The sequence below is a fragment of the Nomascus leucogenys genome, chromosome 17 (assembly GCF_006542625.1).
Source record: "Nomascus leucogenys isolate Asia chromosome 17, Asia_NLE_v1, whole genome shotgun sequence".
Lineage (NCBI taxonomy): Eukaryota > Metazoa > Chordata > Mammalia > Primates > Hylobatidae > Nomascus > Nomascus leucogenys.
This window is the reverse complement of record NC_044397.1, coordinates 74,005,291-74,148,895: the sequence shown is the minus strand read 5'-3', so window position 1 is coordinate 74,148,895 and position 143,605 is coordinate 74,005,291. Positions and strand designations below refer to the sequence as shown.

The 143,605-nt window shown below is 46.9% G+C and overlaps 1 protein-coding gene and 1 pseudogene across 4 annotated transcripts; one reads left to right on the top strand and one right to left on the bottom strand.

The window, feature by feature from the left end:
• Window positions 1-28,578: 28,578 nt before the first annotated feature.
• On the top strand, window positions 28,579-87,499 carry ADCYAP1R1 (ADCYAP receptor type I). 3 transcript variants are annotated; one of them, XM_030796033.1, is made up of 17 exons: window positions 28,579-28,948; window positions 39,452-39,573; window positions 41,099-41,204; window positions 54,003-54,110; window positions 56,617-56,637; window positions 57,716-57,757; window positions 60,165-60,274; window positions 60,750-60,847; window positions 61,323-61,455; window positions 62,396-62,549; window positions 62,955-63,015; window positions 63,639-63,708; window positions 68,680-68,771; window positions 76,166-76,246; window positions 79,252-79,381; window positions 80,884-80,925; window positions 82,521-87,493. In XM_030796033.1, exons 2-17 carry the CDS (start codon window positions 39,523-39,525, stop codon window positions 82,707-82,709), a joined length of 1,488 nt encoding a protein of 495 aa, XP_030651893.1. In that variant the 5' UTR covers window positions 28,579-28,948; window positions 39,452-39,522; the 3' UTR covers window positions 82,710-87,493. The 3 variants fall into 3 exon arrangements, with proteins under 3 accessions (XP_030651893.1, XP_030651894.1, XP_030651892.1); XM_030796032.1 differs by having other exon boundaries at window positions 28,594-28,948; window positions 76,163-76,246; window positions 82,521-87,499; XM_030796034.1 differs by lacking the exon at window positions 76,166-76,246.
• On the bottom strand, window positions 86,953-96,643 carry LOC115830875 (annotated as a pseudogene). The gene has a single exon (XR_004026386.1). The product of XR_004026386.1 is annotated as a small integral membrane protein 14 pseudogene (transcript).
• Between the last annotated feature and the right edge of the window lie 46,962 nt (window positions 96,644-143,605).

Genomic DNA, 143,605 nt, shown 5'->3' with positions numbered 1-143,605 from the left:
GCCTGAATTTTATGCTGCAGCTCAGACCTCTGATTTCATAGATCGCTTATGACTGGGCTTGGGGGTGTTAGACTTTTAAGAGGAGACTCAGGCTGAGACCAGACTTTGAAGTGACAAAGTCCACCAGCAAGTTGGCTATAGGAGCACTGGCTGGGGCAGCATGAATGGCTGTATGTTGCCCTTCCCATCACAGTGGTCAAAAATCAGTGCTCACAGCTATGGCAAAGGTTGAGGGAAGGAGTCTACACCCTTGATAGTGGGGAGCTGATAGCACAGCCTCCTTGAGGAACATGTAGGGGCCACCTGGTGATCTGGGCAGTGACTGAGTCATCCTTGCAGCCACTGGGCCTGGAACTTCCAGTCCCCACTGGTGGACAGGCACTTATTTGGTCCATCTGCCTGTCTGCCTATGTCTGCCTGCCTATGTCCTTCAGAAGCCTATGTTTGCCTGCAGCATGGAGGCCCTGCAGATGTGGGCTGAGGAGGGGTGAGGGAGGACCCTTGAAATCTGTGGCTCCTGTATTCGTCCCTTCTCACAATGCTGTAAAGAAGTGTGGGGACTAACAATAGCGATGCCATTTTTCTACATTGGTGACTGTGTTTTCTACGTTGGTGACGGTGTTCCCAGAAACAAGGCAAGTGTCAACCTCGCCCATACTTTTAATAGAGCGTAACAACCCTAACCACAACAGAGCCTGACGGCCCTTACCACACCCTTCTCCAGCCCCCAACAGTTCCAACCTGCCAGCACTTCCCCAACCCCTCCCCTATAGAAACTTTATTATAAAAACCTCAGTTTGTAAGTGATCAGGGTCTCAGCCAGATTCCTGACTGGGACCCCTCACAGGCTTATTCTTGCAAATAAACCTGTTTGGCCATCGAGTTGCCTTCTTTCTCTCTTCCTTCATATTTTCCTAACAAGAACTACCTGAGACTGGGTAATTTATGAAGAAAAGAGGTTTAGTTGACTCACAGTTCTGCAGGCTTAACAGGAAGCATGGCTGGGAGGCCTCAGGAAACTTACAATCATGGCAAAAGGCATAGGGAAAGCGAACACCTTCTTCACATGGTGGTAGGAGAGAGCGAGCAAAGGGGGAAGTGCCGCACACCTTTAAACCATCAGATCTCGTGAGAACTCACTCACTATCACAAGAACAGCAAGGGAGAAATCCACCCCCATGATCCAATCACCTCCCACCAGGCCCCTCCTCCAATTCGACATGAGATTTGGGCAGTGACACAAATTCAAACCATATCAGCTCCCTAGACCAATGCCCAAGTCTTGGGTCTTGGGGACAGAGAGTGAGCTCCTACCTGGAGAGGAAAGGGATTCTGGCTTCCACTTTAGCAACCTCCACCACGTGTGAACCCCTGAACTGTAGCCGCCTCCCCAAAGGATGCCCATATCTCGCCCCTGCGCTCAAACGCCCTTCCAAGATCAGGAATGCCAGGCTATGCCCAGAACTGAGGCTTGCTGGGGGTAGGCAAGCTGGCAACAAGAAAGGCAGAGGGCCTTAAACATGGAAAGGCCTTTAAAGAAAGTCTTGTCCAGTGTCGTTTCTCAAACATTTTTAGCAGCTCAAAGGACTGGGCATCTTAGAAGCTCAAATGACTAAAACAGATGAAAGCAGTCAGTCTGATCGCAGTGTGGGTGGAAGGCCTGGGCTCACTTATTGACCCTGCTCTTCCTGCCCACCCATATCAGCCACTGAATGTCCTTGATGAACTCCTAGGGCTCCAGGTAGCAGAGTCTGAAAAACTGTCCCTTGACTTCAGTCCCTCTGCATTCTCTATTTGGCCTGCCTGTTTTATGGATAGGCACACTGAGACTTAAGAAAGAAGGAGTGACTTACACAAGGTCGTTTGTGGCACAGCCAGGGACAAAAACCCAAGTTCTTGCATCCCAGCCTGATTCCTCCCAGCTGCCTGCTAGAACTCCATCTTCCTGCCTGCTGATTGCATCCCAACAGCTCTGTTTTAAAGAATAATTTTATTGTCCTAATTATGCATTTCAATATTCTAAACCACCTTACATTTGCTCTGGAAGCAGGAAGAGTAAACATCATAAATGCACATATAAAATCATTATGCTCCCTTTTCGTTTGACTCTGGTATCTGCTCCCTTCTGGGAGGAAATGAAGGAGGCTGAATTTGGCCCCTGCCCTTGACAAGCTCATGGTCAGGATGGGAGTTTGGAAAGAGAGGGTGGTGGACTCTGGGGCTACCCTCAGGGGCTGCAGGCAGGGTGGAGAGGGGAGCTTGCACCCTGCCACAATGGGGTGGGGGCATTCTGTGTAGCTGCAGGGTAAAGGCAGATAACCCACATTTTCTGTGTCACACAGCCTGAATGCTATTAAGAAGATGGACTGCCATGTAATAGCTATGAGCTTCAGCAAGTTTGCTAACCTCTCTGTGCCTCAGTTTCCTCATCTGCAATTTATCATGTGTCAATTTATGCAAAACACTTAGCCCTGTATCCGGCATACGGTAAATGCTCAGAACAGTTAGCTGATAATAATGAATGTCCGCCCTGGAGGGGAGCTGTGGTGTGCGGGCTTTCCCAGGAGCAGCCCTCTTTGTCTGAAGCTTGGTCACTGGAACTCTGGTTGAAGGTTGAATGAGGTGGCCTATTGCCGAGGAAAGAGCCCTGTCTCAGAAACAAAAGACTTGGAACACCGATCCTCACTCTGCCACCAAGGACCTTGGGCAGGTCTGTATCTTCTCGGAGCCTCAGTTTTTGCATCTGTAAGGTGGGTAACATTACAGCAAATATACAGCATTGTTGCTATGAGTGTTCGATTAGATAAATGTGTAAAACGCTTATCATTTTACATGGCAGGATGAATGCATGTTGGAGTTAGGGAATGTTAGTTTCCCTCCCGAAGAGGACAGGCAGGAGGGCCCTGGATAAAGTGTCATGACAAAGATCCTCCTTATAAATTGGGGAGAAGATGGAGGTGGCAGCCCCAGCAGCTAACAGAGGTGGAAGCCCTGAGAAAGGCCAGGCTGGGAGAGAGGAAACTTTCACTTTCACTCACTTAGCATGTTTCCAGGATATTGACCATGTCTGGCCCTAGGCTGGATCCAGGGGCTGACAGGTGAGACCACAGCAGCCCAGGCTGACATCTCCTCAAACGAACACCATGCCAGCTGGAGGTGCAAAGGCTCACTGGAGGCAGGAGGACCCCTTCAGCTAGGGAGGGTTGGGGTTTTGTTTTCGAACTGGGGTTTTAGGGGCAACTAAGATAGAAGAAACGTAGGCATGCCAGGTAGCTTGAAGTCTATCCCAGGTGGAGGGAACCCATGGGGAAGCACGGAGACAGGAAATCGTGAGGAGTGTGAAAGTCTAAGTCACGATTATTTTTTTCCCCAAAGGGAGACAAGCTGGACCTGTAGCTGCGCTGCATCCCGACGGCCTGCCCAGGCTTCTCGTTTCCACCGGAACATTCTTCCTGGAGGAGTCCACAAGTCTTCTAGCCTAGAGCCATCTCCAAAATCCCTACAAAGCAACAAACGGTGTGACCCAGAGTCTCATTCTGAAATAGACTGAAGCTCTAGGGCCGCACAGAGGAACACTGACTGAAATCTCACAGTGGGCCCTGGGAGGGTCAGGGGACCCTGCAGAGAGCCTGGGCAGGGTCAGCCCAGGCCCAGAAGGCTTCTCAGAGGAGGTGATGCTGGCGGAGGCCTGCCTGTGTCCGTATCAGGAGAAAGCAATGTCAGGAACAGCAAGGTCGCTCACTCACTTCCTATTGTAGATCAGAGCTGGGAGTTTTCCTCAGATTACTTCTCACTAAGAAGACAGCCCTCTTCTCAGGCGCTGCTGCTGACATGTTTTGTTTTCCCCAGATGGGGATAATCAGCCTGTTTGGGAGTCGGGCTGACAGCTCAGGCAGCAGGCGGGGGCTGGGGGCGGGAGGCTGCAGGCAGCTCCGAGCTCTCAGGGAGCTGGCGCTGCCCTGCCTGCGTGACAACCTCCAGCAGGTGGGGGGATTTCCGTTTGCGCCACGGAGGAGCGGGCTGTAGAGTGATTTAGCTCAGTTATGTGAACCTTGAGAGGCTGCCTGACTCCTCTCCCCGTTTAACTTATGCTTGAGTGCCAGAGCTGAAGAGCTTCAAGCCGTCCCCTGCTATACCGGAAGGGACCCATCAGGATCCTGGCTTGGAGCTTTGCTGGGTATTTCCAGACGTTCCACAGAAGGTGGGGACAGGGCTGGCTGTGCTCTCTCCCTCCCCTTCTCTGGGAAGACTTCCACATCTTCCCCATCCCTTCCTGATGGCCCCACCCCAGTCGCTCCCAGCCCCAAGTCTCAGAATCACCTTCCAACCCTTGCACAGGCCCAGGTCTGGGCTCTTCACTGACTCACGTTTTGGAGGAAGGGGAAGAGTCACCCACCAGCCTCGGGGCTGTCTGAGGCAGGTCATAGGTGCTCTGAGGGCCAGACCCCAGGGCCTTGGGCTGCTCAGCATTTCTAGGCACTGGGCTGGAAGGTTTGCATCCCAGACATAGCAGGGCTGAGGAACGGCTATGTTAGAATCACCTTGAGTGGAACAACCATGCCCACCTGAGGATCATGGGTCCCCTCCTGTGGGTGGGTCTCTGGAGGTCTGAGGAGGCCTGACACCTGCAGGCAGGATGCAGTGGGCCCTTTTCTGTTCTTTCTCCCCCAGTCCCACTTCAAGGAGGGAAGACCAGGCCAGAGACAGCCTTCCTGAGAGACTTGCACCCTCCCCTCACCCAACACACAACTGATTTCCTCCTGTGTGGAATGAAGCCGGTGGACTTCCCATCTCCAAGGCCCAGCCAGCTCTCGGTTCTCTGGTTATGGGTCCTGCCTCCCAAACTCAGCACTTCTTTTCTGACTCCCCACTGGGCCTAACACAGATCCCACCTCTGCCTCTCAGTGCTTGCCCACTTACATCCTGTGCATCCAGAGCTGGGAGCCCTTCTCAGACTCTGGGCCTACACAAGGCAGCTGCTCCCAAGGACAAAGGTTAACAGAGGTCTTTGATAGAGTCTGAGGTCTTTCCAGAGGGAAATTTTGCTCCCAGAGGGGCCCAGGTGGGGGCCTGAGAGACCTGGCCACAGAGACCTATGAGCCCCTCTGACCATGTTCTTGGCTGCAGCCTCATGAGGCCATCAGCGCTCAGCACGGGAGGCAGGGCCCAGGCTCTGTCCTTAGCTCCTGGCCATGCACTTTCTGTGGCAATGAATCTGCCCTTCACCCCCTGCACCTCAGTTTCCTCATCTGCCCCGCAGCATCCATGGGACTGCAGCAGTGTGTAAATGCGGCTGCGGCCCCTGGGAGAGGCACCTCTGGGACCACTGGCCATCTGGCCCTCGGTAGCCGTGTGGCGCAGATTTCCTCCTCCGTGGTCTCCCGGGCAACGCAGAGCTGCCTGCCAAGCCTGCTGCCGGGCCTGGCTCCTGCACAGATCTTTAGTGCCACACAGAGATGGCTGATGGCAGGAGCCAGGGTGAGGCCCAGCCTCCCCAGCTGTCACAGGGAGCAAATCAGACAAAGGCTGAGTTGGGAGGGGTGGGGCGCCGGAGCCAGGGGGGCCTGGGAAAGTAGCTCAGAGGCCCCAACTGCCCCCTCCCACCTCATCCTTCCAACACTGCCCTCTCAGTGACCCCTGCTTCCCAGAACACTCACTTTGGAGTTTCTCAGCCGTGGACCTCAGTTTCCCCATCTATCAAGTGGGAGGGGCCAGGTCTCTGACCCTCCAGACTAATGGCCTAAGACAAGAACCCAGCCTGGATGACAGAGGCCTGAGGAATGGACAGGCTTTGACGGCTAATGGCCTTCAGACAGATGCCAACACTGCCACTGCAGGATTTTGGAGGGTGCATGTTTCAAGGGCATTTATTAGCTAATGTCTCCAGGGCCATTTGCTCCAAACCACCCGCTGCTTCTCACTCCATGCCACTGGTGAGGACTCTTCTCCCAGGATGGCTTTGCCCTTGTAGTTTTTTTCTGTCGCTCCCAGGACTTGCAGGCTCTGGAGGCTGGGCAGTTCTGTTTTAAATCACAGCCACTCCTGCACTGAGGCCACCATTCCACCCCTGTCCCGAGTGAGGCAGAAGCTGGAGCTGACCCTGGGACATGGGGTTGAAGGCAGGGTGTGCAGAGAGTAGAGAGTCCTGGAGACTGCTGCTTCTGTATGTGAGTAGCTGGGCAGGGAGGGCAGCACCCACAGACCAAGGATAAGGGAAGGAGGGGCTGTCCCACCTATAGCAGACCCCCAGGTCCAGAGCAGAGACCCAGGCATTCCCCCATCCAGGTTGGGTCCCACAAATGACCAAGAGGCTTTCAGCACTAGCAGGCACAACTGCTGCAGTGAGGAGCTCCCTTGGGAGGGGGCAGCTGGCACCATCAGGCAGCCAGATAGGCAAGGATGCTGTCGGCCCTCAGGGCCCCTTTTGTGAATTAGAATAAAAGACGCCCTCTCTTGGCAGTCATGGTCCTGCAGTGCATGGATTTCAGTCCCTCACACCTCCCTAGGGTGCCATTGAATGGAGCAGAACCTGAATTGCTGTATATAGCAGTCTGCCAAGCAGAACTGGAGAGGCAGCAACTCTTTGACCAAATACTGGAAAATCAAGGGAGATTCCAGGCATGGTTGCATGGGGGAGGCTTTGCTGACCGTGAGCCTGAGACCCAGAGGCCAGTACAGAAAGGACATGGGTTCCTTTAACAAATATGAATTGAGAACACCTATCCAGTGCCTGGCACTCTTTCGGATGCTGGGAAGAGAGTGATATCAAGATAGACAAGGTCCCTGTGGTCCTGGAGCTTGTGTCTTAGAGGAGAGTCAGACAATAGTAACCTAGAAAAATATCAGACAGCATGCAGAGACTTCAACCACAGGATGGATGGTGGGTGAAAGGTGATGTTAGATTTGGGGGTGGGGGGTAGGTATCTGGCAAGACCCACTGAGCTTTAAGCTGAGAACAAAATGATATGAAGGAATCAGCAACGTAAGCATCAAGGGGAGAAGTGGGGCAAGTCAAGGGACCAGGTGGGAGAAGAGTGCACTGAAGGCATGAACTTGGCCTTGTCTGGGAACTGAATAAGGAGGCTGGGAGAACTGGGGGCTGTAGAGGAGAGAAGAGGGGATGCACTCTGGAGGCAGGGGCTGGATCTTGGGACTCAGTCACCCACTGTGAGGGGTCTGGACTTTTTCCTCAGTGCAATGAGAAGCCATTCGAGGAACTGACCCAGAAGAGACTCTAGAAAAATGATTCTCAATCGGGTGTTATCCCCATAACCCCCATGGATTTTTAGCAATGTCAACAGAGGGTGAGGGTAGGAGTGCTACTGGCAGCTGGTGGGTAGAGGCCAGGGATGCTGCTAAACATCCTGCGATGCACAGGGCAGACAGCTCTCCACTCCCAACAAAGAATTATCTGACCCCAAATGTCAGTAATACTGAGGTTGAGAAACTCGGCTCTAGATGTTGGTGTCCCCCGGGTCCTTGCTCTTTTAGAATAACCCAGGGTCACTGTACTCCAGCCTGTGGCTCTTTCTATATATACTCTGGGTTCAAATTTTATCTCCACCGCTTGTCCAAAATGTCAGTGGTGCAGAGGCTGAGAAACTACTGTACAGGAAGAAGGGAAGCGTCGCAACTACTTAGACCTGTGCTGAATGCAGTAGCCACTGGCCGCATGTGGCTTTTGAATACCTGAAATGGCCGGGCATGGTGGCTCATGTCTGTAATCCCAGCACTTTGGGAGGCTGAGGTGGGTGGATTATTTGAGGTCAGGAGTTTGAGACCAGCCTGACCAACATGACGAAACCCCATCTCCATTAAAAATAAAAATTAGCCGGGCATGGTAGTGTGCACCTGTAATCCCAGCTACTCGGGAGGCTGAGGCAGGAGAATTGCTTGAACCTGGGAGGTGGAGGTTGCAGTGATGGTGCCACCGTACTCCAAGCTGGGCGACAGAGCAAGACTTCATCTCAAAAAACAAAACAAAACAAAAACCTGAAATGTGGCTAGTCCAACTGAAGTGCTGTGAGTATAAAATATCAGATTTCAGACTCAGCACAATACAAAGAATAAAATATCTCATTGGTGTTTTTATATGGATTATATTTTTAAATGATAAAATTTTGTATATGTTGGGTTAAATAAAATATATCATTAAAATTAATTCCACTTTTTTTTAAAATAATGTGGCTACTGGAACTTTTAAAACTCCATATATAGCTCCCATTTATGGACCGCAAATTATGTTTCTGTTGCCCAGCATTGAGTTGACTAGTGATAATACTCATTGTACCCGTTCCTATGTCCCAGCACTGTTCTGTTTTATGTACGTCACTTAGTTTTCACAACAATCTCATAAGGGAGATACTGTTACTATTTTTCGGCTTATATATGAGGTGGCTATGGCCCTGAGAGGTTAAGTAACCTGCCCAAGGCCACACAGGGAGTAAGCGTAGAGTTGGTTCCAGGGTCTGGATGTCCTGAGGATGGTGGCTTGGCTATGATGAAAATGGTGGTGACAGAGTGATAGAGTTTGGATGTTCGTTCCCTCCAAATCTCATTTTGAAATGTGATCCTCAGTGTTGGAGTTGGGGCCTGGTGGGAGGTGTTTGGGTCATGGAGGCAGATCCCACATGAATGGCTCCATGGCCTCCCCATGGTAATGAGTGAGTTCTGGCTCTGTTAGTTCACTTATAAGCTGGTTGTTTCAAGGTACCTGGAACTTCCTCCTCTCTTTCTTGCTCCCTCCCTCACCATGTGATACGCCTGCTCCTCCTTCCCCTTCCACCATGATAGGAAGCTTCCTGAGGCCTCACCAGAAGCAGGTGCTGATGCTATGCTTCTTGTACAGCCTGCAGAACTGTGAGCCAAATAAACCTCTTTTCTTCATAAATTACCCAGCCTCAGGTATTCCTTTATAGCAAGACAAAATGGACTAACACAAGGAGAGAGGGGAGATGGTTCAGGGTCTGCAGGGGCTCCTCAGGATTCACTGATGGAGTGGACGTGGTGATGTGTAAGGGAAGGGAAGAAAGCAAGAATACTCAGTAGGGCTTTGCTGTGAACAGCAAGGTGGGGAGTGATGCCTTTTGCTGAGATGGGGAAGCTGGGGGTGGTACAGCCTTGGAAGAAGCGCTCCAGAGTTCTGTGTTGGTCCTGCTAAGTTTGAGATGACTATAGACATATAAGAAAGCAGCTGGATTTGCAGAGAGACATCAGGGGTGGAGACAGACATTTGGGGGTCAGCCTTAGTACATTGATAGAATTTAAAGCCATGAGGGGCAATGCAATCACCTAGAAAAATTGTAGATGTTGGAGAGAAGGTTGCTAAGACAGAGCCTGAAGCACACCAGCAGTTAGGGGGTGAGCCATGGAGAAGGATCAATGCAGGAGGCTGGGAGAGAGACTCCAGTGAGGGAAAAGGAAAACCAGGCACGAGAAGAAGTATTTCAAGTGGGAGGGTGTAGTCAGTTTCCAGGCTCACTCACATTTTGCCTGTGAGCCTGTGGCTGGTTGGAGCAAGACAGCAGCAGGGCTCATTGACCAAAGGTAGGGCATCTGGGGAGCTGGGCTCATTTCCGGGCCCAAGGCCTGCAGGCTGGCCAGCTTCATGCTGAGCCCCTGCCGCTAGGCATTTCTGGTTCCTGAAAAGACACGGAGGAGCAGGAGAGTGTCAAGTGGCCCCAGCTGAGGCAAGAGGAAGGCCCTGAGGCATGGGCAGAGTGGCCCAGGTAGCTCATTTGAAGCAGGTAACCCTACCTGCTTCAAAGTGATTTCTGTACATAAGATAAACTTAGCTCCTACATATCCTTCTTTTGGGTGAAGACAAAAGACACAGGGAAGATCTAGGGAGAATCATGCCCACAATGGGTGGATGTGGGACTCCCTCCCCTGATCTCTCTTAAACATGTCAACCCTATCTCCCCTAGACTATGCCTTCTTTCTCAGGCCATAAGAAAAGTTTCTCATCCTTGTAAAAGCCCCACACATTCAGCTCTGGGCTCTGACAGAGTTTGGGGTTCAGGACATGAGGGGAGAGGTGGGTAGAAACTCTGATCTGAGCTTTTTGTGTAATGACCCTGGCACTAGAAGCTTCCAGTTGGCCCCCATCCCTCACTCTGGCTGTCTCTCAGCTGATTCACAAGGTCTCTGTCTCCAGGAATTTGTTCTCTGCAGCACGTGTTTCTGGTCTGGCATCTGCTCACTGCCACCTGGATCCTGGCACTACTCGACCTGGCTTTTGTCCTCAGTCTGCCCACTCTTGGCTGCCTTGGGCACCCCCAACCTCTAGCCCAGGCCTGGTTTTGTCTCTCCCACCTCCTCCTTGGATCTGCCATTCCAGCTTGCCAGCCTCTGCGCGTTCCCTGTCACTGATCTCCCCATCAGCAGCTTCCCTTCAACCGCACTGCCCGCAGAACCAAGTGCTTTGTCGATGAAAAAGCCCTCTGGGGGCAAACACAGGAAATTAAAGACTCTGCACACAGTAAGAAAATCCATTCTCTTTCATGGATTTCTGCAGTCCAATTGCTTCTACTTCTGCTGAGTGGCTGAGATCTTCTGGTCACTCACACCCATGGGGGCTGGCCAGTGGGGGTGATGTTAACAAGGAGGGCCTCTGTCTGAGATTCCATCATCCACAGTTCATGTCTTTGGGGCATGGAGGCTGCCTCCTGCATCACTAGGGTACCTATGGCGGGAGAGCGCCTTCGGATCACTGTCAGAGGCAAACACCTAGAGTGGATGTGTTGTTGGCTGAGAAAGAGTGTGTCCTGCTGGAGGAGAGGCACACAAGTCCAACCTACCTTTGTGTTCTGAGAGGAATGTGCTAAGGGAACAGCCTTCTACAGGGAGAAGAGGGAACCACCCATCATGTGTTCTACTCCCAGCAGGTTAGTACTTTTCATCCCCTTGTCTAAAAAATAAAGGGGCTTGGATCAGATGTTGTTCAAGGTCCCTTCCAGGTATAATTTATTCAGCAAACAGGGATGAAGCTCTATCCATGTGCCAGAACTTTCAGGAGCCTCAACTAATTGTGCCCAGGGCCCCAAATCAAACAGGCAGAAGCTGCCTCTCTCTTACCTCCCAGGGCCAACCCGTGTGGAGAGGCCAGGCTCAGGCTGCAGCCCGGAGAACAAGCTCATTGGCCTTGATGTTTGAAAGCCCTTGAACCACAAAGGGGCCTCAGGACACTCAGATCAGGCTGGCATCTTCTCTGAGAACTCCAAGACCCCATCAAGGGCACTTCAACACCATGGCCAGGCTCTGAACACAGAGGTGGAGGCTTGGTCACCAAGAAGGCAGGCCAGATGCTGGGAGAGGAAGTCAGGCAACTCCCTTAAGGAAGGTGGGCAGAGCACAGGGAAACACAACCTCAGATTGAGATGCTCCCCGCTCCCCCCAACCCCGAAGAAGGAAAGAGCAGGGCCTGGGCAGATGGGAATTGGAAGACTCCTTCAAGTTACTTAGGACCTGCCAGTGTGTCCCAGTGGAGGGACTGGGAGCTGAGGTTGCAGCCAGCCCTGGGAGAATCTTCCAACTCAAGGATCTGGGTGGTGGCCACAGTCCAGACATTGGGAAAGCAATTCCTACAGGGCAGGATAGGTAATCCTGGTCCCAGAGGCACAGCAACAGGGGAAGATTAAGGGGCTGGAGAACCAGTAAGCATGAGGGTAGGGGCTCAGCAGCCAATTATCCAAGTCTGCCTGGACATGGGATCCAGGGGCCCACCTATTCATCCATACATCTACCCACCTGCCTTAGTCATTTGTGCTGCTATAACAAAATACTTGAGGCTGGGTCATTTCCAAATAATGAAAATTTATTCCTCACAGTTCTGGAGGCTGAAAGTCCAAGAGTAAGGCACCAGAAGATTCCGGGTCTGGTGAAGGCTGGCTCTCTGCTTCTAAGATGATGCCTTGCTGCTGCACCTTCCTGTGGTGGAAGGCAGAGGGCAAAAAGGACTACGGCACTCCCTTCAAGCTCTTTTATAAGGTAACTAATCCCGTTCATGAGGGCTCCACCCTCATGACTTAATCACCTCCTAAAGGTCCCTCCCACCTCTTAGTACTATCATATTGGCAAATAAGTTTCAACAAATGAATTCTGGGGGACACATTCAGACCACAGTACTACCCATCCAGGAAATGTTTTCCTCTGGGCTTTCCTTTCCTCCCCATTCCCACAGTGCTCCTGCCCAGTGGGTGCCTCCCACACCCACCCACTGCGGGTATGATTCTCTCTAGACCTTCCCTGTGTCAGAAGGTCCTCCTAGTCCTGTGTCTGCCCTTTCACATAAGATCCTAGCAGCCTGGGTGGATAACCAGCTTCTCACACTTGTGGACGGTCAACCCAGCTCTGTCTCACAAAATCCTCTCCCCTACAAGCCACAAAGCTGCTGGACGTCTCACTGTTACAGCACATTGACAGTCTTCTGGGGCTATACTTGGGCCACACTGAAGGTTTACATGATTAAATTTAAATGAAGAAGTGGAACAAATATATTGTGAACATCTAATCTAGGTCAGATTTTTTGCAAGTTTACTCACAGCCCTCTGGATTTGGTATAACCCTGTTAACAACAAAAGTAGCTAGTATTTACTATTGACTACTACTATATTCTAGGCATTAAGCTGAGTAATCTGTAGAAGAAGAAACAGGCTCAGAAAGGATAAGCAATTAGTAACTTTCCCAGTGGCACATAACCAGAGAGTGGCAACGCTGGCATTCAAAACTGGGTCTGGCTGACCCTTTGGAAAATCCTTCTGGTGGGCCTCCCTGCATCCTCCCTTTCCCACTGGCCCTAGCCCTGTAAATCATGGCCTCCTCCTGACCTAAATGCTACGGGCTTTTTCCCTTCTGGGCTTTCACTTGTGTCTGGCACATTCTTCTGTAAGCTCCCTAAGAGCAGCAGGGACTTTATAGGTCCGCTTCATCTCTCTGTCTCTCTCTCTCTCTTGCTCTTCTGTCCACTCTAATCCAAAGAACAGTAGAGGTAGGTCCAATGAAAGGTACTTCATAAATTCTTATTGTTTCATTAATGATTTTGATGCTCACGAAAAACCTACCTTCTTGGTAGTGTTGAGCATAGCTATTCCATTTTATAGATGAGCAAGTTGAGGTCCAGAAAAATAAACAAACAAAAAAACTGGCTAGTCATACAATAAGTAAGTGGTAGATGTCCCTGAGTGCTCATCTGTGTGTTTGCAGTGAAGCCTGACCTGGCACTTGAAGACAGGGCCATCAGCTGCAGTGACAGACATTTGTGGTCTTGCCCTGGGCAGGGGCTCCTTCCCAGGAGGGCAAGTGGAGCTCACTCCCTGTCAGCCTGTGGCCAGGTCAGCTGTGAAGACCAGAGCAGCTTCCCAGTGGCCAAGAGGCAGCCCTGGGAGGGAGGGAGGAGACAGACCAGTGCTGTCACTCCAAGGCCCTGTCTGAGAGGACTGCTGTGCTTCCTATCTGGTTTTCCTTGCCACAGTCCATATGGGGACTGCGCTGGGGATGGCTGGACAGTTGCTACGTGTCACCTGCTCTTTCTCACAATCCCAGCAGGGCCCAGGAGATGTGAAAGGCACTGCAATGACGGGACCTGAAGATTGATTCATTTCTCACTCTATCCTTCCTCCCTGGGCCATCTTATCCACTCCCATGATTTCAATTACCATCCATACCAGTGGTTCTCAGCCCTGGCTGCATGCTAGAATCAACTGGGAGCTTTTAAAAACATGCGCATGCCAGGCCCCCTTCCCAGACCTGATAAACTCAGAATCTCTGGGTTGGGACCCCGGTGTCAGGATTTACCAAGTTCTCCTGTGCAGTCAGAGTTGAGAACCGCAGATTAATTCACCCTCTGATTGCACTTTCTTCCAACTCCCATCTCTCTTCTGAGCGCCCTGCCAGCTCCCTTGATGTTTCTCTCTGTGTTCCCCTCAAGGTACCTCAAACTTACTTGCCCAAGTCATAATCTCTACCACCACTGCCTCACTCCATCTCAAAGCCTGTTTCTCTGACCAGGGCTCCCTGTGTCAATGAACATGACCACCATACATCCAGTGGTGTAAGACGGGGACCTTAGGGCCAGCCGGCCTTCCCTCTCTTTTCCATCATCTTCGTGTGTAATCCACCACTCTGTGAATATTTGATTCAGCAGCTGTAGCAGAGAGACCCAAAATAGCAGTGCCCAAACAAAATAGAAATTGCTTTCTTCCTCACATAAAAATGTGAGTAGGCAATTCAGGGCTGGTATGCCAGTTCCGTAATCATGGGTTTGGGCAGCGGTGGGGTTGGGTGGGCGGGGGGGCTCCTGCTAAATCACATGCCTTTGCTCTCCTTACAAAGTAGCTTCCTCCTCTTTGCCCAAGATTGTTGTCCTAGTTCTCACCATCGTGTCGCCATTCCAGCCAGTGGGGAGAGAAAAGGGAAAGGGGAGGCCATACCCCTCCCTTCAGGGGCACAAACTGGATGTTGTTCCTATCACTACTGCTCACACCCCACTGCCCTGAATTTAGTCACAACTCACACCTGGCTGCAAGGGAATCTGGGAACTGTAGTCCTGCTGGCTTTAGCTCCTAAGGTGGTCTCCAGTTCCTCCATCTCTCTCTACCTCTCCCACCATTCCATTAGTCCAAACCACAGTCTTTTGCTTCATCTACTGCAACAAGCTTCCTTATTGATTTCCCTGCATCCTTCAATCCGATTTTTCCCCTGCATCCTGGGTGATATTTTTAAAATGCAAATGAGGCTTCCTCATGTGTTCAGCAGCTTCCCACTAGTCTGAGGTAAAGCCCCAGGCCTTGATGGGCCCTGGGCCTGACCTGTCCCTCCGTCCTCAAATCCAACCTCTCTCCCTTGCTGTCTGTCCTCCAGCCATGCTGGTCTGAGTCCAGTGGGTTGAGTGCTTGGTGCCTCCCTCTCTACTCACAGCTTTGCTCTTGTTTCTTACTCTGCTGCAGTATCCCCACCCTCTCTGTCCCCACCCAACTCCCAGCTCCCTTTACTTGTTCTTCAGACCTAAGATAAACTGACTATTTCTTTGGGAAGCCTCCCTGACCCCTGGGTGAGATCAGACTGTCTTGTTACATAGGTTTATGGCATTCTATTCTTTATTTCACTATCACAGGTTGTTTTACATTATTTGTGTGATTATTGTTTCAATTCTGTGTACTGCATCTGACTATAAGCTTCAGGAGGGCAGGGACCATTGTGACCTCAGTGGTTGGCACTGTGCCTGGCCCACAGGAAGCCTGTGCTAAATGCTTGTTACTCAGGTGAATCATGGGGGCTGGAGAAGTGTGAAGAATGACTTCCAGGTTTCCAGTTTACCCAGGAGATGAATGCGGTACCATCTGTGGAGGTGGAACATGGCGGGTACAGATCCTGTGTCTTGTGTTGCAAAGACTGGGCTGGACATGTCTATGAAGCCACTGGGGTCAATAGGCTGCTGGACGTGGCTCTGGACCTCTGGGGAGATGTCCTATTTCAACAAACTGACATTGGATTCTCAATCTGGACCCAGGTTATCAAGGGTCAAGGCTGCTAAGAGGGCAGCCATTCCAAAGGTCTTGGCATGTGTCCAACATTAGATGGGAGGAATCTGGGAACTGGGAGCTACTCTAATTCTCCTTACTGAATTCTAATCTTGAAAGGTCTTGTTCTGAGTCCTTCAGGTGGTCAAAGAAGCCAAGGTTCTGAGTAGCAAGCACAGTGAGCACAGGAGGGCTGGATCTGTGCTCCCCCTCCTGTGTAACATTGCACACTTCCCACCACAAGTTCAAATCCATGAGCAGTCTAGCTCAGCAAACACTCACGGAATGTCCACTGAATACCAGGCCTGTGGGATGGGTGATGATGGCTGTGGTAGTGGCAGAGTAGTGGCAGTAGTAATAGCTACTGTTTATAAGGTAGACTCACACCAAATACCATCCTAGGCATTACAACATTTAAACACAATCTTCACAGCAACCCTATGTGCCATTATTCTTCACATTTTACAGCTGGGAAAACTGAGGCAATAAAAAATTAAAAACAAGATCACAGCTAGTGAGTGGCAAGAAATGAAAAGAAAGACTATAGTCCCTTTGCTTAAAAAAGTTTAGAGGTGGCCAGGCTCAGTGGCTCAAGCCTGTAGTCCCAGCACTTTGGGAGGTTGAGGCAGGTGGATCACGAGGTCAGGAGATCAAGACCATCCTGGCTAACACGGTGAAACCCCATCTCTACTAAAAATACAAAAAATTAGCCAGGTGTGGTAGCGAGTGCCTGTAGTCCCAGCTACTTGGAGGGCTGAGGCAGGAGAATGGCATGAACCCAGGAGGCAGAGCTTGCAGTGAGCCGAGATTGCGCCACTGCACTCCAGCCTGGGTGACAGAGCGAGACTCCATCTCAAAAAAAAGAAAAAAGTTTAGAGGAATGGGGCTATCTCCTTGGATTCTCTGTAAATAATGAGGATAGGCATTGTCGCTCCCATTGGACAGACAGGGAAACTGAGGTCCATAAAAGGGTTTCTGGTAAATATAACGTTTAGCTGCACGAATTCTCACTTGTTTTCTTTTGTCCTTCCCATCTTGTACACGTTAAGACTAGTCAAGCTTTCCTTGGAAGAGACTAAACCAATTTTAAGGAGACAGGTAGCTGACGGCCTGGCTGCAAGTCAGTGAATGGTAATGGGGAACAATTTCCAAGGATGACTTTCAGCAATCTGGTGTAATTCACAGAGCTTGGCAGTTTAACAGGTCCTTTACAGAACTTGACGCTGTGAGATAGATAGTATCATCCCTGAGTTATAAATGACAAAATGGAGACTCTGAGAAGTTACGTGACTTACCAGAATCCTAAGGCTGGCTGGTAGGTTGTGGAAGGGACATATATGTTAATTCAGTTCTCTAGACTTCCAGCCTAGAGCTGTCTGTCTGACATGACTTCTTATTGTTTCTGTCTGTATCAGCAATTCCAAATCTAGGGGTCCAGATTTATTCCCACCTAGATCTTTCATTTTCCTGGTGGCACATTTTCCTTTTTCATCACCCCATCTAGTATCCATTCTTTAGTGCCCTGTCTGTGCTAAATTTTAATTGCTGTATGGATGAATCATTGAATTTGTGCTAAAATGTTAATGACTAATAATGGCTCAAGGTATTTATTCTCCAGAGGTTTTCCCTATTTTTCTTCTTTTTTAAAAAAATGATTAAAAACATTAACAAAAATTCTTCTTATGGGTCCTGCCCTTGGAGTTTTCAAAAATGGTTCCCATTCATTTATCTTATGTTCTTCTCAGATCCCGCCCTGTCCTTTTCCATCTGTGGCCACTGCTCAGCCTTTCACCATCTGTCCTCTAGACAGTTTCAGTAGGTTCCCAACTGATCTGCCTGTCTCCAATACATCCTCCATCCTGTAGCCCAAGCAATCCTGCTTAACATTCCTTGCTCTAAGCTCTTCCCTGGCTTTGCATCCTCCAAGAATAAATTCAATCTCTTTTCCTGGCATTCACAGCCATAACTTGGTCCTGCTCACCTTCCAACTGCTTTTCACACGCACTTCTTCTAGCACCTTATCCCCCAAACTGTCCATTGTTCTTCCTACACCTCACTCTGGGATGTGTCTCTGTGCAGTCAGCTGCCCATCCCTGAGTCACCCAATTTCAGGGGAAACTTTCCAAGATCTCCAAAGAGTCTTTCAAGCTCCTTTTACTTGATTGAGGTGACAGGAAGATTCCCTTCCTACTTGCCTTGCTTGGATGTCCCCAAGAAAAGTATCCTCAGAGGTTTTCACTTTCTAAAGTCCTCACCTTCTATTACCTGCATATAGGGGTGGGGTGTGGGATAATGTTGGCTAAACAGGTTTGAGCCCACTCTCTTTGCAAGTCTTTCATGGACAATCTCTCAAGATAGTTCTCAAAGGGGTAAAGGGTGGGCAATGTGTGGGGGTGTTTTGAATGTCACAGTGACTGGGCAATGACATTTAGCATTTAGAACCAAGGTCTAGAATGCTAACCATGTAGGATGCTAAATGGTTTGTGTGGCAAAGGGCGGCCTACCAATAAAGAAGAAGTGTCCTGATTAACACACCTGTAGTGCTGCCCTCCTTGAGAAGTGAACATGGGGTCAGGTGGCAGAAGCATCAGGAAGGAGCAGAGGATTGGAGCTCTGAGAGGGTCCCTCCTTCCTTCCCAGACAGAACTCCCTTGAACTTCTGGGAGTGAGCAGGTGTGTCAGACCAAGTGTCTAAGGGGGAAGCCTCTAGTTCTGCTGTGCAGACATACTGGTGGGAAGAAGGTAACTGTTCCTCCACCTTGGAGATGCTAAAAGGAGAAATAGGGAACATGCAGACTCAGATTTGTTATTTGGATTGTTACAAAATTCCTCCTAAAAATTTCCAGACTCATGAAGGAAAATCAAATGAGAGAAAAGAAAAGTTGAAAGGCCCACATGGGTATGTGGCTACTGCTGGGTTTAGGAATATTCATCTGTAGCTCCATCTCCATTTGTTAACATCATCAAAGTCTGCATTTCCACCTCCAATACCACCAGGGCCACCTCCAGGATCACTCACCCACCACCACAATCAGCATCACCTCCAACTTTGCCAACTCCATCCCCAAGACACTGTCCCCTGTGTCTTGACTCTGGGTCAAATTAACTGCCTGGTCCACCAACCTCCTTCTAGATACTCTTTCCCATATTGGGAAGAGCTCAGGGTTTGGAGCAGAACTGTTCCTGGAGCAGAAGACTCTCCTCCATCAGGAAGGGGATGAGTCAGCTTGCTGTGGGCTTTGACAAGAACTGCAGCTCAGGTTTTTGCAGCTGTAGGTTTCCATAAGCCAGCATGTTTAGGGGGCTCTGTTTGACCATTTTAAGGAAGTCCACTGGTCTTTTGAACTTTTTAAGATGAATCTTGTTTTCAGCGATCTGTGGGCTCATCTAAGCATCATTTTTGCAGGAATCTGTAGTTGGGATCAGGACTCTGCCTTAAGTTAGGGTTAGAGGTCAGTCTGTGGCCAGAGCAGGAACTTGTTCTGCGGCTGGGATTAGAGGCCGAACTGAGATGGAGTCAGGGTTGAGTGTCTTACCTGGGCCAAAGCTCTGGCTGGGTCTGAGTTAGTTCTTTGGGTAGAACTAGTGTCAAGGTCATTAGCTGAACTTCTGTCATATGTCCAAAATTTCTTACAAAGTACTCCCATTTTATCTATTTCCTTGAGGGATTCCTCCACCCTCCAGCCCCCGCTTGTCACCACCCTACTTTTAGCCCTAAGTTTGCCCGGGCTCGAGGCACAGCCACACTCCTGCTCTGGGGTAGGGACTTCAGAACAAGGTGGAGAAACTTTTGAATCCAAAGCCCTCTGCTGCCTGAGCCCACAATTGGAGGAGGGGAGGGCATAGCCAAGGCCTGTTGCCTGCCAGCCCTGGCAGCTGGATGAGCAGCTGTAATGGGATTAGGGCTGGCTATGCCCGCCTCCCTGCGTGCCGCCCCGAAGCCCTCCCTCCCTTCCTCCCCCAGCATTCTGATCAGGATTCAGCCCTTGGCTCTACCTACCCCAGCCAGGCCAGCCCCATTGTCCTCTCCTTCCCTGGTGCCGGTGCCTAGCAACACTCACAGGGGAGCTCTTTTCCCACCGCCATCCTGGCCCCTCACCCTGCCCCTCGTCTCTGAGCACACACAAGCACCACTTGCCTTTTTATCACTGCAAAAAAAGTCAGTGAAAGGAAGCCAGCTGGTTTCACCAGATCCTCCCAATGATCCGATTCCAAACCTGTCTTCTGAAATTCTGGGCTTCCTTTCCAAGATTCCTAGGTCCTACTACCAGCAATTCTCAGATTACATTTGAAGATTGCAGAGTTTCATTCTGGAATTCTCAAGTCCTGGAGTCCATTCTAGGACTCCATGAATTCCAGAATTCCAGGACTTTGCAACATGGGTCTCAGACCATTTAATTGTATTCTAGAATTGAGTTATTGTATTTCAGGGGAGTCTGTGATTCCAGAAACGGAGTCTGTGGCCATGAATCAGGGTGAAAGGGGTTAAAAGATGATGGGGACATGGAAGATGCATTTTTATTCTCTTTAAATTGCAGTTTCTGAGAGTGAAGAGAAGAATGAACCTGCTATCTGGAGAGAGGGAAGGTGGGATTCATTCACCAACTCAACAAACACTGTTAGCTGCTCTAAGCAACTCTAAGCACAGGGGACAGAGCATTGAACAAAGAAGGACCCTGCCCTCAAGCAGCTCACATTCACCTAGGGGAGACAGATTTGAAACAAATAGACAGTATGCTACATGTCAGATCTATGAAGAAAAAGAGCTAAAAATGAATAATTGATACTATATTGTACTTATTCTGTGCTAGGCACTGTTCTAAATGCTTTACATGAATTCACTTATTTAAATCTTACACTAACATTAAAAGGTAAATGCAATGGTTCAATCCCACTGAATAGATGAAGGAACTGAAGCACAGCAGGTTAAATAACTTGTCTAAATGGCAAAGCCAGGATTTGAACCCAATAATCTAGCTCCAAAACCTATGGGCAACCACCGGGCAGGGTTAGGGGTGGAGAGTGATGGAGGGTGTAGCTTACATAGGGCGGGTAAGGGCCTTCAAACAGATACTTAAAGAAGGTGAACGGGTGACATATATGGATACCTGGGGAAGGGAGGTGGGGCAGACGTGTCCCTCCGGGATTGAGCCAGGTTCCTTCTTCCAATAAGGCAGACCAGTGTTCTCTGTGCTGGGGGGCTGGAGGAAGGTTTTCCAGGGGCACCTGGTGGGAGGGGCAGACTCAGAGAGATGCTTATTGCTGTGGGCATACAAAGACCCCTTTGCCTGCTCCAGTCAGATTCCTGTGTGTCCTCTCCTCCCTGGCCACTGCAGATGGATCCCCTCCTTAACAGAGAAGTGTTCTCAGAACACAAAAGAAAGAGCTGGAAGAGACAATCCCTCATGACAGGACTAATCAGGCTGGCTAATTATGAGTAATTAGAAACACCTCTCTCCCCCGTGGGTGGCCCTGTCCCAGTGTGAAACAGAGTGAGGACTTAATTCCCCTGGGAAGGAAGCAGGACTGGGCAGAGGCATGGGAGGGAGGATGCATCCCTCCCTGCATGCCTGGCTTCCTGACCCTGCACTCAGTCTGTCCTGCTTGCAGACACAGACAATGGCACATAGAAAAGGGAGCATCTGGGACACCAGGGTGGAGCCGAGACAGAGAGAGCTAGAAGCATCTTTGGATGAGTTGTTTCACCTCTCCAAGACTTGGTTTCTTTATCTGTAAACCTGGGATGATCATAATTCCTAATCACAGCTTTACAACAATCTAGGGAGGCAAGCTAGCAAGATAGCTGAGCATGGGGCCTGAGTAAACTGTAGTGCTTATTACTGTTTTGTTTTGTCATCTGTTGCTTTGAATGACTTAAAACAGTTCTTTCCCTTCTCTGGGCCTCAGTGTCCCCATCAAGGTACTATGGAGGTAGGGATTGGTTACTCACTTACTCAATCAATAAATATTTCCTGAGCACTGATTTTATGCCCAGCCCTGGAGGTGGAATAAGACTGACATGGGCTCTCGCATTCCAGGGAGCTCCTCAGGGAGCTTGGTCAATGGGTTGCCCCCAGCTGTCACATTCCAGGCTAGAAGGAGGGGGACTGTAGTAGACTGGCTTCTAAGGTCCCCAAGGTTCCTGCCCCCTAGAATACAAGCCCGTACAAGTCCTTCCTCTTAACTATGGGCAGAACCTATAGATAAGATGGGGTTTTGATCTCCTGATCAGGCCAGTTATGTGGCAGAGGGGAAGGGATTCTGTGGACGTTATTAAAAACTCTAATGAGTTGTCTTCAAGTTTATCCAAAGAGAGATGATCCTAAGAGGACTTGAGCTAATTACATGAGCCTGTTAGAAGAGGGCCTAGAGAAAGCTTTTACACTGTTGGTGGGAGTGTAAATTAGTTCAACCATTGTGGAAGACTGTGGCGATTCCTCAAGGATCTAGAACTAGAAATACCATTTGACCCAGCAATCCCATTGCTGGGTATATACCCAAAGGATTATAAATCATGCTACAATAAAGATACACACACACGTGTGTTTATTGTGGCACTATTCACAATAGCAAAGACTTGGAACCAACCCAAATGTCCATCAGTGATAGACTGGATTAAGAAAATGTGGCACATATACATCATGGAATACTATCAGCCATACAAAAGGATGAGTTCATGTCCTCTGCAGGGACATGGATGAAGCTGGAAATCATCATTCTAAGCAAACTATCACAAGGACAGAAAACCAAACACCATATGTTCTCACTCATAGGTGGGAATTGAACAATGAGAGCACATGGACACAGGGCGGGGAGCATCACACAATGGGGCCTGTCGGGAGGTGGGGGGCTGGGGGAGGGATAGCATTAGGAGAAATACCTAATGTAAATGTGGAGTTGATGGATGCAGCAGATTAACATGGCACATGTATACCTATGTAACAAACCTGAACATTGTGCACATGCACCCTAAAACTTGAAGTATAATAAAAGAAAAAAAAAAGAAGAAGGCCTAGAAATCCAGGATGGAGAAGCAGTGGGGTCTCTCTCCTGTGGCCTTGACAAACCACACTGCCATGAGTGGAGAAAACCATGAGGCAGCAAATGGTGGGTGACCTCTAGAAGCTCAGGGCCTGAGTCCTACAACCACAAGGAACAGAATTCTGCCAACAACCTTGGGAGGGGACCCTAATCCTCAGATGAGATCCCAGGCCTGGCTCACTTTGACTGTAGCATTATAAGACTTTGAGCAGGGGACCCTGACCCATGGGAATGGTGGGATAAACAATGTGTGCTTGTTTAAGCCACTGTTTGCTGTAACTTGTTATAGGGCCCTTGAATGTATGCAAGGCTTTGGGCCAGCCCCATCCTGCCTGCTCACACTAACCTTCCCAGCCCCTGATTTGGGATTAGAGCCCTGGGTGCCTCAGTGAATTTCTCACAGACAGTTCTCCCATCACCCATGGCAAAATATTGTTTCATCAGCTGCCAACCTGTTCCCAAAGTTGGTCATCAAAGATTGTTCTATTGGCCCTACTTTTAATATAATTATCGGCATCATTTGCATGACACCGAGTCAGGGCTCAGGCTGTCACAGGCCCCATATTATCCTGAGCTGCTTTTCTGGGAAAGGCTGTATCCCTGCCTCATGCAGGCTGCTTCCTCCCACGCAAATTATCTGTAATTTCCACACCTCCATGCTTGCCGTGGCCCTGCGTTAAAGCCAGGACTTGTGTGGGGCTGGAGCACACTGTTATTTTCAAAGCAGTCAAGCCAGGCTCCAGGAAGCTATAGGAACAGCAGGAGGGATCTAGTTTTGACTGCAGCACCTGCAAGGGGGGACAGGCAGAGGGGTACGGTGTTCACCCCAAGAGTAGCTAGACCCAGACCACTGAGGACAGCAAATGTGCAGGGGGCAGGGCATGTGCAATGTGGCTCCTGAACACACATGATATGGCCTATTTGTAGGATACTCATGAGGGTCCCTTCTGTAGCCAACGAATATTATGCACAAATGCCAGGGTGTGCAGAAGATGGAGGAGAGGATGCGGGTAGAGATAAGAAAAGGAAGTCCTGTGAATAGAGATTTGGAAGTGAGAATGGAGATATTTCATTCTCCTTCAACCAGGGGCCCTGGAGGGTACTCAGCTCCCATGAGTAAACAGCTGTGTCTCTGGGAGGAGACTACAGCAGGTGAATGGAAAGTGTCACTCACTCTCTGATAAGAATTACCTGACAGTGATGAAGCTATGCCTCTGCAGACAGGCCTGCTGCCTGCCTGAGAGTCTGCAGGAGAGAGAACATCTCTATCTTGGTAGAGAAGATGTGCTTGCCTATTCCAGATCTGTGGATGGCGTGTATGTGTGTGTGTGTGGCACGCCTGCGCATCTGAGTGCATGCACATACTTGGACTGTATGTGAATGCACCTCTGGGCATACATACTAAATGGAAATGCACATGTGCATGTGTGCACAGTGTACTCAGGTGTAGCAATAAGTACACATATTTGAGTATATGCTTATCTGGGTATAAGGGTGCATTTGGATATTTACGTACACTAAGGACAGAGACTAAGGGCATTTGACTCTTCACATATGTCTCCAGGCTTCAAGAAATTACTTCTTCCACCCACCCCACCCCCAACACACCCACACTTTCCAACTCCCTAGAGGCATGTCTTCCCTTCTAACGTCATGATTCTGGGGATAGAGCACAGGACTAAAAGCCCAGAGACCAGGTGTGTTGGCCCAGCTCTGCCACTAGTTAGCCCATAACAGAACAAATCATTTCTGTTTCTTGAGCCTCATTTTCTTCATCTGTGAAAGGGGGTGCTAAATGGTCAAGTCTGCACTTAGCATTTAGAGTCCAAGTCCTTTGACCCCTGGCCCCACCCGCACCCACTCCCAACGGCCCTTCTCCCCTTGCTCGTCCTCACCCTTTGCTGTGCCCAGTGGTCAGTGGGGGACAGAGAGGACTCAGGCCTAATCCGTGAGGAGCTCCCAGGCATCTCTGAACATGCGCATCTCTTCCTCCTTGACTCCAGGCTTTTTGTGAGGCAACTTCAAGGATTTCTAGAGCTCTTGGAATACAGTTTGAAAATCATGGATCTAAGCAACCTAATCTTCATTCCCTGGGTTTCTCAGAGGATTCCAAGAGTCCTGGGGACCAGGGTCCATAGGGTGACTGAAAAGGCTCTAGATGGCATTGGTTCATCTGATGAGGATGCTGCCTCCTGGCTCCTCTATGAGACATCAGGGGAAAGGAGTGCACCTGACCTTCTAGGGCCTGTTTCTGGGGGGGTGTTCTCCCAGGGAACTCAGTCCTGCCGCTGGAATGTCTCTGGAGCCTGTGTGTTCAGGGACAAAGGGCCTTAGTGGGGCAATGGACATGGCTTACCCACCTTAGGGGGGCTGAGCTTTCCAAACCTCTCTGTTGCTTGCTCTATTCTGATGCTGATGCTTCCAGGCCTTCCAGGGAGCACTCCCTGAGACACCTGGGGCTTCTCAGAGTCTCTCTGGCCATCTGACCCCAGTGCAGATGTAGCAGACCAGAGGGCATTCTGAATGAAGCTTTCCCATAGACAGAAACGCTATTTCACAGTCTGGCATTCAAGGCTCACACCATTCCCCAAACAGGGATTAAAAGGGCCAATGCACAAAAGGCAGTTACTTCCCAGCCTTTCCATACCCTGGTGCCTGTGGAAAATGAAAACATTTATATGTCTCCTGAGGAAAGTGGAAAAGGCTGCTTAAGGCTGCCCAGGAGGCTGAGGGACCAGCAACTCAGCACACTTCTAACCTGTTCTGGACATACGAGTATGCTATCTTGGGATGTTTGCCCGCAAAGTATTAGCAGAGGGCTGACGACAGGGGTTCCTAACCGTGGCTGCACATTAGCATCCCCTGGGGAGTTGTAAAAAATTATCTTGCCCAGGCCTCACCATGGACCAATTGTCTAATTATCTTGGGTGGTGAGGCCTGGGTGTAGGTATTTTTTAGAAGCTCCCCGGGGGGATTCTGTAGCACCCGGAGGGTTGACAAGCATTGGTGCAAGACATGGTAAGCATTCGGTCGATGTCAACTGTCTACAATAAAGCACCTGGGTCCTTGTGTGTGCTGTTCTTGCCTGAGCAGTGTAAAAGCTGGAGTGGAGTGAGGTAGGGTGGGGTGGGCTGGGGTGGGGGCCCTGTAGTCAGGGAGGAAACTGCTGCTCAGGAAAGATGAATGCTGGGTAGGGTGGTCTGGCATCCATCTCCCTCAGCCACGTCTCAGAAAATTGAATTAAGACCCATATTTTTCAGCTGCTGCCCGCCTGGCTGGCTGGCTTATGGAAGGGAGTGAGGCAGTGAGCACCTCAAGGCAGGGAAAAGCTAGTGAGGGGCCCCCCAGCCTCCTTCCCTAGGAGAGAGAAAGCAGCCCAAGGGGTCCTCTGAGAGAAGACCCTTCCCAGGGGTGGTCCCTCTGCCTCAGGTCTTCCCAAAGCCAGGCAGGTAGGGGTAGGGTGGGAGTGGTAGGCAGGCTGGCTGGCTTACAAGGTCGGAGCCAGATCTGGAGGTGAAGTTGACTTTTTGGGTGAATAGGTGGGGAGGCAGAGAAGAGGGGCCTGTCCCTGGGGAGGCCTAATTTCAGGGAACAGAATTGGCATAGCTCCTCTTCCAAGATTATTTGGAGAGACCACAGTGGCATGCTTGAGATAGGCGGAGAACAGTGCAGGACGTGAAAGCCTGAGTGGCTGCCAGAATTAAGGGGGTGGGAAGAGCTCACAAGGTAGAACAACACTAAGTTGGGCAAAAGGATAAGATTTCTGATAAGAAAGTTGCCTGTGTGTCCTCAGGCTAGTCTTGTTGCCCCTCTGGTGGAAGGCACCCCACCCATAGAGAAGGAGACTAGACAACCCTCCTGGATCCCAGCTCTAATGTGTGTTCCATGCCTCACACAGGCTGATGCTACTCGGGGGGCTGGAATTAGAATCGAAGTCTACGAGGGCTGCTAGCCTACACGGCATCTTTTTAAGAGAGTTAGAGAGGTGCTGCCTCCAGGTGAATCCACTAGAAAAAAGTGCCCTTTTTGGGTAGATGGGGGCATGCCTGGTTTGGTGGGCAGTGGGTAGAGCAGGATCTGGATTTCCAGCCCCACTGGCCCCTTCCAGGGGATCTGGAACCCACAGTGGAAACTGAAGAACCAAGAGTATGGAAAGGGAATAAATCTGGAACTGAATGCTGAACTTCAAAGTAGGGGGGCCTCTATCTGGAAGCCTGGCCATCCACATTCCCAGGATGGGCTGGTCTGCCATAGATGACCTTGATCTTCACCCTTCCTCTCACTCCCAGGCCCTCTACATCCTGCACTCTGAGTCCCTCTTGACTCTGAGACTCCTGGCAGCCTCCTTTCCCTCACACTTAGTTTCACAGTTTACAGAGAGCTTTTACACACAGCATCTCATTTGATCTTCACAACACCAGAGTTGGAGGCAGATGAAGAAAGTGACTCTCAGCTCTCTGGGGTTAGGGCAACAAGCTAAGAAGGGGTTAGCCAGGATTAGAGGGAGGTTCTGTCTGTGTCTGATTTTAGCACAGCACCTGGCCCTTTTCTCTGCATTATTTCTTCTCTCCATTCTCTTCATTCTTTCTTGATATAAATAAGACTGATATTCTCCTCCACCAGGAAGCTTTCCTGGACTGAAAGGAACATGAACCAATCAGACTACCAGTGTGTTGTGTCAATGGGGGTCAGCAGTCATTGGTCAGTAAAGAGAAACATGGACCTAGGAACCTCCACGCGTCTTTCTGGGACCTCAGATTGCTTCTTTCAAGTTCCCATATGGATTGCTCTCCATCCACAGGTCCTTTCCTCTTTGGTAGACCGGGGACCCCAAAGGAAGGTTCAAGGGTCTCCCTCCTCCTTCCCCCTCCTTGAGGCCTCCTGGACAAGGTGGCCATACCTAGAACTTGGGCCCAAAGGGAAGCTGAGCGAGAATTTACTTGAATGGGCAAGAACAGAGCCTGGCTGCAGAACTGAGAGCTCTTAGAGACTGATGCCTGAAGCAGGGACCAAAAACTGAGAGCAGAGGCAGGCAGGAGCAGCTGTGGGATGGGGGCTGGGGTGGGGTGGGCAGAGGGTGAGAACTTGCCTGGGAGTGGGTAACTAACTACTCTCAGTTAAGTTTGGGCTTCACTGCCAACCCGCTAGGCCACCTTTACCTGTGTAGTTCTCCTTATTAAGCCGTTTGTACTAGGAGGAGGTTAGACAGGACTGTAATAACAGTAGCAATAGTAATTTATTCAGCATCGGCGAATCAATGATACCAGGGAGAAACTACCATGGGGTGAGTGTACTATTTTTATTTAATGCTGCTGTGAAGAGCCCTGGGGGCCAGTACTACTGTTCCCTTGTGCAGATGAAGAAGCTGAAGCTCAGAGAGGCTGAGCCACTTACCCAAGCTCACAGAGCTGTGACACAGCAGGGACTGGAGCCAGGCAGTCTGATATTTTAAGTTGCCTCTGTCCTGTAAGCACCACCATCCCCTTTCTGGTCTTTCTCCGGGGTGGGGGTCACATTTGAGGACATCCCGACTGGCACCCCAAAACTAGCTGACTCTCCCAGGCCTAGGCGGTAGGGGCAAAGAAGAGCCCAAGGAGGGTCTGAGACTTCCCTGGTAAGGAAGGCTTCTTGGAGGAGAGGGAAGACAGGCTCTGATACACAGGAAATCTTGAGGACCTAGGGAGAAGAAAGAAGGCTTTCTAGTCCTGACTATGATGGAGAAACTGGAAAGAGGGTGGTGAGCCCAGGAAGCCCAGAGACAGAGGAGACCGGGATGACAGGGGGCTGAGGCCTCCACCTCAGCGCCCTCGACCCCCGCCGCTGGGATTTCCCGCCGCAGCACCTGCTCCAGTCTGTGCTGCGGGTGGGATCAGGTTGAGCAGCCCGGCGCCCCCCACCGCGCCCCCCACCGCGCCCCCACCGCATCGCCCTCGGCCTAACCCCGCCCCCGGGCGCTCATTGGTCTGCAGCACCCCCTCCTCAGGCTGCGAAGTGAGCTGGGGGAGGCGGTGGTCGGTCACCTCCCTCCAGCGCCCGGCCTGGCTTCGCGGCGGAGGCGGCGCCTCTCCCGCAGGACGGAGCCAAGCTGGACTGCCGCGCCGCGCGGGGCGGGCGAAGCGGGGCGCTGCACTCGGCCCCGGGCGGGGACTGACGGCGGCGGCGGCGGCTCCGGGCGAGCGTGGTCCCCGCGTGCGCACACGCACACGCCGCCGCGGAGGGACACACGGACCCCGGCCGCCCGCGGTCACAGAGGCGCGGAAACCCGGCTCGGCGCGCGCTGCTAGGCGCACACGCTCCGCATCGCCGCGCCGCGCGGGCCGCGGACTCGCAGGCTGCGCGTCCTTTGCGGAGTCTGCCCCGGCCCCACGGACAGGCCCAACAGTGAGCAGGTAAGGGTCGCCCCGCCGCGGCTGCCCCTCCACGCCTCAGCCGTCTTCTCCCGGCTCCAGAACCTTCGCCCAGCCGGGACCTCGGATCCCCTCCTCTAGCTCGGCGGTCTCCGCCAGCTGCGACCTCCACCGACGGAAAGCGGGCGAGGGCCGGCGCCACGCAAGCCTCCCAGATCCGAAATGAAGCCCCCTCCCGCCGCTGCGCCCTTTCTGCGCGTCAGACTGACACCCCCCAGCCCAAGTGTCTGGCGCTGCGCTCGGGGCGGCCGATCGCCGCAGCCTCCCGGGGTGGGGGTCGGCCTAGCTATCTCGCGCCCCTCTTGATGCGGAGAAGGGAGACCAGGGGCAGGGAAGCCATGCGGCCGGAGGGACCCGGAGGGACATGCCTCCCTACCCCTAGGTGGACGGACGCACCTACGCGGATCGGGAAGGCAGGGCTGGAGGGTCCCCCGGGGCTAGGTACCGCAATCTGCACCGGGTTTGAGGGGTGGGCAAGCAATGTGCTAGGTAGGGGTTGGGGTAGGGGCCAGCGTAGAATGCCCCACTGTGGTGGCATATTCGGGATTGTTCAAAAGAGCATCGTCTCCGTTTCCCGTGGCGCGGAGGGGCTGGGTTTGGGGATGCCAGGGCTTCGGTGGTCCCCAGAAGAAAAGCCCTGCGGGGTCTGTGGGGAAACGCACCGGCCTTCCCAGGCTGAAGTGGGCCCGCCGAGACCCCTGCCGGCCGCTTTAAAGGCAGAAGCTCCTGCGGCAGCTGCGGGGGGCGGAGGCCACATCCTCGGCGGGACCTTGGCAGGTTAGGGGGCTCAGAAGGGACAGGGGAGCCAATGGATGCAACTAGACCCTCAGGAGGGAACCCAACCGGAAGCCGATTGCATTTCACGTGGAGCTGAGGAGCGGAGCCTCACCCCTGGATGGAGCTCAGCCCCCTTTTGGAAGATGGGGGTGGGGTGGTGGACACCTGCTAATTCTTTCGATCATTTTTATGTTTTTGAGTGCAGGTGCGTCAGACTCCCTTTATCTTCCCCAGCCTTACAATGTCCCACAAAGCCCCCCGGCCCTCTCCAAGACACAGCATTTGGTTCTTCCCATGAGCGGCCCTGGGGAGGAGTTGGGGGATGGGAAGGGGCTGGACGCAGCATGTGGAGGGCAACTTGCCCTGGGACTGCAGCTGGCCAGAGGCAGACAAGCTTCCTGAAGGTCAGGCTAGAAGCTTTGAGTGGCGGTAGGATTCCCAAGAGGATGAAAAACTATGTTTGAGCCTTTGGGGGCAGGGGCAGCAGGCAGCACCCAGGTTTTCTCAGGAGACCCCAATTAAATGAGTTTGGTGCTGGGTACAAGTAGGACTGGTGGAGTCCCCAGTCCTAAGCTAAGTTCTGCTCCTCACTGACCTTGGGGAGGGCAGGCAGAGGCACCAGCTTGGACACAAGCCGAAATCTGAACATACAAATTGGAGATGGAACACGCTGAGCGGGCCCTGGGCCAGGTCTTCCAACCAATCCATCAACAAGTGTGTGTGGGGTGACGATGGAGGCGGGCCTGGTCCTTTTCCTCTTTGGCCATGGGTAGTTCATGGGTGGTTGGGTGTGTGGGACAAGACCCCCAAAAGTCTGTTTGCCTCCATGTGCGGTGAGGGGAGGTGTCTGTGGGGAGCCTCTGAAAGGATCCCTCTCCTGCACTCTCAGGACTGATCTGGGCTAAGGGGTGCATTAAGTCCTGTTTTGTACAAGGTCCAGGCTGGCAGGGGATTGACTGGAGAAACACTTTGGGGCCCATGCTTTTTCACATGGCCACCTCTCTCTGTTGTGCATCAGCTTTGGGACACTCTCAATTTGTGTCGAATAAATAAATACACACACGGGAGTTTATATATATGTGGCTGAGAGGCTAGGAAAGCTAAGGCCACAGGGTGGCTTTTCTCTTGGGGACAGGGCTTAGGCTGGAGTGTCCCAGGTTGCCGCCCTCCCAGGGACAAGCATTTCGTTGACCTGGGGCTGGCACTGATTAAGTGGAGGACATCTCGTGCTGTCTGCCACAGGGCAGAACCAAGGTGTGCCAAGTGCAGAACCGGAGCTTAGCTTGGTGCCAGGAAGGCCTTGCTTGCCTGAGACCCACCCATCATGGGGCTGACACTGGAGGTGACAATGAGTTTCCTGTCCTGGGCAGGTTTGTGAGCAGAGGACTGATGCCCCAGACAGGAGCTGCCAAGTGGCTTTCCACCCTGGAAGGCCTAGAGGCCTCAGAGACCCTCAGCCCTCCCTGAGGAGAGGAATCTGATTCCTGGGTCTGAATGAGTTGGGCTTAGTGGTCCAGCCACCTGGCAAGATGGAGACTGGAAACTCCTCGGCTGCGACGTGTTTGTACCGAGCTCTGGATGCCGTCAGTGGCAAACGGTGACAGCCACCCCCACAGTGACACACAGAGAGGGAGTGACACACAGCTGGGAAGGCATATAGGCTTTCTATGACACCTGCCAGAGAGCTGGGGCACAATAGTGACAAGCAACACCAGAAAGACAAATGGACGTTGAGACACACCCTCTCACACAGATTTGGGCACACCCGGGGACTCAGAGATATTTGCCCAAAGAAGATCACAAAGGTCTTCATTAGTAAAAGTCCAGCTGAATATTGAATTGAATGGAGGAAAGTGTGTGTGTGTGTGTGTGTGTGTGTGTGTGTGTGCATGCGCGTGCGTGTGTTGCATAAGCCTAGAACAAGGATAGGCAACCTTTTTCTGTAAAGTGCCAGATAGCAATTATTTTATGCTTGTGTCCATATACAACTACTTATTTCCACTGTGTAGCCTACTGCAGCCTTAGATGATATGTAAACAAGTGAGCATGGCTCTGTTCTGATACATTTTATTTATGGACACTGAAATTTGAATTTCATACATTTTGCCTGTGTCGTGAAATATGATTCTTTTAATTCTTTCCAACCATTTAGAAATGTAAAAAGCATTCCTGGCTCACTGGCCGTACAAAAATAGGCTACAGGCGGGATCTGACTGGCTGGAAGGGGTTGCCAGCTCCTGGGTTGTAAGGTTAGGAAAGATAAATGGTCGGAGAGGTTGACGAAGAGAGGGGCTTAGTGCTGATAGCTGCAGATGCCTGATGGTACCTTGGATGCTTCGCTCCATTCTACATGGAGCTCAGAGTGCCCATCTGTTTAATGGGTCAGGCCCAGGAGAGGCTCCCTGCCTGGCCTTAGCACCCTCCTCCAGATTGGCCTCTGCTTTGTCCCTGTGATCGATTCCCCCACTCTAAAGACACCTGGAGACAACATTCAGGACTGAAAAACTGACTGCTGTCACTTGAGCTTGCCAAGCAGTTCCTGAGCCCCCTTTACCATTCACCCTTTGTGTCCAAGTCTGTGCCTATCCCCATGGGTGGGGAAGCCACGCGGAAACCTGGGCATGCCCCTTGTTTCTAGACAAGACTCAAAACTCATAATGAACCTGACGAGACCTGAAACAGCTCAGAGGAGAGGGGCTCCTTATCTCAGGGCTGGGGCTTCTCAGTGGAGGGCAAGGTCATAAAGGGCAGATGCTGCCTGAGTGGGCTTCCTGGAGGTGGTGTTGGAGGTTTGAGTTGGCCTTGGAGGATAGCTGGACACTCTCGTCCCAGCTCTCCACAGACTCCATGCATTTGCTTAGCTGCCCTCATCTTTCCCTCCTGATCAATGGGCACTGCGGAGTGTTGGCTAAGACAAACATATATATATATATCTCCTTCCTGGGCACCTCTGAACTTCCCAGCTGCTGATCTAAGGCTTGCGGGCTTGTGTAGTGAACCAGGTCCTGCTTTCTGTTTCTTCCTTTCTCTACTGCCTCCTCCTGAAATTTCCTTCCTGCCACCTGTGGTGGGGGTGGGCCAAGGAGACACTCCTTTCTCATTTTTCCATGTCTCTGGATTCTGTCCCCCACTTTCCATCCCAACTGCTTTCCTGCTCAGCTTAGTCCCCCATCACCTCTACCCTAGATCCAGAAAAGGGGCTCAGGGTGCATTTCTTCCTGCACTTTCCCCCTTCGTCTCTGCTCCCCAGCCTTTGAAGGGATATTTTCTAAATGAGAAGCTCATCACTCCACTCCCTTGCTTAGAACTCTTCATTGCCCCACACCTGTCTGGTGGAACAACCCTCCAGCTTCCACAGACTGGCACCAGCCCTCCACCCTCTCATCCACCTCATCACCTCCTGATATCTTGTTGTGCTCCTTGACACGCTGGAATCACCTTCCCAAATCCATCCAGGGGGCACTCATCCAAGTTTTCTGGGCACTCGTGTGTCTTGCCTGTGCCAGGTGCTGTGGGCACACGCACGTCAGAGCTGGGCTCATGCTCACTTAGGAGAGACTGAAGCTTAACCAGGGTCTGCACAAAGGGAAAGGCACTCAGTGCAGAGCTACTCCTCCCCAAACCATACCCCCTGCCATGTAGGTGCTCAGTGAACATTTTCCACAAGCTTGTGCCTCCCTCTGGCCAGGCTTCCTGTTCTCCTTCCTCCTCTCCCTCCCCCTCTCATTCCCTCCATCCTTTCCCTTCCTACCTCCCTCTTCTCCCCACATTTATTTTCTGCCTTCTTCCTCCCCCTCCTCTTACCTGGCCCAGGGGGTGCACTCCCTGACTCCTGCAGGTCAGGAGAGGTCCCTGCACTATCCAGTATGGAAGAGAACTCCTCACAGGACCCTGGGAAGGACTCTGCAGCATGACCTTGGGGAAGTTTCCTGGTCTCCTAGGGCCTCAGAGCCTCACCAGTGAGATGGGATGATACTGCCAACGTGCACGGGTGCCCCAGCCTGGCCCTTCCTTGTCTTGGACCTGGTTCCCCACCCAAGCTTGTGCAAAATGCAGGGCATGAGTGGGATCATCACTGGGGCCCATCTGGTGGCCTGACTCCTGTCACCTTGTCACGCCTGCCATTGCCAGGAGGCCCCTGGCCCAGGAGTTTGTCTGTGCCCTTTCAGCTCTGGTCTTCTTGAGGACGAAAGAGGTTCTAGAGGGTTTCCCCTCCTTCCCTGCAGCAGCTTCTTTCCCTCCCTTTGAGGGGTGAGTAGGAAGGGGGCAGTGTTTCATCTTTCAGCTTTCTCTCCCTTATTCCTGGCCCTAGGAGGGAGAGGAGGAAGTAGGGGCGGTCCAGCTCCCCTGTCATGAGTAAAGGGAGCATGGGGAGAGCAGGGGAGGCGAGTGATGTACTTAGCCTGGCCATCTCCTTTCTGGTATCCAGGCTTGTCCTGCCCTCTAATGGGGAGGGATGCCGAGTGGCCAGAAGATTCCAGTAGGAGGTGACACAGATGGCCCCAGCCCCATGATGGGCAGATGAGAGTCCCAGGGCTGTGTGGCCCAAAGAAGAGGTGGGGTAGGCTGTCCACACACCCCTGTGTGGGCTTATGTGAGGCAGAGGAAACTGTGCTGCTCTGGGCTGGTTGGGAAGGGCACAGGGACATCAGAGCTTCCCACTGTGGGCCTGGGCCAGACGCTGTAGTGGGGCAAGTGTCCATCTCAAGAGCAGAGTTGCCTTCAGCCAGGGGAAGCAGAAGGGCTCTGCCAGGCTTTGGACAGTACAGGGATGGCTGGAGGGTCTCTGAGTCCCCTCTGCACGGAGATGTGGAAAGTCTTCGAGCCCAGTGAGTCACTGCTCGCTCCCATGTGCTGACTGATGACGCCATCCTCTGTGTGCAGGGGCCACCGCTTCCTGGTGCAGCGACTCAGAGGAGGACATGGCTGCTGTAGTCAGTTTCACTCCAGGTTCGGTGGCTGGGCTTATGAGGCCTGAGGAGGAAGGGGGGAATGGTGTGCTATTGCGATCCCCCTGAATTCCCTTACAGTCCAAGTATCTGTAACACATCCCATTCCTGCCAGGCAAGCCTCCAGCCTCTATACTGTGTGACCTTGGAAAGTGTGTCGCCTTCTCTGGCCTCAGTTTCCCCATCTGCACCTTGGGAGGTGGGCTTTAAAGTCTATTTCAGGTCTGAAATGTTGTATCTGTAACTAACTCTTCCTAAGGAGGAAACTAGATATAGATATGTGAATGGGTGTAGTGGCGGACTTGACCAGCCCCTGGAAGTGTGTGTGGGTGTCCCTACTAGGGCACCAGTGAACTCTGAACTGATCTTCATTTGACCAGTAAGAGAAAGCAGTGGAAGCATAGGGATGGAGTGCACCAACTTTGGAGCCAGACTGCTTGGGTTTACTTCCCAGCTCTACCAGGGACTTGCTGTGTGATTTTGGGGAAGTTGCTTACCCTCTCTGTGCGTCGGTCACCTCTGCTATAGAATGAGCTAATGCTAGTAACTATTTCAGGCAGGTTAAATGAGTTAACACATGTTTATTGCTTGGAAGAGTGTCTGGCACATACTGAGTATTTAATGAATGTTAGCCATTAGTAAATAAAGGCACAGGAGGCCTGCTGTTCCCGTTTTGAATGTGACACGGTGCTATGGGGATGGAGGTGACAGCAAGAGGGTGCAAAAAGTCTGAACACAAAGTGGTTAGATAATAATAATAGTTAACACATAGCCCTTACTGAGTGCCAGGCTATAGTATATACTCTATAGTTTATTTGTATAAATTTGCTGATGCCTCACTATAACATCTATGAGATAGAGATTAATATTATTCCCATTTTACAGATGTTAAAAAGAAGGCACAGAGAAATTAAGCAGTTTTCCCAAGCTCCTAGGGCAAAAACCTCTGGCAAAATGGTCCAAAGTCTGTCATACTAAATGCCAGGAGGTGACTTTAATCATCCTCAAAACTATCTGCCCCAACAGAGTCTGGACCCAAGAGAGAGAGCCAGGGAATATGGGGTGACCCATTTTCCCATCCTGAGCCACTTTTGTGGCTGGGCTGAAATCCATCCTCAGGGAGGGGAGAGTTCAACCCTGGGCTGCAGTGGTGGGGCCTGGCCTGTCTCTTGAGGGTGTCACTAGCAGCTTGGGAGAGTCTGGAGGAGGAGGAGCCACTGGCAGGGCTGGGATGGCCAACAAGTGAGGGGACGCATCTCAGAGGGACACTGCAGAGAAGCACTTGGTTTGGGGCAGGCGGCCTAAGTCTGTAAGCTCTGAGTGTTGTCCAGGGGCAGGCAGTGCAGGGTTGTGGTGGGGGCAGAAGTACCTGGAGGGGCTGAAAGGATTACCACCCAGAGAGGGGAGAGGCTGCGGGAGGTGATCCCTGAAGTCCCCAGCAGAGTCAAGGCCTGGGAGCTCCCAGGTTCTCTCTCTCCTCCTCTTTGCTGGCGGGGGCATCTGTGTCCAGTTGGGCAGGGGGTGGACTGTAATGGGTGTGGGGACCAAGAGAAGGTAACAGTGGGAATCAAGAACCTTGGGTCTAGTTCCAGAGGAGGCGCCCTATTGAGAGTGCCCCAGCTCCCTCACCCTGGGTCACTGGGCTGGGGGCACACCTGTCTCCTAGTAAGCAGCCTGGCGATGAAGCAGAGGGCTGGGGATGGGTCGGGGGTGGGGCTTCTGCTGGAGCTTGTCTTCAGAACACTGCAGCTATAGCTGAGGAGCTGTCCTTCCCACAGCAGGGGCAAGGCCCCTGCAAGTCTTGGCATCCCTGCATGTGTGCATGCATGTACACACATGTGCATGTGTGTGTCGTGCCTATACCTGCACCCATATCTGAATTCAGATATATCTTATTGCCTCTCTATACCTGGATGCCTTTGCTGAGTGAGTGTGTGTAAGCGTGAATTGTTCTGTATATCTGCAGTCTGATATGTGACATATCTGAACATCTGAATTGTCATGTGCTTGCATCTGCACATATCTTTGTTCTGGGTGTGGTCCTCTATGTGTCTGTGAAGGAGTGTGTGTGTGTGGTGTGTGTGTGTGTTTGGTTGCCTGTCGGTCCCTGAAGGAATCTTCACCTTGTGTATCCCATCATGGGAGTTTGTATTGATACCTTCAAGTGGTGGCCCTGGGGATAAATGTCTCTCTTTGTCTCTGTAGGGTTGAAATATCTTTATGATCATCTCTGTGGACCTGTTTCTGTGTATTTGTGTGTGTGAGAGAGAGAGAAAGAGAGAGAAACAGAATCAGAAATCCACCAGTCCTCAAAACACACTCTCTGTCTGCTTGCTGCCACCGGCTCCCCCACCCCACCAGAGCTGTTCAAAATCCTAGTTCCTCTGTGCCAGCTCCCTGGGTTCTAATAAAGGTTAAAATAGAGGCTTTATAATCCTAGCTATACACGAGCATCGCCTGGAGAACTTTAAACAACACTGCTGCCCGAACCACAGCTGAGACCTTCTGATTCATTTGGGCAGGGGTAGTTTTGGAAAGCTCAGATGACTCTAGTGGGCAGCCCAGGTTTCATACTGGGGTCAGAGGTTAGGGCTTTGCTGGGGAAGCAGTGAGTATCCGCTAGGGGGCAGCCCAGTTCTAACAGGGGTAGTGCTGCTGCCATCTCAAGGTGTCGCTGGGAGCAAGGAGCTCTGTTTTCACCTTTTTGGCCTGAGGTCGCGGAAGGTGAAGGGAATCGACCCCTGATCTTGGAGGTTCTCTGCCTTGCAGGATCTCCCTGCAACACTCTGCTGGCCTAGAGAGATGGCCTCCAGCCTCTGTCACTGGTGCCAGACACTCCTCCCTCGCAGCCAGGCAAGTCGGGAGGGTTGTCTCTTTGCAGGCAGAGCCTTGGGTTCCCCAGGGCTGGTAGAAGTGACCAAGCCCTTTGGGGGCCACCAGTGCTAGGTCATGCCAGAGGCAGCCTGTGGCCACCAGGGGCGTGGCAAGCCCTGGGAGCTGGTACAGAGACGGAAGCCTGAGTGCCTGGTAGAGATGGTGCCTCAGGGTGCCTAGGAGTGCTGAGGCCAGTGCTTCCCCAGCCTGCCCTGTCCTCCCTGACCCACAGGAGGAGGCTGGGCCAGTGTTGCCATGGCTCCCAGGCTTCTTGGAGCATCTCTTGGGATATCTGAGGCCTCCCTCCGCATCTCTGAGTGAGCCCTGGTGCATAATATGGGGAGATGGGGGCTCCCTCTTTTTGAGCCTTCCTGCATCTGGTTTAATTTCTGCTTTTTGGATGCCTGCTTATCTCCAGCTTGAGCTTGGAGAGGCCCTGTGGGAGGCAAGGAGAGAGGGAGGGGACGTGGTTAGGCAGAGAGTGAGGGACACAAAGGCCCCTGGGGTGCAGCAGCTCTGCCCGCTGGTGGGGGGTGTGCAAAGACTAATGGTTGGGATGCACATGTAGGATTTGCTTGGGCCCCCCATGGCCTCCCGGGCCAGGCACCTGTGGGTTAGCAGTGCTCTGATATGGGCCTACTCAATCTCTTTTATAATAATTTAGTAGTGATAATAATTTTTAAATAACCATAACCATTGTACAGCTGAACTGGAGCCTATTTAGCAGTGCCTGTTGATGGATGCTTTGCTGTCCTATTTTTTATTGTTGATGCTATTTTAAAGGATGCTGTGGTGAATGTGCTTGCATATGCTTCTTTTTGTCCAATTGCAAATATTTATCAGATGCAGAATTGCTGTGTTGTAGGGTATATGTCGTAATGATCAATTTTAGAAGCAGAGTATACTCTTCCCCCTGGGAGCGTGCTGGGCTCTTGCAGCCTCCTTTTTTGACTCCCTGTAACCTGTCTCTCTGGTCCCCCCCAGTGGCCCCAGTCCTTGCAGGCCTGCTCCCTTAGAGCTCCTGCAGCTCTGAGGCCTGAGCACATGCTTCAGCTGTCACTGTGTTTTCCGTGTCATGGTTTAAGGCTTCATCCCGAAGATGAAGTACAGTGAGGTGGGGCAAAAAGTGGGTGTTATTGTTAGGGTACCAGGCCAGGCAGCTGGAACAAAGAGGCCCTTTAAGGGGGTAAATTAGCTAGAAGGTGGTTTCCCTCTGGCATAACAGTCTGGAGCTAGGTGGGCCTCCAGGCAGGCTGGGTGGCTGGGCTGCATGAGGTCACTTGGCGATCCTGCCTCCTCTTGCAGCATTGCTCCCTGCCCACTCAGATACTCTTCACGTCCACACTGTCAAAGTGGGGTTTGTTATTTGGGAAGGGTTAAAGAGCAAGAGCAGAGATCATGCCATGCCCTCATGCACAGAGGATGCAGATGCGGCCACATGCTGCCACCCACATTCCATAAGTGCTAATAACTTCATCATGTGCCCAGACCTCCAAGCAAGAGATACCAGGAAATATCATCTCTAGGTGAGCATGGATGTGCCAGCTAAAACTTTGTCACTGTGGAGGAGGGGGAAAATGCAAAGGTTTGGGGAGGCAATCCCTCTGTTGCCAAGGAGAAAGCCATTCCAGACCATGCCGGGAGACTGGTGGAGCTGAGCCAGTGTGTGCCCACAGTATCCCCAGCACCTAGCACAGACTGAGTGCCTAGCACATGTTTGTAGGGCAGAAGAAGAAAGAGCAAGACGGACACAGGCAGGGAGGTGGGGTTATCCTTGGAGGCTGAGAGCCGTGCTGCAGGGAGCTGGGGGAATAAGGAAGGGAGGTGGTCTTGCCCCCGCCACTGCACTGGGCTCACAGGATTCACACCTTTCCTTCCTCTCTAGCTCAGAGACACGTTGGGGCTGACCCGCCGCTGCTGTCAGTGGGAGGCCAGTGGTGCTGGCCAAGAAGTGTCATGGCCGGTGTCATGCAGGTTTCCCTGGCTGCTCTCCTCCTGCTGCCTATGGTAAGGGCCCAGGAACATCTCCTGGGAGCCCCAGGCTCACCTGAGCCCCCGCTCCAGAGAACTCATGTTTTTTCTGTGCCCCCAGCTCAGCTCTTCATCTGGCTGGTATTTCTGCCAACACCACCACTGGGCCACCCAGTGCCTTTGTGTGAATCAGAAAAGACATGCCTTCCTCAAGACCCTGTACTGATTTGACCAGAAATGATTACAAAATTTACAAATCTTTATGATGGTAATGTGTGGCAACCTTTAGAGTTGCACAGTACACAACCTGCTCAACTGAATGCAGGAGCCCTGGTCAGGGCTGCAGAAGCCTCTTTCGATTTTCTCGTCACCAGCCCACAATGCCCTGCCAGGATAGAACTCAGAAGCCTGCCCTCTGCTCAGGTCTCTCCCTGAGTGAAGGTGGGAATGGTGAGTGAGCAGAGGAGGACTCCCAGGTTTTGGTCCCACCACTCTACCTGAGAGTTCAGAGCAGCAGTGGGTGAGGCTGTCCTCAGAACCCTGGGTACCAGTCCTGCCTCTGGCCTGACTCACTGTGTGGCCACAGACAAGCCTGTCCCTTTACCTGAGAACTGTCTGCACATCTGTGAATAGTAGGGATTGGATTGTGTCCCCAAACATGGCCCTTGGCAACTCAAATGCCTTGTGACTGCCTCCACACTTGCTGACATCCCCCTGGGAACCACCCTTGCCCTGGGGTTTTGAGTTAAAGGGACAGCATTTGGAAGCAGCTGTCATGATGGCAGTGCATGGGTTGTGAAGTTACTTGGTCCTGAACTTGAAGCCCATATCTGCTATTAACCAGCAGTGTAACTTTGGGCTGGAGTTTCTTAACCTCTCTGAGCCCCAGTTTCTCCTTCTGTAAATAAGGGTGGCAAGTAGGCCCCACTAAATGGCAGCACTGCTCCTTAGGCTGCAGCTGCTGGGGGCACTTTCTTCCTGAGCCCCTGGAGAAGAAAGACAATGAGCTTTCTCAGCCTGACTTCTCCCCTACCACTTGTTTTCTCCTCGAAACTGCAGTAGTAGCCTTGTGGCTCTGGAGACAGACCTCCTGGGTTCAAATCCTGGCTTTTCAGTCTACTGAGCCATATGACTTTGAGCAAGTGACTTAACATCTCTGTACTTAAGTTTCCACATCAGTAAAATGGAAAATGATAAAAATAGTACTTCATAGTACTCTCCAGATCCATACACATGCACACATATGACACTCAGAATAATGCGTGCACAGAGTGAAGTGCTATATGCACTTGCTAATATTATTATAAGATGTGGAAACTGAGACCCCAGGAGGGAGTGGGACCTGTCCAAAGCCACACATTGAGTTGGTGACTGAGAAGAGCCCTTATGGTATCTCTCAAGGTGAATGTCAGGGCCCCTGCTTGCCCTGACATCTCTTGTCACCCTCCTCTCTGCTTCTGCTCCGCACTCCCCCTGCGACACTGCCCCTGGGGCTTTGGTAGGAGAGCTTATAGACGGGCCTCCTACCCGCTCCCACCATCCATCCTGTGTTCTCCTACAGGCCCCCGCCATGCATTCTGACTGCATCTTCAAGAAGGAGCAAGCCATGTGCCTGGAGAAGATCCAGAGGGCCAATGAGCTGATGGGCTTCAACGATTCCTCTCCAGGTGAGCGGGGCAGCAGAGAGCATGCCACGTCCCCAGTGCCAGCTTCTAGAACTGTTTTCCTGTGCTCAGGCTCACTGAGCAGTGAGTGGTCAAGGGTATGGGTTTCTGGGGCCTTCAGAAGGCCCTCCGGAATACTGATATCCTGGATCTGCTCTGGGCAATGATGCTGGGGCTGCCCTCCTCAAGGCTGATGAGGCCTGGATGCCTCACAGCTGTTCTGGGTGACTGGACATGGCTGCCTTCTCTCCCACAGGAGCTGGGATAGCACTGGTGCCTGAGATGGGCAGTGGCTGTCAAGAGCTTGTTAGCAGGCAGCATGGGCCTGGTGGCAGCAGGGACACAGCTGTTGCCTGTGGCTGAGCTGTACAGCACTTGGTCAACCCAGGGCAGGAAATGTGGGGTCCTTTCTCACCTCTTCTGCTTATTGCATCAGAAGCCAGAGAAGAAAGCAGCAGCAGGAACTTCAGTCTTGAAGACTTGGGTACACCGCTTCTCCTGGGGCTGCATTTGAGGAGGGTCCTGCTTCCTTCCACTGGAGGAAGCACACATTGCAGGACATTGAGCATTCTTAGCCTCTCCCTCTAAATGCCCATAACGTCCCCGATCCCAGTGACAACCACAAAATGCCTCCCAAGATTTCAAATGTCCCAAGGGAGTGGCACGATCCCTGGTGAGAACCAGTGGCCCCATTGAACCCCTCTCCTCCTAACTCTCCATTGTGCAGATGGGAAGCTAAGGCTCACAGAGCAAAGGCACCCTCAGCTCTTGGCCTCAGGGGAAGTTGGGGATTTAGGGGAGGGGGCATCACAGAGGCCTCTCCAACCTCGCTTTTGCCTCAATCGTTGAAGGACTGGCTCTGTGCTGCCTAAGGGTAGGGCTCTCTGCTCAGGTTGCAGGGATTCATTTTTCCTTCTGGATCCTCCTGGCTCCTCTGAGCACCATCTGTTTAAGCGCTTGATTAATCTGCAGCCCAGTTAAATGGAATGGTCCCGCTGGACGGAGCTCCCCAGCCAGTTGCTTCTCAGTGAACATTAACTGGTGAGGGAGCTACTGTGGACCGTGCCGGCCTTTGTCTCCACTGAGCTCTTGCTCAGCCCTAACCAAGGTTGAACATGGATTTGGGGCCCCACCAGTGAGGGAAACTGAGGCAGGCAGCCCAGAAGGGCACACAGTTGGAGGAGACCCAAAGAATATCCCAAGAATATCTGGTCCAAGCCTCTGTTTGGAGGATGGGACTGCCGAGCCCTGAGGGCAGGGATGGTGTGGGTCACATGGAGGATCAGGCTGAGGTGGGTCTGGAACCCAGGTGTCCTGCTCCCAACCCAGGGCCATTGTTCCTGCATTGCATGTCTCAGATACATTTGGGGTTGAGCAATAAAATCATCCAGGAGGGAAGAATAAAGGCAGGGGCTGGGGTGGGACAGGGACCTCGGTGTAAGCTGTGTGCAGTTTAATTGCACACCTACTTGTTGAACTCTGGGCTGAGAGGGCAAGACAGGCCTGTCCACAGGGATGTCATGGCAGAGACAAGGGAGATGGATGCCAGGCTGGAAATACAGCATCCCTGGAAGGGCCAGGCCAGTGCTGGGGAGGAGGTCTCACCTGCAGGTGTGCTCAGGAGAGGAAGAGATGAGTTCTCTGTGGGAAGGATTCATATATTGAAACCGGATCCTTGCTTCTTAAACCTGGCTGCACATCTGAATCACTGGGGAACCTTCAGAAAAATGTACTCCAGCCACAATCCAAACCAATTAAATCAGAAGCTTGGGTCCATCATAGTCACCATAGTTTTTAAAAGCTCCCCAGGCGATTCTAATGAGAAGCTGGTGTTGAGAACCCTTGAGCTAGGCCCAAGGGATAAGTAGGCATTTGAAGGCGGTGGAGAATTGAGGGATAGATGAATGGGTGAACACTATAGGCTGAGGAGTCCACAAGAGGCAGGAGCCTGGTGTTTTTGGCAGTAGTGAGTAACCTCCTGTATTTGGAGCTCAGAATTGGAGCAGATGGGTTGGGCTATTGTGGGGGCATGGCTGAGGGCCCAGGGAGCAGATACTGTGTATTTCATGTCATCTCCACTGGAGTTGAAGGTAGGGGAAAGCAGTGGCCAGCTCCCACTGAGCTGGCATCTCTGCAACTGCCCCAGGGGCTCCACTTATGCCCTCTCAGAGACCCTGTGAGTCAGGGCTGGCCATAGGAGGTCAGGGTGTGAAGGATTCTCCAAGAGGTGAGTGAATAGCTTTCCTTTAACCCTGTCCAGATGGGAGAGGAGGCTGCACCCTCTCACGATCTGCCTAAGGAGAGGGTCCCTCATCTATCCCTACTCGTCCCCTCCCTTGAATCATAGGATTGGGCTTTATAAAACAGAGCTGAGCTAATTAAGCAGAAGCAAAGGGCAGCCATTAGTTGGGAAAGAGGAAAAGAGTAAAGGCCCAATTGGACCACCAACTCCATAGCCCTTTCCTGCTCTGGGCCTCAGGAGCTTCTCTTTTAAAATGAGTGGGGTGGGGTGGATCATGCTAATAGCCAGACCCTCTATAGACTTCCTATGTGCCAGGCTCTGTGCCAGCACTTCATTCTACCACCACAGTGACTGGGGGGTGGGGGTGGGTGTATTATGACCCCTATTTTATAGATAAGTGAACTGAGGCACAAGGAGGTACTTTGCTTAAGGACATAGTCCAGTAAGAGGCAGAGGCAGCCTGTACCCTCAACTGCTGGGATGCACCACCTCTGAAGAGTGACAGGCTCTGGGTCCCAGCACCACCCCCGCTCGGGCACAGCACCAGCCATGGGATCTTTGAAGGGCCCTTAACACCTTAATTTTCATGTCTGAAAAATGGAGGAAAAATTATACCTACCACATAGGATTATTGCATTAAGTGATAAAAGCCTGTGAGAAGTGCTAAGGACAGCGTATGGCACTTGCTAAGCACTTAACTAAGACACTGTAGTTATTAGGAGCTGTCATCTTGGCATGTTGAGGATTTCCAGGGCTCCCGCCTTCTGCTAGATCCCAGTTCTTCTGGGGAGTAGAGAGACATCTCTAAGAAGCAGGTCGGTGCCACTTGGAACAATCCTGGAAGGCTCTGTGGAAGAGCAGGGGAGAAGTTAGGGAGCAGATCTGGGCTTCAGAGGGCAGATGGAGAGTACGGGAAGGTGGAGAGAAGCATTCCGCTGGGGAAGAGTGGAAAGGGAGCAGTGAGTAAGGTGGGTGGACACTGTAACAGCCAGCACTTCAAGGCGGGCACTGGGTTCTCTGTCTCTCTCTCTCTCTCAGACATGCACACATGTGCACATACACACGCACACACACACACGCACAAGAACTCATTTAACCCTCACCAACCTATGGGCTGGGTAGAGTTTTACCCCCATTTAACAGATGAGGCTGCTTAGACACAGAGAGGTTAGGTTGCTTGTCTCTTATCTAGTAAACCCCTCAGCCGGGAAGGTGGAGCCAAGGTGTGCATGTGGATGGTTCTGGAGTCCGTACCTTCACCCCTGGGCTGCATTTGCTGCTCAGGAGAAGAGTGAGGAGATGCCCTGGCCCTCAGCTTTCCCCTTGCCGGGGTGAAAGGTCATACAGCAGAGGCAGTTGCAGTGAGGCTGGAAAGAGGCCTTGGGAGACAAGGACCCTGAAATGTACTCGAGGTCCGCCCTTTTCTTAGCTATGAAAAGGCCAAAGGGTGTTTGTGTTTCTAAGGCCCAGGAGAGAATGAGGTCTCGGCCTCTAATGACTTGCTTGGGAAGGAGAGGGGCAGTCCAGAGTGAGGGGAGGCCCCTGGGGAAGCTGTCCTGAGAAGCAGTGTCCATCCCGCTCACTCTGGGGCTGTGGTCTGAAGAGCTTGCCCTGCAGGCTGAGGTTGGGGGACTCCCCTCAAGGGGCCTCAGGTTCAGGGATAGCATTGACCTTGCTGTCACTCACCAGGGGAGGCCTTACTTTTCCCCCATTGCACCTTCAAGAAACTCTGTCCTGCACTTAGGGGCACCCTGGCTGGAGCTGGGCTTCTTGGCTCCAAATTAAACACACTTGTGAAAGATGGGCCTCTACCCCTCTCATCATACCTGCAGCACTGTAGAGTCCCCAGGAGCATTTAAAGGTGCTGATGTCCAGGCCCCTCTCCAGACCAAAGTCCTCAGCATTTGGGTCAGGGGGGCTCCATGCAGATCTGTGTTAAAAGCCTCCAGGTGATTCTAAAGTGTATCCAGGTCTGAGAACCACTGGCCAGAGCACAGCATCCACCAGGGTACTCAAGTGATCTCAGGCAGAGAGCAGCCCCTCAGGGCCCAGATAAACCAGGCTGGGGAGCTCACTACTAGCTGAGTCAAATCTGAGCGTACCAAAGAATTGACATCTGTGCGTTGTGTTATTAATCCGTGCCAGTCTTCCTGCTGCATCTCTTTCCTGCGCCTTCCCTGCCTGGGTGGTCCCCAAGCACACACACCATGCACAGTATGCTGGCCAAAGGTCAGCTGATGTCCTTGAAACACACTTGGAAAAGGAAACCTGGTAGCTTGTTCCAATGCCTGTGAGTGTAAACTCACAACATTGTCTTTCATAAAGGTTTAATATACTTGTATATATTTTGTGTGTCTCCCATAATCTTTTAAATCTAGTAATATGAGTCCATTGGAACAAGAGCCCTGATCTGTTAGTTGAATTATGTCCATGGCACTGTGTGTGTGGCTGGGGGGCTCCAGGGGGATCCAGGAAAGTACTTGTTTCCTTCAAGACACTGCTCCCCACTGGTCCTGGGACCTCCACCCTAAAGAGAACCTAGGATGGTGCTGTGCAGAGTGGCCTTCAGAGTGGTAGCCAGGAGACAGATGCACTGAAGGGAGGCACCCATGGTAGCAGGCAGCTTAATGGGGGTGAAAAATAGAGCCCAGAGAGGTGGCCATGGGGAGTGAAAGCAAGCTTGCAGCCTGACTTGCATTGTTTGCAAAATCCTTGGCATGTTTTAAAGGTGTTTATTGAGGAGAGGAGGGGGTTTGGAGACATAGTTAGTCATTTTGTCCCTCGTTCCAAACCCCCAAATGCTAATGGGATTCGAGCCAATACCAAGTTGGCTCTGTCATATGATGCCCACAGAGGCTGAGGCCAGAGGTGGTGGTCATTGGCCAACCACACTGGGGGCCAGAGCCAGCTCTGGGGCAGAACCCAGGTTTGTTATCTCAGACAAGGAGTGCCCTTTCTCCCACAGTGCTCTTGAGACCAGAAGGGAGGGACAGAGGACGCCTGTACCTGGGAATTGGCATCCCCAGGCCACACAGCCCCTAGGCTCTGTTCCTTCTGCAGTCTGCCTGCCCAGGATGAGACCAGCCAGTATCTCCTCTTTGCAGGGCTGCAGGTTTTCATCAGCCCAGAAACCTTCCCTGCATCTAAGCAGGGTTGGTCTGTGTGGTCCTCCATGGGGGTCCCCACACTCTAGTGGAGGAGGAAGAGGAGGCCTGTAGTGGCCATGGCAGGGGCAGCAGAGAGCAGACTTGGAGGGAGGAGGGAAAGGCCTGCTCATTGCTATTCTGACCTGGTCTCAGAGGCCTGCCCAGGGCACCAAATGCCTTGAACCAGTCCTCTCTACCTTCACTAGAGGGGAGAGGCCAAGAGGAGCGAAGCACATCAGGGCTGGGCCCAGGCTTCCCCATCCTTAGAGCAGGAGGAGCTTCTCGTCTGGGCCTCTCAGCTGCTCTGAGACTCGAAAGGCATCAAGCCTGAGGAAAGGGTGGTGTCTGCAGGGACCCTCATGCTGAGGAACTTATTCACTGTCTGACATAGGGTATCACTTCTATCCAAACTTGTGTCTTCCTGAAGTCTGGTCATTCTAAAACTTGAATATCAGATCTTCTGTTAAAACACAGATTGCTGGGGCCACCCGCAGAGTTTCTGATTCAGTAGATCTGGATGAGGCCTGAGCATCTGCATTTCCAGCAAGTTCCCAGGTGGTGTTGCCAGTCTGTGGTCCATATCTTGAGAATCACTGACTTCCAAAGGGGTGGGTGGCATCTTTAGTCCTATGCCACCCCCAGCACTCAGCTCACAGTGGGATCCTCATTTTATGGAACAGAAACATTGGCTGTAAAGTAAGTTTCGGTAAATTGAATTGTTTTTACCCTTAGATTGTATGCTAAAATGGGGACCTTGTTCTAACAATACCCGGGCATCCTCAGGTGGCTTCTCAAAGGCAGGACCATGGCTTTGTCTGAGTCTCTTTGGTGCCCTGCTTTATGGAGTTTTGAACACTGTGGAACTGGACAAAATCATCACCATGACAACCCAGGATTAGCTCCTTATTTTGTTCCAGACAAAAGCTAATAGCTTGTGCGTTCTCTTTCAGTCGTTCTGCCTGAGTGGATCCCTTTCCTCCTGCTCTCACACTTCACTGCCACTCCTGGGCACTTTATAATGTCTTAGGTGGAAGCAGCTAGGGAGAGTGTACGCAGCACTCCCCGACCCACCCCGGGGCCTGAATTCCTCTCCCCATGTCCCCCAGTGGGGGCCTATACACAGATGGAGCCACGAGGCTTGGAGTGCTGTCAGGAGTGGAGAGGTCTCACAGAGAACAGGATCTGTTCTCATTTTCAACCTCTGGAGGAGGAAGGGGAGGACGGGAACTTGGCCTTGGCTGCACTTGGCCATCTCCTCCCTGAAACATGTTTTCCTGGCTGCTGTGTCCCTTGCCTGTCCTGGTTTTCTTCCTCAGTCTTCTTTGCCAAGACCTCTTCTAAGTGCTGGCATTTCTGTTGGGGCCAGGCCTATTCTCTCCTGTTTTCTTCCCTGATCTCTGCTCTCTCACTAGACAAACCATCCATGTCCGTGGCCTAAATAGCATCCCTGTGCTGCCTACTCCCTGCCCTCTTCTCCAGTTGCTACTTCTCTAGACTCCAGACTTTTTTCCAGCTGCCTACTTCGACAGCTGTCTCCTCTTGGCTCTTAGCACCATCTCAAACTGAACGTACCCCAGACTAAGCTCTCGCTTTCCAACTTGCCTAATTCGCCCAGCATCTGCTTCTCACCTGGCCCTTTCCACTGTGGTAAATGATCCATCCATCCATCCATCCATCCATCCATCCATCCATCCATCCATCCACCCACCCATCAATCTACTTGTTCATCCAGAACCTGAAGCCAGAAACCTGGGAGACATCCTTGGTACCTCTCTCCCCTGCACTGAGTTAGTCAGGATGGCCTCGACTCTGCAGCAGTAACAGATCAATCTTAAAATCTCAGAGACTTAGCACAGTAACATTTCTTGCATGCATGTATCATAGGCCAGTGTGGTCAGCAAAGGTAGGAGGTGGAGCTCGACTTCACCGTCATTCGGGGATCCAGGTTTCTTCCATCTTGGAACACTGCTACCCTTAAAATGTGGCCTTCAAGGGTGGTCCAGAGAAGGAAGAGAGAGGCAGGCTGTGGAAGCTTGTGAGGGACATTTTAGAGGCGGATTCTGCACTTCCACCCTCTCACCATTGGCATGCCCTCAGTCATGTGATGTGGGTGAGCACTAACAGTCTTTTGCACACTTGCCAGCCAGGTCCAGCCATTGTGTCGCCAAGCCCTGTCAGCTCTGCTCCCGACTCTGTCCCACACAGGACTCCTCTCCAACTCTGCTGCCATCGCTCCAAATCAAGCTCTTTCATCTCACCCCTAGACTATAGCCATGTCCTAACAGGCTTCCCCGTGTCTGCATCTCTGCTATTGGACTATATGATCTTCCCCCCACAACCGAATCCAAGTGTGACTCCTTATCTTAAAGCCTCTCTGTGGTAGGTCGAATAATGCCCCCACCCTGCCCTGAGAGGCCCACGTCATCCTAATCCCTGAAACCTGTGAATATGTTACTTTACATGGCAAAAAGAACTTTGCAGAGGGAATTAAGGATCTTGAACTGAGAATTTTCCCTGGGTTATTTGGGTGGACACAAAATAATCACATGGGTCCTTATAAGTGAAAGATGGAAGCAGGAGAATCAGAGAAGAAGAGAGACTTGAGGATGCAAAGGTGCTGGTTTCAAAGAGGGAGGAAGGGGCCATGAGCCCAGGAATGTGGGTGGCCTCTTAAATCTGGAAAACGCAAGGAAATGGATGCTCCCCTAGAACCTTCAAATGAAATGCAACCCTGCTGACACCTTAATTTTAGCCCAGTGAGACCCATTTCAGACTTCTGACCTGCAGGAATATAAGATGATAAGTTGTGCCATTTTAAGACAGTAAGTTTGCTTACAAACTTACAGCAGCAGTAGAGAATGAATACACCATCCAGTGTCATCTCTAAACATTGAGCATAAAAATCTAAAATTATTAACACGACCCACTGGACTATGAGCTCTGTGAAGGCAGAGACTGGGCCCTTTCTGTTTACTCTTGTATTGCTCTGCATTGTCTGACTTGGTATGTCCTGAATAAACGAGTAATTAAGAAAGAGAGGGAGAAGAAAGTGGGAAGAAAAAAAGATTAAAGGAGGAGGGGGAGAAGAACAAGAAAAGGCATCTTGAAATCTTCCAGTCTCAACAAAATTTAGCTTTGTTGAGACTGGAGTGTGGAACATATGGGTCTGTAGAAGCTGGACATACTGTGTGTGAGTGGAAGGAAAATCAGTTGCTGTTTTTAGTTAGAAAAACCCAAGGCTGCCTCAGGAGCCCAACTCCCATTCTCCCAAGCTCCAGGGAAAGGGGCCTGGGAGGATTCAGCTCCAATCCGCTGAGGCCAGAGCAATTTCCATTCAAAAGAGGAAAGGAGGTTGGAGCCTGCTGGGTCCTCCCATCTGTGCTGGGCTGGGAGGTGGTAACTGCAAGAGAAATGGGCACCAGGGCATTCTGGGGAGCCCCAGGGAGGCAGCTGTGAGTCTCTTGAGGCCCCAGCAATGCAGGCTAGAGGGCTGGATGGAGGCCTTCGAGCTCTTGATAGGGTCAGGGACATTGTCTTCGGGTGCCGGGGTCCTGAGGTCTCATTCTAGGTTTTCCACCTGCCCTGGTACTATACAAATTATCTTTAGGACTCTAGAGGGGGCAGGCTGGGGATATAAGGGGTACCAGGAGGGCTTTGAGAGCTGTGGCAGATGCATCCTGAGAGCTCCCAGGCCCCGGCCTGAGGTGGGGCACCTTAGCAGATGTCCTTTAGGCAGCTGTAGCTGCCCCAGCCATCCTCTGGGCACCAGTAGGTCCCGGGTGAATCTCTGTTCCAGATTTGAGCTCTGGTCACTCAAAGCTGGGAGTTCACAGAGACACTCAGTTGTCCCTGTGCACATAGGAAATGTGAATCATGGTGGAGGGGAGGGGGCGGTGACTGGCCTGAGTCACAAGTGAGCCTGTGGCAGAAGGAGATCAGAACTGAAGTTTTAGGGCTTCCGGTGCTAATGCTGAGTAGAGACCTGCCATTTCCCCTCACTCTGCCCTCAAACATCAATTTCACAGCTTTGTCTTTCTTTCCACCACTGGCCCTGGTGCATAGATGGTCCCTGGCATGAGGCAGGCACTCAGTAAATAGTAGTTAAGAGAATGCATCCCCTGTCCTGCTGCCAACATGAGAGCCCCCTTCTCCCCTTGTGCCACCTGCCCGACCTCTGCAGCCCTCCTTGCCCTCAACACTCATGGCCCTGCTCATTCTCTCTGAAGTGGCCCTGTGACCTCGGCAGTGTCAGCTGGCAGCAGCAGCTGGCTGTGCCTGGGCCTAATGTTCTTCATTAAGGGAACATCTGTTGGCTGGGGCTCTTGGGGCATGGGCCAGACGCAGCCACACTCCACGGCCATTCCACGGTCAACAAGGGCTGCTGTAGCCAAAGATGTGCTATTGGGTCTCTTTCAAGGACATGATGTCACAGCCAAGCACATGCTGGCTAGATGTCCTCTGCTAACGGTTACACAAGAATTATCGATGACTGGCCTGTTGCTACGAGACCTGATACCCAGCTTCCCTCATCTGGCCTTTAATGTCTTTGCCTTCTTGGGTTATTCTTCTCAGAGCTTTCTATGGTACATCTGGCTCCCGAACTCTGTCTTTCCATGAGCAGGATGCTATGGGCCAATGTGACTCGGTGCGAACTCCAAAATAGCCGGGTGTGAATTCTGAGAGACAGGATTTTCTCCGTCTAAAAGCTGTGGATACTTTCTGGTCCAAATAGCACTCAAGCGTCACGGACCTCAACAGAGACTGTGAGCTCATGGCGCCTGCTCCAGGCCCCTCCTCTTCCCAGCACCTTCCCAGGGGTCCTCTGGACCTGTCAGCAGCCCTGCCCCAGGCCATCTCCCCTTGCAGGTCCCCACTTTACCTCCCTGCCTATGGAGGCCTCTCGGGGCAATGGTTCCCAGGGACACCTAACTGGGATAATGAAATTAATGATTCTGTCAGCAGTGAACAGGCATTGAATGAGCCTGGCTCTGTTCTGAGAGCTTTGCACATATGAACTCATTAATCCTCACAGCAGCCCTCTAAGGTGGGTGCTGTCGGTCACCTGCTGTCCCTGACATGGCACAGAAGCCCTCTCCATAGCCTTCCTTTATAATCCCCTAAGAGCTGCAGGCCTCTTTCCTGCAACTGTCCTCTGCTGCCTGGCACTCCACACTCCTGCCTCCCCACCATCCTCTGCCACTCTCTCCTGCTCGCATCACTACCTGCGCTTCCTCTGCCCACTCCATAAATATGGGGTCTCCAGGGTTCCTTCCTCCATGCTCTTCTCACTTTATGTCCCTTCTCAAAGTGAGCTGTCTTATCCCATGGCCTCAACCACTACCCACAGGCTGGAAGGAAAAGTGAGTGGCAGGGCTGTAGGTAGGGTCGTAAGTACCATGTTAAGGATTGAGGGTGCTAAGAGCCCAGAAAGCGTGGGATTGTTGATGGGGGGCTTGTGACATGGCCAGATATTCATTTTGAAAAGCTTGTGCTCATAGCTGTGTGGGGTTTGTGTACCTGTGGTCTCAGTGAGGGGTCCTGAGCCTCTTCACTGAGTAGGGTGAAGGGATAGAGTGGTGCATGGATTTCACAAGGTTTCAAGGTAAAACCAGCAAGGGCTTGATCAGGAGCACTAAAGAGAAGGAGCTGAAGTGGGGTGACTCCCAGGTTTCCAGCTAGGGCTGGAACAGGCAATCAGGTTTGGGCAGGAGATGCTGCACTGAGTCTTGGACTGCTGTGTTTGAATCATCTTTGGTTCTTCAAGGTGGGGGTGTCCAGCAGGCAACTAGCTGTGGGCTCTACCCTCACAGAGTAGACAGGACAGAGTTGTCCACGTGAAATTCTGTAACATCCATGAGCAGGGTGAGCTCATCCAAGGTGGGCAGGGTAGGTGGCGGCGGGACCCAGTAAGGGCTGAAATTGTTCCTTGGATTTGGCAGCGAAGAGGTCGCTGGTGACCTTGGTGAGAGGTGTTTCAGCATTGTGGGAGGACAGAGCCAGAGAATCAGGGATGGAGCAGGAAGAGGTGGTGTCAGGCAGTGCGGGCAACTCTACAGAGGCTGGCAGGGCTGGGAGGAGAGGCGGGCACAGGGGGAGAGGGGCCAGAGGAGCCACTGGGCCCCCTAGACCTGCAAATCTGGTCATAAAGCTTGACAGTTTCCTCTTCCTCGCAGCTCATATGCAATGAGGCACCAAATCTTGGGGATTCCTCAACACCTCTCAGTTCGTCTGTCCCTTCCTCTCCATCAGTCTAGAGATGCTGTGGGGGCCTCTGCAGCAGTCCCGGCCTCCACCTCTTCTGGTTCCGGGTTCTTTCACAATTCTTGCTTGGTGCGTGCAGGCTTCTGCCTGGCTGGCTTTCCCCTCTTCTCCAGCTGATGAATTTGTGTCCCCTGCTGGGCCTGCCTTGGGGGTAGGTGGGGGGAGTGGAGCAGCCTTAGACCAGCCTGTTCCTGCCCCTCCCCCAGGGCGGGTTGGGGGCCCTGCTGAGGGGGTGGATCTGAAGTGGGACCCCTCAGTGGTGGCTGAGGAGGTGCTAGGGTGGGCATGTGGGAGAGGCTGCTGCAGAGACCCCTGCATCTCAGCATCTCATTCCTAGGGATCCAGCCCTGGCCTGCTGTGTCTCCCCTCCCCACAATCCTGTGATGTTGTGCAGCTGTGGGGCTGTGGGGCTTCGGGGGTGTGGGGCAGTGTAAAAACAGGTGAGGGCTCCCTCCTTCCCGACCCAGGAGCTCCTGAAGTGCCTTGTGTCTCCATTCCTGTTTGAGGGATATTCCCAGTACATGGCTGAGCCCTCCCTCAGACTGTAGGCCATGCCTTCCCTCTCCTAAACCACTCCCGGCCCCCTGCAAGGGCCTGGCTTGTAAGCCGTGGAGCACACCTCAGTGTGTGTATATATAAGTGTGGGTGTGTGTGTGTACATGTGTGATGTGTGTGTGGTGTGTGTGTGTGGGTGTGGTGCATGTGTGCACATTCATGTGTGATGTGTGTGGTATGTGCTTACATGTGTATGGTGTGTGTGATGTGAGTGGTGTGTGTATGTGTCTGGTGTGTGTGTGGTATGTATGTGATGTGTGTGTATATGTGTGATTGTATGTGGTGTGTGTGGTGCATGTGTGTGGTGTGTGTAGGATGTGTGTGTGTAGTGTACATGGTGTATGTGGTGTGTGTGTGATCTGTTTGTGGTGTGTGTAATGTGTGTGTGGTGCATGTGTGATGTGTGTGTGTGTATGTGTGTGTGATGTGTGTGGTGTGCGAATGTGTGTGTGTAGTGTGTATGATATATGTGTGTGGTGTGTGTGATGTGTGTGTGGTGTGTGTGTAGTGTGTATGATATATGTGTGTGGTGTGTGTGATGTGTGTGTGGTGTGTGTGTGTGGCTGGCCCCTCTTACCATGGCTGTCTTACCCACAGGCTGTCCTGGGATGTGGGACAACATCACGTGTTGGAAGCCTGCCCATGTGGGTGAGATGGTCCTGGTCAGCTGCCCTGAGCTCTTCCGAATCTTCAACCCAGACCAAGGTGGGTTTAGCCCAGTCTCTTTAGGCCACGCTGGCCTAGCCTGCTCCCCAAACTCAGCCCCAGGCAAGCACCAAGGGCAGGGCGGCTACCCTGTGGGCAGACAGTCCCTGCTCCTGAGCTCACATGTGGTGTGGGGGATGAAACCACAGACACGTGCACACATGGGGACAGAGGTACACGTGGGAACCATCGTTGTGGATGAGAGCAAGGCTGTGCCCTCACGCGTGGGATCCACGCCGGCTGTCACTCACCCTCCAGCCCAGGCCCCTGTCTGTCAGCTGGGTATGTGGCCCAGTGGCCCCCTCCCAGGGTGCTTCTGTGAGGGTAATGTGGAGCGATGCTGTGGACACCACTTAGCACAGGACTTGGCGCGTTTGGAATGTGCAGTAGTAAATGTTAGCTGGGATTATTGTCACCATCCTCCCACAGCCACAGATCCTCAGCGCCCAGTGGGAGGCATGGAGAGAGACGTGCATGTAGACACCCCCCTCAGGCAGAATGAGACGCGTGGGGAAGGCAGCTGGACACAAGACACCCACGTCCACATTCAGAGCCACTTAGACGCAGGCACAAGGCCCGATGGGGCTGGCGCACACTCACGTTTGCTCAGCAGAGCATTTTCTGGGCCCTAGCTGCCCTCAGGCAGTTACACAGGCTCAAGTTGGGAGGAGCTGGGCCTTGGGCTACCTGGGGAGAGGGTGCCACACACGGGGAGCAGTGCCACAGTGCTGTCGGTGACTTGTGGATGTGGGCTTGGAGGCGCGGGTGTGCGATGGCCCCTCCCTGAGAGGGAAGGCTGGGTGGGTGCAGTGTCCTGCAGACCTGGGTTTGGGGCATATCTGTGTTTGAGGTCTCTGGGGGCCACTGAAGTGCTGTGGAGAGATCCAGGGGCCACCAAAACGATAGAGGAGCCCATAAGGTGGGCAGAGTGGCTGAGCTTTGTGCACAGGTGGGATGTAGGGTGAGGGCAGGGGAGAGAAGGCGGTGCTCTTTCCACAGGCAGAAGCCGCGGTAGCCCTATCTCCATTGCAGGGGGTGTCTGAGGGGAAGGGGTAGCTGTAGATGGCTTCTTTGGATATGGGTCCCAGAAGGGTTCCTGCCTTTCGGCTGGGACCTGTGAACTCCTCCACGGGCCTTCTACCCCATCCCTGTGAGTGTCACAGGAGGCAGGGTGGCCAGCTGGAGGCACTGAGTTGGGGCTGGGCAGGGAGAGCTGGCGGGGCTGGCTGCAGCCAGGTGACCTACTGAGCCACCTCCTGGCCATCAAGCCATGGGCGACGGCTCCCGAGGGTATCAGAGGGGTCTGAGTTGCGTGTGGCCATGCGACCTGGCCTTAGCGTTCTTCTTTTCCAGCCTAAGGCTTAGGCTGATGTCCTAGAAGGGGCGAGTTTCCAGGCTCCACTCCAGCACTGAGTCCTGCCTGCTGCAGTCCCCTGTCCTCTCTGAGAGGCAAAAGGCAAATTTGCTAATTTGCTGTCAAACCTCGAATTCCAATAACTGACTCTGCCCTGGCGGAGGGGGGGTGCTTGCAGGAGGTGGCAGAGAAAACAGTGGCCTGTGTTGGGGGTCCCAGGTCCCCCCGTCTCTGGCTCCCACTCCAAGGTTTGTCTAAGATGCACTGCACTCTGCAGCAACACCTCCACCTCCAGACCACCGGCCGGCCCAGGAGGAGGGTGGCATTGAACTCTCCCATCTGAGGGCTTGGGGATTGGGTGTGACCTGAGCAGGCCACAGTGAATTTTGAAAGAGGATACAGGCAACGGAAGCGCTGGAGTGAGAGATACAGTGGGACTGGAGGGCAGTCAGGCATGGTGGCAGCCAGTGAGTGATTCAGCCTGATTTCCAATTCGTTCCTGTAGAAGCTAACTTAATCACTTCCTCCATTCATGTATTTCTTTCGTTCTGTCATTTATTTAAAGTTTGTTTATTGAACATCTACTCTGGGTCAGATTCCATGCCAGACTCCTTCTTCTCAACAACGAAAGGCAAAATGAATCAATGGTAAAATAAGATTTTCTTAAGACACACTTTCCTCCACACTCCCTCCTTCCTCTGGCAGTGGCACAATGAAGGTGTTATTTACACCTGATTCTTAATGGTTCATTAAGGCAGGGCCTTTTGGCACCTCTGTTCACAAAACTTGATTGGTGAGACTTGCCTTTGTACTTTGCAGGGAGAGAATGGGATTCCTCTGTTTCTTCTCAGTTCCCAGGTAGCCTGTTGTGATGACTGTGGCTGTGTAGGATGTTGGAGAGATTGGAGATGTGGGAGCACGGATCTCCCTCCTCCTCACAAATGCCTCTGCTTGTTTCTGTTCTGGAGGTCTCCAGTGTCCCCAGCTTATAGTCCTGATGGCTTCTGGGTCCCCCAGAGCCCCTCTTTAATGTTTGGGGTTGGGAAGGAGGAGGAAGTGATCAGCAAGACCCAAGGAGAGCAGCCCCTGACTTTTCTCACCCCGCTGCTCACCTCTGATGTTTCTCTCTCTCTCTCTTTCTCTCTGTTTCAGTCTGGGAGACCGAAACCATTGGTAAGAGGAACCTTGGTGAGGACAGACCGCTGTCTTTCTGTCCATCCAGCAGGAGCCCAGCCTCAGGAGATCCCAGGCTCTGGCTGCTGGGATTGGGGTGGGGGTGGGGTAAGAGGCTCACTGGATATCAGGTTCTTTCCTCCTTCCTCCCTCCCCTCTCCCCGACCTTGGCCATTCTGGAGGTTGGAGGGCACAGGAAGATGCACAACACAAGCACGACCTCAGGTCCCTCACAGGCTTGTTTGGGAGGACGGGACTCATCAATGGAGGGGCTAAGAAACAAGCTCACACATGAGTGTAGGTGCATGTATGTGCATATGCACAGACCTGAACATGTGCATCAGTCCGTGCAGATATTGACATCCCTGACAGCTAAGAAGCCGGAATGCACAGTGAGCAAGAGAACAGAAGAGCAAATGATGCAGCATGCAGGCAGAATAGTGAAGAAGTCAGGGGAGGCTTGCAGGAAGAGGTGGCATGTCAGCTGGACCTTGGGAAAGGAGTTTTGAGAAGGGGGATGGGGTGGAAATGGGGTCTCATTGCTAGCAGGGGGTTTGGCATAAGAAAAGGGTGGAAATGGGAATAAAGAGTAGGGAGAGAAGAAAAAATTGTCTGAAGATGAAGTCTTCTGGATTCCCTTTGATGAAGAGCAGTTTTGGAGCCTGAGGTGGAGGGTTGAGCACCAAAAAGGAAACCCCAAGCCCTGGGACTACGTTGCTGTTGTTTGCCCTTTTTTTGAAAAGGCCAACGCGTCCCTTTTCATTTTCTCCCATTCCTCTCCATTCTGGAGGCCCTCCCATCCTCCTGGCAGTGCCCATTTCCATTACCTGTGGTGGTGGAGAACTCAGTCCTGGACCATCCTGAACATCACAGAAACGCAAAGCAAGTGAGAGTGGTGTTAGAAGATGTAGTGTGTGAGAAAGGTGCGCGGCTGCTGTGTGTGATGTTGCCTCTTGGCCAGGACTCCATCCCCTACTTCCTGTAGACTGGGGTAGCCTGAACCTTCCAGGGTAGAGAGTAAACAGTAGCTAACTGTAAGCCAGGCATTTTGATACATGCCTATGTCTGTATTTTTCAGGAGAGTCTGATTTTGGTGACAGTAACTCCTTAGATCTCTCAGGTAAGGGGTTAGGCTGGGGTCGACCATGGACTGGCTGGAGGGAGGGCATCTGCTGCCATGTGAGCTTTGAGAACCCCATCCCAGGCTGGGCTCTGCTCCTCTGTGGCTGTGTGATCTTTGGCAGGTGACTTTTTTTCTCTGATAAAGGTACAGATTATCTTCATGGAAAAGCGCACAGACAGAACATCGTGTGTAGAATTTCAGGGGAGCCACAGATGTCTTAGAGTCCCTTTGTGGACTTCAAATAAAGAACTCCTGAATTGGATGATCCTTGACAGTTTCTGAACTCTAACATGTAGAACAGTGGCTCTCAAACTTTAACCGTGCATCACAGCTACCTTGTGCGCTTGTTAAACGGAGGTTCCTGGCAGTCTCTAATTTATTCCGCCTGGGGTGGGGCCTGAGAATGTGCTTGTCTCGCCAGTCTCCCAGGTGATGCTGATGGGCTGATCCGGGACCGGCACCCCTTCGGGATCCCGGCACCCCTTTGGGAACGCTGCCCGAAAGTTTCGTGTTCCTGTGCAGTTACTGGGGCAAATCAGCCTAGTGAAGTAGGCACAATCGCTGCGGGGTTTTGACAATCTCAAGAGCACTCCATCTTCCGGAGATTTCTATCAGAACAATACAGTGGCAAATTCACAGAACAGTTCTGAACAAAGGGGTTTATACTTCTCTGAGCCCACACTGTGTTATAAAAAGGAAAAAAAGAAAGAAGGAAAATAAAAGAAAGGAAACCGCTTTTCCTTCTAGAACACTGTTTTCAAAAAAATTGTTTTCCAAAGCAGCTTCCCTTTCCTCTTCCCACCACCCTGATGTGAGCAAAGCAGAGAGGAAATGAGGCCCAGGGAGGGGAAGGAACTTGGCCACGGTGATGATTTCCCTGGGACATTCAGACTTTCTGAAAGAAGTGTTCAGAGGGACTTAAAAGGAGGTTGCCTGAGACAGATTTGCTGGAAGAAGGGACAGTTTGGCATCAGCTGTGGGACAGAAGTGAGCTCCTTTGCTCTCCCTGGGCTTGCCAAACTTCCCCCTTAGCCTGTGCCGTAGAACTCAGAGCTGGAGGAGGGCTGGAGCCCAGTCTCCCTATTGTGGGCAGAACTCTCCTTTCTGGCAGAGTTACCCACATCCCAGGAAGTTCATTTCTGACTTTCTTGGCTAAAGAGAACTGGCCTTAGATCTTCTAATGCAGGAAGCGAGGGACACAGATTGGAAAAGTAGGAGGATCTCTTCTCTTGGCCTCTGCCTCCCACAGAGGCTGACCTGCTGCCCTCCTTGCCTCTTTCCTGAGCTCCCTGGAGGTGGCCTTGGCTGCAGAGGGGAGGTTTCTGTCCAGCAATATGGGTACTGGAGCCCCTTTTCTGCAGGTGCCTCTTGTTTTATACAATGTCTTGGTCTTTGAATGCTGTGAAGGGAAGAACCAACCACAGGTGTCCTGATAGACCGGGTACACTCCCAGTGTCAGGCTGGGGCCACGCTCAGGTGCTGGGCTGGAGGAAAAGGGAGCTGCTTGCTCACCCCCCTGCCCTGGACATGAGTGGCCCACCATTATAAACCATCAGATGAAGGGAGAATCAAAAAGCAATCATGAAAGACTAACACGGCCCCGGGCAGGGCAAAAACCAGCCTGGACTCTACTATGCAGCCAGCAAATGACTCATTTAATGGCCATGACTGATCCCACCCCCTCGAGTGTCCCACTGAATGGCCTTAAAGTCAACCAAAAGCAAATTAAAGTACATTAGTGACAGGAAACAGCCCTCCCAAACTCTGAAGGACAACACTTTAAAAGAAACCCAAATATGTATCTTCGTAAGATCCGGCCCTACGTTATTGGAAATCTGGACCTTGTTAATGAAGCAAGCCCTGTGTCCCCTTGATGTGAGGTGTTGCAGCTGCTGTGAGGCTCAGAGCTCCAAGGGAAAGCATCACATCAAGCCATGTTCCCAAGATGTGCCAAGGACCCCACACACACCCTGCAGTCTCCAGAGGGGATTCCTGAAGGTGCCCAGATCTCCTGACAGAGAATCCCTAAGGGCAGGCCTAGAATCTGCATTTGTGATCAGTCTCCTAGGTGGTTCTGCACACTGACATTTGAGAAGTGCTGATCCAGGTCCCAGGGAGGACTCAGGCCCATCGCTGAGGAGCATTTGGAAATGTTCGAGAGGGGAGGGATGCAGGGATGCTGGATTCAGCTGGTGCAGTCTCACCATCTTTGGTTGAGATGAGCTTGCTCTTTGTCTCTCCATCCCTCTGATCAGCAATCACTGATTTCTGAAATCTTTCCCCATGCTTCCCAGTTGGTCATGGGGGTTTCCAGGAATTCCCACTGAACACGTAATTTTTGCATAAGAATTTCAGGGCCCTCTTAATCATTTCTGGGCCTTGCTGAGTTTTCTTTTTGCTGCAGACATGGGAGTGGTGAGCCGGAACTGCACGGAGGATGGCTGGTCGGAGCCCTTCCCTCATTACTTTGATGCCTGTGGGTTTGATGAATATGAATCTGAGACTGGGGACCAGGTGAGTGTCTGCACCCTGCTCCCCAGAGGTGGTGAGGGTAGGGCTGAGGAAATTTAGGTCAGTAGGCAGCATTCATGAGCACCTGCTGGGGCTGAGAAGCAACTGGGATGCTGCCTACTCCTCCCCACCAGCACCTGGCTGCTCTTCCAGGATACTGGAATTAATGCCACTGGGTTAATGCCAGGCCCAGCAAGGGGCTTCTTGGACCTTTGTGCAGGCCAAGGCTGTGTCTGTTCTGATTGGACAGCGCTCTTGCCTTCAACAGCATATATTGAGCATCTGCAGAATGCTGACACTGTGCAAAGGGGAGTAAGAGGCTTGGCCAGGGGTGGGAGGTGGTGGAGATGACATCAGCAGAAGAGAGGAAGGAGGAGCTAGGCCTGGTGGTGGGCAGGCCCTGGCCTGGGAGACTAGAGGCAGCCTGGCTGTGGGCAGGTCTCACATGAAGTCCCGCATGTCCTGTGCTCTGCTTCAGGATTATTACTACCTGTCAGTGAAGGCCCTCTACACGGTTGGCTACAGCACATCTCTCGTCACCCTCACCACTGCCATGGTCATCCTGTGTCGCTTCCGGTGAGACCCTCAGCAACATTCAAGCAAGCACCAGAGCTGGCCAAGGCCTCAGAGGCCTCGGTCCATCTCTCCCTTCCCCCCTTGATGTCAGCCCTAGAAGACCCCTTGGAAGGCATTTCCCCCACCCCAAGGATAACAGATGGGAAATTTCACTCCAGAGAGGGCAACTGACTTGTCCAGGGCTATGCAGCCAGGCAGAGCCTGGGCAGGAGATCTGCATTCCTTGCTTTTGTCTTCCTGGTTTAGATAGGCAGAGGCCACAGGAGGGAGAAGTCTGGCCATGTGGGGTGGTGGAGCTGGGTTATAGCGGCCTGGAAGTGAGTGAGGATTTAGAGAGGTGGCAGGAAGGAGGGTGGCCTGGGTGGGAGACCTGCTGAGATAAAGCCACAGAGTTGGCCCACCACAGATGCCCACATGGAGGGTGTGAAATGCTGTGGGGTCCAAGGCTTCTTTCTCCCCTGGCCCACTCATGTAGGAAGCTGCACTGCACACGCAACTTCATCCACATGAACCTGTTTGTGTCGTTCATGCTGAGGGCGATCTCCGTCTTCATCAAAGACTGGATTCTGTATGCGGAGCAGGACAGCAACCACTGCTTCATCTCCACTGTGAGTGAGCCGAGCAGGCCCATTAGGGCTCTGCCGGGAAGGCCCCACACCATCCCCTCGGTTCCCCAGGATGCATATTACCTGCCTGACACCCTGCAGGTCAAGTGTGTTCCTGCAGGTGAAGGCATTGCCCCACCACCCCTGGTTTATGTGAAAACTCAGGAATTAAGTTACTAGTAGCCGATGAGCCAATGTACGACATCACTTCCAGCCAGAATGCTTCCTGTCTCTTGGCCTGGGTGTTGCATTTGGCAAGGCAGAGGAGAAAGGTCAGGTGGGAACACCAAGTCCCACTTGACTAAAGAGGAAACTGATGCTGAGAGAGGGCTTACCCAGCCCCTGGTCATTTAACTAGCCTGGGATGGAGTCCAGGTGCTGATTGGCTTTGGGTCTTTCCGGACACCTCCCCAGGTCTCACTTCTGGAGGAGGTAGCATGTGGAGAAGCTGGTCTTTGAGGAGGGAGGTTAGGAAGAAGAGTGTAAAGTCCAGGGCCTTGACCAGGAGGACATGCTTGGGGAGCCTCTATGGGTAGAGATTTCTGGAAGCCAGGAACATGTATCCCCCTATCTGAAATGTGTCCAAATCCTCATTATACCAAGGAGCCTCCTGCAGGGTCCTCTGGCTGCTTCTCTCCCTCCTCCCCTCCTCTGTGGGAGATAGGGAAGGAGCAGGAAAGTGAAGGAGGATGAGCTGGCGGTGGGGAGGCTCTGTGTCTGCCACCTGTCTTTGTCCTGTGTGTGCAGTTTTTCCTCCATGGGCAGCTTTGACTCAGAATCATGGGATGCTGCAATTTTCAACTCTTTGATCCGGGAATATTGACTCTCTTAGGTCCTTGGGATGTTTGAGCCTGAGCATGCCAGAGCCAACGGGCCCTAGGATTCTCCCCTGCACCTGTTCCTGTTGGGCTCACACCCCTCACCCTGGTGCTTCTCCCTGCAGGTGGAATGTAAGGCTGTCATGGTTTTCTTCCACTACTGTGTTGTGTCCAACTACTTCTGGCTGTTCATCGAGGGCCTGTACCTCTTCACTCTGCTGGTGGAGACCTTCTTCCCTGAAAGGAGATACTTCTACTGGTACACCATTATTGGCTGGGGTAGGTTCCTGGCTATGGCTTGGACAGGCTCAGGTCCCGTGGTCAGGTGTGTTCAGGTGTGTCTTTCGTTCCGCCTTCAGGAAGTGTCAGGTGAGGAGGGGCCACTGCCCTGCCCGAGTCTAATGGCCTAGGCTCTGTCTTGGACTCTTTCTCACTCTTCTTGCCTGTGAAAAGTTCACTATCTCAGGGAGGAGTTATATGCAGGAGTCCTCTGAGAGACAAGACAGCCCTTGGTCTGAGGGAGATACAGATCCTCAGGAGGCCTGGGTGTGAGGGACAGTTAGAATTCCCAGGAATTCCAAGTCTCATGGGGGAGCGATAGCCTCTCGGAGCCCCAGGTCTGTGGTGGACATTGGACATGTTGGTTTTCCTGTTCTCATGGACCTCTTTTTCTTCTTCTCCCAGGGACCCCAACTGTGTGCGTGACGGTGTGGGCTATGCTGAGACTCTACTTTGATGACACAGGGTTAGTACATGCTCGAGAGTCAGGGCCGCAGCACAGAGTAGATTCTTACAGATGGGTTCTCAGTAGTTGCCCTGACTTCACATGAACTGTCCCCAACAAACCATTCAATGCCAGGCCCACGCTAAAGCCCAGCACTGGGCACCACCTGAGCCCTGGCCCCATACAGGTGACCCACCCAGCTGCGTCTCAGCCAGGAACCCAGCAAGAGAATGTGCTAGGTCTCTGAGTCCTTGTCTACTTCTGCACTCAGCTGAGTGTCTGTTTTCCTTTTAGGGAGGGGAGAAAGCATGTTGAGGGGGAGGTCACATCCTAAGAGCTGTAGGTCTTATGGGGAAAAATGGTCCTTTCCCAGGAGCTCACTGATGATCCTGACTTCTGGGCTTCATGCTCTGCCTTGATAGGTGAGCGGAGGGAAAGATAGAGGCTCAGAAGGAGGGGATTTTCAGAGCCAGGACCAGGCTGGAGTCTGCAGCCCGCTGGAGAGCTCTTCTTCCAGCCAGCCCCTCCTCAGAGAGCTGCGGTGGTGAAAGTGTCGGGCACCCAGCTAGGCGGGGCAGCGTCCTGCAGGCTTCTATGCTGCCGACTCACAGACACGATCTTGCTTCTCTCTGTCCATCTTTCAGCTGCTGGGATATGAATGACAGCACAGCTCTGTGGTGGGTGATCAAAGGCCCTGTGGTTGGCTCTATCATGGTGAGTGTCCTTGGGAAGAAGAGGAAGGGAAGAGACAGGGTCTTGGGCAGAAAGGCACGCGAGGAAGAGAAATGAAAGAGTCCCCACACAACCTGACTTCCTCCTCCATCATGGCTGCATTATAATCTGTAACAGGGATGCACAAACTTTAGCTATTCCCCTAGCACTGAAGATTTATATTGTCCCATTTTTTTCCTTATTACAAAAAATAGAAATAGTTTTGTGCATAATTTTGAGCATGTGGAAATATTTCTTTAGAATAAATCTTTAGAAGTGGAATTGCTGGGTTGAAAGGGGTACACATTTAAAATTTCAGATCCCAAATTGCTTTACAAAAACCCTTTAACAATTTATTCCTCCTCAGAAAGAGTGGCTCATTTCCCCATTTCATTGTCTACACTTAATCAATAATTTAATTTTTTGCATAGGCTTATGGAGGATAATGCTGGCTTATAATTTTAATGTACATTTCTCCATCTCGCTAGTGTGACTGAGCACTTGTTTCCAGAAATTAATTGGCAATTTGTTTTTATTGTGGATATTCCTGTTTATTTTTCTTGTTCAGTTTTCTATCAGATTTTATTAGTTACAGTTTAAAGGATAGTTAACACTTCCTATGTTGTGTATGTTGTAAGTATATTTCCATTTCTGCATAGCATTTATACAATCAAATGGTCAAGATTTCTCTTAGTGAGTTCCATGCCTTATTTCTTGTTGATGGAGGCCTTTCCCAACCCAAGATATAAAAATGTTATTCTTGTTTTGTAACACTTTTGTGGATGTAAAACAAAGTCTACACTTTTTGTGGACTATTACATATGCATCTTCCATCCAGCTGAAATTTTATTGTTTTGTCTGGTCTGAAATGATATTCAATTTTATCTAATTTTCAATGGATGGACATTCTACCCTCTCAATCCTTTTTATTGAATCCTTTCTCCATTATGCTGAAATGTCATTTTATTATAAACACTCAATATACTGGTCTTTGGTTCCAGACTTTCTATTCTATGTTACTAATGTATTGTCCATTCCCATGGCAGATGCACCATTATGCTAGTTACTGTAACCTTGTAGCATGTTCTGGTATGCAGATTTTCCCTTCATTATTCTTTTGTTTTCTTCAAATTTTCCTTACACGTTTACTGCTTCTGGTGTACTTTTGAATATCCTTGTCAAGTTGCACCAAAAAAGTCTAGTTAAGATTTGTGTAGGAATTGCATTGCATTTACAGACTAATTTGGAGGAGAATTTATTTTCTTAAAAGATTGAGTCATCCTCTCCAAGAATGCGGCATGATTCTCCATGTATTCAGTCTTTCTTATAGAGTCATTTTGGTTAAGTTTTTTAGTTTTCTTCCTTGTTCTTGTTATGTTTACCTCTAAGATGTTTTCCAGTTTGGGCTTTAAGTGGGTCTGGGAATCATTCTTTCATTGTATTTTCTAATGGGCTATTGCTGGTGTACAGGAAAGCTATTGTTTTTTATGTATTGTGTCTTTTCTTAGTTATGTTTCTGAATTCTCTTATTGGTTTTTATCCCTTTTCACTTGGTTCTCATGGATTTTCTAGGTGGAAAATTATATAATCTTCAAATGAAAATAAATTTTGCTCTTTCTTTCCAGTGTTTACATCTCTTGGCCCTTGTTTTTGTAGGGATGATGTTTGCTCTAGTTTTGGCAGTTACCCTTCATTGAATTGGGAAAATTTTTCTTCTTGGCTTGTTTCAGTGTTTTTTTTTTTTTTAATCAGGAATGGATATTGAATTGTATCAATGTGTTTTGGAGGCATTCATTCAAGTAATAATTTATTTAGTGATGGATGTTTATAGTATTCCAGTGTTTCTTCGTTATGAACTGTGCTACAATGAATATATTTGTGCCTATCTTGAGCATACGTGAATATGTCTTTAGAATAAATCTCAAGAGTGGAATTTCTGGGACAAAGGGTATGTACATTTAACATTTTCATGCAGATCAGATTGCTCTCAATGAGCAAGGTACAAGAGCGCTCATTTCCTGTGTCTTCGTTGATGTTTCTGTTGCTGAATTATACTTGCTGGTCTTATGGGGGATAATGGAAGCTTGTTGTTTTAATCTGTTATTTTAACAAATATTAGATTTTTGGGGGTGCATTTCTGGGGTAAAACCTTTATTGACATGATCTGTTTATTCTTTTACTGTATTGCTAAATTTTGTTTTTTAATATTTTGTTTAAAGTTTTTGGCATTGTTCATAAAATTCTATGGTCTTAGGTACGTGTGTGTGTGTGTATCTGTGTGTTTTCTCTCCTTATTCTGTTTTTATAGCAAAATTTTGTTAGCCTCGTAGGTAATCCTAAAGGTTTTATTTTTTTTATTTGCCTTGAAACAATTAAGCAGTATGTAAATTACATCTTTCTTAATGTTATTCTGGAACTGATCTATAAAATTATCTGGACCTGGTACCTTTTAATGTGTACACCTTTAACTACTTTTTAACTTCTTCTGAGGTTATTGCTCTACTTAGATTTTCTATTTCTTCTTACGTTGATTTTGTTAATATTTATTTTCCCATTTTGTTCAATTTTCTCTCATCATTTAAAATATTGTATATGTCTACTGTCTTGCCATCTTTCTTATTCCTAAATTTGTTTAATTATATTTTCTCCGTTTTCATTGACTAACACATACAGTTAGCAGTATTACTAAGTACCAGGTATTGATTTTTTCCTTTTTTAAAAAATAATTGCAACTTTTATTTTAGATCCAGGGAATACATGTGCAGGTTTGTTACATAGGTGTATCACACGATGCTGAAGTTATGGGTACAATTGATCCCATCACCCAGGTAGTGAGCATAGTACCCAATAGTTAGTTTTTCAACCCTTTGCCCCCGATCCTCCCTCCCTGTCTAGTAATTCCCAGTGTCCATTGTTGCCGTCTTTATGTCCATGAGTACCCAATGTTCAGCTCCCACTTCTAAGTGAGAACATGTGATATTTGGTTTTTCTGTTTCTGTGTTAATTCACTTAGGATAACGGCCTCCAGCTGCATCCATGTTGCTGTAAAGGATGTGGCTACATTCTTTTTATGGCTGTGTAGTAGTCCATGGTGTATAGGTGCCACATTTTCTTTATCCAATCCACTATCGATGGGCACCTAGGTGGGTCCCATGTCTTTGCTACTGTGAATAGTGCTGTGATGAACATACCAATGCGTGTGTCTTTTTTGTAGAATGATATATTTTCCTTTGAGCATATACTCAGTAACGGGATTGCTGGGTCTAATGATGGTTCTGTTTTAAGTTCTTTGAGAAATCTCCAAACTGCTTTCCATGGTGGCTGAATTAATTTACATTCCCACCAACAGTGTTTCCATGTTCCCTTTTCTCTGCCGCCTCCCTAGCATCTGTTGTCTTTTGACTTTTTAGTAATAGCCATTCTGACTGGTGTGAGATGGTATCTCATTGTGGTTTTGATTCTCATTTCTCTGATGATTAGTGCTGTGGAGCATTTTTTCATATGTTTGCTGGCTGCTTGTACATCTTTTGAGAAGTATCCATTTATATCTTTTGCCCAATTTTTAATAAGATTATTTGTCTTTTGCTTTTGAATTGAGTTCCTTATAGATGCTGGATATTAGACCTTTGTTGGATGCATAGTTTGCAAATATATTCTCCCATTCTGTAGGTTGTCTGTTTGCTCTGTTGACAGTTTCTTTTGCTGTGAAGTTCTTTAGTTTAATTAGGTCCCACTTGTCAATTTTTGGTTTTGTTGCAATTGCTTTTGAGGAGATAGACATAAATTATTTCCCAAGGCCTATGTCCAGAATGGTGGTTCCTAGGTTTTCTTCTAGGACTTTTATAGTTTGAGATCTTACCTTTAAGTCTTTAATTCATCTTTAGTTAAATTTTGAATATGGTGTAAGGAAGGGGTGCAGTTTCACTCTTCTGCATATGGTGAACCAGCAATCCCAGCATCATTTGCTGAATAGGGAGTCCTTTCCCCGTTGCTTATTTTTGTAAACTTCAGACGTTGATCAAACTGGGCATGTAGCAGAGAACAAAATTGACAGAATCCTGCCCTCATGGAACAGGCTTTGTCATTCAATTCATCTGTAAAAACCAACAAACAAGATAAAAGCAAAAATAAAACTTTATTTTTATTGATCAGTTCTATTTTTTCAGATTTCTTTCTGATAATTTTTTATAATTATTAATTTATTTCTTATATAAGTTACATTTGTGGTAATCTTTCCCTAGCTTTTGATTTGAATGCTTAAGTGTTCTTCAGTATTTATTATTTTTTTAATCAGTTAGTTTTTGGCTCTTCGTTTTTTTCCTCCAAGGGCTGCTCTGGCTACGCCTGAAGGATATTGATGTGCAGTCCTGTGTAGTCCTGTCATTGTGCCTTGTTTCTGTTTCTTTGCTCCCCTTCTTCCTCCTTTGTGACTGTTCACATAGCTTCCTACTTTGTTTAGGAAGCTTTTGTCCCCAGTCTTTATCTGAAGGCAATGCTACTATTGCCACTCCCAGGCAGCCCTTTAATTAGCAATGCTTATGGCTGTCCATTCTGGTTACCCATATTTGATGACTCTGAACTTGGAATTTCTCTAGAGAACAACTCTCACTTCTGCAATAGCCTTACTTTATCTCTTTTAGGCTGCAGTTTTCCCATCACCCTGATCCTGTTTTCTCTTTCTCTTTTAGAAATGGCTCATTTTTCTTACTTACTCATGACGTCCTTTCCTATTTCCCATACTTCTATGGAATTCTTTTTCTTCTATCTCTTCCTTCATTTTAATGATACTGTGGGAGGCTGGAGAGATAAATGCGAATTATCACACCGCCATCTTGGACTAGAAGTGTAGATGGGATCTTGACTAGGTGGGGGGAGGGTCCTGCTGGGGGAATAATAGCTTATGCTGAGGCAGAGGTATAGAAAGTCCTTGCCCAGAATCATGTCCATCTGCTTTTTTTTTTTTTCGCTCCTCAGGTTAACTTTGTGCTTTTTATTGGCATTATCGTCATCCTTGTGCAGAAACTTCAGTCTCCAGACATGGGAGGCAATGAGTCCAGCATCTACTTGTAAGTACCATTGTGTGGATGCCACAGCCATTTCTGACAGCCAAGTGGGCCCTGCATTCAGGTCACAGGCAGAAGAAGGCCTGGGCTTTGCTGATAGGGTGACCTAGCATCAGCATTTGCAGATCTTCTTCTGATTAAAGAGCCTTTAATATAGTTGCGCTTCCAGCATTCAGCAAACCCAGGAGCTCCTCAGCTGCATGGCCATCATATGGATGGGCAGGAAGAGAGAGAGAGAAAGAGAGAGAGCCTGACAGAGAGACTGACTAGGAAAGTCAAAATGGAAAACATCAGATTTCCTAAGGGAGGTAGGGTCCTGGTTGGTTAGAAGTTGAGTTTCCTTTGGGGTTCCTGGTTCTGTGGGAAGCTCATGAATACTATTGAATACACTGTTGCCTGATATTCCCACCCCCAGCCCAGACTGTGGAAGTTGCCCAGTTCCCACCAGCGAGTCAGGTGGACACATTCTCACTGGTCTGGGTGTTGGAAGGCGGGTACTTTCTTTCCTCCACTGGCCCTCAGGGCAACTCTACCTCTGCATGTGGTCCTGTTTCTTCAACTCCTTCCTTTCTGATGAACATCTAATTGGTTGGGGATTATTGGGTTAGAGGGCAGCCTCTTACCATAGAGCATAGGGCTTTCTCCACTTCCATGGCCACTTGATTTCCAGGAATTATTTCTGCAGTCATGTCCCTAACAGCCTATCTTTGCCTGCCCTTTCCCATTTCTCTCTCCACCCTGTCTCATTCTGAAATCAGACAGAGCAGCTTCCACCTCCCATCTCTGGCCTTCTGAATGGGAGCATGACCAGCTGGGTGTGTGGGGTATGAGGACATTTTTGATGCTGGGGAGGAAGGTTGGTTGTCACCTGTGGTTGGCTGGAGGGGTGGATGGGCACACTCTGGCTCTGAGGGCAGTCCCTGGGGTCCTTCTGTTGGTAAGGCAAAAGCCCTATGTGTGGCTTCCTCCACTCCTTCAGAAGAAAGCGGATGAGGAGGAGCTGAGGTATCTTCACTGGGTGCCTCATTGGGTCCATGGTCCTGCCTTCATCAGAGACCCCAACCTGGGGTCACAGCATCTACTGGCTCCCCAGTAGATGACAAGTGGGACAGTGAGAGATCCCAGTACAGGTTTCCCCCAGGGTCCCCTTAATCAGCCATTCTCCTAGCGGGAGAGGCAGGAACTGCTCAGAGACCAAATCCCAGATCCTTCCCTAAGGCTCCTTGAGGCTTCCTCAGGGGGGTGGAGCTTGTTCTTGGACTGTCAATCTGTTCAGCCTGGGGACCTCCCCATGTGGAAACCCTTTCACAGGGGTGGGGTACTAGCACAGGGCCTGGAGTGTTCAGCCAGGTTTTTTCTACCTATACAATGATTACATTACATTGGAAAAAGTGCTTTTTTTCCTATCCATTTACTGTTTTTTCTTTCATGTTTTTGCAAGTTTTTACCAATTCTTGCTTATATGTGTATATTATGTAGTAGAAAATTATCAATATAAATCATAAAGTCTTAGAAGCCCTGCACTGTCAGGTGGGGGGCCAGCCCTTTGCTGTTACATAACCTGCCCTAGAGATATCGTTCCTGCCTTCATCTCAAGGATTCACAAAATAGGGCCCCACTGCTCGCCTCCTCTCCTGTCTAGTGTTGGACATTGCCCTCGTGTCTGGTCTCAGTTTCTCCTGCTTGGGCGTGGATCAGGTCACACACTGATCTGGTCGTGGATCAGGTCACATACAGTTGTCTCCCATATTTGAAGCTGGCAGGGAGCTAAGTCAGCTTCATCTCTCGTTTGAGCTCTAGTGGTCTTGATTTCCTCCCCTTCCTGCTAGGATTTGTTCTTCTACTGAGGGCCCCCCAGCCTCTTCTCTTGGGGGTCCTGTCAGCTTTCCCTACTAAATAGGATACCCTACTGAACCCTGAACATACTTTGCCAACTCAGACATTCTGCTTTGGGCAGCAAGAACCCCCAGGGCCTGGTGGGAAAGAAGTGTGAGCCAAGGTTTCAGGTTCTCCACAGACCAGGAGCCTTGAGTCTTGTAAGGTCTTCCTAATGCATAGATAAGAGCTACCTGTACTTAGCACATGGTTTGTACATTTAAGTACGGTATTAATCTGGGACATTAAAAAATGCAGCTAGTTGGTTTGCTTCTGGCATAAAAAAAAAAATCCCTTTGCAATCTCAGCCAATCCATTTTTTTTAGAGAAAGCCAAACCTCTGCTAGTCTTGAGTGCCCATGATTAAAAACTCAGATGGATGAAGTCTGTGAGCCAAGTGGGAGTGCCCACACAGGACAGGGGATCAGCTTGATCCCATTCAGTCCAGCAGCATGACTGAGTGACAGGGTCAAGGAGACCCTGTTGGCCCATGTGAGTAGTAATCCAATTGACCGCGCTGCTAAGAGCTGTAGAGCACTTGGAAATACTTGCTGCCACACCCATGCACATTTAACACCTGCAAACATCCAGTGAATATGGTGGAATAGGTAAGCCGCTGTCAAATAGAATCACCATGTTACAGCTGAGGGAACTAGTTATCAGTGAAGTGACATGAATCCAGGAGGAAGGAGGATGCCATGGCTATGGTGCAGGCAGGCCTTTCACCCCAAGCTTGACAGCACCATCATCGCTGTCCTCAAGGAATGTACAGATGAAAAGATAGCATTAAACAAGTGTACAAAATTAGGCTTCCTGGAAGAAGAGGCCCCTGGTGGGTTCCAGCCTGTGTGAAAGCTCCCTCAGCCCAGAGTGCTTGGCAGAGCTGGCTTTGAGCTGGGAGGTGTCTGCACTGGGAGGAGGGGAGAATGTCAGGCACAGGGGAGGTGAGAGGGCAGGGAATGGGGGGAGAGGGAGATTCCCGGGCTGTGCCGGAGTCCCCTGGGGTACCAGAGTTATGTGTGGGGCCGAGAAGCCCTTCAGATCTGCGCACAACAGCTCTCCGGTTTTTTCCTCTTATTTCCAGAACAAATTTAAGCCCGCGAGTCCCCAAGAAAGCCCGAGAGGACCCCCTGCCTGTGCCCTCAGACCAGCATTCACTCCCTTTCCTGTAGGTTGGTTCCAGCTGCTCAGGTGATAAGGGTTTGTCCTCCATAGACCAAGATGGTGTTCCTGGCCCAGCCTCAGAAGCACCTGTTGGGGTCTGGGGCCTCTGCAGGGGGACGGTGGCACTGAGCCACTTGTTGTCTCTGACCTGATGCACCTGGTAGGATGAGTGGCTGGGGACAGGACTTGGGCAGTGGGCATCAGGGGCTGGGTCAGGGCTCAGCATGTGCTCAGGGTCGACTTGGTCTGGGGCAGGGGTGAGGGGGGTTAGGGCTTAGCCCTCAGCTGGGGTTGGCACTAAGCCTCGGGTAGGTCAGGGTTAACTGGAGTTGACCTCTGTGAGCAGGTAACTGGTTCAGAAAGGGGAGAGGTGAGGCTTCCAGGGTAGACATTAACTGTTCGGGGAGAGCATCAGCCCCCTGCCTTGAAGTGAACCACCTTCATTCCAGGGGCCTCCTCCCTGGAAGATAAGCATTGGAAGCTCCAGCTTGGGTGGAGGAGGGAAAACCCATTTGTACTCCCATGGGGTCTCCTTGGGGAAGATGCACACATCTCTGGAGATGGCTGTGCCGGGGCCAGGCAGAAGTGCAGCCGGGCAGCTTTCAGTTTAGGGGTTTCCTCCACAGCCAGAGCCTTCCAGCTCACACAGCCTCCATCTTCCATTTCCACAGCACCTCCTCCCCTGCCGAGGAGCACCCGATCCTCAAAGTTCATGTTAGGGGCCGGCAGCAGGGAATAGTTACCCTCATGTTGCAGACGGAGGAACTAAGGCCCAGAGAAGGAAAATGGCACCACCTAAGATGACCCAGCAGTCAGTGGCTGAGCAAAACCCTGAGCTAGGGTGCCCAGACTTCCAAGCTGGGACCCCTCCAGACTGGCCGGCAGTGTGGAGGAGTGGCTCGTCCTTGTGGTTGGGGAGGAGGTGGTGGTGGGCAGGAAGTTCCCAGGATCCGTGAGCTGTGCTGCTAGCTGGGGTGCCAGTGTGGTAGGGAGTACTTCGGGGACTGGGCAGGGCTCTGGGGGTGCACAGCATCTTAGCATCAGGAGAGACCCTAGGGAGTATGTTCAGCTCAGCCCACCACATTCTGTGGACTGCCAAGTGGCCAGCACCACATCGATCCCTAGGAATGCAGACGTGAAGAAGACAGGGATGCTGCCTGCAAAGGGCTCCCTGCAGGTGTCTCTGTGTAGCGTTCCTCTGGGTGTTTCCCAGGGCTGTAGCCCAGCCAGCCCTGCACACAACAGCTGCAGAAGTGTTTCTGGAGTTTGGCCCTCATAGAAACTGTGTGCTGGATCCCCGGCTAACAGATGTGAGTGCTAAGACATGGAAATAGCTGTGACTTTCCTGTGGACACACAATGAAGCTGTGGCGGAGCCAGCCCTAGAGGCCAAGGCTCTCTGAATGGAAGACGTGGGGGTGGGCCCTGCACCTATGATAGGGTCTCCCACTTTCTGAGCCAGGCTGCTGTGCTCTCCAGACAGCCCCACCCAACACCCTTGCCTGAGCTTTTAGTCTCTTTTGGATCCAACTCAGAATGTACTGCATCGGCCAGTCTAGGTTCATCCATTCTTCCTGACTTAATTTATTTTCCCTTTTCCCTAGTTGTCCTGACTTTTCAGAGATTCTGGCATCTTTCTTTCTCCCACCCCGTCTCTGGCTTTCCTGCACTATTTGTTCTTTTTCTTTTCTATGAGTCCTTTTGTGCAGAGCCATTGAAGGTTTGGGGAAAGCCTTTTCCCTAGACCCATCTCCTTCAAGAGCCCTCCAGGGCCGGTCCTCCCCCAAGCTGCTCCTTGATCTGCCCTCCCCGACCCCCATCAGAGCCACACAACTTCACCAGGTGCAGGGTTTCCCAGTGAACTTGTCACTAAATGGTCTTTGGAATACTTTCAAAAAATCCTTAAAAAAAATCAGAGGAGTCTGTGTTTACCATGGAAACATCTAGGGTCCAAGAGGGACAGGAACAATCTTGAAGCTAAAGAAAGCAGGGCTGCAGAGCAGAACTTCAGAATTTGGGGTGAAGGTTTAAGCTTGGCATGTAGGAGGCAACAGCTGAAGTTGGGGGGGTCTCCTGGACCCTGATTTCTGTGGTTTACCCAAGCCAAGATTGAGGGGTCACTGGCCATAGGAGAGAATAACCAATTATTATTATTATTATTTTTAAGACAGAGTCTTGCTCTGCTGCCCAGGCTGAAGTGCAGTGGCGCGATCTTGGCTCACTGCAACCTCTGCCTCCTGGGTTCAAGTGATTCTCCTGCCTCAGCCTCCCAAGTAGCTGGGACTGCAAGCACCTGCAACTATGGCCAGCTAATTTTTTGTATTTTAGTAGAGACGGGGTCTCACCATGTTGCCCAGGCTGGTCTCAAACTGCTGAACTCAGCCGATCCACCTGCCTCGACCTCCCAAAGTGCTGGGATTACAGGCATGAGCCACTGTGCCCAGCCTGAGACTAACCAACTTTTCAGCTAGGAAAAGGTACATAATAAATTTGAAGAATAGAATAGGTACCATTTCTGTATACCCAGTTAAGCTATTTTAATTATTGAGAAAAATCTACTTATTTGAGTCTGTCTCTTTGTATGACTGCGAAACAGACTTTTGACATTCATTGAGGAATCATGAAGAAACTTCTCAGATAGATGAATACCTCGTAACAGTGCTTCTCAAGCTTTGGCATGCATGTGGATCCCCCAGGGATCTAGTTAAAATGCAGATTCTGATCACAGGTCTGAGGTGGCACCTGGGATTCTGCATTTCTAGGAAGCTCTCAGGTGGTGTTGGTGTTGATGGTCTGGGGACCACAGTCTGAGTAGCAAAGCATCAAACTAAACCTCAGCATTCCTCTTCTGGAAAAGGGGATCTGTAGCGCCCACCTCACAGTGTGGTGTGACTTGAATGGTGCTGTTTATTGAATGAGAACCCCAAACCCATTATGCACAGATGCGGGGGGGACCTGGGCTTGCCCCATCTTGGAAATGTGTGACACAAATTCTGGCCTCAGCAAAATGACACAACACCACCTGTCAGGTACCTTTAGGCTTACTCTTAAAGAGCTGGAATCACACAAGGCAGATCCTGAATGCCAAGGGTGTGGTCTCTATAGCTGTCCTCATTTGCATCAGGTCCAATCTGATTTATTAATTCATTGACCAGCACCGGGAACCTCAGAGCCATGTGGTACCTGAGGAGAGTTAGTCAAGTAGCAACTCTTTTGCAATCTGAGAAGATGATACAGCTCATCATCTATCTCTGACACATCTGTCAGAGAAGGGGAAAGTGTTCATGGTGTGTGTCAGCCCAAGTCCAAGCAGGACCATGGTGGGCTGGAGACACGGAGAGTCAGCCTGAGACCTCCCTGAGGAGACAGAAGTCCTGGGTCCACCCAGGAGAATGTAGAGCGAGACTGCAGCCTGGGCCCCCCTCCTTGAGGTGGTTTGTTTCTGTAAGCCATGGGGCAGCACCCAAAGGTGCTCCTCTCAGTCTTCAGCCCCTGCCCATTGAACTTTTATGAAGTCCAGCCCAATACTGTCCCCCAGAACTCCCTGCAGTGATGGGAATGTCCTATGTCTGTGCTGTCCAATATGATAACCACTAGCTCCACGTGGCTGCTGAGCCCTTAAAATGTGGCCAGAACAACTGAGGATGTGGGTTTTTAATTTGATTAATTTAAATTCAAATAGCCACATATGGGTAGTGGCTATCGTATTGGAATAGTTTAGGTCTGGATGAATTAACAATTCATTCAATCTGACTTACCTCTGTCCCCTATGTATGTGCTGATTCTGAGTTGCTGGGGGGCTCAGAGGGAGGAAGCTATGGACCAGAGGAGAGGGAGAGGGTAGAGGGGAAAGACCAGTGGACGGACACCCAAATTGACCTTCACAGCTAAGCCCAGAACTGGCCTGATGTGAGGCTCAGGTTGCCTGTGCTAGGCAGTGCAGAAGATGGGCAGTGTGAGTTTCCAGCTCTCATCTTGTTGAGTGGGACCTCAACGAGGCGGGGCTCTGCTTGGAGCCAACTCTGTAGGCAGCCTCTGGCTCCCTGTGTGAGACCTATCCCAGGCCACCTTCTGAATACACACCTTCCCTCTAAGTCCACCCACCTATCAGTGGTCCCAGTGTGAGTGTTCGTGCGTGTATGCGTGTGTGGCCATGCACAATCATGTCCACGTATAGGCGTGCATTTCTCTGTCCAGAGCTGCCCATGTCTTGGCCCTTGGCTCCCTCATTCTCCTCCACATGACTGCCCTGGCCCTGTCTCCATACCCTCCTCTTTTCTGCCTTCCCTGTAAACTGAGTTTCTTCACTGCCTGGTGCCCCCCAGCTGACAGAAGTGCTAATCTTGTCACACCCAGCAGCTGCGTGCAGAAATGCTACTGCAAGCCACAGCGGGCTCAGCAGCACTCTTGCAAGATGTCAGAACTGTCCGCCATTACTCTGTAAGTGTGCGTGGCCGAGGCTGTGGCCGGGAATCCTGGAGGGGTGGGGGACGCATGCTGCCACTGCCGCTGCTGGAGGAGAGTGGAGAGCCAGCCTCTGCCTCCCAGCCCCAACCTATTCCCGGCTGTTGCATGTTGGTGTCTGTGTGTCTTGTGAGTTCTCTGCAGCCTCGTGGTCATGGGGTGGGTGGGCAGGGTGTGGGGATGGATCTACGGCCATTGTGGGTGCTTCCTGAGGAGGCAGCACCCCCATATTCTCTGCCGCTGCTGCCTGGTGTGTGGCCTTCCTCGGTCCCCAACTTCTCTGAGCTTCAGTGTTTTCAACTGCCAAATTATTTCCGAGAGTCTTAGAGCCTGAGTTCATATAGAGCTTCCCCCACACAGGGCAGGGAACTTCACTCCACTGTCCATAGCACTTTGTGTGTGAGTCAGCATGAACTCACTTAATCCCCACAACAACTCTATGAGTTGGGTCCTGGTATCATCACCATTTTACAGATGAGAAAACCGAAGTGCTGAGAGATGAAGTAACTCACTCAAGGACCCCTAATTGACAGAGGGAGGATTTGAACCCAGAGAATCCTAAGCACTTTGCCCCAAGGAGTCTCTGGCTGGAATATCAGATTTATTCAATTTGGACATCCCTTTTACTTAGGGTGCCATTGCCCCCCTGGGTAGCCCACTGTAATTTGGACATCTCTGATGCCCTTCTTGGTATTTTAGGACTCTTCTGCCCATTGCTGGCTCCTCAGGGCAGGAGGACAGAGGCCTAGGCCCCGTGTCATTATGGGTAGTGGCTCACATCATATGTTTCTGTTGCAAGACCTCGGTTAGCTTAGAAGCCCCAGAACCCTGGGCTCTAGAGACCCCTTGTCTGTCCCTACTGCCCCATTTGCCAAAGTGGCCACTGGGATGCCCTGGCTCCCTAGCAGAAGTCCCTGACTGTTCTGGGGCTGCTGTGGGGCTGCTGGGGAGGGAAGGTGTTGCCCTTGAACTGTGCTGTGGGATGCCCTCACTACCATCACTGCATCCACCTTGTGGCTGGGAAAGGCCTGAAGGGTCACTGTTTCTCATACTTCAAATCCATCCCATGTAATTCCACCACGGAAGCTGGAGAGATTTGACTTCTTGGTTTCCAGGGCCCTTTTCAGACTACAGGGACAAGTACTTGGAAATGGTCCCACCTATGGGAACAGATGCCAGGAGGAGGAAGGCAGGGGCCACAGGCATGTTGCAGGGTCAGCTTCCTTTCCTGGGCTCCTTCAATAGACATCTTTTAAAAAGTAGCCCCTATAGGTAGGGCCACAGAGGAATCCCCAAGACATCCATGTCCCTGTGTTTCTGGCCATCTTCCTCTGCATTCCTGACTTTCATTCCTTCTACAAGCACCCCCTGTTGCCTTCTGGTGCCAGGCATGGATAACCAGAGATGAACAAGATCCGAGTGCCCAAGAGAGAATTCAGTTTTGAGGATGCTGAGGCTCTCATGCTAGGCCTGTGTGCCACATGGATTTCTTCTTGGAACAGGCAACTCCCTGCCCCAGATAAATGAGGCACCACCCCCACTTTCAGGGAGTCACAGTCAGAGACAGACAGATAAGAGGAAGGCTGGAAGCATGGACTGGTCAGGATCGCATCTGGGCCCAGCAGGAAACTGCTCGGATCCCGTTGGCCCTTGTCTGTCAGCCGGGTGGGAAGGGGTGGACACCTACACTCATGGTCCTCTTCCTTTACGGGCTGAGCTCCCTCTGCCTGAAGATCTCCTCAGGCTGCTCCTCCTCCCCCTGTGTCTCCTCCTTCCTTCCTTCTCCTCTCTCAGTGTAAGCTAGGAAGTCAAGGGCCTCACACAGACTCCAAGAGTTCGGCTTCTCTAGAGATCTGGAGCTCCCATGTTCAACAGAACATTCTCTCCCAGAAAGGCTGGATGAGGGAGAGAGGGACACATCATGTAATTGCCCCACATCAAACGACTGCCTCATGCCTGCTGTCCACCCCGGGGAACTTAGCTATGCCGGGAGCTGGGGAGGCTGATCCTCTGGAGGAGTCGGGCCAGGTGCAGCGTGGGGGCAGGCTGCATCTGCAGGGCAGAGCTGGACTCTCTGGGGAGACCCACAGGGAGCCAGTGTGCCCACTCTGGGTGAATGCTTGTGAGTGCCCCCTATAGAGCAGGACCCACAAGTGCACATGGTCCCGGTGTCCTAGCTGTGGGCTTCTGTGACCCTGCGCCTTCAGAACAGAGCCCCACCCTGCTGTCAGCCTAGTGCCAGAGGCAGGCAGGGGAACTCCAGGAGAGCTGCCTCAGGAAGCACTGCAGTCCTCCGGCCCTTCCTCCCCTGCCTGGCCCACTTCAGAGCATTCTCTTCCATCTTTGACTCAGTTTCCCAGCAGCAGGTTCCTCCTGCCCAGTTGGAGATTGCCGACGCCCAGGGTCAGTAAGTTCCTCCTAGAATCCCTCCCGAGTTTCTTCCTCTGTGGTCCATTCACTGAGCCTTTCCTCCCTCCCTGTCATCAGCACCCCCCCATCACTTGGTGAGTGTCCGGGCTAGCCCCAGACTCTGAAAAGCCAACTGTCTCTGTGGCCCATTGAGGGCTGCTTCTTTTAGGCACAAAGAGCTTTCTTCCAGAACAGGAGAGCGGCTGCTCTGCCTGAGGACCCTGCATTTCCCTTAAGCTTCTCAGTCCGATCCCTGTGTTTTATCCTGACTTTGCTTTTCCAGAGGGTTTTGCACGTCACCCAAGGGGTCCCTGTAAATTGTGTGCACATTTTTAGTGGTTCTACAGGCTATTGACTGGGTGCCCTGCAGACTGGGGATGTCTCCCCACAGTATCCCAGAGAGTCCTGGCAGCCCAGGCCACTTGCACTGGGAGAGAATGCTGAGGGGTCCGTGGACACGGGCCCCAGCTTGGAGGGAGAATAAGGGACTGGGGCTGAGTTCTCTGCCCTCCGTGGCTCTGGCCCCGAGCCCTGGAAGTCCCCAGAGCAGATGTTTTGCTTTCTCCTGACAGGCGGCTGGCCCGGTCTACCCTGCTGCTCATCCCACTATTCGGAATCCACTACACGGTATTCGCCTTCTCCCCAGAGAACGTCAGCAAAAGGGAAAGACTCGTGTTTGAGCTGGGGCTGGGCTCCTTCCAGGTAGGTGTGGCGCATGGGGAGGGCAGAACTCACCAGGAGCCAGGGCCTGGCTGCTCACCTGCAAGTGGTGCTGGAGCCTCTTTAATCTAGACTGTGAAGTGAGTGCTAGAGTAGAGGTGATGAGGGAGCCCTGTCTGCTGTCTACCCTTAGGGCTCCTGTAAGAAGACACACTGGTGTCTGCACATCACTGCATCTGAGTATCCTGAGCCAGCTGCCCCCACTCCTGGCCCCCACCCTGGGTGACCTGAGATGGCATCTCCCAGCAGCCTGGGGTGGAGGGTAGAGTGTCCTCAAGAGCCCAATGTGTCCACATCCTGCCTTCAGCTTTTTAGGTCATGTACCCCTTGAGTTCTGTCTTAACCTATGTCTAGGTCCCCAGCACAGGGCCAGGCCACAGAGAGCCCAGTGAGCTGCACAAATGCATGAGCAAACAGACATCAGTGAGTGAGGGGATGAGAGGGCGAACAGAATGCTGCCTTAGTGGCTGGAGGAAGGACTGGATGGACTGGAAATGAGTAAGGGGCTAGGTGAATCACCAGGAGGAAATGAGCAGGCGGGAGCAGCAGTGGGTGGATGAAGGCAGGGGCAGCTCCCTGGAGTGTCTGGGGATAGAGCACCTCTCCCTAAGCCAGCTGTTTGAATTAGGATTTGATCTTGATGGTCAGAAAGTTACTCTCCATATCTGACTTGACCTCCTCCACCATTTTAATTCAAGGCCATTTAACCTGGCCCAGGTTCTTAGTGTGGTGAGACTGACCATGGGTCTCACCTGAGACTGGCCTTATGGGCTCATAGACAAAGCCCTGGCCTAGGAGTGAGAGCCCAGGGCTCTTGTCTCTGTGCTCGCTGACCGGTTCTGGGGTCCTTGAGCTATCATTCTTCCAGCACCTTCAAGTGGCAGCACAGGGCACAGGTATTGCAAGGAACTAATTTGCAGCATTCAAGAAAATGTTTCTGCTTTTTTGGTGTAGATTTAAAGAATATATAGAGAATAGCTAAGTGCATATGCTGTGCCAAGTACTCGCTCTGCGTGGTGTTCTGCATTGCTGTATATGATAGTATCTGGCCCAAGGAGGGCAGATTGGGGAGATGATGGTGGACAAGGATGGCACAGGTCTGTTCTGACCTGGAGGGGTCCTGCGCTCAGAAGCCTGCAGGATGGTTAGGAGCTAAGAGAAATTCTAGGGCATTCAGGGAAGGCTTCTTATAGGAAGTGGGATAAAGCTGGCCTTTGGGAATGGGAAGGATCTGACCAAGGGAATGTGAGATCCAAAGCTAGAATGTATCTGTGGGACAGGACTTGACCACCAGCCACGTGGCCTCATGGGTGTGCCCATCTTGGTAGAGTAGAACTGTCCCATCTTACCCCAGATCCCTGGTCAGGTGTCCCCATACAGGTCATGGTATATTTCTGCTTCCTAGAGTCACCCCCTCCATGCCCCACACAGCATTTCAGAAAGTCCTTCGCTAGCATCCTCAGGCTTATTTTCTCTATTCCCAGGGCTTTGTGGTGGCTGTTCTCTACTGTTTTCTGAATGGTGAGGTAAGACCTTGGCCCTCTGGCTTCTTGGCAGTGGAAATGGAGCTTTCTGGGGAGCAGACAGGGGAACCAACCACCTGTTGGCCACATGGGACTGACTCCCCAGAGAGGGCTCTGCCAGGCTCCCAGCACTGAGAGGAGGGGGCTGGTCACACAGCTCCTGGCATTGTGTGGTGCCGGGACCTCCTGATACCCACACCCTGTGCTGGAATCTGCCCCACTTTGCCAGCTGTGCAGCTAAGGCCCCACCCGAAGAGCAAAGCTCCTGGTAAAAGCGTCGGCTCTGCTGAGCGCAGATCTGCCTGGGAGGGTCCTCTCCATAAGACACTCCATGGTGAGGAGGAATTGACAATAAGGAAGGGTGGGGCACAGTACGTAGGACCTACAGGCCATGAGGCTGTGCTAGGCAGAGCTGCTGAGCCAGGAGCTGCCCAGCGCTCAGGGTTGCCCTTAACTGGCTAGCCAGCCTGGCCCAAACTGTCCCCTGGTAGAAGGGAGACTCTGAGAATTTGGAAGAGACCCCAGGGAGAGACCCGGAACCTTCTAGTAATACTCCATTGCCAGAGCTGTGGTTCAGGGGCTCCCTCTGTACCCTGTTGGGGTGAAGCTCTTGAGCATAACCCAAAACAGAGGTGCCAGGGCAGCAGTGGGGACTGAATGGCTAGGGTGGATTTAAGAGTAGGCGGGAGTCTTTGCACCAGTGCTTGGGTCTTAGCTGCATCACTTTGGCAGGCTCCTCCTTCTTTTGCATCTGAGCAACAAAGAGATTGGGCTCTGTGATCGCCCAGACCACCTACAGAAGGATCAGATTAGGACAGACAAAGAGAGGCAGAAAGAGCCCTGCAGGTAGTGGCCAGGAGAGCTTAGAAGTGGGTGTGTATGTAGCTTGTTCAGAGCTTGCAGTGGAAATAGGAGCTGGAACTGGAGAGGGTGGGTGTAGGCACTGCTTCCAGTTGTGCAGTCTGTGCACTGCACAAAGGTGCTTGACTGAGAAGGCACATGGAGGCTGAGACTCAGCATGGCCCCCACTCACCATGCTAAGAGCTACGTGGGTGTGTGTTTTCCCAGAGGGGTGCATTATTTAATCGTTCTCAACCCTGACTGGGAAGCTTTAAAAAATATGATGTCTGAGTCTTGTGCAGAGCTTTTGATACAGTTGTTCTGGGGTATGGCCTGGGCATCTGGAATTTTTAAAGCCCCCCAGGTAATTCTAATGTGTAGCCTACTCTTACTGGTCAGCCAAGAGTGGGGATCCTTTCCTGATCTGCCTGCCATGTGGGGCTGCTTGTTAAAGGATTTCCTGAAGGACCCGATGGACTAGTCTCTGCCTGGCCTGAAAACAACAGGAAGCCGTTAGACGGCCTTGCTCAGAAAGTGGCAGGGGAAGGGGCTGTTCCGGTCAGCTCCTCAGAGGCGTCCCTGCCTATAGCTGCTAAAAGCCCCCACTGGAGACCTTGAGGGCCACAGGCTGCAACTGGGGAGTGGGGAGGGTGCTGAGGGTGGCAGTGCCAGCCTGAGAAGGGCCCCAGGCCAGGACAGGGCCCGGAGGCTGGAGAGGATGTCCATCTGGAAGCGACCGCCCAATTTGCTCCCTGCAGGTACAAGCGGAGATCAAGCGAAAATGGCGAAGCTGGAAGGTGAACCGTTACTTCGCTGTGGACTTCAAGCACCGACACCCGTCTCTGGCCAGCAGTGGGGTGAACGGGGGCACCCAGCTCTCCATCCTGAGCAAGAGCAGCTCCCAAATCCGCATGTCTGGCCTCCCTGCTGACAATCCGGCCACCTGAGCCATGCTCCCCTCCTCCTCCTCTCCTCCATCCACAGGCTGGGACTGCAGGCAGGTGCCAGCCCACGCATGTTTGCGCCTCTTCCCTCCCCTTGGGCAGGCCCTGGGCTGGAAGCTTGGCTCCTGAGTGGGGAGAAGGAGGCAGGGCACAGACTGGGATTGTCCTCTCCTTGTTTTGGTACTGGTCCCACCCACTGTGGTCCCCTGGGCCCTGACCCCAGACATGTAAATACTCCTCAAATTTGGAAAAGTTGTCCCATCCCTTCCCTCTTTGCCCCAGTGTCCCTGCTCACTTCCAGTTAGGTCTCAGCTCCACCCCACTGTGTCTTGGTCAGCCTCAGTGATGGCCCGACCCCAGCTGTGAGGCCTTGTGAGCTAAGGCTGAAGAGACCTTGCCTGTGGGAGCTGGGGTGGTACCTGCCCCAACAGCCCCCCATCATCTGATTTTGGGTGTGATGCATGCCACCTCGAGTGTGCATGCCACCCTGGGGCTCTTCTCAGTCCTGAGCCCAAGTCCCTGAAGCCTAGCAGAGGGCCAGCTCGGGTGGCCAGAACACCCCTTGGTGCAGGCCTCCTGGCACTCGCCTGGCATCTTGGTGTCCGGGGGCTCAACTCCTGGGTCCCAGGGCAGTGGGACAGCTCCCAGGCTCTTCTCATCAGAGACTTCAGTTTGGGTGGGGAGTCTGCAGGTCAGGGAAGGTTCTGGTGCTTTTCATTTGATCCAAAAGGAGCTGAGAGCCAGAAATGTGGCTGTGATTGGGAAAGAGACAGAGTTTGGGAGACCCATGGAAGAAAACCTTCGCCATCTCCATTGTTTTACCCCCAGCTCAAGATGGACAGGGTTCTTCTGGTCACCTCCCTTCCACCTGTTCCACCCTCATGGATGCCTTCCAGAAGCTGTCTCCAACCATGCACACCACAGAGAGCCCTTAAGCCCTCCCCTCCCCATTTCCCCTAAGTCAAAGCCATGACTAGGATGTACCAGCCACCTGCCTCTGATGTCGGCAAATCCTGAAGCACCTGCACCCGAGTCTGGGGCCCAGGGCTCCCCGACCCCCACCCCCATAGATGATGAGGAGCCCCAGACACCAGCTCTTCGGACCTGGACTCAACTATTGAAATCTCTCTGAGACCTCTGCAAAGATGTCCCTTATATGCCCTTGACCTTGACTCACCATGGGCTGCTGGGGTGTCGGGAGGAGAAGCCACACCCACCATGCCCATTAGCAGAGGCTGCTGCTGATGTGGCAGCTGCTCCCTACCACCCGCCCTGGCTCCCCAGCTGCAGGTTGCACACCCTCAGTCTAAGAATGTAAAATAGGGCAGTGCCCAGCTGGGAAGGTAGAGGAAAGTGCTAGAGTACGTGGTCCGTGTGTGGCCTAGCTTATTCCATGTCAGCATTTGGTGTTACTCCTGTCCAAGTTCTGTTTGCAGACTTGTTTCATGATGATGCTCTGGAATGCTTGGGGACTTTGGGTGGAGGAGGATGTTACTTCATTTTATAAAGAGGAAGGGGCCTGGGGGACTTGGGAAAATGTTTCTGGAGAGGCTTTCAGAGTGGCTGGAAAAGGCTCTTGTTGCTGTAATTTAGAGAGGAGCTCTGTGTCCTTGGCCAGTCAAGTAAGTCCCTGGGTCTTTGGCAAAGGCAGAGGAAGAAAGGAGCTACCTGCCCTTTCCCAGGCATGCTTGGTGACTCAGATTGATCATGGAGTGTGCAGTGGCCCTTCTACCCTGCACCTGACCTCATGATCCCCTCCACCTGCACTGGTGTGTATTACTGAAGCAAGGGTCCTGTGGCCATCTTGCATTTTGGGCACTGCTAGGGGGTCTGGGCTGCTTGGAAGGAGCCATGGCCTGGGGTTCAGGGAACTAGACTCTATCCCAGTTGGGTTCAGACTGCTGTGTCTGTGGACATGATGCTCCCTGTTCTGGGCTCCAGTTTTCCCATTTGTGAGATAAGGCAACTTCCAATGCTTCTCTAGGCCCTGCACTTAAGTGATTTTTCCAGTTCAAAGTCAAGGCAGGTAAAAGGGCGTGCATCATTGTGCCTCATATCAGGTTTTGATGAATATATGTGGGTGAGTGTGTAGAGGGATGGACAGGATGCTGTTTATTTTCCCTTTCTTGGAAATGGACCTTCTGTCCCTTCCATTTGGACACCACAGTGGAAGCTGGTGGCCTGGAAAGAAAGATTGGGTCATGGACATTTGAACAGGTGCCTTGGGCATGATGTATAGATGCAGTCATATATACCTTGCTGGGGTGGGGTGCCACCTCCAGCGGCCAGCTCCAGATCCAAGGAGCAGCCCCCTGGGGATGGACCCCATTCATTCATCATCATTCCCAACAGCAGGTCTGTTTCACTGTGGAAGAAGAAATTTTGGCATTATGGAGACATCATCACAAAACAGTAAAAACAAAATCAACCCTGAACCCCATGCACTGTGCTGCTTCCTGAGCCTGGCCCTGCGTCCTCATAGAGGTGCTGGGTTCCTATTGGTTAGTTGGTTGTTTTTTCTGTCTGAATGAATTTTTGCCAGTCTTGTGAGCAGATGTACCTGATGTATTCTCAATGTTCCAGGAGGTTCTGGCCTTCAGGGTCACAGGCAGTAGGGGGACAGCATAAGGTCTGTGTAAAACCCTTCCCTCTCTGACCCTCTGTTTTCAAATCTGTAAAATGGGCAATAAGACTAGATGATTTGTATATAGCCCAATGCATCTCTGGAACTCTGTCTAAACACCAGCCATCTACTTGGAATGGGCCCCAGGACTGTGGTATTTGCCTGGGCCAGGAAAGGATAAGAAATCCTGTCATGTGAGGACAGCTTGAGAGGCTTGGGAAAAGTGGGGCTGGGGAGGAGCAGGCTTGTCAGACTCCACTCCTGTTGATGATCATTCCTGGGAAGGGGTTTCTTGTTCTGTGTAATCCTAAAGGACGAAACTCACCCATGGGAGGCTGAATTCTCCTTGGGATGAAGAAATTGCTCTTTCCCTGTCACGACTGTCCAGCCAGGGAGCAGGGAGGCAGTGTCAGGGAGAGACTCTCATCCTCGGGGAAATGGGATTCCAAGTCAAGGATGCTGAGGCTGTCAGGGAGCCAGAGAGGGGGCCCCAAGTATGGGATGTGGGTGGCTCTGTGGTTCAGTGGCTCTGTGGTGGTCCCTAGCACTGCAGACTTCATGACTCCCCACTTAAGTCCAAGCCACATTCTCTATCCCAGTGTGTAGCTCTGTCACCCTGCTTGACACATCCAGTGGCCTACAGTGACTCCTCTCTAACCCCACCCCCTCCAAGCTGGGTTCTTTGTGGAACAAGGACAGGGAGCTAGAGCCAAGCCCGAGGCTTGAGAGACACCTGCGTCTATATTCCCTGCCAAGGATGCCCACTCACCTCTCTCATCTGACCCCCACTTTTCGTGGAAGGGAAAGCTCAAAGGGACTCTCTCTTCCTCTCTCTCTTTTTTTTTTTTTGAGTAGTACCCTTGCCCTCTTCATGGCCACTTCAAAGTGAAGCCAGCAAGTATTAATACTTTATCATTTAGTATTATCATAAAGTATTAATACTTTGTCATAAAAGCCCTCCTTGAGCCCATGGACCATGGAAGTCAGCTAGAAGAGCCCTGAGCAAGGAGCAAGGACTTGGGCTTCCCCAAACTTTGCTCCTGGCTTGTTTGACCTTGACTCATTCCCCATATGTCTTTGAGGAGGCTAACAAAATACTAAAGCTGGGAGGAAACTTGGAGATCTATAGGTCAAACCTCCCCACTGGGCTGATGAGAAAATACACGCGGGCCTAGCATGGTGCCTGCCACCATGGTGGGATCCAGTATGTTTTATACATCTGAATGAGTAAATGGCTCACCAATTTATGCACAGCCCTGCACATGAGTAGAATGTGACACTCAAAGCATCCATGCAGTACGCATGTAACCTTGCACAGGAGTGGGGCTCTGGTGACCAAAGGTTGTCCAGGACTCTATTGCAGGAGAAGCAATGGAGTCAACGTGGTGTGGGGAGACCTACTTTTTAACCTGGGCTTAGCCACCTGTTCTGGGATCCAGGGCTTACCTTCTTTGGGCCTCGGCCTCCTAATCTGGGCAATGGGGAGGACTTCATTGGCATTGTTAGTCCCACAGGCCAAGGATAAGGTTGAAGTGAGATGGCTTGTTTGTGAAAAGATTTTGGCAACTACACAGATGTGGGCTTGTTATTGGGATGAAGACTGCTGGAAGGGACTCCTTGCTGTTTATCTACTGCTTTGAGCCCTCCTAAGTTAACCTTTGCTTCATTTGAAAAACCACCAGCATCAGGAGTAATGGGAGGCCAGAGGGCTCAGATGGACACAGAATTCTAGCTTTACCTGCATCAGCTGATTCAGTTTTCTGTGGGGATCAGAGTGAGGATACTTCTATATGGGTGATAGCAGCCATGCCCCTGGGAGTCAACTTCAAGGATCTGGGACATTTTGGTGTGCCCATTCCTTCTTTTCCTGAACTCACAGTCTTGGGATGTTTCTGCACTTGGCTATGTGTGTCTTGTCTGATGTCTGTCTTCTGTAGCTTTGCTTCTGTCAGGGCTGGAGTGGTGCAGCCCCTGGCATCTCAGACATGGTTCCTGCCTCACTCGTGGGAGCTGGACCAGCCTGGGTTTCATCTCCCACAGTAAAGATAAGCCCCACAGACCTTACTGCTACCGCTCCTGCCATTAATGCTGTGCTCACAATCTTGTCCAGGATTTTAAGGATGTCAGACTGCTGTAGATGACTCAATAAATGTTTTGCCATTTTTCCTGGTGGCTGTAACTTGGCATAAGTGGAGGGAAGGGAGGAGAGGAGGGGGAAGGGGAGAGGACTACCCCCAAAACTTGATCATCCCAGAGTAATCCAGTGTATACAAGGCCCAGTGGCCTTTAAGATTCCAAAGCAGAAATACGAGAGAGGGCCTGAGTGAGCCTAGGATGGAACTCAAAAAGTAAATTAGAAGTCTTGGCCTTAAAGGATCTCCAAGGATCATGGAAACTGAGTGGAATCATGACCTTCCTATTGTACCTTGGGAGTACCTACCAGATATCCCAAAACATTGACTGCAGAGAGCATTTCATCCCGGGTAACTACAGGTATATCCTTGGCTTCCAGGATCCCATCCCCTAATACTTCTGGATATTCCAAACCATCAGTCCCAGCCAGACCAGATAACCAATTCAAGGTAACCCTCATTTCCTGGAGGTTCTGTTGATTGTCACTATCCCAGTGTCCATTTTCATATTGGTCATAATGTTCGTTGCTAGCAAAAGAAGATAATTTTTGCTAGGTCAGAAAATGAGTTTATGAAAAAGATGTTGAGCTGGTCACAGAATTCTTGTAAGGCTGGAGAAACTAGAAAAGGTATCTGAAGCCATATCATGCTGCATGACTGATGATGAAACTGCTGCCACTGTTGCTGCCGCCACCCCAGTGATGTCTCTTCCATGCCAGGGACATGACTTTGCAATTATTGCCACCTCTGAAAGCAGAGAGCTTTGCTGCTGTTCTCACCATCAAATGAGATTCCACTTTCAGCCCCCTTCCTCAAGTGGCCCACTTCCGAATCAAAGTTTCAACACCATTGGATTGGCTGTGTCCTTGCTACAAGGAAGACTGGAAATTGGACTTTTCTGGATTCTACCTTGAGGTCAGGGTCACAAGCCTGAAGATTTTCTAAACATAACAATAAACTCCTGGGAATAATAAATGCCCACTACAACAGGCCTGAGGTCTACAGCAAATGCAGGGCCAGCTTCCTCCAACAATCAGGTGGGCCACTCTGAAGAAGTCAAGTCAATGAAAAGATGGATTTTAGCCTAATAGTCTGTGAGCCCTGCAATCAGCTAGGGCTGTGTGGATCACTCACCAGATGCCCCCAGGTGTTCAGGGGGGTGTTCCCAAGCTGGGACACTGGTTAGTTCTGCTTTCAGAGGCTGTGCCTGCTCCTCTTTCTCCAGACCCACCTCTTCTTTTAGTCCTAAAGGAGATGACCAGGCTATGTTATATGACCCACTTAGCAGATATTTTGAGTTGCTTCCCAAATGGAACCTATGCTCAAGGCTGAAAATTAGTCTCCTTGTGTGTCAGCCTCTGCTGGCTGATCCTAAGGAAGAGTTCCCTAGTGTTTAGAAAATTATTACTTTCACTGATATGACCATAATGAATTGAGCTTCCATATGTTTCATTCTTTGAAAGAGGTCACGTCCAAAAAGCAAAGGTAAGAGCCAAAATTTAGTTGAAAGGCTTGAATTTCACATTAAGCTTGAATTTCTTGGCAACAGTGAAGATCATCAAACTCCTGAGTCCATGTGAGCATTTATTAAATCCTGTTTCCTCTGTCCACTTCCCAACATTGATAGACTAAGCCCTCATTTCTCCCAAGACCCTCTAAAAATGCCTTGAATCTTGGCTGTTCCTGATGATGCTGTCTGTTTTACTGGTACTGCGTATAATTCCTCTGGGTAACCCAGGGGTTCTTAGACATTATCCTGCATCAGAGTCACCTGAGGGGCTGTTAAAACACAAATTGTGGGACCCACCCCCAGAATTTCTGATTCAGCAGGTCTGAGGTAGGGCTGGACCATTTGCATTTGTAAAAAGTTCTCAGCTGTGGCTGTTCTGCTGGTGTTGAGACAGCACTTTGAGATCCACTGTTCTACAGGTTCTAACTGAGGACACTGGAAGGGCAACATAGTCCCTGTTTGTAAACCATGGGCCTGGGCAATGATTACCTTCCCAGGAGGCAGAGAACAAGCATAGACATTCACAACAGGAGCTTTAATTTCCTTTTCCTCTCAGGCCAGTGTCTTAGAACACAAAGCAAAATGTTCCAAGAGGAAATCAGCCAGAAGATGTCCATTCAGTCTCAATCAGCGTAAGTATTAGACCGTCTCCGAAACAACTAGTATCAAGTTCAGTGGGATATGACAGCAAAAACTCCAATAACAAGTGGCTTAAAGCAGACAGAAGTTTACTTCTCTCATATGAAGTCCAGAGGTAGACAGTCCAGAACAGGTGTTGTGGCTTTGTAGTCTCTCTGAGGACTCAAGCTTCTATCTTTTTGCTCCTCTATCTTTAGCAGGTGAGTTCCAGTCTCGAGGGCACCCTAAGCTCCAGGGCCCCTGGAGCTCTGGATGTCACTGGACTTAGAAGCAAATGGGAGAAGGCAAAATAACTCTTCCCCTTCTTCAGTCATCTTCTTTTAAGAGGCCTATGTCTGCTTACATCTCATTATCCTGTGTGTAGCCACATGGCCACACCTCACTGCAAGGCAGGCAATGCAGTCAACCTTAATAACATTGGAAGGAAAGAAGGGATATTGACTGGCAAAAAGTAGTTTGTGTCATAAAAATCTTTGGGCAGTCCTTAGTGGTGAGTTGGATTCATTCAACACCTGTGGAAAACCAGAGTCATATGGCTCTATGTCCTATTTTACTATATTGGGAACAAACTCAGGAATACAGTCTCCAGCCTGCACCATAAAGCCCCCTGATCAGAAGTGAGGAGCTGTGTCTTCCCACACATTGAAACTAGTCTAGTTTCAAGGGGTGAGAGCATGTCTGCACCATTTCTGGTAGGCTCTGTCTCACGGATGCAGTTCCTGAGTGGATTCTGTGCCCTGGTGCTTTCTACATTAAGTAGTCTCTTTTCGATTTGGGGGATCCTCAGAGTAGTGATGGGAGTGTTGGGAGGGATGAAGGTCTTGTAATTTCTTACTGTTAGTTGCCCTCAAATGAACTCATGTAGATGCTCTGAGCCTCCCAATGTTGTTATTACTGTGCCCTTGTGGATAGCCCGTTGCAGTAGTTATTCTGGTGTGAACATGGAAATTCCCTCTGCCACTGTCCTGGATGCAAAGTTGTAAATTCTGTGGGTGAAACCCAGTCATGAAGAGCTCTTCCATATGCTCTTTCTAGGCCAGAGAGGCAGTCTTTAGCAGATGGCAGACCTTTACAAAGACATCACATGTTTCCATTCCAATTCCTACAGGCTTTCAGCTGAATGGGGACTTTGCAGTCATATCTCAGCTTCAGTCAGCAAATCTTCCACCAACGCAGTGGGCAGGGCCTTTGTTCTGACCCTCAGGGCCCTCTCAGGACCACCCCTCTCAGTCACCCTCTTCTCCCTTCCCCTTTCAGAAGGCCCCCACCTGCAGTGTATTGTATCCTAGGTTCTTCTCCCTCACCCCAGGTCCCTCCTCCCCTCTGCCCCTGATGCAAACTCAGGCATGGTTTGGGGTGAGTTCTCCTTGAGCTGATACTCTTGGTGTCCTTATCTTTTGGGTGTCCCCAATACTTAAGAATCATCTGTAGTGTTCTCCTTAACCCTATTGAGACACTTTTTCCATGGATAAAAGCATCCATTCCTATGACATTAAGCCTGACTTCCATTAATAAACCCAACTATTCACCACCAGGAGCAGCTTTGGCTTGGGCAGTAAGTACCATGGAGAGAGCCAAGTGAACCTTGGGTCCAGCACCACAGACAGTTCCAAGACGGTACCTACTTGGCAGTCTGTGTGGCCTATTTTTATCTGATATGAACAAAGGCAGATTTAGATTTTATGAAGTTGGAAACTCATATAATTTGGGGAGTCCTCTTTCATACAAAATGAAAAATTTTTAATTAAAATTAGTTATAAAAATAAGGGTTTTTTTTGAATAAGAAAAGTTGACAACTATCATAAACATTATGAAATCCAGAAAAACAACATCATCTTTGTATTAATTATTCTCTGATGCTTTTTGCCTACTTGTTTTGGTTGCATACTCTTTGATCATCTCTTTATTAGCTGATAACATATCATTTTCTATTCATAAAATTTGAATATAATTTAGTCACATAGTTAATCAAAATGTGTGTTTTATTATTGAACATTTGGATTCAGCACCAATGAAAACAGAATCCTCCAATTACAATGTTACACATAGGATGACTGGAAATTTTTTTCACAGACTAGCACCTGGCTCCATACACATCCAACTTTGTTTCTGCAGCACTGTGCACACTGCCAGGCACTATAGGACATTTTAATATGATGATATGATATGATCTCTAGCCCTCTCTCTGCCTTTGTACATAATTCTGAGTGAACAACAGGAGTATTCCTGGAAGGACAGTATAATATCACTGTATAATGAAGCAATGGCACACACTCATGTGAAACCCACTGAACCAAACTGAGTGTCTCTCTAACCCCAAAGTGTTCCTGGCAGTTGAGTGCTACCCAACATATAAAAAGGTGTGGTAGAGGAGATGCTAGGGTGGAGAGATGCGTGCAGGCTTATCCAATTTGGGGCAAATAATTTACTTTTCCAAATTTTCCAAAAACATAAGATCTTGTGAACACACTTCTGAGATCCAAGTGAGAGAGAGGGGCTTGGAAAGTGCTGTATATGACCCACATTTATCTGTCATCACAGGAAGATATTTTTCAGTTTTACAAGACTTAAGCCTGTAATGCAGAGAACCAGAGATTTCTGAGGTCCCTGTTTTCAAATGATATCATGTGCTCTCTGGAGCATTCAGGTCACTCTTTAGATGGATAGCTGTTACCCCTCCATTCAAGAATCTCTTACTGGAAACTAACTATGTGGTAGAGGCACGGAGGGCACAGTTTGGCATCAAGAATGAACCAGAAACATTTTGTCCTCACAGTCAAGTGGAGAAGACTAAAATAAATCAACCAGGCATGGTGTGTGATAAGGTATAATTAAGGTATTAAGGGATCTGTGGGTTAATATTTGTAATTGCTGCTTCAGCCTCCGTTGCCCTCAGCTCCCTCCAATAATTCCCTGATTTTGTTTTATGGAAACTGCCCACCTCATGATCAAACACAAGGTTTGGGTGCCTACCCTCCTAGCCTCTGGAGTGGGTCCAGATAAACAAGCCAGGCCACATGGCCCTTATCACTCATTCCTCTGGCTATAATGACTGGCCCAGGGACAGACACATAGGCCATGTAAGGAGTCTATTTCTAGGGTTTCTGGGAAAGAGGGATTCCTCTTTTTTTGTGAGGAAGCTTTTTGGAGAGACACCCGCTTGTCCCCTGGAAAGCATGACATGAGAATGTGAGGCTTGCAGGTGCCACAGTCATTTGCAATTGTAAGGGAAACAACTGGAGCTGTTCAGAGAACATGGTAGGGATCTTCAAGATGAATCAGACAACAGGGGAGGCAGAGGGGAATAACAAAAGGAAATGGAGTCCTTGGCATTATCATCAGAACCACTTGATCAGGCCTCACCTGAAGGCTGTCTACTCATGGACTTTCCTAGGGACTGATGGGTAGGAGGGTTATTTGAATGGGCAAGATATAGAAAAGGCATCCTTTTGTCATGAATTTTTAAAATAAATGCACTAAAGTACAAAGACCAATACAACAAATTCTGTGTCCACCCCAGAACTAACAATATGCTATTATGCTTAACTCAGATATTTTAATTTTTTTATGAGGGAACACATGACAGATGGAATTTGGTCTGCATTGCGGTATTTCTCAGTTTGATTTTCCTCCCTCTCGCCTTCCAGAGGCAGCCACTAACAAGAACTTAGTATGTATCCATACCATTTATGTTTTTGTACTTATACTAAATATCCATCAACATTATTTAGCCTGTGTGACTGTGTGCTTTTAAGTTCCATCAATGGCATCACACTAGGTCTATCCTTCTGCCTTTGTTTTCTAAGTAATTCTATGTGCTACTTATTTATTCATACTTGTACATTTAGATCTAGATGATTCCCTTTTAATTGGGTAATATTACATCCGAGAAACATGCCAGGCATAGTCATTGTCCTCCCTGTGGAAACGTATGTACTTTCCATTTTGAAGTTATTCCAAATAATGTCTTATGAAGATCTCGTTATTTCCGTGTGCAGGAGTTTCTCTAGACTTAGAATTGAAAGAGCTGGATCCAAGGGTGTGAAATTTTCAACAATTCTCGGAGAAGAAGGAAGGAGAGGCAGATAGCATTTCATTTTTACTACTAAGGGATGCCTCACTGTGTTTCTATTAATGCTTATCTTTTTGCCTTAAATTCTATTTTGTTTGATAGTAATATAGTTGCAACAATTTTCTGGTTAATGTACACATGATGTTACCTGTTTCTACCCATTCACTTGCAATTTTTTGCCTCTCTATGTTTTTTAACTGTACAATGACATACAGAAGTCTATTCAGTTTATACAAGTAATTTCTCAGATTTATAAAGTAAAAAGCTAGACTGCCAGAGGAAAAATTCCTTACATTGATATCAAAATATCTTCTAGTCCCCATAAATCATCTGCAACCAATTGATAGAAAAAATATCCACAGCCATATAGGTCATGCTTTTAAAATGCTATTTGTATTCAAAATGCTATTTGTAATTAGACTTTTAAAATGCTATTTGTATTCAGTTTGTTTCAAACTGAGCAAAACAATGCAACTTTTACTTTTGTATACATTTAAAAATTATATTAATGTTCCTTCTCATTTCAACTCATCCCATTACCAGTAAAACAGGAGTGAGATAAGAGGGGAGAAGATCCTTGACTGCTTCTCATTTTCCTTGAAATAAACTAATAATTCATTAAAATTTTAATAAGTCATTATAAGGATAATAAAAGCCTCAAAGACTTTAAAATAAAATTATATCGTAAATAAGTAAATAAGCATTCAAATGTTAGTAACCTAACAGGCCCTAATATAGCTTTCAGACAGTTTCATATTAACAGGGAAATAGCACAGGAAAGAAGTTTCCCAAGAGGGACTTATTTTAAACATAAATCATAGCTTAAATTACTACTATACAGATTATACTGAGCAAAGACAGAAAGAATGAATGCTTTCCTCTGTTCATGAACTGTGTAAGGCTACATTACGAAGTCAGATAATGGACTGTGAATCACCTACCATACCGATCAATCATGTTTATTTAAAGTTTTCTTAATATTAGACATTTTTAATGGGGGTAGGAAAAAGTAAACAACCATTTCGCTTCTTCTCTTCTTCTACTCTAGCCACATAAGCCAGTTGTAATGGATGATACAGGTTTCAGCTGCAATTTGTAAAATATTCCAAGAACTGCCATAGTCCCAAGAACTAGAGAAAACTGCCACCCACAAATCACCTACCAAAGTAAATATAAATACAGTATGATTCTAATTTTCTTTCATACAATCCCAGACAACCCCAAATAACTTTATAAATACCTTATAAAAAAGGAATTAAAAAAGCTATCAAAACTATTTAAAATATTTAAATGCAGAGTGGTCAAATTTCCTTCAATCAGGCCAGAAATCATCACAAAAATTATGATCACAGTTACAAGCAGAATGAGTGGAATACTTAAATTTAGGACAACCAACCCCATGTAACTTTTAAAAATGCAATCATTTACTCAAATATGCTGTAACTAGAAATTATAGGAATACAGGAAGTAAAAATAAGCTTGCGAGTGAAATTTCTAGAAGCTCATGGAAACCATCCCATCCCATATTGCAAATGCAAAAGGAAAAGCAGTTCTCATAGAATTAAGAGTACTCTGGTCATTGTTGTTCGTTTGGTCCTGCAAGGTGTTAACCACCTTCACTTCCCGTATCTCAAAATTAGCCACAGGAGGAGCAAGTGGATCTTGTTCATTATGAGGACTGGTTGGCTTTTCAGATACGTTGGATCCTCTTCGATTAGGAGGTCTCAGGAGGAACAAGATCACTGCAGTCACCAGTCAGGCCATCAAGATCATAGTAGCGCTGATGCCATTATCATCACAGGGTCCTGGTCATTCTTGCAGGCATCTGTCTCTGTGTAGCAGAGTTGGGGCTGCCACAACAGACTGGTCAGCCTTCTCATCGCATATTCATGAGAACAAACATATTCATAAGGATGAAGCCCACTTTCTGCCATGATTACCCAGCTTGATTTTACTTGACTGTTTAAATACATCTGGAGGCTGGGAAGTCCAAGATCAGGGAATTGGCAGATCTGGTGTCTGAAGAGGACTCGCTATCTGGTTCATAGATGGTGCCTTCTCACTGTGTCCTCATAGAGTGGAAGGGGCTGTCTTTTTTATATTTTAGATATATGTTTTCTATGTAACATATTGCTGAAAAATTTATTTTAATCCAAACTGATAGCCTGTGTTTAGATGGGCATAATTAGTCTATGGTTATTCACTGCGACTGAGGACATTTTGAGCTTATTTCATTACCTTACAGTCTATACGCCATGCCTTTGTTTCACCCCCAACCTGCTCACCTGCTCTCTCTCTCTTTTTTTTTTTGCCTTCCATTGCATTATCTTATTTCCCTTCCCTTTCTTTTACTGATATGGCAAATATCCATTCTATTCTAATTGTGTTGTTTACATTTACAATTTTAACAAAATACCTAATTTTATGTTTTTCCATAAAACTTTAAAGTTGATCATCCTTCTTTCCTTCTCCAAAACAAGATACATACTTAAGCATGTGTAACTTTCTCCAAGATTTACATTTCCAGAATCTGTTATTGTTGTCTACTCTTTTAGACATACCTTATTTAAAATCCTAAATATAGTTACTACTATTGTTTGTAGTTTGAGCTTATTGAGCTCTATCAGTATACTTCTTTGCTTAAAATATTTGATTTCCAATCTTTCCTTCTTGTTGAAGTTAATCTTTTGAAGTAGTTCTGTGTAGGGGAGAGCACTCAGTCTTTATAAGATTGCGTTCAGAAAGTGGCTATGTATTTTAGTTGGGCAGTTATTTTCTTTCAGCACTTTTACACTGTGATTGCTACTGACATTTATTGTTTTTGAAGATAAAAATAGCCTGACACTTTTTGCATTCTTTGGTTGCCTTTAAGCTTGATCTTTATTATTGATGTACAGTTTCATTTTTACCCTGCTTGGCACATGTTATGCTTTTGCCAGTCTGTTAATTCAAGTCTTTAGTTCTGGAAAATTCTTTACCAGGATCTATTTCAACAATGCCAGTTGACAACAGAAATCCAGAGTGTGGATGTAGGAGGAAAGCCCGGGGAGTGTAGTGACAGGGAAGCCAAGAAAGGGTTTCCAGAAGGAGAGGAGAGTCATCTGGATCAAACGCTGCTAATGGTCTATGAGGAGTGGAATGGAAACCAGCAGCTGGCTGACAGGAAGGTGGCTGGGTCATCTCTTGCCCCAGGCTTGAGAGGGGAAGGCTGGAGGGTCTCCATCCTTGGCTTTGACTGGGCACCCCCAGGACTGTCTAGAGCCCCATCCCTGTTTGGAACCTGACACTTGGAGCTTGGAGGAGAGGTCTACATGCCCTGTAGCCTGTGTGAGACCCAGGCTGCACTGAGCCTCTTGGCAACATCAGGCCTGAGTTTGGGTCTGGCCCACAGGGCAATGTTATAAAAACCAGAGTAGCTTTCCCCAGGAGGGTCCGGGATTCATTCTGGCTCCCCAGGGCTTCCAGACCTAGAAGTCATCTGACAGTGGTGAGACGGGGAGCTGGTTGGTCCTTTTGCAGTCCTCATTTATCTTTGCAGTTAGGGGCAGGCTCCACACCTTCAGGAACCAGGGGGCCACTCTCACCAAAGCCCAGACCTCATCCCAGCCTGCCCCATGGCTCCAGAGCTGAGAACCAGGCAGCAGAAATGACTGCGTGGGGAAGAGCTGGCAGCTGGCTCGGAGCTGGATGGCTCAGTTGGGAGTCTTCTTTTGCCCCTAGGATCCACTGGGACAGGCCCCAGGATTGGTAGAAGCCGTGGAGAGTTCTCCCATGAAAGCCCAATCCTCATCCTCATCCTCACTTCCTGGGTAAGGAGTAGGCAGGTTCCAGGTCTCACACGCAGGCCCTGGAAATGATGGAGTGGCAATGGAAAGGCCCCTCCCTGGGAAAAGGACCTGACCGTTTGCAGTCCTTATTTGTCCCAAGAAAGAATTTTGCTGGAAAGGAGTCCTCCCACCAGAGTGAAAGGGATACAGAGGAAAGGATTATGTTGGGAATGGAATGATTTATATCTTTGGGGGAAATTTAAGGAAACACTGCTCTCTGTCGCCCACTCAAGCAATCAAAATATCAGACCCAGCTCTGGTCCTCACAATGTCCCCATCTTCAGCTTTGACTGGCCCCCCAATGACTGGCTGGAGCCCCATCCCTGATTGGAACCACACATTTAGCTCTGAGGAGAGGTTTGCCTGCCCTGTGGCCTATGGGAGACCCAGCTGCACTGAGCTTCTCAGCAACACCAAGCCTGAGATTGGGCCCAGTTCATGGGGCAGTGTGAAAGGAAAAGAAATCTCGGGACAAAATCAGTAGGCCAAAGGGAAAAGTGAAGCTGGGAGCTGGGGGCAAACCTGTCTCTCATTTTATTGCTAAATGAGATAGCTACAAAAATTAAAAAAAAAAAAATCCTCCCTCCCTCACAATTTGCCCACTGGGAAATTCCTTGTGGGCCCCAGTGTCTCAACCCTAAAACAGTTCTGTTGAACTTCACCCCAACAAAGTACACTGATAGCTTCTCTTCATAGGTACGGGACAAAGAACAGGACTCAAAGCCATCCCTCTGCTCCCCTGAGACAAATGCATATCTGATTGCTTCCTCTGCCCTATGTTTATTTTATCTTATGTAAACGTGCAGATCCACTGAGCTAGATGAATTAATAAGTGACTGTTCCTCTACCCCTCTAGCACAGAGAAAAGCTGATCAGACTCAAAAGAATGAGACTGTTTGCCTCTTATGAAGCCACACCTTTTAAAAATGTCTGCCTCTTTCCCCATTAGCTGCCCTTTCCCCGCTAAATATTGAAGTCCTCAAAATCATCTTTGGAGAAAGGCACAGACCTGTCTCTCCGGCATGAGTCCTTAACCTCGACAAAATCAACTTCTAAATTGAGAACTGTCGCAGGCACTTTTTGGTTTACAGCAGCAAACCTGGAAGCACAGAAAGGCAGATCTCAAGCAGACGAACACTTACAGCGGGCCGTGATCCAACCACGGTCACTTAGTCTGAGTGGCGGGTGAGGCAGCAGACAATAGAATATGTCTGGAACTCAGAGCCACTTCCTCCCGCAGCCAAGCTGCCCCTCAACAAGTTCCCCATCTTGGTTTCTTAGGGCAAAATTCAGCGTCTGGGTGTGCACTGCCCTCTTCTGGTCAATCGGTGGTTAACACGAGCAGCCAAGAGCTCCCCTTTGGAAATAGCAGGAGCTCTTCCCAGTTCCGATTTTTCTGCCAACCAGGCTTGTTTCCACACAATGACTCATAAGTGAGATAATGAAGGGCAAGAACAAGTTAAAATATTTACTATAATTTACATTTGGAGGAAAAACTTTAGTCTTAAATTGCCTGTAGAAAGAATGTGTCCTACAGAGGATTTTGCAGTGGTTTAACCCCTTGTATTTCTTTTTGATAAAACACACATTTACCTTCTTTTCTGATTATACAGAAAATTTATTTATTGAGACCACATAAATATAAGAAGCATGGCTTTGGTGTCATTTAGAAAGTGAACATGTGTCTAAGAATTTTCGCAGTAGATTGTAAACACTAACGTAACTGATCCATCCATCTTTGGATTTTCATTGAGATATTTACTAAGTCCATCGTCCAATGCTTTTGAGGACATGAAAGTTAAAGAGATAAGAATCTTGACCTCAAGAAGCTTTATTGTTTTTAAGAAAGTTAATAATGACTCTAAAAGAAGGCAAACAGGGAAATGCATACTCGCAAAAGCTGCTAGTGCCAGGACCAGGCGCCTTCCCCAGTCCAGTGGCTGCAGGGTGGGTTGCTAAGAGCTTACCCTGCCCTCTTCTGCAGACAATTGCCGGCACATTTCTGAGGGGTAACACTACCCCCTTCACCCTTCTCATCCAGGGTGGCCGGTAGCCAGTGATTGAGGGGTGTAGGGGTAACTGCCCAGCCGCCTTGCCTCTGGGTGGGACAACCTCTGTGGTTTACATCAGTGCCTCCTGCTGGATCAGCATGAGGCTGATTCTGCTGAGGCCTGGCTCCTTCCTCCACCCATTCCCGCTTCCTCACTGCCCTTCAATGTCTCCCCGCGCACTCCTTCTGTAAGTTCCCTGCTCAAGGATCTCTACTTCAGGCTCTACTGCTACAGAATCTAGACAAAAACATGTGCCATCAACAAGGCCCAGAAAAGATAAGGTCCAGTTTCAGGATTAGGGAGAATTCGCCTTGAAGGTCAGGTTAGATCTGGGCATGGAAGAACTGTTCATCTAGCCTCCGGACACATATTGACTGAGTGCCTTCAATGAGTTGGGCACTCTTCCAGGCCTTGGGACATAGCAGCAGATATGACAATCTTGTTATCACTGGCACAGTAATTCTAGCAGAGAGGGAAAGAAACAGGAAACGCATAATGGAGAATAAGATGAATTCAGTTAAGTTCTTTTTTTTTTTTTTTGGAGACAGGGTCTCACTCTGTCCCCGAGGCTGAAGTGCAGTGACTGGATCACAGCTCACTGCAGCCTCGACCTCCTGGGCTCAATTGATCCTCCCACCACCTCCTGGGTAGCTGGGATACAGGTGTGCACCGCCACACCTGGCTAATTTTTTTTTTTTTTTTTTTTTTTTTTCAGAAATGGGGTTTCTCCTTATTGGCTAGCCTGGTCTTGAACTCCTTGGCTCAAGCGATCCACCCACCTCAGCCTGCCAAAGTGCTGGGATAAGAGATGTGGCCACCGTGCCTGGACAACTTATGTTCAATAGTGAAAATAAAATATGGCAACCAGCTACTGTCACCAGATCCATTTTCCTACACTTCTCCAAAAATTTACCCTTGAGAAATTACGTGATTCATTTATCTAGTTATAACCATTGGAACGTTTCTTCTGTCATAATTCTTCATTTCCAATGGTACTGGCTCAGTCAATGTCAACTTCCATTGAGTTCCTGCTGAGGATACTCACTTTAAACCATGGCACTGACCACCAAACATTTTTCAAATACTTATTCTACAGTCTGTATTTGGGGTCTGGCACAGTGGCTCACACCCAGCACTTTGGGAGGCCCCAGCAGGAGGAGCCCTTGAGCTCAGGAGTCTGAGACCAGCTCGGGCAACATAGTGAGACTTCATCTTTATTAAAAATAAAAAAAAATTAGGCAGGCGTGGTGGTGCATGTCTGTGGTCCCAGCTACTTGGGAGGCTGAGGTGGGAGGATCACTTGAGCCTGAGAGACGGAGGTTGCAGTGAGCTGAGATTGCACCACTGCACTCCAGCCTAAGTGACAGAGCCTGTCTCAAAAACAAAACAAAATAAAATAAAGCAAAACAAAACAAAACAAAAAACAAAACCCAAAATAAGCCAAAGTCTGTAGTTGGGATCTTGAAACAGTCTCTGGGATTTCCACATAACATTACAAGCATTGAAGCATTTTGTTTGGGTTCTGGACTCACCGCAGAGAGGCAGCCTTTCTAAAGCAGTGGTTCCCAATCTTTTTGGCATCAGGGACTGGATTCCATGGAAGACAACTTTTCCACGGACTGGGTGGCAGGAGGATGGTTTTGGGATGAAACTGTTCCACTCAGATCACAGGCACTAGATTCTTGTAAGGAGAATGCACCTAGATCCCTCGCCTGCGCAGTTCACAATAGGCTCGAGCTCCTGTGAGAATCAAATGCAGCTGCTGATCTGACAAGAGGCGGAGCTCAGGCGGTAATGCTTGCTCATCCGCCACTCCCTCCTGCTGTGCAGCCCAGGTCCTCTGGTCTAAAGGACTGGGGATGCTCTAGTCGCTGCCCTTGCTGGCAGCCAATACCTGTGGCTGCCCAAGAGTGCCCCTGGGACAAAGGAACTGTGCCTTTGAGAGAACCCAGGGTCGATGCATCCTGTACAGCTGCTCTCTTGATTCCATTCTCCGTGCCAATGTCCTGCAACCACATTGTCCTTTGATCCCATAAGCCTTCCTAAGGCCTGCAGCCTCAGGAGAGAAAATGTCCTTTTTTTGGGGGGGGGCTATAAGCCTGGTGGCAGGCATGTATTTTATTCATCTTCCTATGCCTCATGGGCACAGCAAAATCCCATTACACAGGAGTTAACCAGTGAAGTTGGTGGAAATAAGTGAACTTCAGGGTCCTCCATACGCCCACTTGCCCTTTTCCTTCTTAGGATCCCAAGAACCAGGCCAGAATCCTCTCTCTATTCAACAGGCCTCTAGCTTTCCAGCCACTGTGCCTCAGCTCAGCCTGTTCTCCCGCCCAGAGGCTGCCTGGTAGAACAGAAAGGAACCCCAAAGTGTATAACTTAGGGCAAATGGCTTCTCCGCAGAAATATTGCATACAGTGTCCAGCTCCTGTCAGTATACAGTAGGTGCTCAAGATACTTCACTCTCTAGCTCTCCACATTACAATAGACCAAATGTTTGTGGCCCCCTCCCCACCCAAATTCGTATGTTGAAACTTAACCGCCATTGGATAGTATTAGGAGGTGGGGCTTTTGGGAGGAAATTAGGTCATGAGGGTGGAGCCCTCATGAATAGAATTAGTGCCCTTATAAGAGAGATCCCACAGAGCTCCCTTCCTCCTTCTTGCCATGTGAGGACACAGAGAAGATGGCCACGGATGAGCCAGGAAGTGGGCTCTCACCAGACACCTTGATCTTGGACCTCTGCAGGCACCTTGATCTTGGGCTTCTCTGTTTCCAGAACTATGAGAAGTGAAATTCTGTTGCTTATAAGCCACCTGTTCTCTGGTATTCTTTAAAGCACCCTGAACGATATCCATCTTCCACCCAGTACACTTTTTGTTTCTTTTACTTTAAGTTCTAGGGTACATGTGCACAACGTGCTGGTTTGTTACATATGTATACATGTGCCATGTTGGTGTGCTGCACCCATTAACTCATCACTTATGTTAGGTATATCTCCTAATGCTATCCCTCCCCCTTCCCCCACTCCACAACAGGCCCTGGTGTGTGATGTTCCCCACCCTGTGTCTAAGTGTTCTCATTGTTCAATTCCCACCTATGAGTGAGAACATGCGGTGTTTGGTTTTCTGTCCTTGCAATAGTTTGCTCAGAATGATGGTTTCCAGCTTCATCCATGTCCCTACAAAGGACATGAACTCATCCTTTTTTATGGCTGCATAGTATTCCACGGTGTATATGTGCCACATTTTCTTAATCCAGTCTATCATTGATGGCCACCCAGTCCACTTTTGAAAAGTCTTCCTCTGTTCCCATAACCTAACAGCCCACCTTGCAAATCTCACCTCCTCCAAAAAGGCTCCTGTGATGACTCTGATGCAGACTGACCTTAGAGTCAGAGTTATTTTTCTCTAATTTGTGTGGGATAGGATCTTCCTAATGTAAGACTTAACAACTCCACAAAATTGAACATTCCTTTTTTTAACACTTGGGTTGTCATTAGGGCTTTTCCAAATATTCTGATCCTTTCCTTTCAGGGAACAGAGTTGGGTGACTTTGGCCCGAGGTCCCTGAAGTTGGGTGTGGCCATGTGGCATGCAGTGGTCAATGAACAGCAGGAAGCTGAGCCACTTTGTTGTTGAAACACTAAAAATCTGTATATTTGGCATGCTCTTGTTCCCTCTGCTGGAGCAAAGAACAATGTGCACATGTAATTTGAGCCAGAAACAACCCTCTTCAGCACAATGTAGCTCATTATGACTGTTGCACCCAGTTTACTCTCCTGAGATGAAATCTGTAGTATCTATGTGTCTGTGTATGTGTCTGTATGAGTATGCATATATATTACTTATTTTTTTAAAGTGATTATAATGATCTAGCTGCATTAGAAAAGGGGGGCATTAAATTGTAATGCTTTATATCCAATAAGTAAATGCTCTTATCGGACAACACTAGGAGACATAAGGAAGTAGATGCTTGTACCTACATATCTCATCACCTCAATGCAGCAGTTGCAAGTACAGACTCTTGCCGATGTGCCAGTGACTCAAAGACCACTGTTGTCACTGACACAATTACCCAGAAATACCAACCCATCTTAGGAAAGTTTTTGACAAGAGAGAGTTTAATCCTCCCTCGATTGGCAAAGCAGTTACATTCCTGGGAAAATGCAGTGGATTTGAAACTATGCCCCAAATACTTTGTGTTTAAGTAGTATAAACAGGAGTTGCATTTTTTTTTTTTTTTTTTTTTTTTTGCTGGAGTTTTGCTCTGTTGCCCAGGCTGGAGTGCAGTGGTGCAATCTCAGCTCACTGCAACCTCTGCCTCCCGCGTTCAAACGATTCTCCTGCTTCAGCCTCCCGAGTAGCTGGGATTACAGGTGCCCGCCACCATGCCTGTCTAATTTTTGTATTTTTAGTAGACACAGAGTTTCACCAGGCTGGTCTCGAACTCCTGACCTTAGGTGATCCACCTGCCTCGGCCTCCCATAGTGCTGGGATTATAGGCTTGAACCACCGTGCCCGGCCCAGGAGTTGTATTCTTGATCTAGGTTTAAATGTAAACCTACACTTGGCCTAGGTTTTAAGTAAAACCCTATGTGTTTTTGCCTATGTAAAGGTCTGTTAGGACATTGGAAAGTTGTGCAGGATATGGGACAGTTCTTTCTAGTGTGACCTGCCCTGAATACTGCAGGACATCCACTATCCCTGACCCTGCCAGATAATGCAAGTAACACCCCAGCTCCAACTGTCATGATGATGAAAAATGCCCCCAGTATTGCCAAAGTGGCCCTTAGAAGCTGGTTTTTCCCTTCTTGAAGAGCACCGAAGCCTTTTTGAAGAAGGATGCCACCTATGTGTCATCTGGATGCCTAATAATAGCACCCGGCACTAAGTTGGGTTGAAGGTAGCTTCCCGACTCTGTTGAAACCAAGTCTTTAAAGCCGATTCTGTTAAGCCGGGTTTGTCTCATCAGCACATGATGAAGGGTTGTTCCTATGGACTGAGCCTCCAGGATTCTATCTGTGATGGTGGGACTGGGGCCCGTGAAAGAGGACAGCACAGTGGCTACCCCAAGGGCTGGGTAACACAGAGATGCCCTCTGGGCCAGCACCCCCAAGTGCCATGGATATTTCCAGAGCATCCCTAAGTTTCATTGGCTGTGAGACCTCATCCACAAGGCCTTCCCCTACCTCCTCTGATGATCTCTGGGGTCGCCACCTCATCAGTGCCTTCACAGCATTCCTTGGAGATGGCAGTGCATGGCTGGGCTGGCTCGGCTGAGAACAGCTGTCCACGCGGAACAGGAGCACATTGGAGGCAGCATGTATTCTCGGCTACTCTGGAGAGTGATGTTTCCAGATTCTGGTGGCCCTCCCTCTCCAACACAGCATACCTGGCTGACCTCCAGCTTGGCCCTGGAGGGGTTTCCCTCCTCCCTTTTTCTCCATAGCTTCATTTGAGACCGGGATTCAGGAGGATTCTCCTCCACCAGCAGCTCACTTCCTGTTTGCATCGTTCGGAAAGCCAGGCAAGATCTGGGGATAAGTGACCCCTGCCCCCTGCATTTAACAGCTCTGAGGATTTTCTAAAAGGCTGATCAACAATCTGATTCCTGGGGACTCTGCTCTACTCTCTAATTTCAGAAAGCATGTTGCACTGTGGCCCTCAAGTGGGCATCCTGCCCTTAACAGTTCCCGTCTCTTAGCATATCCTAGGTCTCAGCTAGGTGGCGGCTTTCCTCCGCTTGTGAAGGTAAACAACAGTAGCAGAAGGTAGAAGCCAGCTGTTCCTTGCCCCCAGGCCTCATTTCTAGGGCTGGCACTCCATGATGGCAAGAGACATTATCTCTGGCAGACAGCAGAGGGTGGCAGGGGACTGAAGATCTCATTTTGCCCATTTATGCGATTCCTCTGCGGCCCCAATCTTATTTCCTCTCATGTTCCCACCTTCTGCCTCTGTTCATACATAAGCTTTAGCACACGGCAGACATTTAGCACACGGCAGACATTTGACATTCTGCAACTCTGCAAGATGTTCAGTTTTCTGATTATTGAATACCTAGACCTTCTTAATAAGCCTGAGCTTCATTTCCATTCTCATTTCCGGTAGGCCAGCTTGAACCAAACCATATTGCTTTCATAAAGAAGCTTACTAGAAAAAGAAAGAAATGGGAGAGGCTATAGTGCGTAGGGATTTACACTGCATAATAACACTTTAAAGAAATTAAAGAAGTGATTACTGTGAAAGTCAGAATCATTGTTAATTTGGGCAGCAGAGACTGGACTGTGGGTGGCCTGGGAAAGTTCTACTTCTTGATTTGCATGCTGGGCTTCAAGGGTATTTAGCTTATAATAATTCATCAAGCTATGCATTTTTGCATACTGTGTATATATGTATTTATTTTCCAGTAAAAAGTTAAACAATCCAATCAAAAGAGATTGTCAGGCTGGATTAAAAATCATGACCCAACTTTAGATTCTAAGAAACAAGTAGGTTGAATGTAAAATAATGGAAAAAAAGACGTAGCGGGTAAACAACAACCACAAGAAAGTGGAAGTGGTTATAGATATGCACTTAATACTGAAACGTCAAAACACACCAAGCAAAACGGACAGAAATGTGAGAGAAAGATAATTCGACTATCGTTGGATACTTCAGTACCTCACTCTCAATAATAGATGGAACAACCGGACAGAAGATTGCTGAGGAAATAGAAGACTTGAATAATACTCTAAACCAACTAGACCTAACAACATCTACAGAACATGTCACCTAACAACAGAATATATACTCCTCTCAAGTACACATAAAACACTGTCCAGGAAAGATCATATGCTGGGGCATAAAATAAACGTCAATACATTAAATAGGGTAGAATAATAAAAAGTGTGCTCTTCAGTCACAATGAATAAAATTAGAAATCAATAGCAGAAAAAATCAGGAAACTCACAAATATGATATAATACTCCTAAATAATAAACGAGTCAAGGAGGAAATTAAAAAATATTCAGGAAGTGGCTGGGCACGGTGGCTCACACCTGTAATCCCTGCACTTTGGGAGGCCGAGGTGGGTGGATCACCTGAGGTCAGAAGTTCAAGACCAGCCTGACCAATATGGTGAAACCCTGACTCTAGTAAAAATACAAAAATTAGCTGGGCATGGTGGCACGTGCCTGTAGTCCCAGCTACTGGGGAGGCTGAGACAGGAGAATTGCTTGAACCCGGGAGGGGGAGGGTGCAGTGAGCCGAGATTACACCACTGTAATCCAGCCTGAGTGACAGGGCAAGATTCTGTCAAAGACAAAAACAAACAAAAAAAAAAGAATTCAGAAACTACTTTGTGGTAAATGAAAATAAAGATCAGTATATCAAAAATTTATAGGATGCAGCTAAAGCAAAACTTACAGGAGAATTTATCATTGTAAATGTCTATATTCAGAAGGAAGAAAAATAAAAAAACTTGTATGTAAATGTTTCAAGCAGCATTCTTCATAATAGCCCAAAGTGGAAACAACCAAAATGCCATCAACTCACAGATGAACAAATGTGCTATATGATACAATAGATTGTTAACTGGCCAGAAAAGGGAATGAAGTACTGATACCTGCAAAAGCATGGATGGATCTTGGAAATGCTATGCTAAGTGAAAGATGCCAGTCACAAAAGAATATACATTATGTGATTCCATTCGTGTGAAACTCCAGAACAGAAAAGGCTACAGAGACAGAAGGTGGAATAGTAATTACTTAGGGCTGAGGGAGGACGGGGAGGTGGATACAGGGATGATTGCTAAAGGGTGTGAGGTTGCGTTTTGAGTTAATAAAATGCTCCTAAATTGACTGGGGTGATAAGTGCAAATATCTGTGAATATACTGAAACCCCACTGAAGTGTACACTTTAAGTGAGTGACTTGGTTGGTATCTGAATTACATATCAATAAAGTTGTTTTTTAAAAAGTTAAAAAGTGTTTAGAAACATTGCTGTAAGTACCTTTGAATACACGAGTCAGACATATTTGGGAGGATCTGTAAATTCAGATTTAACCAATATAATAATATTAAACATTAAAAGTTTAGTTTTACTCATCTTTATCCAATGTAAACTGTATTTTATACTAATACTATAATAGAATAAACTCCACTTTTTATATTTAATGTCTTCAGCATTTTCTAATATTTCAATTCAGTTTTTGTAATTAGTTATTTTAAAAGTCTGTATACAATTTCAAGGAGTGAATTTGCTAAAGTTTATGTAATAATGCTCTCTATCCCCTGTAAGAAATTGTCAAACCATTTTCCAAAGTGGTTGTACCATTTTGCATATCCACCTGAAATATATCAGAATTCCAGTTGCTCTACATCCTCACTAGCGCTCTATGTTGTTAGCTTTTAAAAAGCTATTCTGGCCAGGCACGGTGGCTCATGCCTGTAATCCCAGCACTTTGGGAGGCCAAGGCAGGTTCGAGACCAGCCTAGCCAACATGGTGAAACCCTGTCTCTACTAAAAATACAGAAAATTAGCTGGGTGTGGTGGCAGGCACCTGTAATCCCAGCTACTCGGGAGGCTGAGGCAAAAGAATACCTTGAACCACAGAGGCAGAGGTTACAGAGGCAAAAAAATCACTTGAACCCCAGAGGCAGAGGTTGCAGTGAGCCAAGGTCATGCTGTTGCACCCCAGTCTGGGCAACAAGAGTGAAACTCCGTCTCAAAAAAAAAAAAAAAAAAATTCAGCCATTCTAATAGGCGTGCAGCAAGATCTAATTATAGTTTTGATCTGCACTACTCTAATTATGCTGATGAATATCTTTTTACGTGTTTATTTGCTACTCATATTTTTTTGGCTAAATATCTGTTCATGTCTTTTTCCAGTTTTTCTAAAAGTTGGCTAATTTGATTTCTTATTGAATTGTGAGAGTTTTTAAAATCCATATTATTTATACAAGACCTTCATCAGATATGTGATTTACAAATATCTTCCCCCAGTTTGTTGCTTGTCTTCATTGTCTTAACCGTATTTTTAGAAGAAAAGACTTTTAAAATTTTTGTCTAATTTATTAACTTTTAATTAATTAATTTTGCTAATTTTGTTCGCAGGGACTATTTTTTGTGTGGCAGGAAATAGGGAGATGTTGAAGAATTTTGAGCAGGGGAGCAACATATTAAAAGAGACATTAGGATAAAAATTGGTTTGATTGTAGACAACAATATAAATTGAAGTAGAAATAAATCTAGGGTAAGAGAAATTAGCTGTTACAATAAATTAGCCATGAAATAAATGAGGAATTTAGGTAAGTATGGTAACAACCAGAATTATACCTTATTAAAATTTCATCTATCTGCTTAACTAGAATCTGCTAATGACTGAATAGATTTTCTTATAGCCAGGGTTACTTTGGATGACTCCAAAGGGAAATCCAGAGATTTCCCTGATCAGCAATATGAGGAGGCCCAACCTCCTTAATCCTATTTGGCCTGTTCCTCAAATGCCCTTTTTAAGAAAATGTGTATTATGGTTTTCCATTCAGTCAGGAAACATAAACTTTCTAGGATGCAATTTAGTCATAATGCTTATATCTATTAGTTATTGCTATATCACAAACCACTTCAAAAGTTAGGGTCTTAAAACAACCATCAGCTGGGCGCCGTGGCTTGCTCCTGTAATCCTGGGCCGAGGCAAGCAGATCACTTGAGGTCAGGAGTCCGAGACCAGCTTGGCCAACGTGGTGAAACCACATCTCTACTAAAAATATAAAAATTAGCCAGGCATGGTGGTGGGTGCCTGTAATCCCAGCTACTCGAGGTGCTGAGGCAGAATCACTTGAACCCAGGAGGCGGAGGTTGCGGTGAGCTGAGATGGTGCCACTGCACTCCAGCCTGGGCGACAGAGCAAGGCTCTGTCTCAAAAAAAAAAAAAAAAAAAAAAAAAAAAACCAAACAAACAAACAAACAAACAAAAAAAAAACAAAACCATTGTTTTCTTAGCTCATGATTCTGAAGATTGACCATTTGGATGGGAACAGCTGGGTTCTTCTTCTTCCTTCTGGATCCTCTACTTGGCTACAGATGGCTTTGTTGATCTTGGCTGAGCTCTCTCAAATGTCCTGGTGCCTTGGCTAGCTTATTGAAGCCCAGGCTCAGCATTAACAAGTGCCTTCCATGGTATTTAATTGGACAAAATAAGTCAAAGGCAGCCCAGATTCAAGGAGTGCATACAAGGAGGGGAATAATTATAGGCATTTTTGCAAACAATCTACTTTGGTGCTTATCTTCAGACCTGAGATATGGTCATGTTTGTGACATTCCTTGGAAAGAAAAGCATCCTAGAGACCTTTCTGGGAGTTATTGGTGAAGGAAGTATTTATAAGATAAACTTTCATTAAATTCACTGTAGCAGGATCTGGGAATTAGGATCTCAAGGGGAAATCCCAACTCTTGTTTGCTTCCCATAAGAATAAGAAACAGCAGCATTATCAAGTGCTGTACTTTACTACAAATATTAACCGGCAACAATTGACCCTCTCTGGGACTTTCCATTTAGTTATTTACTGGAAGCTGTTCCTGTAATTTTCAACAGTGCTGTTACTATGAGATTACTTTTCTTTGAGCTGTGCTGGGTTTTCAGATGCATTAATATAGCTTAATATCTCTTCTTGTTGCTTCTCTAATTAAAAGCTTGTTGGATTTCCAAATAAGAAATAACATACACAAGCACTGGTAATACAGGCTGCTAATAATTGGGAGAAAAACCTCAGCAAAGAACAGCATCAACCAGGCATGAGGGATCTTATGATCCGGCAAAGAAAGAGGCCGAGGAGTCTGGGGAGGATTGCAGGGCAGTGATCTGGCTCTGAGCAGCTGGCCTCCCTGAGAGGGGCTGCTGCAGATGGAGGACCGCCAACAGCCTGAATATAGTGCACGTGCCCTGTCCCGAGCTGGATGTTTGAATCCTGGGTCCCAGAGAAGAGCTCATGTGTGTCTTTCCAATCACTGCCTGTATCCTTTCCTGCTTCCCCAAGTCCCTCATTCCTCTCCTCCTGGCAGCTTTTGCCCTCTTTGGTCCAGGCCGCAGGAAACCGTTCCTCTAGTTCTAACAATCGGCCACTAGATGGCACTAGATGTTCGAATTAAAGTGCCTTCCTGCGCTCCACCGGCCCAGGGCGAGGGCAGGCAGGGTCTGAAGACAGCTTCTCAGCCACCGTCATTCTCTCTCCCACTTCGCTCTTCACTTCTCATCCCTTCCTCATCCCATTTAAAGATTAGATTCCTTCCAGCAGCGGTGTTTGCGTGATTTCGAAGGTAGGGAAACCGTGTGTTTGGTATGGTGGGGTGCCTGTGGAAGAAAGGGAGTTTGTGGGTTCCGCAAGAACTTTAGGTGCCCGCTAAGGACACAGATCGAACTCTGGGCAAGAAAAGCGCAGCGACTGCTTCCCTGTCTCACGCCATGAGCACTGGCCTCTCTTAAGCATCCCCGCTGAGCTGTTCGATAGGCCCCTCACACTGTTACTTCAAAAACTGAATTCTTTGTTGGGAGTGGTGGCTCACGCCACCCAGCACTTTGGGAGGCCGAAGCGGGTGGATCACTTGAGGTCAAGAAATCAAGACCAGCCTGGCCAACATGGCGAAACCCCATCTCTACTAAAAATACAAAAGAAATTAGCTTGGCGTAGTAACAGGCACCTGTAATCCCAGCTACTTAGGAGGCTGAGGTAGGAGAATCGGTTGAACCTGGGAAGCGGAGGTTGCAGTGAGCCAAGATCGCGCCACTGCACTCCAGCCTGGGCGGCAGAGTGAGACTCCATTTCAAACATAAATAAAATAGGCCTGGAGCGGTGGCTCACGCCTGTAATCACAGCACTTTGGGAGGCCGAGGCGGGCTCATCATGAGGTCAGGAGATCGAGAACATCCTGGCTAATACAGTGAAACCCCACCTCTACTAAAAACACAAAAAGTTACCCGGGCGTGGGGGCGGGCGCCTGTAGTCAGCTACTCAGGAGGGTGAGGCAGGAGAATGGCATGAATCCGGGAGGTGGAGCTTGCAGTGAGCCGAGATTGCGCCACTGCACTCCAGCCTGGGCGACAGAGTGAGACTCCATCTCAAATAAAATAAAAAATAAAAATAAATAATAAATAAAATAAAACACAAAAATTGAACTCTTCCTTCTCTCCACCCTCTCTCATCCAATCCATTCTTCTTTTTATAGTTCCATCCTCACTGACGTGAATTTTTTGTTTGTTTGTTTGTTGAGATAAAGTCTCGCTTCATCACCCAGGCTGGAGTGCAGTGGTGCGATCTCGGCTCACTGCAACCTTCGCCTCCCATGTTCAAGCAATTCTCCTGCCTCAGCCTCCGGAGTAGCTGGGATTACAGGGGCCCGCCACTACACCCAGATAATTTTTGTATTTTTACTAGAGACGGGGTTTCATCATGCTGCCCAGGCTGGTCTCGAACTTCTGACCTCAGGCAACCCACCCACCTCGGCCTCCCAAATTGATGGGATTACAGGCGTGAGCCACCGGGCGGCCTCAAGTCACCTTTTAACCCAATCATTTCTGGAAGCTAAAAGCCATCCTGTTTTCTTACATAAGTCTAGCGCCTTTTCCAATCTGCTACCATAACGCTCCCTAACTTCATGTCTGCCCCCCATCCCTCCCTCTCTGTTTGTACTGAATAATGGCACTGGTTTTGGGATCATCTAATTACACAAGCCCTGGTATTCACACTGGGAATACAGCAGTGACTTCCAAGCTGAAACTTTAAGGATGAGTTGAAGTTAGCCAGGCAAATAGGGGTAACAGCATTCTTGATAGAGCAGATTTCAGCTGGGAGTGACTTTGCCTGGAAGGAGCCATTTGACAATATCCATAGACATTTTTGGTTGTTACACTCTGGGGAAGGAGTGGGGTTTTCTCCTGACATCTAGTGGGGAGAGGCCAAGGATGCTCTAAATATCTGGCAATGCCCAGGACAGTCCCCCCACAACAAATATTTAGCTCCCAAATATTAGTAGTGCTAAGCTTGAGACACCCTGTAACAGAGAAAGCTGCAGAGAGAACATGGCTTTTTTGAGAAACAAAGTTTTCTTAGAATGGGAATGAAGGCTGGGAGATGTGACTAGGGTCCAGGGTGTGCAGAGGTGCACCCGGGAGTTTGTACTCTCTCCCCAAGGCCAATGGAAGTAACCGGAGCTATTGGGGCCACTGGAGACTCTATTCCAAGCGCCATTGAAAGCCATTGGTAGGAGCTACGGACTCTCACAAATATGTGAATGAATAGGCTCCATTTCTGTCACGGGTTTGAACCAGGCCTTCTTGTCTAGACCTCTGTAAATAAATATTGCTATGCTATCAGCCTTCTGAAATAAACCACAAGTGTAATATTCACTTATTTCATAAACAAGCAAATACTGTAATTGAACTTGTGTGACAAAGCACTGTTCTATGCTTTTCAAAAAGATTTTTACTTTTCATCATCATGATGTGTCCAGAATCAGTTCCTTCCAGTGGGTTCTTGGTCTTGCTGACTTCAAGAAAAAAGTTGCGGACCCTCGCAGCGAGCGTTACAGTTCTTAAAAATGGTGTGTCCAGACTTTGTTCCTTCAGATGTTTAGATGTGTCCAGAGTTTGTTTCTTCTGGCGGGTTCGTGGTCTGGCTGCCTTCAGGAGTGAAGCTGCAGACCTTTCCAGTGAGCCTTACAGCTCACAAAAGTGTGCAGACCCAAAAAGCGAACAGCAGTAACAGTCATTGTCAAGACCCACAGAACAATGCCTCCACACTATGGAAGTGAAACCGACAAGGTTGCAATGGGGAGCTCGGGTGGCCTGCTTTTATTCCTTTATTTGGTCCCACCCACATCCTGCTGATTGGGCCATTTTGATAGAGTGCTGATTGGTGCATTTACAAACCTTTAGCTAGACACAGAGCGCTGATTGGTGCATTTACAATCCTTTAGCTAGACAGAAAAGTTCTCCAAGTCCCCACCCGACCCAGAAGCCCAGCCAGCTTGACAGCCCTCAGTAATAAATATCTTTGTGTTTTTTAAATCCTTATTTTTTCAGGTAAGGACACAGAAGCCCAGGGAAGATAAGTAACCTCCCAAAAATTGCACAGCAGGTAAGTAATAAGGTCGAGAGTTTAATCCAGAGCTGCAAGATGGCAGAATCCAAGTTCGCAGCCATAAGCTATACTATTATTATGCTGTTTTGCCATATTTCCAAAGAGTAACAAAAGTAAATGATCACCCATCTTTTATATATTTCAAGGCTACTATTCATGTCTTTTATATATGTCAAGGCTACTATTCCAGTAGCCTTGAAAATCGAACATAGATTTAATATACTTTCTTAGAAAACTTTGTTCTATGTGTATTCATTTTTTAAATAGTATAATCCAATAATAGTTGGAAAGAACTTGAAAAAAATACACTCCACATACTTATGGTCATAAAAAATAAGCATTGAATTAAAAAGTTAGGAATAAAATAATCAAATGAACCCAAGAAAAGCAGAAAAAATAAAAACAGAAATGTATATGTTAGAAAATAAAAACATTTATAGAAAGTAAATAAATGCATGAGTTTGTTGTTTGAAAAATCAGAGAAGTACATAAACTATTAGGTCATCTAATCGTTTTTTAAAAGGAAGACATAAAGCCATGTATTAGAAATGACAATATAGAACTAATTGCAAAACCAGAGGAAAGTAAATGAACCAGCATAACATGATTTTTGCTTAATATTTACAAATATACCTATACGAAATTGGTTGACATTATAGGAAAATATGAAGTAACAACATGTATCTTTTTTTTTTTTTTTGAGATGGAGTCTCGCTCTGTCGCTCAGGCTGGAGTGCAGTGGTGCCATCTCGGCTCACTGCAAGCTCCGCCTCCCGGGTTCACACCATTCTCCTACCTCAGCCTGTATCTGGGACTACAGGCGCCCGCCACCACGCTCGGCTAATTTTTTTGTATTTTTAGTAGAGACGGGGTTTCACCGTGGTCTCGATCTCCTGACCTCGTGATCCGCCCGCCTCGGCCTCCCAAAGTGCTGGGATTACAGACATGAGCACTGCGCCTGGCCTTTTTCTTCCTTCCTTTTTTTTTTTTTTTTTTTGAGATTGAGTCTCGATCTGTCGCCCAGGCTGGAGTGCAGTGGTGTGATCTTGGCTCACTAAAACCTCCGCCTCCCCGGTTCAAGCAATTCTCCTGTCTCAGCCTCCCTAGTAGCTGGGACTACAGGCACCGGCCACCACGCCCAGCTAATCTTTGTCTTTTTAGTAGAGACAGGTTTCACCTTGTTGGTCAGGCTGGTCTCGAACTTCTGACCTCAGGTGATTCACCCGCCTCAGTCTCCCAAAAATGCTGGGATTACAGGGGTGAGCCACCGCACCCAGCCCAAAATGTATCTTAAAAGAGTTAAAACATACATAGGCCAAAGACAGTAGAAGAAATAGAGAAATTTGCCAAAGAGTTACTGCTAGCCTCCACAAAAGGCACCAGGACCAGATGATTTCATGAAACTATATGACCATAACTTTGCTGAACATGGAACTTTAATGCGCTTTAAATATCTACAGAATAGAATGGAAAAAGAGAAATCCTTCACATTCATCTTATGATGTGAAAAACATGCTAGTATCAAGCCTGTCAAAGAGAAAATAGAAAATGATAGATAAATCTTTATTTTGAATATTGATGTAAAACTTGTGAAAAGAATTCAGTAGCAGATCGATGCAAATAATATTCCGTGAATTGTGTTTATTCTGATAATGTTAGAATTGTTCCGTATTAGGAAATGTGTTGGTTAATTGTGTGTATCAACTTGGCTGGGCTCAGTTTCCGGATAGTTGGTCAAACATTATTCTGTGTATTTCTATGAGGATGTTTTTGGATGTGATTAACATTTATTTTATGTTTTCCTCTAAAAATTTTTTATTTTTAATTGTGAGTATGTAGTAGGAGTATATATTTCTGGGGTACATAAAATATTTTGATACAGGCATGCAATGTATAATAATTACATTAGGGTAAATGGGGTATCTATCCCCTCATGCATTTATCCTTTGCGATACAAAAAATCCAATTATACTCTTAGTTATCTTAAAATGTATCATTAAATTATTATTGACTATAGTCACCCTATTGTGCTATCAAATATTAGGTCTTATTCGTTCTTTCTACTTTTTTGCACCCACTAACCATCCCCACATTCCCCTTCCCCTGCTGCACACCCCCCACCCCAATTAGCCTTCCCAGCCTCTGGTAACCTTCCTTCTACTCTCTAGCTCCATGAGTTTCATTGTTTTATTTTTTAGCTCTCACAAATAATTGACAACATGTGAAATCTGTCTTTCTGTGCCTGGCTTATTTCTCTTAACACAGTGATCTCCATTTCCATCCACATTCTTGCAAATGACAGGATCTTATTCTTTTTCTATGGCTGAATAGTCCACAATTGTGTATATGTACCACATTTTCTTTATCTGTTTGTGTGCTGATGGAACTTGGGTTGCTTCCAAATCTTGGCTATTGTGAATAGTGCTGCTGTAAACATAGGAGTGCAGATATCTCTTTGATATACTGATTTCCTTTTTGGGGGGTATATACCAAGCAGTGGATCATATGGTAGCTCTAGTTTTAGTTTTTCGAGGAACCTCCAAACTGCTCTCCATAGTGGTGGTCTTAATTTACATTCCCACCAACAGCGTACGAGGTTTTCTCCACATCCTTGCCAGCTTTTGTATTGCCTGTCTTTGGATAAAAGCCATTTTAACTGGAGTGAGATGATATGTCATTGTAGTTTTGATTTGCATTTCTCTGATGATCAGTGATGTTGAACGCGTTTTTATATGCCTGTTGCCCATTTGTATGTCTTCTCTGAGAAATGTCTACTCAATTATTTTGCCCATATTTTAATTGGCTTATTAGATTTTTTTCCTCTAGAGTTGTCTGAGCTCCTTTTATATTTTGGTTATAAATCTCTTGTCAGATGGGTAGTTAGCAAATATTTTAGCCCATTCTGTGTGTTGTCTATTCTCTTTATTGATTGTTTTCTTTGCTATGCAGAGGGATTTTTTTTTTTAACTTGATGAGTTCCCATTTGTCCATTTTTTCTTTGGTAGCCTATGCTTATCTGGTATTACTCAAGAAATCTTTGTCTACTCCAATGTCCTGGAAAGTTTCCCTCATGTTTTCTTGCAGTAGTTTCATAGTTTCATAGTTTCAGGTTTTAGATTTAAGTCTTTAATCAACTTTGATTTGATTTTTGTATGTGGTGAGAGATAGGGGTCTAGTCTGATTCTTCTGCATATGGATAGCCAGTTTTCCTAGCACCATTTATTGAAGAGACTGTCTTTACCCCAGTGTATGTTGTTTTTAAAAATGAGTTTGCTGTAGGTGTGTGGATTTGTTTCTGGGTTCTTTATTCTGTTCCATTGGTCTATGTGTCTGTTTTTTTGCCAGTACCATGCTGTTTTGGTTACTAAAGCTCTGTAGTATAACTTGAAGTCAGGTACTGTGATTCCTTCAGTTTTGTTCTTTTTTCTCCAGACAGCTTTGGCTATTCTGGGTCTTTTGCAGTTCCATATAAAACTTTTAAGATTTTTTTTCTATTTCTGTGAAGAATGTCATTGGTATTTTGATAGGGATTGCACTAAATTTGTAAATTGCTTTGGGTAGTATGGACATTATAACAATATTCATTCTTCCAATCCATGAACATAGAATATATTTCCATTATTTTCATGTCCTCTTCAATTTCTTTCATCAGTATTTTATAGTTTTCATTACAAAGATCTTTCACTTCTTTGGTTAAGTTAATTTTTAGGTGTTTAACTTTATTTGTAGCTTTTGTAAATGAGATTACTTTCTTCATCTCTTTTTCAGATTGTTTGCTGTTAGCATATAGAAATGCTACTGATTTTTGTATGTTGATAGTGTATCCTTCAAGTTGCTGAGCTTGTTTATCAGTTCTAATAGTTTCTTTGTGCAGTCTTTAGGTTTTTCCAAATATAAGATTATATCATCTGCAAACAGGGATAATTTGATTACTTTCTTTTCAGTCTGGATTTCCTTTATTTCTTTCTCTTGTGTGATTGCTCTAGCTAGGACTTCCGTACCATGCTGAGTAACAGTGTTGAAAGTGGGCATCTTTGTCATGTTCTACACCTTAGAGGAAAGGCTTTCAGTTTTTCCCCATTCAGTATGATACTAGGTGTGGGTCTGTTGTGTATGGCTTGTATTATGTTGAAGTATGTTCTCTCTATACCCAGTTTTTTGAGAGCTTTTATTATGAAGGGATGTTGAATTTTATCAAATGCTTTTTCAGCTTCAATGAGGATAATCACATAGTTTTTGTTTTCCATTTTGTTGATACGATGTATCACATTGATTGATTTGTGTATGTGGAATTATCCTGGCATCCCTGGTATAAATCCCACTTGGTCACGGTGAATGATTTTTTTAGTATATTGTTGAATTTTGTTTGCAAGTATTTTGTTGAGGTTTTTTGCATCAATATTCATCAGGGATATTGGCCTGTAGTTTTGTGGGTTTTTTAAAAAATGTGTATTTGTTTGATTTTGGTATCAGGGTAATACTGACATTGTAGAATGAGTTTGGAAGTATTCACTCCTCTATCTTTTGAAATAGTTTGAATAGGATTGGTATTCGTTTTTCTTTAAATGTTTGGTAGAATTAAATAGTGAAGCCACTGGGTCCCAGGCATTTATTTGCTGGGACAATTTTTATTATGGCTTCAGTCTCATTACTTGTTATTCGTCTGTTCAGGTTTTGGATTTCTTCATGGCTTAATTTTGGTAGGTTGTGTGTGTCTAGGAATTTCATCCACTTCTTCTAGATTTTCCAATCTATTGGCATATAGTTGCTCATAGTAGCCACTAAAGATCCTTTGAGTTTCTGCAGTATTAATTGTAATGTCTCCTTTTCATCTCTGATTTTATTTATTTGGATCTTTTTGCTTTCTTTCTTAATCTGCCTAAAGGTTTGTCAATTTTGTTGATCTTTTCAAAAAACCAACTTTTTGTTTTATTGATGTTTTGTAATTCAATTTCATTTACTTCTGCTCCGATCTTGATTATCTCTTCTAGTAACTTTGGGTTTGGTTTGCTCTTGCTTTTCTAGTTCTTTAAGATGAATCATTAAGTTATTTATTTGAAGTTTTTCTTCCTTTTTGATGTAGGCACTCATAGCTATAAACTTCCCTCTTAGTACTGCTTTCATTTTATCCCATAGGTTTTCATATGTTGTGTTTCCATTATCATTTGTTTCAAGACATTTTTCAGTCTCCTTAATTTCTTCATTGACCCACTGGTCATTCAGGAGCATATTGTTTAATTTCCATGTGTTTGTATAGTTTCCAAAATTTCTCTTGTTATTGATTCTAGTTTTATTCTATTGTGGTCAGAGAAGATGCTAGATATTATTTCAGTTATTTTGAATGTTTTAAGACTTGTTTTATGACCTAACATGGTCTATCCTTAAGAGTGATCCATGTGCTGTGGAGAAGAATGTGTATTCTGCAGCCATTGGGTGAAATGTTCTGTAAATATCTATTAAGTCCATTTGGTCTATAGTGCAGATTAAGTCTGATGTCTCTTTATTGACTTTCTGTCTGGGAGATCCATCCAATGAGGAAAGTGGGTGTTTAAGTCTCCAGCTATTATTGTATTGGGGTCTATCTCTGTCTTTAGCTCTAATAGTATTTGCTCTATATATCTGGGTGCCCCAGTATTGGGTGCATATATATTTACAGTTATTGTATCCTTTTGCTGAATTGACTTCTTTATCATTATACAATGACCTTCTTTGTCTCTTCTTACAGTTTTTACTTGAAATCTATTTTGTCTGATATAAGTATAGCTACTCTTGCTCTTTTTTGGTTTCCATTGGCATGGAATATCTATTTCCATATTTGTATTTTCAGTCTATATTTGTCTTTATAGGTGAAGGGTATTTCTTATAGGCAGCAGGCAATTGGGTCTTATTTTTTTTTTATTTTTTAATTTTTACTCAGCCACTCTGTCTTTTGATAGGAGAGTTTAGTCTATTTACATTCGGTGTTATTATTGATAAGTAAAGACTTACTGATGCCATTTTGTTATTTGTTTTCTGGTTGTTGTGTGGTCTTCTCTTCCTTCTTTTCTTCCTTCGCATCTTACTTTTAGTGAAGGTGATTATTTCTGCTGGTATGATTTAATTTTTTGATTTTTTATTTTTTGTGTATCTGCTGTATGCTTTTTGATTTGAGGTTATGATGAGGCTTGCAAATACTATATTATAATCCATTAATTTAAACTGATGACAACACTGATTGCAGAAACAAATGAGCAAAAAGGAGACTAATAAAAACTCTACAACCCCCCCCGACTTTTAATCTTTTTATTGCTTCTATTTATATCTTACTGTACTGTCTATATCTTTAAAGGTTGTTGTAGTTATTATTTTTTATTGGTTCATCTTTTAGTCTTTCTAAGAGTAGTTTACACAGATTAATTACAGTGTTATAATATTCAGTGTTTTTCTGTGTCTTTACTATTACCAGGGAGTTTTGTACCTTCAGATGATTTCTTATTGCTCATTAATGCCCCTTCCTTCCTTCCTTCCTTCCTTCCTTCCTTTTCTTTCTTTCTTTTCTTTTCTTTCTTTCTTTCCTTTCCTTCCCTTCCTCCCTCCCTCCCTCCCTTCCTTCCTTCCTCCCTTCCTCTCTCTCTTTCTTTCCCTCCCTTCCTTCCTTCCTTCCTCCCTCCCTTCCTCTCTCTCTTTCTTTCCCTCCCTCCCTCCTTCCCTTCCTTCCTTCCTTCCTTCCTTCCTTCCTTCCTTCCTTCCTTCCTTCCTTCCTTCTTTTGCCTTTCTTTCTCCCTTTAGCATTTCTTTTAGGACACGTCTGGTGTTGATAAAATCCTTCAGCTTTTTTTTTTGTCTGGGAAAGTCTTTATTTCTCCTTCATGTTTGAAGGATATTTTCACTGGATATAGTATTCCAGAATAAAAGTTTTTTCTTTCAGCACTTTAAATATGGCATGCCACACTCTCCTGGCCCGTAAGATTATGCTGAAAAGTCTGCTGCCAGATGCATTAGAGCTCCATTGTATGGTATTTATTTCTTTTCTCTTGATGCTTTTAGGGTACTTTCTTTATCCTTGATCTTTGGGAGTTTGATTATTAAATGCCTTGAGGTAGTTTTCTTTGGGTTAAATCTGCTTGGTGTTCTATAACCTTTTTGTACTTGAACACTGATCTTTTCCTAGGTTGAGAAGTTTTCTGTTATTATCCCTTTGAATAAACTTTCCATCCCTATCTCTTTCTCAACCTCTTCTTTAAGGCCAGTAACTCTTGGATTTGCCCTTTTGAGGCTATTTTCTAGATCTTGTAGGCATGCTTCATTCTTTTTTATTCTTTTTTCTTTAGTCTCCTCTGACCGTGTATTTTCAAATGGCCTGTCTTCAAGATCACCTATTGTTTCTTCTCAATCAATTCTGCAATTAAGAGACTCTGATGCATTCTTCAGTATGTCAGTTGCATTTTTCAACTCCTGAATTTCTGTTCAATTCTAATTATTTTAATATCTTTGTTAAATTTGTTGATAGAATTCTCAGTTCCCTTTCTGTGCTATCTTGAATTTTATTTAGTCTCTTCAAAACAGCTATTTTGAATTATCTGTCTGAAAGGTTACATATGTCTGTTTCTCCAGAACTGGTCCTTGGTCCCCTATTTAATTCATTTGGTGAAGTCATGGTCTTGATGCTTGTGGATGTTTATTGCTGTCTTGGTATTGAAGAGTTAGGTATTTATTATAGTCTTCACAGTCTGGGCTTGTTTGTACCCATCCTTCTTGGGAAGGTTTTCCACGTATTTGAAGGGACTTGGGAGTTGTAGCTAAGTTGTATGTGCATTAGGGGTCACTCCAAACCCAGTAATGCTATGGTTCTTGCAGACTCATAGAGGTACTCATAGCAGCCTTGGTGGTCTTGGATACAACCTGGAAGAATTATCTGGATTACCAGGCAGAGATTCTTGTTCTCTTCCCTTACTTTGTCCCAAACAAACAGAGTCTCTCTTTCTGAGAGAGCTGAGCTAAGAGTGGGGTGACACAAGTACTCCTTTGGACACAAGTTCCACGCACCACCACTGGGACTGCACTAGGTCAGACCTGAAGCCAGCACAGTGCTGCATCTCACCCAAGGCCCACTGTAACCACTAATTGGCTACCACCTATGCTCACTCAGGGTCCTAGGGCTGTACATTCAGCAGGTGGCAAAGCCAGCCAGGCTTGTTTCTTTCCCTTCAGGGTGGTAAGTTCCTTCAGTTTCTGGGCAGGTCCAGAGATGCCATTTGGGAGCCAGGGACTGTAGTGAAAAACCTTAGAAGTCTACCTGATGCTCTAGTCTATTGTGGCTAAGCTGGCACTCAAGCCATAAGACAAAATCCTTCCTACCCTTCCTTTCCCTTTCCATGGCAGAGGAACCTCTCCCCATGGTCACCACCACCATAGATCAATGGCAGTGGTGTACTGTACTGTCAGGCTACTGCTGATGTTCACATAGGGCCCAAGTGCTCTTCAGTCAGTTGTGTTGAATGCTGCCAGAACTGGGACTCACCCTCAGGGCAGTGGGCACTCCTCCAGACCAGGACAGGTCCAGAAATGCCATCCAAGAGCCAAGGCCTGGAATCAAGGACCACAAGAGCCTGCTTGGTGCTCTACCCCACTGTGGCCAAGCTGGTACCTAAGGTACAAGACTAAGTCAGTCCTTTTTTACTTTTCCCTCTGTTTTATTCAAGCAGAAGGAGTCTCTCACCATAGCCACCACAGCTGGGAATGTGCTGGGTCTCACTTGAAGCCAGCATATCTCAGAGTCTCACATAAGGCCCTTGACATAGTAATGGTATTGCTGCTGGTTCTTCAATGCCCAAGGGCTCTTTAGTCAGCAGATGATGAATCATCCAGGACTGAGCCCTTCCCTTCAAGGCAATGGATTCCCTTCTGGCCTTGGGTGTATCTAGAAATGTCTGGGTGCTAGGGCCTGGAATGGGGGCCTCATGATTTCCTAGTGCCCTATGCTACTTTGGCTGAGCTGGTATCCAAGATGCAAGATGAAGTTCCCTTCACTCTTCTGTCTCCTCTCCTCAAGCAGAAGGAAGGAGTCACTTTTGTTGCTGTGAGCTGTGTTGCCTGGGGTTGGGGGAGGGGTGGTGGAAGCACTCCCTTAGCCACCCCAGCTGGTGTCTCAGTAGGTCATGTGCCCCCCATATTCACTAGCTCTGAGCTCAGTATAGCACTAGGATTTGCCTAGGAATTGCAGTCCTTATGGCCTAAATTGCCTTTCAAGTTTATTTGACACCGCAGAGCACTTTAGTTCACAGTGGAGAGGCTTGCCAAAACTTAGGTTCTGACCACTAGGAGTGGCGATTCTCCTCTGGGAAAGGCTGGTCTACATGCTTCCTCCATGGGCAGGCATCAGCTGAGTTTAGCCCAGTTTTGCTTTCTGCTGTGGCAGGGCAGCACTGAGTTCAATGCAGGCTCCCATAATCACTGTGCTCTCCCTTTTCCCCCTACTGCACAGATTATCTGCACCACCCAGCCGCTGATGGGGGATGTGGGAAGGGTGGCACTGGGGAGTCAAGACTGTCTTTCCTACTCTCCATAGTGCCTCTTTCAGTGATATGAAGTTAAAACCAGGTGGTGTGATTGCTCACCTGATTTTTGGATCTAATGAAAGTGTCTTTTTTGTATAGATTGTTGTTAAATTGGTGTTCATGTGGAGTGGCGGGGAAAATGACTGGTGAAGGCTTCTATTCAGCCATCTCTGTCTACCCTCTCTCTGAGATTAACATTTAAATTGGTGGACTTTGAGGAAAGCAGATTACTTTCTACAATGTGGGTGAGTCTCATCCAATCAGATGAAGGCCTTAATAGAACACAAAGACCAACGCTTGCCCAAGTAAGACAAAGAGGAGCTGGTACCATTCCTTCTGAAACTATTCCAAACAATTGGAAAAGAGGGAACCCTCCCTAACTCATTTTATGAGGCCAGCATCATCCTGATACCAAAACTTGGCAGAGACATACAAAAAAAGAGCACTTCAGGCCAATATCACTGATGAACATTTATGCAAAAATCCTCAGTAAAATACTGGCAAACCGAATCCAGCAGTATATCAAAAAGCTTATAAACCATGATCAAGTCAGCTTCATCTCTGGGATGCAAGGCTGGTTCAACATACACAAATAAATAAACATAATCCATCACATAAACAGAACCAATGACAAAAACCACATGATTATCTCAATAGATGCAGAAAAGGCCTTTGATAAAATTCAACATCCCTTCATATTAAAAACTCTCAATAAACTAGGAACGTATCCCAAAATAACAAGAGCTATTTCTGACAAACCCACAAACCCACAGCCAATATCATACTGAATGGGCAAAAGCTGGAAGCATTCCCTTTGAAAAATGGCACAAGACAAGGATGCCCTCTCTCACCATATTCCCTTTGAAGCATTCCCTTTGAAAACCAGCACGAGACAAGGATGCCCTCTCTCATCCTATTCAACATAGTATTGGAAGTTTTGGCCAGGGCAATCAGGCAAAAGAAAGAAAGAAAGAAAGCGTATTCAAATAGGAAGAAAAGAAGTCAAATTCTCTATGTTTGCAGACAACATGATTGTATATTTAGAAAACCCCATCATCTCAGCCCAAAATCTCCTTAAGCTGATAAGCAACTTCAGTGAAGTCTCAGGATACAAAATCAATGTGCAAAAATCACAAGCATTCCTATACACCAATAATAAACAAGCAGCGAGCCAAATCATGAATGAACTCACATTCACAATGCCTACAAAGAGAATAAAATACCTAGGAACACAGCTAACAAGGGATGTAAATGACCTCTTCAAAGAGAACTATAAAATAATATAAATAAGAGAGAACACAAACAAACGGAAAAACATTTCATGCTCATGATAGGAAAAATCAATATCATGAAAATGACCATACTGCCCAAAGTAATTTGTAGATTCAATGGTATTCCCATCAAGCTACCACTGACATTCTTCACAGAATTAGGAAAAACTACTTTAAAATTCATATGGAACCAAAAAAGAGCCTGTATAGCCGAGTCAATCTTAAGCCAAAACAACAAAACTGGAGGCATCCTGCTTCCTGACTTCAAACTATACTACAAGGCTACAGTAACCAAAACAGTGTGGTACTGGTACCAAAACAGATATATAGACCAATGGAACAGAATAGAGTCCTCATAAATAAGACCACACATCTACAATGATCTGATCTTGGACAAATCTGACCAAAACAAGCATTGGGAAAAGGATTCCTTATTTAATAAATGGTGTTGGAAAACTGGCTAACCATATACAGAAAACTGAAACTGGACCCCTTCCTTACACCTTATAGAAAAACTAACTCAAGATGGATTAAACACTTAAGTGTAAAACCGCAAACCACAAAAATCCTAGAAGAAAATCTAGGCAATACCATTCAGGACATAGGCATAGGCAAAGATTTTATTATGAAATCGCCAAAAACAATTGCCACAAAAGCTAAAATTAACAAATGGGATATAATTAAACTAAAGAGATTCTGCATAGAAAAATAAACTATCATCAGAGTTAACAGGCAACCTACAGAATGGGGGAAAATTTTTGCAATCTACCCAACTAACAAAGTTCTAATATGCAGAATTTACAAGGAACTTAAACAAATTTACAAGAAAAAAACAACTCCATCAAAAAGTGGGCAAAGGACATGAACAGACATTTCTCAAAAGAAGATATTTATGCAGCCAACAAACATATGCAAAAAAGCTCAACATTACTGATCATTAGAGAAATGCAAATCAAAAACACAATGAGATACCAGTCAGAATGGCAATTATTAAAAAGTCAAGAAACAATAGATGCTGGCAAGGCTGTGGAGAAATAGGTGGGAATGTAAAGTAGTTCAACCATTGTGGAAGACAGTGTGGCAATTCCTCAAAAATCTAGAACCAGAAATACCATTTGACTCAGCAATCCCATTACTGGGTATATACCCAGAGGAATATAAATCACTGTATTATAAAGATACGTGTACATGTATGTTTACTGCAGCACTATTCACAATAGCAAAGATATGGAACCAACCCAAACGCCCATCAATGATAGACTGGATAAAGAAAATGTGGTACATATATGCCATGGAATAGTACGCAGCCATAAAAAGGAATGAGATCATGTCCTTTGCAGAGACATGGATGAAGCTGGAAGCCATCATCCTCAGCAAACTAACTCAGGAACAGAAAACCAAACACCAACATGTTCTCACTCGTAAGTGGGAGCTGAACAATGAGAATGCATGGCCATAGGGAGGGGAACAACACACACTGAAGCCTGTTGGTGGGGAGCGAGGGGAGGGAGAGCATCAGGACAAATAGCCAATGCATGAGGGGCTTAATGTCTAGGTGATAGGTTGATAGGTGCAGCAAACCACCATGGCACACATTTACTCATGTAACAAACCTGCACATTCTGCACATGGTATCCTGGAACTTAAAGTGAAATTAAAAAAAAAGTATTTGCCATATGAAATCATTGCCAAGCTCACCTCTTTATAAATTATTTTTCTCAAGGATCTTGGTTTAAGTTCTCACTACCTTTTTAGCTCTCGAGTATTTTTAAATGCCTATTTTAAAAATGGATTCCTAAACATTGCTAGTTGTTTTTAGTGGGAGAGTTAGTCTGAAACTAGCTATGCTGTCATTACCAGCAGCATATCTCTGATTACTAATCTTTGAAGTATATACAAATTTCTGACACCAACTGCTTATAAGAGGCTTGTGTAGAACAATCAGGGCTCTCTATCAAACTAGGTAAAATTTTATGACCCAGGGTTTGGTGTATAAGTTCATCTAACTTTATTTATTTTCTATAAACTGGATAAACATTTGTGGAATTTTTCTTTTTACCCACTGCTACAAAGAAAGTGTTTATGATACCTGTGTCTATTTTTCTAATTCTGTTTTTTTTAACCTTGCAAAGACTTCCAGGAAGATGAATGGAGAAATTCTAACTTTATAATGCTATATTTAAATCAGAAGTCTGACGTCATTTTTATTTTAAATGGATCTCTCTGGCTACTGTGTGATATATTAATTCAAATAGCAAATGACTGGAATGAACCTAAGTGTACATGAATACAGGATGGTTAAATAAATTATGATAAATTCACTTAATAAAACATCATAGCAATTAAAAATAATTAGGTAGCTTTCTATGTAATGACATGGAACTATTCCAAGTATTATTGGGTGAAAAAAGCAAGGTGTAGAACAATGTGTGTGGTATTACTGCTACCATTTGTGTGAAAAAAGATTTTGTATCCATATTTTTATAAGTGGATAGACTGTCTCTGGAATAAAATGCAAAGCTAGTAAAAGTTGCCAGTTTTTAGAAAAGCTGTTTCTAAGGAATGAAACAAGGTTACTGGGGACAGGTCCAAGATGAACATTAACTTTTTAATGCATATTCTTTTGTATTTTTTGGATGTTGTATTGTAGACATGTTTTACCTATTCAAAATGTAAATAAAATTTTTACTTAAATAAAACATGTATTTTACTGCCCTCCAGTGATATAATTTTCATTTGGGGATATGGCTAGCCCACCTATTTTTTCATTTGTTTATTAAAATACATATTTGATATAATAAGAAAATTTTATGTCTTTTTTGATGTGATAACATTTCATTTTGTTTTATTACTTTCAACATTATAATTTAAAACTTTTGCATGATGTTTAGTTCAGGTCTAACAACTTACTTTTCCCCAATATTGGTCATTTACATATTTACATATCTCATTATAATATATAATATGGTAATGAGCATCTTTGTGAAAGTACATACATTTGGTTCCTATAAATTGCTGTAATGCTTAATGGTTATTTGATAAAGTTGGATGTAAATAAAGCAAGCACTATGAGGAGTTGATAAAAGGTCAGAAATGATTATAGATGATCCCTTGAGATACTCATAATAAGCATGGCAATTTTCATTCATTCTAACATTTGTCAATATGGGTAAACCAAACAGAGTTGTTGCTCTTTAAATACAGGTACAGTAAAAATTGAACTCACAGGAAATAGTACACTTAAAGAATCATTAATTATTACCTAATTGCTTGCACCACTGTGGCAGGGACAGAAAAGTACTCTGTGATGATGAAGTTGTCAATTACAGTTGATAATTAAGGGGCCAGGTGCATATTTAACTTAACAAGATAAATATCTGCCCAGATGTTGTTTGTCTGTTGCTTCATTACCAGGTAGGTTAGAAGACTTTCATAAACTAGAAAGACTATTAAATACACAACCTTGCTACATCAAGAAACCTTTAATAAATCTGTTACTATAGCCAATATTCATTTAAGAAGGCTGTTTATCAGACTTCCTAGAGAGTTGAAGTAAGCATATCTATATAATACCATCTTTGCAGATTCTCAGTGAAATGGATTTTTCAAATATAAAACAGATAGAAAATACAATAGTATGGGGAACTAGAGAGGTTGCCTCATCATGTTAGGAACATACAGGAATTTTATGCAAGATTTAAAATGCCAGATTAAATGAAGACAACAAAGAATCAATCTATGTCTGGACCATTCCAAGGAACCCAAGATCCCTGGATGTAAGAGATTAATATTCTGGCAAAATTATAGTAAGGTATCCTAAACTGAAGGGCAGAGGCTAGGAGAAAAGAACTGGCTGCAACAAAAAAGCCAGATCATGTCACTGCTTGTATTAGTTTGCTAGGGCTGCCATAACAAAATGTCACAGACTAGGTGGCTTAAAAACGATGGACATTTATTTTCACACCATTCTGGAGGCTGTAAGCCCAAGATCAAGGTGCCAGCAGGCTTGGTTTCTCCTGTGGCCTCTCTCTTTGGTTTGCATGTGATTGACTTTCCCAACAACCATGTGTGGCCTTTTTTCTGTGTGTGCAAATCTCATGTGTGTCTTCCTCTTCTTGTAAGGACACCAGTCATATTGGATTAGAGTCCCACCCTTATGACCTCACTTACCCTTTACTAAGCTCCTATCTCCAAATGCAGTCGTATTTAGTTCTTAACATATGAATTCGGGGGGGAGAGGACACAATTCAGTCCATAACACTCCTCTCCTTAAAACTCCCCAAAGTCTTTAAAATGGCCTGTAAGCTTCAATGCATTCAATGCTGCCTCTCTAAGATTTTCTCCAAAACATTTCACCTTTGTATACTTCACTCCATTCACATTGACTTTCTTCCTGTGTTTCTGACAGGGAGGTTGACATAGGGAGACTCAACCATTTGCAAACCAAAGAGAGATGCCACAGGAGAAATCGACCCTGCTGGCACCTTGATCTTGGGCTTCCAGCCTCTAGAATTGTGAAAAAAATAAATGTCCGCGGTTTAAGCCACCCAGTCTGTGATAGTTTGTTATGGCAGCCCTAGCAAACTGATACAAGCAGTGACATTCCCCCCACATCAGGGCCTTTGCAATGGCTATTCTCTGTCCTTGGGACACTTTGCCTTTAGATAGCCACAGAGCTAAGTCCCTCACTGCTGTATGGCCCCTGTGCAATGAGATCTTTACCAGTGAAATTTTTTCTGGTCATCGCATACAAAATAGAATTCACTGTCACTTTCTTTGCCTTCTCATGCAGCTTTATTATCTTTTTTCAGAGCACTTAATTCTTGATATAAATATAAATATATATATGCCATATATATATATATATGTATATATGCTGGCTGCTTTCATGGGCTTGTGTTGAGTGTCTGTGGCTTTTCCAGGCTCACGGTGTAAGCTGTCAGTGGATCTACCATTCTGGGGTCTGGAGGATGGTGGTGGCCCTCTTCATATATATAAATGTGTGTGTGTGTGTATGCATATATATGTATGTGTGTGTATCTATATACACATGCATATATATGTATGTGTGTGTATCTATATACACATGCATATATATGTGTATGTGTGTACGTATGCACATATATATGTATACATATGCACATATATATGTGTATACATAGACACATATATATACACACGCACACACATATGTTTGCTTATCATCTATGTGTTTCTAGTAGATTTAGACAGTACCTGGTATAAAGTTAGAGGCTTGGGCTTTGTCTGTTTCTGTTACTGTTACAGCAGCTGGAAATAGAACACGTCTTACAAAAGAAGGACAATTTGATTGACAGCAGATGTTAGCAGCAACAACAGAGGACAGTAGACAATAGAATAGTTCCAATTTGTTGATAGAAAATAATTGCCAACCTAGAAAATTGTGTTGCAAGACATTTTCAGGTATACCAAAATAGAAGTCATTAGCCTTCAAGAGATATTCATTAAAGAAATTTTGATTCAGGCAGAAGGCAAATGATCCGAATTGTCTTTGGTCTAAGATGTAAGAAGAAAGATTAAGAAAATTAATAAATATAAGTATATAAATCTAAACATATTATTTAAATAATAATGTCTAATTTATGGAGTTAAAGACAGAATCAAAATATATATAAGGGTATAAAATTCTAAGCCAGTAGAATAGCAAAAATGGATTTAAGAAAATAATGAACAAAGGCTTACCAACCATAAAAAGAAAAAATAGAGAAAACAAACATTAAAAAAGAGATACAAATATAGATTTGATAATTAAGATTGTTAAAACCAGCCAAAGTATACCAAAAATCATTATAAAAGTAAACTCAATCCACCAGTTGTAAGATGAACTTTGTCAGGTTGGTTAAAAATTTTTAAAAATCTGTTTATTTTATTCATAAGTAAAAGAAGAAGAACATTGAAAAGGTGATGGTGAAAGAATAGAAAAATATATACCTTGCAACACTAACCAAAAGAAGACTATAGTAGCACTATTACGTTTAGACAAATATAAAATATAATTTAAGTGAAATAAAATAATTCAGGACAAGGAGGGTGTATCAGTCCGTTTTCATGCTGCTGATAAAGACATACCCGAGACTGGGAAGAAAAAGAGGTTTAACTGGACTTACAGTTCCACATGGCTCAGGAAACCTCAGAACCATGGCAGGAGGTGAAAGACACTTCTTACATGGTGGTGGCAAGAGAAAATGAGAAAGAAGTAAAGGCAGAACCCCCTGATAAGCCCATCAGATCTTGTGAGACTTACTATCACGATAATAGCACAGGAAAGACTGGCCACCATGATTCAGTTACCCCCTCCTGGATCCCTCCCACTAGCTGTGGGAATTCTGGGAGATATAATTCAAGCTGAATTTTGAGTGGGGACACAGCCAAACCATATCAGAGGGTCACTACATAATATAAAAATTTTAATTCACCAGGAAGACATAATCATTATAAACTCTATATGCCTATAAAATAATGTAGAGAAATAAAAATACATAAATGTCAATACATATGCCAGATTGATAAGATCGTAAGGATAAATTGACAGTCATCATCATAATGGGAGATTTCAACATAGCACATTCAATTACAAATAAGCCAACAAAAATTATTAAAGTTGGAGAATATTTGAACAATACAGTCTAACAACTTCGAACTAGTGAAGCTTATAAAAATTCTGCACCTGACAAGTAGAGTATACTTTCTTCTCAAAGAGTAAAACTTGTATACAAATCTATAATAATTTCAACAACATTTTGTTCTCTGACCTCAGATGGACTAGAAATAAAAAATTAAATCCCACACATTTGAAACTAAAAAGCACACTTTAAAAAAATTAATATATCAAAGAAGAAAACTTAATAGGAATAAAGAATACTTAGAACTATGTACAATGAAAATATACATTAAAATTTGTATAATACATTAAACTTTGTGGGATGTAGCACATGGTACTTAAAAAGAGATTTACTTATTTATGTTTTTTTTCAACTTTTAAGTTCTGGAGTACATGTGCAGGATATACAGTTTTGTTACATAGATAAACATGTGTCATGGTGGTTTGCTGCACTGATCATCCCATTACATAGGTGTTAAACTCAGCATCCATTAACTGTTCTTCCTGATGCTCTCCCTCCTCCTGCACCCACCCTCTGAAAGCCTCCAGTGTGTGTTGTTCCCCCCATGTGTCCATGTGTTCTCATCATTTATCTCCTACTTATAAGTGAGAACATGCAGTATTTGGTTTTCTGTTCCTGCATTAGTTTGCTGAGTATAATGGCTTTCCAGCTCCATTCATGTTCCTGCAAAGGATGTGATCTCATTCCTTTTTATGGCTGCATAGTATTCCAGGGTGTATATGTACCACATTTTCTTTATCTAGTCTATCATTAAGGGGCATTTAGGTTGATTCCATGTCTTTGCTCTTGTGAATGGTACTGCAGTGAACATATGTGTGCATGTATCTTTATAATAGAATGATTTATATTCCTTTGGGTATATACCCAGTAATGGGATTGCTGGATCAAATGGTATTTCTGCCTCTTAAGTCTTTGAGGAATCACCACACTGTCTTCCACAATGGTTGAACTAATTTGTACCCCCACCAACACTGTAAAAGTGTTCCTTTTTCTCCACAACCTCACCAGCATCTGTTGTTTTTTGACTTTTCAATAATTGCCATTCTGACTGGTGTGAGATGGTATCTCATTGTGGTTTTGATTTGCATTTCTCTAATGATCAGTGATGCTGAACATTTTTTCACGTTTGTTGACCACATGTATGTCTTCTTTTGAGAAGTATCAATTCATGTCCATTGCCCACTTTTTAGTGGGGTTATTTTATTTTTCTTGTAAATTTAAGTTCCTTGTAGATGCTGGATATTACATCTTTGTCAAATGGATAGATGGCAAAAATTTTCTCCCATTCTGTAGGTTGCCTGTTCATTCTGATGATAGTTTCTTTTGCTGTGCAGAATCTCTTTAATTAGATCCCATGTCTCAAGTTTTGCTTTTGTTGCAATTGCTTTTGGTGTCTTTGTCATGAAATCTTTGCATGTGCCTATGTCCTGAATGGTATTGCCTAGATTTTCTTCTAGGGTTTTTGTAGATTTGGGTTTTACATTTAAGTCTTCAATCCATCTCAAGTTGATTTTTGTATATGGTGCAAGGAAGGGGTCCAGGTTCAATTTTCTGCATATGGCTAACTGGTTCTCCCAGCACCATTTATTATATAGGGAATCCTTTTCCCATTGCTTGTTTTTGTCAGGTTTGTCAAAGATCAGATGTTTGTAAGTGTGCGGTCTTATTTCTGAGTTCTGTATTCTGTTCCATTGGTCTGTGTGTGTGTTCTTGTACCAGTACCATGCTGGTTTGATTACTGTAGCATTTTAGTATAGTTTGAAGTCAGGTAGCATGATGCCTCCAGCTTCGTTCTTTTTGCTTAGGCTCATCTTGGGTATTCAAGCTCCTTTTTTGTTTCATTTGAATTTTAAAATAGTTTTTGCTAATTCTCTGAAGAATGTCAATAGTAATTTAATGGGAATATCACTGAATCTACAAATTGCTTTGGGTAGTATGGCCGTTTTCATGATATTGATTCTTCCTATTCATAGCATGGAATGTGTTTTCATTTGTTTTTATCATCTCTGATTTCTTTGAGCAGTGGTTTTCAGTTCTCCTTAAAGAGCTCTTCACTTCCTTTGTTAGCTGTACTCCTAGGTATTTTATCCTTTTTGTGGCAATTGCAAATGGGAGTTCACTCATGATTTGGCTCTCTGCTTGCCTGTTGTTGGTGTATAGGAATGCTAGCAATTTCTGCACATTGATTTTGTATTCTGAGACTTTGTTGAAGTTGCTTATCAGCTTAAGAAGTTTTTGGACCAGGCACGGTGGCTCATGCCTGTAATCCCAGCACTTTGGGAGGCTGAGATGGGCAGATCATCTGAGGTTAAGAGTTCAAGATTAGCCTGACCAACATGGAGAAACCCCATCTCTACTTAAAATACAAAATTAGCCAGGCGTAGTGGCGCATGCCTGTAATCCCAGCTACTCGGGAGGCTGAGGCAGGAGAATTGCTTGAACCCGGGAGGTGGAGGTTGTAGTGAGCTGAGATCGTGCCATTGCACTCCAGCCTGGGCAACAAGAGCAAAACCCCATCTCAAAAAAAAAATGCTTTTGGGCTGAGACAATGGGTTTTCTAGATATAGGATCATGTCATCTGCAAAGATAGTTTGACTTCCTCTCTTCCTATTTGAATACCCTTTAATTTTTAAAGAGATCTGTATAACCTTCAATGCTTAATATTTAAAAAGCTTTAAAAAGTTAGTAGCATAAAAGATCAAAATCAAAAGAAACAACACAGAAATAAAAGAAAATTTCAAAACAGAATACTCAGTCGAATAACTAGAATATTAACTATTAAGATAAACAAGTTAATCTCTTAACAATTACTTTCAGATTGGCTTTTAAAAAATGAACAAGAAACCCACTTATATGCTATATACAAAGGAAACATTTAAACCCACGTAAACTTAAAGAAATGGATCAAAATACATCAGGCAACCCCAATCCAAAATAAAAGCCATACACTGTTAAAGAACCCAATCACAATTAAAGTATATAATCATGATCATAAATATTTGTGTAGAGAATAACATAGTATCATATATAATAAATATAATGTTAAAATATGAAGATAAATTGGCAGACACACAATTGTCTCTGGACAGTTTAACAAGCCTTTTTTTTTTTTTTGATTAGGAGTCTTGCTCTGTTGCCCAGGCTGGAGTGCAGTTGTGTGATCTTGGCTCACTGCAACCTCTGCCTCCCAGATTCAAGCAATTCTCCTGCCTCAGCCTCCTGAGTAGCTGGGATTACAGGTGCCCTCCACTGCACCCAGTTAATTTTTCTATTTTAGTGGAGATGGGGTTTCACCATGTTGGCCAGGCTGGTCTCAAACTCCTGACCTCAGGTGATCCACCCACTTCAGCCTCCCAAAGTGTTGGAATTTGTAGGCATAAGCCACTGTTCCCGACTTTAACAAGCCCCTTTAAGCCTCTGATAGATCCATAAGCCCAGAATAAGAATATAGGATATCTATTCATTCAAGATTAATGTGATTGACTTAACAGGTACATAAAAATTTTCATACACAACCAGAAACTCACTTTCTACCAAAATCTTATTTGGCATATAAAAAAGGGGATTCAAAAATTTCCTGACTAAGTTAGATTTTTTTTATGTACAAAGAAAAAAGAAAGACTGTCAATGAATTAAGTGTTTTATTAGTACTAGGAAAAGACCTATAACAATCTCGACCACTTTATTCAGGATTCTTTGGTTGCAAAAGACAGAAATGCAGCACAAATTAGCTCAAGTCAAGAAGGATTTATGGACACTTTCCCAGACTGTGGAAAGATGAGGTGGAGCTGGCTGTAGGGATAAGAGGGTTCAGAGATCTCTTATCTAAAGCTATAAGACTTCCCCTCATTATTTTTCATTTCCACTCTCCTCTCATTCCTTCCACATAGAGTTTCTCTATGGTAGGGGACTTAGCTGTCTTGGGAGCTCCTAGCTAAATTGAGATTTCAGTACCAAGTGGCTAGCAAACTTGCTCTCACAGGAAGTGAAAGGGAGCTGGACATGGGTGTTTAGAGTGTGCCTTTCCCAGGATACTTCTTTTACCTGGTGCATGGCCTTATGCCTCTGCCTGTGAGCAGAGGGTCCCTCACGTGGGAAACTTGTTTATACTGGCAGATGCCCTTGTGGTTCTTGTCTGACCCTTGCCCAGTGTGTGCTTGCCTGAACATCGCTGAAGGCTAGAAGCCTGCTCTTGTGTCCCATTCCCCACCTCCCACCCCTCCCACATCCCAGAAAATCCAGACCTGGGGCAGCCCCTGGTTCTTCAGATAGAAGGCAATCAATTCAATACACCATCATAATAGGAAACAAGTTCAACGATTTCTACTTTCAGATCCTGGGCAGAGAGGCTGCAATGAATTGGGAGGGCAGCCCACCATCCCTGGGTCATGGAAAGCAGGAATAAAGAGTCAGATAGAGAGAGGGAGAGAGAGAGCGAGAGAGAGAGAGATTGAGAGGGCATGCGCATGCACTTGGTAACTTGTGGGATATATAAAGGGATAGAGTGTGGCATACTTTAAGTTCATGAGCAGATACCTGAATGGTCAGTTCAAAAGAAGCAGTGGGAAAAATGGAATGCCCAGTCTGCTGGACAGGAGAGGTGCCTCTAAGTTCTTATCTCTGGTCACTAGCTTGAAGCATTTGGGTGTGGTATAGAACTCAAAAACTGTGTCATGTGTGACTGAGCCCTGCTACTGGTATGAGAAACCTAAATTTGTATTCCAAATGGATGCTGAGGTAACATAAAATTATAAGGATTCACTAGAGTGGCCTGTGACCCGTCCAGATGCATGCACTATCTATCTCAATGATCGCAGTGGAGACAGTCACTATGGGTTCATTACCCTGTAGCCACTTTCTGACACAAGGAATATGGCGTTTTCCAGACTCTTTTGCAGTTAGTTTGGGGTCCTGTTGTCAGTGAGCTCCGTGGATGAGAAACGAGTCACTTCTGGTTGGAGGGACTTCAGAGCAGGCGTGAGTTGTCATGCTCTCTCCTCCCTTATATGGTGACTCTGCAAGTCCTGTGTCGAGAAGCAAAGCTACAGGGATGCTTGAGTCATGACTTGTGAAGGGGTTGGTCTGGAATGCTCATGGACTTGCTGAGGACTTCATGTAGTGAGGAATGAATTTGGGACATTGTTTAGCATAACCGATACTTGTCTAAATAAACTGATACTACAGTGACAAGGATATGTTCCCCAACAGCTTGAGAAAATCCTGAAGATGGATTCTGTTGGAACCGTGTTGGCTTATCTGTCATCTCTGGACTAATCAATGGGGACAGCAGGATAAGGTAGTATGACTGGCTCAATCTGGATTATGTGTGCACTCCTATGGCTAGAGGATAGGTCTGTTATGGGAAGAGAGGATGGGATTGCACGAACATGGCTACCGCTGGGAGTTGTGAAGTTGTCCCAATTTGTGGCTACTTTATTAAACCAAACAAGACAATGCTAGTAATCATAAAAACAAAAGTTACTGAAAATAAATAAAACCAATAAATAAGCTCAAAAATTATTTTGTTGAAAGAGAACATAAAATAGATAAGCCTCCAGCTTTGTCAAGAACAGACAAACACAAACACAGATTTAGAAATGAGAAATTAGGAAAATGATATTGGCCGTATCAAATTCAAGCGGCAGATTTATGCTAATTGTGTTGAAAAACTTTGTAAAATATATGGGCCTTTTTCAGAATGTGGCAACATAATTTTGAAAGTCGTTTATAATAATAAATGGAAGAAAATTACTAAGAATCTTTTGAAAAAGAGATGAGGGATGACTTTCTTTACTCATTAAAACATAAAATCATAAGTAAATTATACTCACATAGGAATTACTAGGTTTATTCTTACTGTAGAATATGTTAAATCTAATATATGATTTTTTTTTACAATATATATCTTCTCTTTTAAGCACATCATTTGAATTTGGATTCCATTTTCCACCATACATATACTTTATAATTCATTAAACATATTTTTATTTTTAACTGATTTCAGGACTCACTGCTAATCTATTTTTCGATGTTTAAATCATTTTTAAAAGTTATTTTTTGATTTAATCTCAGTTTTCCACAACAGTTATCACCATTTGGTATATTATGTATTTATTTGGTTTTTTGTTTAATGCTTTGTTTTCAAGAATCATCTACATTGTTGTACAGAGTAATAGTTTATTCATTTTCATTAAATGTATACTGTTCCATTAAGTAAAGATATTACAATTTATCCATTCTACATAAATGGATGTTTGGGTTATTTCCACTTTTTTGGTGGTTATTACAAATAATGCTTCTATGAACATCACTCTATATGTATATGGGCACACATAAGCATGCATTTCTGTAAGATATACACCTAGAAATAGAATTGGCAGGTAATAGTTTACAGGTATGTTGAACTGTACTGAAGAATTCAGCTTGGCCTCCGATGTGTTGTAATTCATTTTAAAGCAATCTAGCAGGTGTGTAGTGATATCTACTTGTGGTTTTAATTTGCTGTGCTCTGATTCCTAATGAGGTTGAGCTCCTTTTCATTTGTTTATTGGCCATTCGAATTTCCTCCTTTGTGAAGTGCCTATTCAGATGTTTAGTCTCGGTCATCTGACTTTCTTACTGACTTAGGAGTCCTTTGCTTATTCTGGGTATAATGTATAATACAAAAAAAGCTACGCTGGATATAATGTGTAGTGCAAAAATCTACTACTCTGTAGCCCAATGATCTCTTTTGATGAATTTTTTTTTCTTATTTTAATAAGTGCTTAAATCTTTTCTTTAAGGGTTAGTGATATTTATGTCTCTTTAAGAAGTCTTTTATCTAGAACCCACGAGCCAATCAGAAGGTGCTCCAAGGCCGGGCGCTGTGGTTCGCGCTTGTAATCCCAGCACTTTGGGAGGCCGAGGCGGGCGAATCATGAGGTCAGGAGATCGAGACCACAGTGAAACCCTGTCTCTACCAAAAATACAAAAAATTAGCCGGGCGTGGTGGCGGGCGCCTGTAGTCCCAGCTACACGGAGAGGCTGAGGCAGGAGAATGGCGTGAACCCGGGAGGCGGAGCTTGCAGTGAGCCGAGATCGCGCCATTGCACTCCAGCCTGGGCGACAGAGAGAGACTCCGTCTCAAAAAAAAAAAAAAAAAGAAGGTGCTCCAAATATCCAAAACTAAAACAACTTGAGCAACAAAATAAATAATGATAGTATTGGTAGAACAATATATATATGTGAACCAATACAAATAAATAATTGAATAAATAAAAGGGAGGAAAGGACAGCTCTTCCTTATAGAAGAATATTAATTTTAAAATGAAGAAGAAATTAAGAAATAAAAAATCACTATTAGGCAAACACTGCAATAATATTTGTTGTAAGCAGGGTCCCCTAATGGATGCTAAAATCAGTAGAGGAAAAACAGGATATTTCCTTTGTGGAAGTATTTTCCCCAAATATTTATTAATTGCGAAGGGAAAAATAGTTAACTTTATAGTGGAGGAAGCTGGTAGACACCATCTTAACCAGATGACCAGAGTTAAGATCACAGGTTGTAACACATACCATTCACCTCCTGGTACAATGAACTGAAAACAGACTGACATCACTTCTATGTATCTTGTCCAAAATGCATTACCTCAATATAGTCATGAGAAATCAATCAGGCAAACCTAAATTGAAAGACTGTGTATGAAACAACTGACTAGTATCTCCAAAAATGCCAAAGTCATGAAGGACAAGGAAAGATTGGGAAATTCTCATAAATTGGATGACACTAAGGGGACTTAACTAAATGCCATGTCGGACCCTAGACTGGATCTCAGAATAGAGAAAAGACATTTGTGGAAAAACTGTTGAAATTTGAATAAGGTCTATAGTGTGGTTCATGGTATTGTACCAATATTAATTTCCATTTTGATCATTGCACTGTGGCTGTGGATAATGTGAAGATGAAGGAGACCTGGGGAATGGGTTTAAGAAACTCTCTGCATTATTTTTCTTTCAGCTGTTCTGTTACTGTAAAACTGTTTAAAAACAAAACATTAAAATTTCTGTGTTCTTTATTTCTGAGGTCAGTTTCGTTGGATGAAAAAACTTTGGCTTTTATTTATTTTCTTAAGTATCATAAATTGTTACTCTGTTGTCGTCTATTATATCACATTACTGTCAAAAATAAAATGACAATATGATTTTCTTTCTCCTGTCAGTGACTTGGTCTTTTTGTCTGGATATGCAAAATATGCTTTAAAAAATTGTTCAAAGTTTGATACAATTACTAGACTAGGTCTTGATATTGGCCATTCTAGATAAATTTTCCCAACACTTTTTAACATGGAATTTTAAATTTTCCCAACTCCTTTAAACATGGAATTTCAAATTTTGAAATTCACTTTTTCAGTGAAGTTTTCTCCAACCTTGTATTAAAAAAATCCTAGCGTTCAGAAAAACTGAAAGAATGTTAAAGTGGACATCTATATATGCTTCACCTATATTTGCTAATTGCTAACATTATACTACATTTGTTCTATATCTCTGTCTATATATTTATGTATATTGTTTACTCGTTTATATTTGGCAAGAAATTTGAGTTTCTGATGTGAGGATACCTCATCCTTAAATATTTTACCATAGGTCTTCTAAAATGAGGACATTCTCCTATTATTAGCACAACATAATTATTACACTAACATTGATAAAGTACTGTTATTTAAGTTATATTTACATTTTCTGAATTCTTTCAACAATTTTCTTAATAGCTTTTTCTTCAATCTAGATTCCAATAAAAGATCACACATTGCATTTTGTCACATTTCTTACCTCTTATTTTTATTTTATTTAAAAAATTTATATAGCTTTAGGGGCACAGGGGATTTTTGGGTATATGGATAAATTGTATAGTGCTGAAGTCTGGGCTTTTAGTGTACCCATCACCTAACTGGTGTACATTGTACTCAATTTTAAGTCTTTAATTTAGAGCAGTTCCTACAGCAATTATACAAGGTTGAACCATCGAAAGGACTCACAAGACCTCATAGGGCATACTCTTATAGGGCTTTAGGAAAGTAGAGGATACAGTACAGCGGGAGAAAGAAGGCACAAACATCAAAGAGGTCCAAGCTTCCAGGCACAACTCACAGGATTCTTGGTCACACTGTGTGTGCTTCTTCAGGTCATAAATTACCAAGACCCACACAAGGAACCTGGTCTCATATGCCACAGTTTATCCCATGGGAGTCTTTTATAACCCTGAGATCATACAGCCAAAAACCAGCCTACAGGAGTCTCAGGAGTCATCCGATGTCCGTTTGTCATTATTACAAATGTTCGTTGTGATCACTCATCTGCCATATTTCCTCATTGTAAAGTACTTTTTCCCCATTTGTAATAAATTACAACTGAGCAGTAATGCCTAGAGTCTATGTGAATATCTTGTTTCCCAACACATTTTCACCCAAGAGATTTCACATTCATTGATGGTCCTCATGTGAATCAGTTATTATAAGGTGGATGCAAAATGGTGTTTTTAGAGTTCTGTTATTCTTTCTACATTTAATAGTTGGAATTATTTTGTAAAGAAGAGCCTTTCTTTTATTTTCCTTCTTTCTCCCCACTTCCCCCACCTTTTGAGGGTCCTATGGATTTATTGGAGTTATTAATATTTTTAAAATTAAATAAAATTAAACATATTATAAGTTGTTAGTATTACCCTTTATGTTGTTCAAATTCTCCCAATTTCTACCTATGGAAGCCCCTTTAAGCTAACTCCTGAGTCCTGCCGTCGTATCCCCGTTCATTTTTTTTGTGTTTTTCTTACTTTATAGTACAACAAGCCATTCTGTTGTCCTTGCACCAAGCCTGAAAGGTTGTTTCTTCAAGGATCCCTGAGATTAGAATCCAAGATCTGGGTAAACAGGTGTGCTCATTGACCCTGGGGTGTCATTACTTCTAGACTCTTTCAGTGGACAAATCTAGGAAATGTATCTTTTCAAATTAAGTACTGTAGTGAATGCTGTGGTGTTCCATCAAGATACTTTCTTCATGCCTCCTTTTTAAGTTATTAACTGTGAACCTGTATGTCTCTACCACTAAATTATGATAAGGTACACAAAAGCATGAGTTACATCTTGTTTATGCTTATAATTGTTAATATCCTGGACAATTGCTGGGCACATAGAAAGATATCTGTTAAGTTGAAAAGACTCTTTTCTCCTGCTCAGTCTTCATCAGTGGGAGTTAGCTAATGTCTATATGGTGACCTTTGTTGCAAAGTGAATTTGCTGATGATGTGAAATGGAAGCAATTAAGGCACTTTAATTTTATTATTTTTGCTAAAGTGGTCCGCGTACAAAAAATATTTGAGGGCTATCACTGATTTAATCATTTGCATTTGTGAAAAAAGAAATATGAATAAGGTCCATATAAAGAGTTCTAAATGAGTAGGACTAACAGTTCTTAATAGTCAGTGGTTATTATTCTGGGGCCATAAAACACATCCAATATTTTGTTTATACCACTATCCTCTAACTCAATTGGCACAATCAAATTTATCTGAAGATTGAGCAAATTTTCAGTATATTCGATTCCTTAAGTAATCATAGTCTAGAAAGCCAGATATTAACAGCCACCATTTATAAGCATTTACCAATTAATTAATGCAATTGAGTTAGCAGATTTCACAGACTGATAGATAGATCATTTATTCATCACAAGACATTTGCAAGGCAAATAATAGTATCCCTGCTTTTACAGTGGAGCATGTGTAAGCAAGATAGTTAAGTAAACTGCAGATGACCCCATAAGTTATAGAAAGAGGATTTAAAGTCAGGTCTGTCTGAACCTAAGCCCTACTCTTTTCACTATGGAATATGGTGTATTTGGGAAACTTAAGTGTACAGAATATATAAAATGTCTGAAGGTCTCAATGACTCACAGGGACCAGTCTGTACTGGATGAGTTAAAGAGCTGTTTCCTGAAGCTCCATCCCTCTGTACGTGACACAGCATCTCCCTATCACCCAGTGCTGCGAGTTTTAGGAAAGAGGACATTCCCTACCCAAGGTCTCCCTGCAGCTTGACCTTCCAGAAACCCCATGCTTTGCCCCTTCTGTGGAAGGCCTGATATTTCCCTTCTCACTTTCTGACACTGGCAGGCTCTTTTTGTGGAAGGCACCTATGCTGGGGTGCTGGGTTCCAGCACACATGGGATACCACCTCAAGTAATGGTACTGATTGAGTGAGTGCTTGGGTCCTGACTGTTTCCGTAACATGATCTCTGGGAGAAGGAAGTTGGATTTGGATAATCCCATCCTAGTTTTTGAGATCGGCATTTCACCTCAATATAGTAGTTCCCCTTATCTGTGGGGGTAAATTCCAAGGCTCCCAGTGGATGCCTGAATCTGCGGATTGTACTGAACCCTATATATACTGTGTTTCTTTCCTTGCACACATATCTGTGATAACATTTAATTTATAAATTAAGCAAAGTAAGAGATTAACAAAAAAATAATAAAATAGAACAATTTTAGCAATGTACTGTAATAAAAGTTATGTGACTGTGGTCTCTCTCTCTCTCAAAATATCTTACTGTACTGTACCGTAGGAAACTGAAACAGAGGAAAGCCAAACTGTGGATAAGGGGGGACCACTGTACTTCCATGTATTTAAAAAAGAAATCAACTTTATTGAAGATTAATTTACATACTTCCTTATATTTTGGCAGGCTTCCTTTCTCTCCTTTTTTCCTGATTATCATTATACTATATATTTATTATAAAAATGCAAATAATTCAGAAATATAAGACAGAAAGTATAAAGTTTTAAAATTCTTTTAAAATCGCTATTTGTTAGGTACTTACTATGTCCCATGTACTTGACAGGTATATCCTCATTGATTTCTTGCAACAACTCTGTGAATGGAAATTATCATTCCTGTTTTGTAGGATTTTTTAGGATTCTTCTGATCATCGCATTGGGTTACATTGAACACTTGCTTAGCTGACCTGCGAGCTTTCTCACTTTGACTCTGTCCATTGGGGTCTTTTCTCCACATGATCTTTATTGGAACTTTTCCCCCTCTTTGACTTCAGTTGTATCTCTTTTTGAAAGACATGTATGGTGAAATACTCACTAGCTAATAAGCTTTATAAGAGCAACAAGTAATATTGAGGCTGGGTGCAGTGGCTCATGCCTGTAATCCCAGCACTTTGGGAGACTGAGGTAGGCAGATCACCTGAGGTCAAGAGTTTGAGACCAGCCTGGCCAACATGGTGAAACCCCGTCTCTACTAAAAATACAAAAATTAGCAGGACGTGGTGGTGGGTGGTGGTGGGTGCCTGTACTCCCACCTACTCGGGAGGCTGAAGCAGGAGAATCGCTTGAACCTGGGAGGTGAAGGTTGCAGTGAGCTGAGAGTTGAGATCACACCACTGTACTCCAGCCTGGACGACAGAGTGAGACTCTGTCTAAAAAAA

Excerpts from the sequence above, each read along its gene's own strand:
- ADCYAP1R1 (XM_030796032.1), top strand. The coding sequence starts at position 39,523 with ATGGCCGGTGTCATGCAGGTTTCCCTGGCTGCTCTCCTCCTGCTGCCT. Across the intron at positions 63,709-68,679 it reads CTGTGGTTGGCTCTATCATG|GTTAACTTTGTGCTTTTTAT; the intron begins GTGAGTGTCCTT and ends TTCGCTCCTCAG. Across the intron at positions 80,926-82,520 it reads ACTGTTTTCTGAATGGTGAG|GTACAAGCGGAGATCAAGCG; the intron begins GTAAGACCTTGG and ends TGCTCCCTGCAG.